General features: G+C 39.8%; 1 non-coding gene and 1 pseudogene across 1 annotated transcript; one reads left to right on the forward strand and one right to left on the reverse strand.

Moving 5' to 3' along the window:
- The first annotated feature begins 37,302 nt into the window (after nucleotides 1-37,302).
- Nucleotides 37,303-37,434, forward strand: LOC120097605 (small nucleolar RNA SNORA17). The gene has a single exon (XR_015640563.1). It is a non-coding gene; the product is annotated as a small nucleolar RNA SNORA17 (small nucleolar RNA).
- Nucleotides 37,435-79,707: 42,273 nt separating this feature from the next.
- On the reverse strand, nucleotides 79,708-87,511 carry Envl-ps13 (MLV-related proviral Env polyprotein-like, pseudogene 13; annotated as a pseudogene).
- Nucleotides 87,512-144,179: the final 56,668 nt, after the last annotated feature.

Genomic DNA, 144,179 nt, shown 5'->3' on the forward strand with positions numbered 1-144,179 from the left:
ATTTAATCTACATAAACATGCCACAGAGAAAGATTGAGTAGACATTCTTAGAATTATTAGTTTAATTCCTTAGAATAAATGCAATTTATGAAAACATCCTAATTTTAAATGAATATGTACTTTTTATAATTATGAATGATGATGTCTCTATTATCTGTAGCATCTTTTTCAGGTTTTTCTATTATTTTCATATGTCCAATAAATTAGTGTGTTCATCTCCCTACAAGGAGAAAAAAGTGTGTGGTGAGAATCAATCTATTAACATTTATGTCTTTTCTAATACTCATCCCCCAGAGATGTGTAATGTTAGCTAAGCATTTACTTATTTTTCTGGATAACTAAGGGTAAAAATTCCAGAAAAAATAATTCTTCAGCAATGAAGAGAATCCCAACTCCCAAAGAAAGATACATTGAAATCTTTCTGTGAAGAGTCTTCCAAATATTAGAATACTCAAGCAACCCTAGTATGAGTTCCCCAAGAACTAAGCACTGGGTTGATTCTTTGGTTCTTTGGTTTAATTTTAAAATGCTGCATCACCCTAACTGTGTGTGTGTGTGTGTGTGTGTGTGTGTGTGTGTGTGTGTGTGTGTTGTGCACATAAAATGTAAGTGTGCATTGAGATCTTATGATCTTGGGTCAATTTTGTCCCTAGATGTAAGAAAGAAGAACGCGTGTTAAGTGATTTTGGGAGGTCAAACTTGGAGTCTCAGTCTTCCTTTACTCTCTGGAGTTATTTATAAGCTCATTTCCCCCTTATAATTACATTAAAAACAAACCAAGACCATAAATTGTGTGTTGATTTAGTGATTATTTAATGTACCATCCAATGTAGTTTTCATGAACATTCCAAAGAGTTCTGTTTTTTACTCACCAATGGAAAGTTGGATTTCCTGAAGCCTCCTAGCATAGATTATTTATGTACCTATAGACTTCTTTTAAGAGGAAATCCCAGAGGTTGAGTATGAGACATCTATTTATTCCTATATTTATTTATGTTTGTTTTCCCTTGCAGTTTTACTATGTAGACCCGGAGGACTTGAAACTCTACAGAGATACACCTGTTTCTCTGAGTGCCATAATTAAAGGCAAATATCACCAAACGCAACCAGCTCTTAAAAATAATAATTATTTTATTATTTATTTTAATTTTAAATTGTGTCTTTCTCTATGTCTCTGAGTATGTATGTGGGGGATGTGGAGGTCAACCGTGTAAAGGAAAAAAAGTGGATGGAAAGGTGCCACATGCTCTTGTAGATCCTCAAGGCACATGGTATTAGGTCTCAGATGGCTCCGTGTGTGTGTGTGTGTGTGTGTGTGTGTGTGTGTGTGTGTGTGTGTGTGTGTGTTTTGCACATTAAAATGTAAGTATGCATGCTAAGATCTTGCTGTAAGAGTACACCAGTGAGATAGCAAAAAAAGAACCGAGGCCAGAGTGGTGGCTGCTTCCCCTGCCTTCACAGAAGTCCTAAGAGGTGATGATTCCCCCTTCCCTCTTCTGAGTTACCTCATCAGGCAGAGCTTTCATTGGAGTATGGTGATGATGAGGCAAGATATGATTGGCTATAGATTTAGGGGCTTGGGATTGGCTCAAACACTGTATGTAAACTTATGCACTGCACAATAAACTCAGATCTGCACCCTGATGCTGGTCTCCAGAGTCTTATTTTCTGGGATTTGTCATGTGCTTCCCTCCTCTGCCTTCTTCTCACTTATGTACACAGGAATATGTGTGGCCCAGAGACCAGACGAGGGTATCAGACCCCTAGAGCTAGAGGGGTGGTTGTGAATGGCCTCATCTTAAGTGCTGTAATTTGAATTCTGATCCTCTGAAGACACAAGAACAAATGCTCTTAGCCACTGATCCATCTTTCTAGTAATTAATAGAAATTTTTATAAAAGTTTTGTGGTGTCTAATACTTTCTTGCAGTAAAAAGCTATTTATTTCAGAAATTATAAAAGCAAAGACAAAATATAATACACATAACATGGCTTGGAACAAAACAATTGCATGACCTACATAAGAGCTTTCAGTTCCAACATGGTGGTTGATGCTAGGCTATATTAGTGGTACACACAGCCACACATGTATGTAAACAGACAGTGGCCAAGACAGTGGCCAAGAGGATGAGATTGCATCTCTGTTATAAAGGGAACTATGAGAGATGGAGGGAAGGAAAGGAGAAAGTTAGGGAAAAGAGTGAGTTGGGAATGGGAAGAGGGTGATGTGAGAAAGAATGGAAATGTTTCCAGAACAGATGTGGTAATGAGTATGGAGAAATTCTCTGATTCAGGAAGATTCAGAAAGCCATTTTAAGATGTACCACATTTAGAACAGTGCTGTTAATTCTTGGAGATCATTATGAGAATTTTAGGAACAGGTGACTTACTTTGAAGACATAAATTATTTTTTGAACTATATAGATTGCTAAGTTGTTGAAGACCTTGTAGCTCAGTGGCATCCTGCCTGTGACTCACACACCATAGCTCCTATGTATGCTGGATTTAATTCATAGTAAAATAAGCACCAATACCTAAAAGAGGTGAATCTATGAATCATCTGCTTGTTTTGATAAAGTTTTATTAAAACACAGACATACCCATTAACTTATATATTTCCTCTGGCTGTTTCTGAGATCCAGTTGCAGAGGTTATTGTCAGAATGAATAGATGGTGTACAATACTTCAAATATTAATTGGCCTACCCCTTTAAAAATTGTTGCCATCTCTTCTACTGCTTAGACATACATTGAACAACTGGACACGCTGACGACATTTAAGCCAAAGGTCATTTTCTCCAAGAATCTCTATTGTTTCACGAATTTTTTTTAAGGACAAAGACCTTGAACACATATATTTTGATTTTAGAAGTGCTATTTTACTTTCTAGTTCCATCCATTTGCCTAAGAATTTCATGAAGTCATTGTTTTTAATAGCTGAGCAGTACTACATTTTCTGTATCCATTTCTCTGTTGAAGGACATCTGGTTGCTTTCCACCTTCTGGCTATTATACACAAGGCTGCTATGAACACAGTGGAGCATGTGTCCTTGCTGTATGTTGGAGCATCTTTTGGGTATATGCCCAGGAGTGGCAAACCTGGGTCCTCAGGTAGTAGTAGGTCCAAGTTTTTGAGGAACTGCCAGACTGATTTTCAGAGTGGTTGTACCAGCTTGCAATCCCACTAACAATGGAGGAATGTTCCTCTTTCTCTATAGTCTCACCAGCATGTGCTGTTACTTGAGTTTTTGATCTTAACCATTCTAATTGATGTGAGGTAGATTATCAGGGTCGTTTTGATTTGCATTTCCCTGATGACTAAGGATGCTGACCATTTAAGTGCTTCTTGGCCATTTGAGATTATTCAGTTGAGAATTCTTTGTTTCGCTCTGTACCCCATTTTTAATATGGTTATTTGTTTTCTGGGGTTTAACTTCTTGAGTTCTTTGTATATATTGGATATTAGTCCTCTTTCAGATGTAGGGTTGGTAAAAATACTTTCCCAATCTGAAGGTTTGTCCTATTGACAATGTCCTTAGCCTTACAGAAGTTTTTCAATTTTATGAGATCCCATTTGTCAATAGTTAATCTTAGAGACTGAGCCAGTGGTGTTCTGTTCAGGAAATTTTCCCCTGTGCTGATGTGTTTGAGGCTCTTTCCCACTTTCTTTTCTCTTAGTTTGAGTGGATCTGGTTTTATATGGAGGTTCTTGATCCACATGGACTTGAGCTTCGTGCAAGGGCATATGAATGGATCAATTTGCATTCTTCTACATGCTGACCATGCTACAACTCACTGACCATATGAAGCTCAAGAAGAAGGAAGACCAAAGTGTGAATGCCTCAGTTATACTTAGAAGGAGGAACAAGATAATCACAGGAGGTAGAGGGAGGAAGGGACCTGGGAGGGAGAGAAGAAAGGGAGGGAAAAAGGGTGGGCATGATCAGGTGTGGGAGGAAACAGAAGTATAGAGGGTCAAGAAATTGAAGAGAGATGTGTAGCAGTGGGGGATGGGGGACTTGAGTTAGCCACTAGACTGTCTCAGATACCAGCAAGAGGTTCTAATGGGGACCCAATTGGGATGACATTAGCTGAAATATCCAACAAAGGGGAGGTAGATCCAAGTTATATGCTATTATCCATATTATTCACTTGATAGGCATGGCCCCCAGTTGAGGGATGGAGCCATCCACCCATCGCAAAGTTTTTAACTCAGAATGGTTTATGTGTAAAGCAAATGCAGGGACAAAGAGTAGAGACTGAAGGAAAGGCCATCCAGAGACTGCCCCATCTAGGGATCCATACCATCTGCAGACACCAAACCCAGACACTATTGTTGATGCTAAGGAGAGCTTGCTGAAGGAGTCTGGTATAGCTGTCCCCTGAGAAGTTCAACCAGAGCCTGACCAATTTGGATGAGGATGCTTGCAGTCAACCATTGGACTGAGCATGGAGACCCCAATAAAAGAGTTAGAGGAAGGTCTGAAGGAGCAGAAGGGGATTGCAACCCCATAGAAAGAACAACATCAACTAATCAGACTCCCCAGAGCTCCCAGTAACTAAATCACCAACCAAAGAGTACACATGGATGGACCCATGGCTCCAGCTGCATATGTAGAAGAGGATTGCACTATCTGGCATCAGTAGGAGGGGAAGCCCTTGGTCTTGTGGAGGTCTAACACCCCAGTTCAGGGGAATTCTAGGTTAGTGAGGAGGGAATGGGTAGGTGAGTGGGAGAGGAAGTTGGGATGGGGGGTTAATGGAGGGGAAACTGGGAAGGGGAACCACATTTGAAATGTAAATAAATAAAAAACCAATAAAAAATAAGAAAAAGAAGTGCTATTTTAAACAACACAGGCCTTCCAAGGTGGAGTAAGTGTGTAACTTTATTTTCACACTGTCATTGTGATGTTAATTGCCTGGAATGGATCAAGACTGTCCTCTGTTTGGACTTGATAGTTACATAACAGTTATTGATTGCTGTTGAAGAAGATGCTTTTTTACTAAGGCAATGCTATTAGTGGATATTTCCAAGTTATATGCTATATTTAAAAGGATTTTCCAAAGGGTATCATTGTTATTTAAAATTTACAGAAGCTAAATATAAACTATGTTGCTTATACATTACATTTTTCTAAGCATACATGAGATCAATTTGGAATGTATAGAAGTCATTTAGCACAGTGACATTTTAGGGTATGCCTGATATGGTAATGCACACATGCAATCCCAGGACTCAAGAGGCATGGGCAGAAGAATTCTAAGTTCTGGGTCATCCAAGGCTACAAAGTGAGATAAAATGAGACTTTGTCTTAAAAAATGAAGGAAAAAAACCAAACAAGGGCATTGTTTTTCATTAAAGCAGCTTATTTTATTTACAATTCTATTTTTTCCCCAAAAATAAAAACATACTTTCAAAGAAAACTTACTTTTCCCCATAACCTTAGGACTACAAAATGATAGTAGAAAGTGTTTTGATATGGCTTAAAACATTGTATCATTACTTGACTTCATGCTAAATAGAAAATAGTTTGAAAATATAAGCTATAGTACTGGTGCATATATATCTGTGAAAGTGAATGCAAACATGGAGTCTGATCCCTAGTTTTTTTTTTTTTTTTTTTTTTTAAAGATTTATTTATTTATTATATATAAGTACACTGTAGCTGTCTTCAGATACACCAGAAGAGGGCATCGGATCTCTTTACAGATGGTTGTGAGCCACCATGTGGTTGCTGGGAATTGAACTCATGACCTCTGGAAGAGCAGTCGGGTGCTCTTAACCCCTGAGCCATCTCTCCAGCCCTGATCCCTAGTTTTAATGTTTGCTGCAATTAAAGGCTGTTATTGAGGGGGACTTGGTAAGTCATACCATGGCTTTATAGTGTCTGTGTGTCCTGTGAAGCTCGACTCTTTCAAAATAAAATGATAGTGTATGTAAATTAGCAGAATCAACTACATTTTTTAAAACTTGATTGGAAATACCTTACCTAGGAAAATATTTCGGTACAATTTAAAAGACAAAACTAGAAAATAACATGTTTTGCTTAGGGAATGCTTTTGCCATGCTTTTTGGGTTAACAGTAGTTAACAGTAGTTAACAGTAGGCAGGAAACAGGAAGATGTGAGGAAGATATTCCTCAGGCAGAGGAAACTACTGAAATTGAATTAAGGCAGAGTAGAGAAAGAAAGTGAGAGCAGTTTTCCTCATGCTGAAATTTGTTTGTGTTCCACTCTAGAATTGGATATTATTGTTGGCACTTGACATACTAACTAAAAGAGACATATATATTTATCTTGTCTAGCACTGTGAGAAACTGTAAACATCTCTGGATAAAATTATATTATTACTCTAACGTATTTTGATATAGATGTAGCTTTTATTTACAGCAACTATTCACAATTAAAACTTTGTCTTTTGATGATGATGTCATTCACAAATCTCTTAAAACTTCCTCTCCTTAAAAAAAAGTTTGTATTTTGAGTGTCTTGCCTACATGTATGTATCTGTATCTGTTCCATGTATGTACAGAGGTCAGAACAGGGCAATGAGTACCTTGGAACTGGAGATATAGATGGATGGGAACTATTAAGTAGGATTTTGGAAGCTAGCCTGGGCCCTTCTTTATATAACAGTGGGTGCTTTTAATAAATGAGCTGCCTTTCTAGTTCTTCTTGAAAATGCACCATTTTCTGCTCAGCTCCAAGAATACCACTCTGAAGAGTAAGGGTCAATGGAATACTCAAGAGTGATGCTAATGAAGCCAAGGAGCGAGCCCTATTTGAAAATATATTTTCTATTTGCTTGGTGGCTAGTTTCCTATATTACCATCATTATTATACTTTTTAAACACAGACAACATGGTGTTCATTTGATTCTATGTATCCAAATCCATAGCCCACAGTTAGCATTTAAGCCGGTCTTTAAACAATTTCTGTGGCCCTTCTTTCATTCTGAAAGAATATATTTAATGTCACATCAGATTTCAATACATATATATATAACAATATATATAACATTACATAAGTGTGTTATTTTAATAAAAACCCATCATTTAAAAAAGATCTATATAATGATTATCATTGCCTTGATAACTCTCAATAACTACAAATCACACATGTTAATAGGTCATCGTTTGAAAATAATGAATTGAGAAACAATAGTAATTATCTAAATGGATTAAAAAATAAACTATTAAAGATACCAATATGATGTGTAAAAAGCAAAGAAAAAGAAATTGGAGGACACCTATTCATAACCTTATTTAAATTATTTCATATTTTGTAGATAGAAGGCACATTTGTTTTCTCTCCCTGGTTGCTTTAGTGAGTTATCCCAATCTTTTATTGAGTAAAAGTGCCAACATTTTTTATGTGTAGGCGTTTTTAGAGATATCTGTGTGGGTGTATTAAGGCTGGATGCAATTTCAAATTGTGCATGGTGTTTGCAAAATTTGACTTATCTCTCATAAATTCTGGACTATTTTGTGATATAAATGTCATTAGGTATAAATCAGGAAAAATGTCTTTAAGTGTCCTGTAACAAAGAACAATAAATTTCCATGAATTTAAGCATGAATAATCCAATAAACAAGGCTGAAGAAAGAGACAATATCAATTCATCAGAACATTTACACCATTTCTCTTCCATGTGGTAGAATTATTCTTTTGGTAAATCTTTTGCTAAAACATTAAATTCTACTTGATCCAAAGAAATTAACCTACATATGTTGAAAATGTTAGTGGGCTAGTTCATCAAATGATCCCAAGTGTTATGTGGCCCTCTGTAGATCATAGACGGACACCTTAGAGTTAGGAATGAATCTCTTCTCTCTTCAATTTGTCTCTTGTTTTACTGGATAGGAATAATACCATCTATAAAATATAATAGCTCAAGGACAAAATATACTTTTAAAGCAAAGTATAGATTTGGACTATTTTTTTATATCAATGCCATTAGGAAAAAAGTAGTAATAGTGCCTGTGTAAGAATTCTCTTTCATGTTTAAGGGAATTTTTAACATGTTCAAGGGAATTTGTAAAGCCTATGCTGCTCTGGCAGAGGACCCAATTTGATGTATCAGCACCTATATTGGGTGACTCAAAATTGCTTGCAACTGCAACACACACACACACACACACACACACACACACACACACACACACACACATTAAGGGTGCATCTTTCTCAGAAATCTGAATGTTTTATCAATGTAACAATGCTTCTGGAGTGTGAGGTGGTGTTGTCTCTCCCTCCCTCCCTCCCTCCCTCTCTCTCTCTCTCTCTCTCTCCTTCCCTTTTTTGCTGTTGTGTTTTTCAAGGCCTTTTGTTAGTAGAGTATGGAGTGAGCATAAGTTTTTTTTAAATTGGATTTTTTTATTTACATTTCAGATGTTAACCCCTTTCCACCACCCAACCATCCATCCCTTCCTACCTCCCTGCCCTGACATTTCCCTACACTGGGGGGAGGGGGGTTTCCAGCCTTGTCAGGACTAAGGGTGACTTCTCCCTCTGGTGCCCAACAAGGCCATCATCCAATACATATGTAGCTGGAGCCATAGGTCTGTCCATATGTACTCTTTGAATGGTGGTTTAGTTCCTGGGAGCTCTGTTTGGTTGGCATTGGTGGTCTTAAGGGTCGCGAGCCATTTTAGCTCCTTTAACCCTTTCTCTAAATCTTCAAATGGGGACTCTGTCCTCAATGGTTGGTTGAGAGCATTTGCCTCTGTATTTGACATGCTCTAGAAGAGTCCATCAGGAGACAGCTATATCAGGCTCCTGTCAGCATGCATTTCTTGGCATTAGCAATATTGTCTTGTATGTATATGGGATGGATCCCCAGGTGGGATAGGTTCTGAATGCCCATTCCTCAGTCTCTGCTTTAAACTTTGTCTCCATATGTCCTCCTATGAATACTTTTGTTCCCCCTTTTAAGAAGGAGAGAAGCATCTGCACTTTGGTCATCCTTCTTCTTTAGCTTCATGTGGTCTGTGGATTGTATCTTGGGTAATTTGAGCTTTTGGGCTAATATCCACTCATCAGGGAGTACATACCACGTATGTTTTTCTGTGATTGTGTTACCTCAGTCAGGAGGATATTTTCTAGTTCCATCCATTTGCCTATGAGTTTCATGAAGTCATTTATTTTAGTAGCTGAATTACTCCATTGTGTAGATGTACCACATTTTCTGTATCCATTCCTCTGTTGAAGGGCATCTGGGTTCCTTCCAGCTTCTGGCTATTATACATATGACTGCTATAAACATAGTGGAACATGAGTCTTTGTTGTATGTTGGAGCATCTTTTGGGTATAGGCCCAGGATTGGTAGAGCTGGGTAGTCAGGTAGTACTATGTTCAATTTTCTGAAGAACTGACTTCCAGAGTAGTAGTAGCATCTTGTAATCCCACCAACAATGGAGGAGTGTTCCTCTTTCTCCATATCCTCAACAGCATCTGTTGTCACCTGAGTTTTTTATTTTAGTCATTCTGATTGGTGTGAGGTGAAATCTCAGGGTTATTTTGATTTGCATTTTCCTGATGACTAAGGATATTGAACATTTCTTTAAGTGCTTCTTGGCCATTTGAGATTCCTCAGTTGAGAATTCTTTGTTTAGCTCTGTACCCCATTTTTTAATAGTGTTATTTGATTCTCTGAAGCCTAACTTCTTGAGTTCTTTGTATATATTGGCTATTAGCCCTCTATCAGATGTAGGGCTGTTAAAGACCTTTTCCTAATCTGTTGGTTGCAGTTTTTTTCCTATGACACTTTTTCTTCTATTAGTTTGAATGTATCTGGTTTTATGTGGAGGTCCTTGATCTACTTGGATTTGAGCTTTGTACAGGGTGATAAGAATGGATAGATTTGCATTCTTCGACATGATGACCTCCTGGCGAACCAGCACCATTTGATGAACATGCTGTCTTTCTTTCCACTGGATGATTTTAGCACCTTTGTCAAAGATCAACTGACCATAGATAGGTGTATGATTTCGTTTCTGGGTCTTCACATCTATTCCATTGATCTACCTGCCTGTCTCTGTACCAATAACATACAGGTTTTTTTTTTAAATCACTCTTGCTCTGTAATAAAGCTTGAGGTTAGGGATGGTGATTTCCCAAGACGTTCTTTTATTGTTGAGGATAGTGTTGGCTATCCTGGGTTTTTGTTATTCCAAATGAATTTGTAAATTGCTCTTTTTTAACTCTATGAAGAACTGAATTGGAATTTTGATGGGGATTTCATTGAATCTATAGATTGCTTTTGACAAGATGGCCATTTTTACAATATTAATCCTCTCAATCCATGAGCATGGGAGATCTTTCCATCTTCTGGGATCTTCTTCAATTTCTTTCTTCAGAGACTTGAAGTTCTTGTCATACAGATCATTCACTTTCTTGGTTAGTGTTACACCGAGATATTTTATATTATTTGGGACTATTGTGAAGGGTATCATTCCCTTAATTTCTTTCTCAGCCTGTTTATCTTTTAAGTAAAGGAAGGCTACTGATTTGTTTGAGTTAACTTTGTAGCAAGCCATTTTCCTGAAGTTACTCTGAGGTAGTGTCTCTCTTTGTCACTGAGGTTTGTTTCCTGTATGCAGCAAAATCCTGGATCCTCTTTAAGCATCCAGACAGTTAGTCTATGTCTTTTTATTGGGAAATTGAGTCCATTGATGTTGCAAGATGTTAAGGAATAGTGATTGTTGTTTCTTGTTATTTTTTGTTGTTAGAGGTGGAATTTTGTTTGTGGGTCTCCCGTCTTTTAGGTTTGTTTCAAGATTATTTTCTTGCTTTCTAGAGTGTAGTTACTGTCTTTATGTTGGAGTTTTCCATCTATTATCCTTTGTAGCGCTGGATTTGTGGCAAGATATTGTGTAAATTTGGTTTTGTCATGGAATATCTTGGTTTCTTCATCTATGGTGATTGAGAGTTTTGCTGAATATAGCAGCCTGGCTGGCATTTATGTTCTCTTAGGGTCTGTATGACATTTGCCCAGGATTTTTTGGCTTTCATAGTCTCTGGTGAGAAGTCTGGTATAATTCTGATAGGTTTGCCTTTATATGTTACTTGACCTTTTCCTGTTATTGCTTTTAATATTCTTTCTTTGTTTTGTGTATTTGGTATTTTGACTATTATATGACAGGAGGAATTTCTTTTCTGGTCCAGTCTATTTGGAGCTCTGTAGGCTTCTTGTATGTTTATGGGAATCTCTTTCTTTAGGTTAGGGAAGTTTTCTTCTATGACTTTGTTGAAGATCTTTACTGGCCTTTTAAGTTTAGAATCTTTGCAATCTTCTATACCTATTATTCTGAAGTTTAATCTTCTCACTGTGTCGTGGATTTCCTGGATGTTTTGGGTTTGGAGCTTTTTGCGTTTTACACTCTCTTTAACAGTGTGTCAATGTTTTCTATAGTATCTCTGCCCTTTAGATTCTCTCTTCTGTTTCTTGTATTCTTTTGGTGATGCTTGCTATGACTCCTGATCTCTTTCCTAGGTTTTCCAGGTTTGTTTCCCTTTGTGATTTCCACTTTTAGATCCTGGATGGTTTTGTTCAATTCTTTCACCTGTTTGGTTGTGTTTTCCTGTAACTTTTTAAAGTTTTTTTTGTTTTGTTTTGTTTTCTCTTTATGGGCTTTTACTTGTTTACCTGTGTTGTCCAGTATTTCTTTAAATGATTTATTCATGTCCTACTTAAAGTCCCCAACCATTATCTTCAGATGTGATTTTAAATCCAAATCTCGCTTTTCTGGTGTGTTGAGATATTCAGTATTAATTGTGGTAGGAGAACTGGGCTCTAATGCTGCCAAGTAGTCTTGGTTTCTGTTGCTTCTGTTCCTGCACTTGCCTCTTGTCATGTGCTTGTCTTGGTTTAGTTGGTGGTGCTATCTCTGACAGTGGCTTGACCCTCCTGTAAGCCTGTCTGTCAGCACTCCTGGAGACTGGCTTCTTTTTCCAGCAGGATCTGGGTACATACAACTGTGTCACAGGTCAACTCTGGGTGCAGGAGTAAATCATAAGGATCCTGTCCCAGACTTCTCCTTGGCTCCTGTGTCCAGACATCTCCAGGCGGGTTCCTATTGGTCCAGAAATGTGAGCAGAAGTGGTGGTCTCCCCTCTGCTCTAAGGATTGTCCTCACTTCTGATACTGCAGCTCTCTCTCACACAGAATTTGGTCACAGAGAGCTGCGGGACTGGGTCAGCTCCAGGTAGCTGGCAACTGGAATTGCATTAGTAGATTTTAATTGTTAGATTTAAAATTTTAAGTATTATATCTCATAGTAAAGCAGAACACGTATTGGTCACTGTTTTCTATAACAGAGGCTCAAAAATGGAAGAAAAGCAGGCAAAATGAATTTGTGTTTCTGACTTCCACCCTGAAGGAAAAGGCAAAAGAAATCCCATATTTCAAAAGAAAGTTCTCTTTTCAGAGGAAGGGAGAGATGATGAAGCCTTACCCACTGTACAAGGTGGTTACTGTTAAGAAGTGGGTGTACTTTGGGATTCTCAGAGTGCCAACTGTGAAATGTAGTGTAGACCATTAGTATCATACTTCACTGGGTATCAACAAGTTTTCTGTTCCTTTGTAAAGGACTCAGAGGCGATCCGGGCTGCCATACACTGGTGCCCATTGTTAAAGTCCCTGGTTTCACTGTGCACTGCCCCATCATCTCTGCGTTATCCTCTACCATCATTTCTGTGACAGCTGCAAGTTAATGCCCACTGAGTTTCAACTATATACCAAGGCTTTCCCCAGCCTTCTATGACCTTCACACTATTGGCATAAATTTCTGCCACATACATGACATGCCAATGTACATTTATGTTTCTTTGAGCAATTTCATTTGAAATCATATAGAGAAACATTCTAAGTTTAAAAAAAAACATTTTTTTTTATCCTGGGAGTGACTTGAACCTGGGCAAAATCAGAGATTTGATAAGAAAAAAAAACTTTTTCATTTTGATACCCAAAAGCCTTGAGACTCATAAAATAATGTGAATTAGAGCCATCCTGTCCTCTCAAGAACTGGACATGTGAGCTGTTATTTTATTACTACCACTCACATAGGAAGCCAGGACTGGAAATATGGTGAGAAGTGATGCTATAAAACTCAGTTATTGCGGACTGCTGCCATTTCCCCAGCACAAAAGCTTTGCAGGCTGGCAAAAACTTTTGATTCCATGGTCTAAAAGAGTTTCTTTTGACCAGTTTTGTTCCAGTGTTTGTCTGAAAACAACAGACATTATTGAAGGAACATTCCTGTAGGTCTTTCCTGTCTCATTTTTGCTGATGATATGACTCAAGCATAAATTGCCAGTACATCTATTAAGAAAAAAGAAGAGATAAGAACAAAGTCTGTTTTCAGGTCACTTCCAGCATGTTATAATGCATGATATTTTTTCTATGTCACTGAACAAAATATGTTTTTAAAGAATTTATTCTTTGTTTTGAGGAGTGTGTGTGTGTGTGTGTGTGTGTGTGTGTGTGTGTGTGTGTGTGTGTGTGTAAACACATTTAGAGGCCAGAAAAGAGCATTTCTTGGACCAGTTGCTATAGACAGTTATAAGCTGCCCAGTATGAATGCTGGGAACCAAACTAAGGTCCTCTGCAAGAGCAGCAAGCTCTTCTAACCATTAAGCCATCTCTGCAACCTCTTAGCAAAATTAATTACATGCCACATTAACCTCGGAGAAGGCTTTGACCACTATTGGTTCACAGTGGCCATATTTTATGCTGAAAAGGAGAGGGCTACTATCAAGAAGCGAAAATAAAATGGCCATTAGAGGAGAAATACCAGCTTCTGAATTTTCTCACATCACATTTCCCTCTTGTATACTTTTATAATGCTTTTCTTGTAATCAAAACTACAATCTACTCATCTACTTTATCTAACCCAAGATGTCTTATCCACATAATTCAAATGTGAATCTTTAAGGATTAATAAATCAGCGCACAAGAATGAGAAGAGAAATTCATCAATGATAATGTTCAAAGCAAAAATCAGATACTGGCTTTCAGAAATGACACAAGTTACTTCTCAGGTAGAAAGTTCCTTTATTAAGTAACATTGTCTCCTCTGACCCCAAGACTGTGTTATAAAGACTAAAAACTACAAACCAAAATTAATACTTTTTCAACTTTTTTCCCTACCACAGTGCCCTTGTTTTCTTCTTATTGCAAGCAATATTTGGATTAATCCATCATGTCTGAGAAGCAGGACAACAACTTTAGTCCCTCACTATATGAAATCTTAAGATTTAGGTCTCTTTTCATCTGGACACAAGGAATCCAAGAATCATAGAATTCTTGGGTTAAAAAGAAGTTGTTGAAACCTTCAGAGAGGCAGACAAGCCTGGGAAACCAGAAGAGACTGCTCTCCGCACACACATCTCAGACGCCAGAGGAAAAAGCCAAAGACCATCTGGAACCCTGGTGCACTGAAGCTCCCGGAAGGGGCGGCACAGGTCTTCCTGGTTGCTGCCACTGCAGAGAGCCCGTGGGCGGCACCCCACGAGCGAACTTGAGCCTCGGGACCACAGGTAAGACCAACTTTTCTGCTGCAAGAAAGCTGCCTGGTGAACTCAAGACACAGGCCCACAGGAACAGCTGAAGACCTGTAGAGAGGAAAAACTACACGCCCGAAAGCAGAACACTCTGTCCCCATAACTGACTGAAAGAGAGGAAAACAGGTCTACAGCACTCCTGACACACAGGCTTACAGGACAGTCTAGCCACTGTCAGAAATAGCAGAACAAAGTAACACTAGAGATAATCTGATGGCGAGAGGCAAGCGCAGGAGCCCAAGCAACAGAAACCAAGACTACATGGCACCATCGGAGCCCAATTCTCCCATCAAAACAAACATGGATTATCCAAACACAGCAGAAAAGCAAGATCTAGTTTCAAAATCATTTTTGATCATGATGCTGGAGGACTTCAAGAAAGACGTGAAGAACTCCCTTAGAGAACAAGTAGAAGCCTACAGAGAGGAATCGCAAAAATGCCTGAAAGAATTCCAGGAAATCATAAATAAACAAGTAGAAGCCCATAGAGAGGAGACACAAAAATCCCTGAAAGAATTCCAGGAAAACACAATCAAACAGTTGAAGGAACTAAAAATGGAAATAGAAGCAATCAAGAAAGAACACATGGAAACAACCCTGGATATAGAAAACCAAAAGAAGAGACAAGGAGCTGTAGATACAAGCTTCACCAACAGAATACAAGAGATGGAAGAGAGAATCTCAGGAGCAGAAGATTCCATAGAAATCATTGACTCAACTGTCAAAGATAATGTAAAGCTCTGTAATACTGCTTGAGTTCAGGGATAGTGATTCCCCCTGAAGTCTTTTTATTGTTGAGGATATCTTTAGCTATCCTGGGTTTTTTGTTATTCCAGATGAATTTGCAAATTGTTCTGTCTAACTCTTTGAAGAATTGGATTGGTATTTTGATGGGGATTGCATTGAATCTGTAGATCGCTTTTGGTAAAATGGCCATTTTTACTATATTAATCCTGCCAATCCATGAGCATGGGAGATCTTTCCATCTTCTGAGGTCTTCTTCAATTTCCTTCTTCAGTGCCTTGAAGTTCTTATTGTACAGATCTTTTACTTGCTTGGTTAAAGTCACACCGAGGTACTTTATATTATTTGGCTCTATTATGAAGGGTGTCGTTTTCCTAATTTCTTTCTCGGCTTGTTTCTCTTTTGTATAGAGGAAGACAACTGATTTATTTGAGTTAATTTTATACCCAGCCACTTTGCTGAAGTTGTTTATCAGCTTTAGTAGTTCTCTGGTGGAACTTTTGAGATCACTTAAATATACTATCATATCATCTGCAAATAGTGATATTTTGACTTCTTCTTTTCCGATCTGTATCCCCTTGACCTCCTTTTGTTGTCTGATTGCTCTGGCTAGAACTTCAAGAACTATATTGAATAAGTAGGGAGAGAGTGGGCAGCCTTGTCTAGTCCCTGATTTTAGTGGGATTGCTTCAAGTTTCTCTCCATTTAGTTTAATGTTAGCAACTGGTTTGCTGTATATGGCTTTTACTATGTTCAGGTATGGGCCTTGAATTCCTATTCTTTCCAGGAGTTTTATCATGAAGGGGTGTTGAATTTTGTCAAATGCTTTACAGCGTCTAATGAAATGATCATGTGGTTTTTTTCTTTCAGTTTGTTTATATAATGGATCACGTTGATGGTTTTCCGTATATTAAACCATCCCTGCATGCCTGGGATGAAGCCTACTTGATCATGGTGGATGATTGTTTTGATGTGCTCTTGGATTCGGTTTGCCAGAATTTTGTTGAGTATTTTTGCGTCGATATTCATAAGGGAAATTGGTCTAAGTTCTCTTTCTGTGTTGGGTCTGTGTGTGGTTTGAGTAATTGTGGCTTCATAGAAGGAATTTGGTAGTGATTCATCTGTTTTAGTTTTGTGGAATAGTTTGGATAGTATTGGTATGAGGTCTTCTATGAAGGTCTGATAGAATTCTGCACTGAACCCGTCTGGACCTGGGCTCTTTTTGGTTGGGAGACCTTTAATGACTGCTACTATTTCCTTAGGAGTTATGGGGTTGTTTAACTGGTTTATCTGTTCCTGATTTAACTTCGGTACCTGGTATCTGTCTAGGAAATTGTCCATGGGCCTTGAATTCCTGTTCTTTCCAGGACTTTTATCATGAAGGGGTATTGAATTTTGTCAAATGCTTTCTCAGCATTTGCAAATGCTTTCTCTAATGAAATGTTCATGTGGTTTGTATCTTTCAGTTTGTTTATATAGTGGATTACGGTGATGGTTTTCTGTATATTAAACCAACCCTGCATCCCTGGAAGAAAGCCTACTTCACCATGTTGGATGATTGTTTGGATGTGCTCTTGGATTCGATTTGCAAGAATTTTGTTGAGTATCTTTGCATCGATATTCATAAGGGAAATTGGCCTGAAGTTCTCCTTCTTTGTTGGATTTTTGTGTGGTTTAAGTACAAGAGTAATTGTGGCTTCATAGAAGGAATTTGGTAGCAATCCATCTGTTTCAATTTCGTGGAATAGTTTGGATAGTATTGGTATGAGGTCTTCTATGAAGGTCTGATAGAATTCTGCACTGAACCCATCCGGACCTGGGCTCTTTTTGGTTGGGAGACCTTTAATGACTGCTTCTGTTTCTTTAGGAGTTATGGGGTTATTTAAATGGTTTATCTGTTCCTGATTTAACTTCAGTACCTGGTATCTGTCTAGGAAATTGTCCATTTCCTGCAGATTTTCAAGTTTTGTTGAATATAGGCTTTTGTAGTAGGATCTGATGATTTTTTGAATTTCCTCTGATTCTGTAGTTATGTCTCCCTTTTCATTTCTGGTTTTGTTAATTTGGACACACTCTGTGTTCTCTCGTTAGTCTGATTAACGGTTTATCTAGCTTGTTGATTTTCTTAAAGAGCCAACTTTTGGTTCTGTTGATTCTTTGTATGGCCCTTTTTGTTTCTACTTGGTTGATTTCTGTTCTGATTTGTTTATTTCCTGCCTTGTACTCCTCCTGGGTGTATTTGCTTCTTTTTGTTCTAGAGCTTTTAGGTGTGCTCTCAAGCTGCTGAATATGCTCTCTCCTGTTTCTTTCTGTAGGCACTCAGAACTATGATTTTTTTTGTCTTAGCACAGTGTCTCATAAGTTTGGGTATGTTGTACCTTCATTTTCATTAAATTCTAGGAAGTCTTTAATTTCTATCTTTATTTCTTTTTTGACCAGGTTATCACTGAGTAGAGCATTGTTCAACTTCCATGTATATGTTGGCGTTCTTCCCTTATTTTAATGAAGACCAGTTTTAGCCTGTGGTGGTCTGATAGGACGCCTGGGATTTATTTCTATCTTTCTGTATCTGCTGAGGCCTGTTTTATGACCAATTATATGGTTAATTTTGCAGTAAGTACCATGAGGTTGTGAGAAGAAGGTATATCCTTTTGGTTTAGGATAGAATGTTCTATAAATATCTGTTAAGTCCATTTGTGTCATGAGTTCTCTTAGTCTGTCTATGTCTGTGTTTAATTTCTGTTTCCATGATCTGTCCATTGATGAAAGTGGGGTGTTGAAATCTCCTACTATTATTGTGTGAGGTGCAATGTGTGCTTTGAGCTTTAGTAAGGTTTCTTTTATGTATGTAGGTGCCCTTGAATTTGGAGCATAGATATTTAGGATTGAGACTTCATCTTGGTGGATTTTTCCTTTGATGAATATGAAGTGTCCTTCCTTATCTTTTTTGATGACTTTTAGTTGACAATCGATTTTATTCAATGTTAGAATGGCTACTCCAGCTTGCTTCTTTAAACCATTTGCTCGGAAAGTTGTTTTCTAGCCTTTCACTCTGAGGTAATATCTGCCTTTGTCTCTGAGGTGTGTTTCCTGTAGGCAGCAGAATGCAAGGTCCTCATTGCATATTCAGTTTGTTAATCGATGTCTTTTTATTGGGGAGTTGAGACCATTGATGATGATTGATATTAAGGAACAGAGATTATTGCTTATTGTTATATTCATATTTGGATGTCAGATTATGTTTATGTGCTTTTCTTCTCTTTGTTTTCTTGCCAAAGCGATTAGTTTCTTGCTTTTTCTAGGGTGTACATTGCCTCCTTATGTTGTGCTTTTCCATTTATTATCCTGTATAGGGCTGGATTTGTAGAAAGATATTGTTTAAATTTGGTTTTGTCATGGAATATCTTGGTTTCTCCATCTATGTTAATTGAGAGTCTTGCAGGATACAGTAACCTGGGCTGGCATTTGTGTTCTGTTAGGGTCTGTATGACATCTGTCCAGGATCTTCTGGCTTTCATAGTCTCTGGTGATTCTGATAGGTCTGATTCTGATGTGATTCTGATAGGTCTGCCTTTATATGTTACTTGACCTTTTTCCCTTACTGCTTTTAATATTCTTTCTTTATTTTGTGCATTAGTTGTTTTGACTATTATGTGACAGGAGTATTTTCTTTTCTGGTCCAATCTATTTGGAGTTCTGTAGGCTTCTTGTATGCCAATGGGTATCTCTTTTTTTTAGGTTGTGGAAGTTTTCTTGTATGATTTTGTTGAAGATATTTACTGGTCCTTTGAGCTGGGAGTCTTCACTGTCTTCTCTACCTATTATCCTTAGGTTTGATCTTCTCATTGAGTCCTGGATTTCCTGTATGTTTTGAACCAGTAACTTTTTCTGTTTTACATTATCTTGGACCATTTTGTCGATGATTTCTGTGGAATCTTCTGATCCTGAGATTCTCTCTTATATCTCTTGTATTCTGTTGGTGATGCTTGTATCTGTGGCTCCTTGTTTTTCCCTTTGGTTTTCCATATCCAGGGTTGTTTCTCTTTGTGCTTTCTTTATTGCTTCTATTTCCATTTTTAATTCTTTCACCTGTTTGATTGTATTTTCCTGGAATTCTTTCAGGGATTTTTGTGATTCCTCTCTATAGGTTTCTACTTTTTTATTTATGTTTTCCTGCTTTTCTCTAAGGGAGTTCTTTATGTCTAACTTGACGTCCTCCATCATCATGATGAAATGTGATTTTAAATCTAGATCTTGCTTTTCTGGTGTGTTTAGATATTCAGTGTTTGCTTTGGTGGGAGAATTGGGCTGTGATGATGCCATGTAGTTTTGGTTTCTGTTGCTTGGGTTCATGCACCTGCCTCTTGCCATCAGGTTGTCTCTGGTGTTACCTTGTTCTGCTATTTCTGACAGTGGCTAGACCTTCCTATATTCCTGTGTCCCAGGAGTGCTGTAGACCTGTTTTCCTGTTTTCTTTCAGCCAGTTGTGGGAACAGAGTGTTTTGCTTTCAGGCATCTAGTCTTTCCAGCCTACTCATCTTCAGCTGTTCCTGTGGGAGTGTGTCCTGAGTCCACCAGGCAAGTCACTTGGAGCAGAAAAGTTGGTCTTACCTGTGGTCCCAGGGCTCAAGTTTTCTCGTGGGGGGTTGCTTTAGAGCTCTCCGTGAGGGCAGCAACCATGAGGGCCTGTGCCACCTTTTCTGGGAGCCCCCATGAACCGGGGTCCCAGATGGCATTTGGTGTTTTCCTCTGGAGTCAGAAATGTGGGCAGAATGTAGTCTCTTCTGGTTTCCCAGGCATGTCTGCCCCTCTGAAGGTTTAGCTCTCCTTCCCATGGGATTTGGGTGCAGAGAACTGTTGACTGGGTCCCTTCAGGTTCCGGCTGTGTCTGCAGTGCGGGGGACCTGCAGCTCCAGTGCCCCTATCTTCCGGACCCCAGAGGCCATATACAGTTTTCTCTTGGGCCAGGGATGTGGGCAGTGGTGGGCAGTATTGGTGGTCTCTCCCGCTTTGCAGTCCCAGGAGTGCCCACCTGTCAGGGCGGTGAGTTCCTTCTCCAAAGGGGTTTGGGAGCAGTGAGCTGTGGGGTTTAGTGAGGTTGGGAATCCAGCTAAAAACCAGAAGTGTCCGGTCCCAGAGGAGTTTGGCCTCTGTGTGTCCTGAGTCCACCAGGCAGGTAGCTTGGAGCAGAAAAGTTGGTCTTACCTTTGGTCCTGTGGCTCAAGTTGCTTGTGGGGGTGCTGCTTTTGAGCTCTCCGTAAGGGCGGCAACCAGGAGGGCCTGTGCTGCCTTTTCCTGTAGCCCCTGTGCACCAGGGTCCCAGATGGCATTAGGTGTTTTCCTCTGGAGTCAGAAATGTGGGCAGAGTGTAGTCTCTTCTGGCTTTCCAGGCGTGTCTGCCCCTCTGAAGGTTTATCTCTCCTTCCCATGGGATTTGGGTGCAGAGAACTCTTGATCGGTCCCTTCAGGTCTGGGTGGTGTCTGGAGCATGGGGGACCTGCTGCTCCAGTGCCTATATATTAGTATTTATTTCAAGAAGATTAATTTTTAAAAGTATTTTGGAGTGTAAGAACAGTTTTGATATATAAACATGTTATACATATACATAGTCTTCTTTATATATTTATGTGTAAACAGTCACTTTTCTAATATATACACATATATATACATACATATATTAGACAGAATACTGTATATACATATGATACACGTACACACAAACATATATATATATGTATATATATACACACATATATATGTATGTATATATATACATATATGTATGTATATATATACATATATATATGTGTGTATATATATATATATATATATATATATATATATATATATATATACCGGGTACTTCCGGTGTTTACCGGGAGTCCCACACCTGCGGATCCCGGCCCGCAGCAGCTCTCTGCTCCCAGATCCTGTGGGAGAAAGACCTCACCGCCTGGTCAGGTGGGCACTCCTGAGGCTGCAGAGCAGAAGAGACCACCAACACTGCCCACCGCTGCCCACATTCCTGGCCCAAGAGGAAACTGTGTACGGCCTCTGGGTTCCCGTGGGGGAGGGCCCAGGAGTGGCAGGATGCCTGCACCTGAGACACCACCAGAACCTGAAGGGACAGACCGGATAAACAGTTCTCTGCACCCAAATCCCGTGGGAGGGAGAGCTAAACCTACAGAGAGGCAGACACGCCTGGGAAACCAGAAGAGACTGCACTCTGCACACATCTCTGACACCAGAGGAAAGCACCAAACGTCATCTGGAACCCGGGTGCACAGAAGTTCCAGGAAAGGGCGGCGCAGATCTTCCTGGTTGCTGCTGCCGCGGAGATCTCGTAGGCAGCACCCCAGGAGCAAACTTGAGCCTCGGGACCACAGGTAAGACCAACTTTTCTGCTGCAAGTGACCTGCTTGGTGAACACCAGACACAGGCCCACAGAAACAGCTGTAGACCTGTAGAGAGGAAAAACTACACACCCGAAAGCAGAACACTCTGTCCCCATAACTGGCTGAAAGAAAACAGGAAAACAGGTCTGCAGCACTCCTGACACACAGGCTTATAGGACAGTCTAGCCACTGTCAGAAATAGCAGAACAAAGTAACACTAGAGATAATCTGATGGCGAGAGGCAAGCACAGGAACCCAAGCAACAGAAACCAAGACTACATGGCATCATCACAGCCCAATTCTCCCACCAAAGCAAACACGGAATATCCAAACACACCAGAAAAGCAAGATCTAGTTTCAAAATCATATTTGATCATGATGCTGGAGGACTTCAAGAAAGACGTGAAGAACTCCCTTAGAGAACAAGTAGAAGCCTACAGAGAGGAATCGCAAAAATCCCTGAAAGAATTCCAGGAAATCATAAATAAACAAGTAGAAGCCCATAGAGAGGAGTCACAAAAATCCCCGAAAGAATTCCAGGAAATCATAGATAAACAATTAGAAGCCCATAGAGAGGAGTCACAAAAATCCCTGAAAGAATTCCAGGAAAACATAATCTAACAGTTGAAGGAATTAAAAATGGAAATAGAAGCAATCAAGAAAGAACACATGGAAACAACCCTGGATATAGAAAACCAAAAGAAGAGACAAGGAGCTGTAGATACAAGCTTCTCCAACAGAATACAAGAGATGGAAGAGAGAATCTCAGGAGCAGAAGATTCCATAGAAATCATTGACTCAACTGTCAAAGATAATGTAAAGCGGAAAAAGCTACTGGTCCAAAACATACAGGAAATCCAGGACTCAATGAGAAGATCAAACCTAAGGATAATAGGTATAGAAGAGAGTGAAGACTCCCCGCTCAAAGGACCAGTAAATATCTTCAACAAAATCATAGAAGAAAACTTCCCTAACCTAAAAAAAGAGATACCCATAGGCATACAAGAAGCCTACAGAACTCCAAATAGATTGGACCAGAAAAGAAACACCTCCCGTCACATAATAGTCAAAACACCAAATGCACAAAATAAAGAAAGAATATTGAAAGCAGTAAGGGAAAAAGGTCAAGTAACATATAAAGGCAGACCTATCAGAATTACACCAGACTTTTCACCAGAAACTATGAGGTCAGAAGATCCTGGACAGATGTCATACAGACCCTAAGAGAACACAAATGCCAGCCCAGGTTACTGTATCCTGCAAAACTCTCAATTAACATAGATGGAGAAACCAAGATATTCCATGACAAACCCAAATTTACACAATATCTTTCTACAAATCCAGCACTACAAAGGATAATAAATGGTAAAGCCCAACATAAGGAGGAAAGCTATACCCTAGAGGAAGCAAGAAACTAATCGTCTTGGCAACAAAACAAAGAGAAGAAAAGTATACAAACATAACCTCACATCCAAATATGAATATAACAGGAAGCAATAATCACTATTCCTTAATATCTCTCAACATCAATGGCCTCAACTCCCCAATAAAAAGACATAGATTAACAAACTGGATACGCAACGAGGACCCTGCATTCTGCTGCCTACAGGAAACACACCTCAGAGACAAAGACAGACACTACCTCAGAGTGAAAAGTTGGAAAACAACTTTTCAAGCAAATGGTCGGAAGAAGCAAGCTGGAGTAGCAATTCTAATATCAATAAACTCAATTTTCAACTAAAAGATAAGGAAGGACACTTCATATTCATCAAAGGAAAAATCCACCAAGATGAACTCTCAATCCTAAATATCTATGCCCCAAATACAAGGGCAAGTACATACATAAAAGAAACCTTACTAAAGCTCAAAACACACATTGCACCTCACACAATAATAGTAGGAGATTTCAACACCCCACTCTCATCAATGGACAGATCATGGAAACAGAAATTAAAACAGAGACGTAGACAGACTAAGAGATGTCATGGTCCAAATGGACTTAACAGATATTTATAGAACATTCTATCCTAAAGCAAAAGGTTATACCTTCTTCTCAGCTCCTCATGGTACTTTCTCCAAAATTGACCATATAATTGGTCAAAAAACGGGCCTCAACAGGTACAGAAAGATAGAAATAATCCCATGCGTGGTATCGGACCACCACGGCCTAAAATTGGTCTTCGATAACAATAAGGGAAGAATGCCCACATATACATGGAAATTGAACAATGCTCTACTCAATGATAACCTGGTCAAGGAAGAAATACAGAAAAAAATTAAAGAATTTTTAGAATTTAATGAAAATGAAGGTACAACATACCCAAACTTATGGGACACAATGAAAGCTGTGCTAAGAGGAAAACTCATAGCGCTGAGTGCCTGCAGAAAGAAACAGGAAAGAGCATATGTCAGCAGCTTGACAGCACACCTTAAATCTCTAGAACAAAAAGAAGCAAATACACCCAGGAGGAGTAGAAGGCAGGAAATAATCAAACTCAGAGCTGAAATCAACCAAGTAGAAACAAAAAGGACCATAGAAAGAATCAACAGAACCAAAAGTTGGTTCTTTGAGAAAATCAACAAGATAGATAAACCCTTAGCCAAACTAACGAGAGGACACAGAGAGTGTGGCCAAATTAACAAAATCAGAAATGAAAAGGGAGACATAACTACAGATTCAGAGGAAATTCAAAAAATCATCAGATCTTACTATAAAAGCCTATATTCATCAAAACTTGAAAATCTGCAGGAAATGGACAATTTCCTAGACAGATACCAGGTACCGAAGTTAAATCAGGAACAGATAAACCAGTTGAACAACCCCATAACTCTTAAGGAAATAGAAGCAGTCATTAAAGGTCTCCCAACCAAAAAGAGCCCAGGTCCAGATGGGTTTAGTGCAGAATTCTATCAGACCTTCATAGAATGCCTCGTACCAATATTATCCAAACTATTCCACAAAATTGAAACAGATGGAGCACTACCGAATTCCTTCTATGAAGCCACAATTACTCTTATACCTAAATCACACAAAGACCCAACAGAGAAAGAGAACTTCAGACCAATTTCCCTTGTGAACATTGATGCAAAAATATTCAATAAAATTCTGGCAAACCGAATCCAAGAGCACATCAAAACAATCATCCACCATGATCAAGTAGGCTTCATCCCAGGCATGCAGGGATGGTTTAATATACGGAAAACCATCAACGTGATCCATTATATAAACAAACTCAAAGAACAAAACCACATGATCATTTCATTAGATGCTGAGAAAACATTTGACAAAATTCAACACCCATTCATGGTAAAAGTCCTGGAAAGAATAGGAATTCAAGGCCCATACCTAAACATAGTAAAAGCCATATAAAGCAAACCAGTTGCTAACATTAAACTAAATGGAGAGAAACTTGAAGCAATCCCACTAAAATCAGGGACTAGACAAGGCAGGCCAATCTCTCCCTACTTATTCAATATAGTTCTTGAAGTTCTAGCCAGAGCAATCAGACAACAAAAGGAGGTCAAGGGGATACAGATCGGAAAAGAAGTCAAAATATCACTATTTGCAGATGATATGATAGTATATTTATGTGATCCCAAAAGTTCCACCAGAGAAGTACTAAAGCTGATAAACAACTTCAGCAAAGTGGCTGGGTATAAAATTAACTCAAATAAATCAGTAGCCTTCCTCTACACAAAAGAGAAACAAGCCGAGAAAGAAATTAGGGAAAACACACCCTTCATAATAGACCCAAATAATATAAAGTACCTCGGTGTGACTTTAACCAAGCAAGTAAAAGATTTGTACAATAAGAACTTCAAGACTCTGAAGAAAGAAATTGAAGAAATCCTCAGAAGATGGAAAGATCTCCCATGCTCATGGATTGGCAGGATTAATATAGTAAAAACGGCCATTTTACCAAAAGCGATCTACAGATTCAATGCAATACCCATCAAAACACCAATCCAATTCTTCAAAGAGTTAGACAGAACAATTTGCAAATTCATCTGGAATAACAAAAACCCAGGATAGCTAAAACTATCCTCAACAATAAAAGGACTTCAGGGGGAATCACTATCCCTGAACTCAAGCAGTATTACAGAGCAATAGTGATAAAAAACTGCATGGTATTGGTACAGAGACAGACAGATAGACCAATGGAACAGAATTGAAGACCCAGAAATAACCCCACACACCTATGGGCACTTGATTTTTGACAAAGGAGCCAAAACCATCCAATGGAAAAAAGATAGCATTTTTTGCAAATGGTGCTGGTTCAACTGGAGGTCAACATGTAGAAGAATGCAGATTGATCCATGCTTATCACCCTGTACAAAGCTTAAGTCCAAGTGGATCAAGGACCTCCACATCAAACCAGATACACTCAAAGTAATAGAAGAAAAACTAGGGAAGCATCTGGAACACATGGGCACTGGAAAAAATTTCCTGAACAAAACACCAATGGCTTATGCTCTAAGATCAAGAATCGACAAATGGGATCTCATAAAACTGCAAAGCTTCTGTAAGGCAAAGGACACTGTGGTAAGGACAAAATGGCAACCAACAGATTGGGAAAAGATCTTTACCAATCCTACAACAGATAGAGGCCTTATATCCAAAATATACAAAGAACTCAAGAAGTTAGACCGCAGGGAGACAAATAACCGTATTAAAAAATGGGGTTCAGAGCTAAACAAAGAATTCACAGCTGAGGAATGCCGAATGGCTGAGAAATACCTAAAGAAATGTTCAACATCTTTAGTCATAAGGGAAATGCAAATCAAAACAACCCTGAGATTTCACCTCACACCAGTGAGAATGGCTAAGATCAAAAACTCAGGTGACAGCAGATGCTGGCGAGGATGTGGAGAAAGAGGAACACTCCTCCATTGTTGGTGGGATTGCAGACCGGTAGAACCATTCTAGAAATCAGTCTGGAGGTTCCTCAGAAAATTAGACATTGAACTGCCTGAGGATCCAGCTATACCTCTCTTGGGCATATACCCAAAAGATGCCCCAACATATAAAAAAGACATGTGCTCCACTATGTTCATAGCAGCCTTATTTATAATAGCCAGAAGCTGGAAAGAACCCAGATGCCCTTCAACAGAGGAATGGATACAGAAAATGTGGTACATCTAAACAATGGAATATTACTCAGCTATCAAAAACAATGACTTTATGAAATTCGTAAGCAAATGGTCAGAACTGGAAAATATCATCCTGAGTGAGGTAAGCCAATCAGAGAAAAACACACATGGTACGCACTCATTGATAAATGGCTATTAGCCCAAATGCTTGAATTACCCTAGATGCCTAGAACAAATGAAACTCAAGACGGATGATCAAAATGTGAATGCTTCACTCCTTCTTTAAAAGGGGAACAAGAATACCCGTGGCAGGGAATAGAGAGGCAAAGATTAAAACAGACACAGAAGGAATACCCATTCAGAGCCTGCCCCACATGTGGCCCATACATATACAGCCACCCAATTAGACAAGATGGATGAAGTAAAGAAGTGCAGGCCGACAGGAGCTGGATGTAGATCTCTCCCAAGAGACACAACCAGAATACAACAAATACATAGGCGAATGCCAGCAGCAAATCACTGAATTGAGAATAGGACCCCCGTTGAAGGAATCAGAGAAAGAACTGGAAGAGCTTGAAGGGGCTCGAGACCCCATATGTACAACAATGCCAAGCAACCAGAGCTTCCAGGGACTAAGCCACTACCTAAAGACTATACATGGACTGACCCTGGACTCTGACCCCATAGGTAGCAATGAATATCCTAGTAAGAGCACCAGTGGAAGGGGAAGCCCTGGGTCCTGCTAGGATGAACCCCCAGTGAATGTGATTGTTGGGGGGAGGGCGGCAGTGAGGGGAGGATGGGGATGTGAACACCCATAAGGAAGGGGAGGGGGAGGGATTAGGGGGATGTTTGCCCGGAAACCGGGAAAGGGAATACTACACTTGAAATGTATATAAGAAATACTCAAGTTAATAAAAAAAACATATATATATATATATACTTTAGAATAAGCAAGGCAGGTCTAGGGACACAGTTCAGGGGCATGTATTTTCATCTCATCACAAAGCTCTGGAATCTGCCCTCAACAGTGGAGAAAATAGGAAAAATGACTTAAGCTACATTATCTAAAAACTGTGCTTTCCATCCTCAGCTGCTGTGTTGTTTCAACACTGTGACACAATTTTGAGTGAGGTGGCTTTCTTCATTGGCCAATGTTTTATCCCTGAGTCTGTAAAGTATGTCAAAATTTATTAAGAAAATAATTAAGAATAATGCATAAATTCCTGTTGCTTCATTCTGACCCTCTATATTAATTTACTGAAACTGTTCTTCCCTTTTCTTACCTTTCTTTTCTCCATTTTAAAATCTTTTTTAGAGAAAACTTCAAAAGTGAGGAAAAGAGAGACCTTCTTTAGTATTCTAAAATAATAAAAAGGTTGTCAACCCCAGAGGCATTTCCTTTAGGTTTTCAAATAACCATATGATTGGTTTATGTCTCATGAGCAATATGCTTGTGGTTTTAGAGTATGTGCTGTATTCATAAGCCTGAAAATGAAAATAATATTTCACGATTTTAGCCCCTCCTGCCTTAACTCTTTTGAGGCCCTTAAGTAAATTATCACTGTTTAGTGAATGTAAATGTAACGACCTTGTGCGTGTCTTAACAGCCATATATCACAGCAGTTCTTAGCCCCCAAATACTTTTAATAATTAAGTTTCTTGAAATAAAGACTAATTGCATACTTTAATTTCAATAAGCATTCTTAAAAGAGACTGCCTGCAAATCACCGTTCATTAACACATATTTTTGACTCCTTTGTCCTTTAGGCATTGTTTTCTCAGGCAAGTGTCTTGAAGACATGTCACTTGGCAAACAAAGTTAGCTCTGCAAAAAAAAAAAATCATCATAACTGCACTTTATAAATTTATTTTTTTCAAATTCTCTTTCAACTTTTTGTTCTCAGACACAAAAGACAGAGCAATGACATAAAATAATATATTGCTCCTTGGAGAATTACTCATTATCCATTAGACATTCATCAAATGCTATTAAGCATTTAAAAATGCAAAAAGCGCAGCCAGGCTATGACAAAGACATTCATATAATTAGCACGATGAGTATAATGACTTGAAAAAGAATAGTTTCCACAAAGAGAAAGATGGGGAAATATAAAAGACTGGGGTAATTATTTGTTCCCTCAACCGCCCTGTTTTGAACAGAGTGGTGTTCAAACAAATCCCAATTGGATCATATCAGAATACTGACATATCAAAGTGTCATCCTGTGGATGCTGGCAGCATTAGTGGCACAGAAATCCTGGATCAAAAGATACTGGTATTTGAAGCAAATATTTTTCAGTGACCAGTTTGAATTACAGCAAGAGTAATCCAGTAAATTCATATTCTAGGGCAGAGTGGGAAAGCAAAGCAACAGAAGTGCCGAGAGGAGAGGAAGGAAGGAAAGAGGAAGGCTAAGAGTGTTCTTCAGAGAATACAGCAATGCTCTTCTCCAAAGGAGTCATGACCCTCTTTTGAAAACAATTTAAAGATCCTGTTTTAAGATGTCCCATGTCAGTTCTATTTTATTGTCCCCAAAATTGGACATTACAGTGTATTGTTTAGGTTTATTTATCAATATGTTTTCCACCAGGAACTCAAGAGTTTGTGAGGATACGTTCTTTTCCTTTATTTCTTTCCTCTTGAAAAAATAGATATTACCAGTTCATAAATGTACGAAGTTATCTAGCGCAGGAAAATCCTATCCCTCTGTATAATTCTGCCTTAAGGGAGAAATCTGGGTTGGAAGAAAGAAAATATTTAGTGTCACATGAAATTGCCAAAAGTATACATTTTCATACATTTAGGTTATATGAAATCATTTTTTTGTAAATGTACAAAGAATTCACAAGTAATATAAAAAGGAAATGGGCTTTATTAAAATTAAAACCTTTTCTATGTAAAGGACACTATCAAGAATATGAAAATACTGTCCATAGGAAAAAATGCTCCCAAATCACATATCCAGTAATTGACTGTATCACAGTACATAAGAGTATTTGCCATGAGGTGGTGTAGGTGTGGGAGTGATGCCCGCTACACCCTCTCACCTCTCACACTTGCAGCAGGCAGACAGTGGTCCCAAGGCAATAAGATGGGAAAAGCTAGCCCTGTCCCTCACTTACTGAATCACTCAGATGAGCTGCCCCTGAATGTCACCTGGGCGGCACAGTAGAGCTGTGTCACATAGATGAATTCGCCTCTAGTTTGGGAGACTAGACTAGGAGGACTGGCTGCAGCTTTGGGTGAACTTGCGTGTGCAGTGTGCGAAAGTTTGCCCTTGCGATGTGACTGCAGGAGAGCTGGCAGACTGGCCACCTACCATCCAGGCCCAGATCCTGGACTTTGAGTTGGCCCATCCCCAACATCTACCCCATCTGTGAACTGCTGAAGTGCATGATGGGACTGGTCCTACAGAATCAAAGCTGTAGGCCCTAAATGACATGGGTTAACAATAATATCTGAGAGGAGTCCAGCTGAGGATCCAGTATTGATAGTGTAGCAGAGGTCAGAGGCCTTGAACCAGACCAATGACTCACTGCAATGAACATTTGCAAGTAAAGATCTGTGGATAAAATGGTACAGTGTGACATATTGCAGCTTCCACAGTGAGATGCTTTTTTGTTTTTTGTTTTTTAATTTAAATTTTTAATTTTCCTTTCAGGGGCTAACAAGGGTGGAGGCTGATATGAAGGAATGGGAAGATGAGTGGGATTGGGGTAAAAGATGTTTCGTAAAGAATCAATAAAAAGGTCTTCTAAAAGAAGAACATTTGGGATTCAAAAGCAAAAGAGAGAAATTAATTAAAAACATAAATATTCCCAATAGACATTTATTAATAGAATATGTAAAGATTAGAATAAAATACATGAAGGAAAGATCACTCTGGTTAATCAGTGAAAACAAATGGAAGCCACACAGAAATACTCTTTCTGACTCACTGGGATTGATTATGTTAAACATGACAGCTCTGTGACAAACTCTGGACAGTTTGTTATCTTTATTCATCTGATGTTGAAACTTAACACAAGACAGTCATTCTGGCAGTTTCCACAATGGTTAACATACTTACCATAGAGTGGAGAAATTTCTAGATATCTATATTAAGGAAATGAAGTGTGTAAACCCTCACAATTGAGAACACAATATTAATAAGACCTCCAAAAATGTAGAAAAAGCTCCAATGCTCATCTATTAATGAACAAACAGATGAAGGCAGTGGCACATTACTCGGTATTACAAATGAGCATAGTTCTGAGCCATGCTGCAGCATGGGCAAGCCTTAGAACCATCGTGCCAGGGCACGAAATTAGCCACAAGGGAACGTATTGTGTGATCTCATCTGTTAAACGTAAATACTCAAACTGGGAGGCAGAAATGTCTTTAGTGATTGTTTTAGCCCATAGCATAGGGTACACTAGGAGATTGCTAATGTACCCAGGGTTCTTTACAGAGTGAAGAAACTATTCCATAATAGATTATGGTAGTGCTCACTTAAATTTGAATATATTAAAAGTGAAACAATTGGCTCATGTGTGGCATGGTTTGTCTGTAATTTCTGCTTCAAGCCCAAGTGTGAGTCCCTCCCCTGACTTTCCTTGATGGTGGACTGTGAACTGAAAGAGCAAGTCAAGGAAATTCTTTCTCTCCAAGCTTTCTTTTTGAAAAGGGAATTTTATCATAGCAACAGAGAGGAAACTGGAATGCCAGCCAATCCTTATACCCTGTTATTTAGTCCACTGAGCTTAATTAGTATTGCAGACGTGTGCATGACTGTAGGACCAGCCACTGGAGCATGGACAGCTTACGAGGGGCCACATCCCTGTGAGGATCTAGATACGAAAGAGAATGTTCAGCATTTGTCTTTCTAGATGTGCTTTCTAGACCCCACTCAGTCTAATTACTTCTTGTTTCATCTAACTTATCTGCAGATTTCATAGTTTCATTTTCTTTACAGCAGAATAAAACTCTATTGTATAAATATGCTAGCTACATATTCACTATCTATTTATCAAGTAATGTATGTTTCCATTGCCTAGTTATTGTGACTAGAGCAGCAATGAATGTAGATGTGCAACTATCCCTGTGCCAAGCTGAGTTACATGGTAGTTTTATTTCTAACCTTTAGAGGAAACTCCATATTGATTTCCACAGTGGTTGCAACCAGAACATTGCATATACATTTGGTTTTTAAGAATACAGAAAAATCTTACAAATATCATAAATAGAGCACTTTGATAATATAAACTAGAAGAGTGTGACGTTAACAAAGGAAAGAGCATGCCCAGCAGTCCCACCAAAATTTGAATTTGTTTTGTATCTGTACTTTTGAATTTCTTTTTTGTTAAAACAAAGAAATCATTTTATCTAAATATTTTTAAAGTTAATTTTTTAATTTATATCTCACTCACTGTCCTCCTCCAAGTCACTGCCTCCCACAATCCTTTCCCCATTCTCCCCTTCTACTCTGAGTTGGTGGTGGCCCCCCTGGGTATCCCCTTTAACCCTGGCACTTCAACTCTCTGTGAGGCTAAGTAATTCCTCTCACATTGATGCCAGACAAAACAGCCCAGCTAGTAGAATGTATCCTAGCATAGGCAACAGCTTTAGGGATAGCCAGCATTCTAGTTCAGGACCCACATGAAGGTCAAGTTGGACATCTTCTACATATGAGTGGGGAAGCCTAGCTCCAACCTGCATATGTTGTTTGTTTCGTGGTTCAAACACTGAGAGCTCCAAGGGTCCAGGTTAGTTGACTCTTTTGGCCTTACTGTGGAGTTCCTATCCTTTTCACGGCCTACAATCCTTCCTCCTACTCTTGCATGAGAGTCCCCAAGCTCCATTCACTGTTTGGTTGTGGGTGTCTGTATATGTTTAAGTCAGCTGCTGTGTGGAATCTCTCAGAGGACAACATGGTCCTGTCTGCAAGCACAACAGAGTATCATTAATAGTTTTAGGGACTGGAGCTTGCCCGTGGCATGGGTCTCAAGTTGGGCCAGTTATTGGTTAACCATTTCCTCAGTCTCTACTCCTTCCCCTTGTGCTTGCACTATTTGTAGACAGGATAAATTTTGAGTTGAAACTTTTATGGGTGGGTTGGGGTCTCTATCACTCCACTGTGGTTCCTGCCTGGCTATAGGAGGTGGCCTCTTCAAGTTCCATATCCCCAGTGTAGTGAGTCACTGCTAGGGTAATCTCCATTGACAATTGGGCATCTCTCTTATCTTAGGTCTCTCTTTAGTCCTGAAGATGCCCCTTGCCTTCTCACCTCTGTCAGCTGCAGATTTCCATTCATTCTTATGCCCATCTGGCCATCTCTTCTGTTCTTCCCCACACCTGATCCTGACTAGCTCATTCCCCTCTCCATTCCCCCTTCCTACCACTTCCATCTGCCTCTTATGACTATTTTATTCCCCCTTCTAAGTGAGATTCAAACTTCCTTGCTTGGGCCTTTTTTCTTGTTTAGCTTCTTTGGGTTGGTGGAGTGTAGCAAAGCTGATATCCACTTATAAGTGAGAACATAACATGCATGTCCTTTTGGGACTGGGTCACTTCACTCAGAATGGTATTCTCAAATTGCATCCCTTTGACTGCAAAATGCATGATGTCTTGGTTTTTAATAGCTGAATAGTATTCCATTGTGTAGATGTACCACATTATCTTTATCTTCAGTTGAAGGACATCTAGGTTATTTCTAGGCCCTGGCTATTATGAATGAAGCTGCTGGGAACATAGTTGAGTGAGGTTGGAGAAAATTGGGATATATGCTCAGGAGTTGTATAGTTGGGTCTTGAGATAGAAATTATTCCCAGGTTTCTGGGAAAAAAAGCACCAAAGTGATTTCCAAAGTGGTTGTTCAAGTTTGCAATAGCACCAGGAATGGAGGAGAGTTCCCCTTGCTCCACATCCTCACAAGCATGTGCTCGTAAATTTTTGATCTTAGCCATTCTGACGGGTATAACACGGAACTGCAGAGTTGTTTCAGTTTGCATTTCCCTGATGACTGAGGACACTGAACATTTCTTTAAGCTCTTTTTGGCCATTTGAGATTTCTCTGTTGAGAATTCTTTGTTTAGTTCTGTATCCCAATTTGTAATTAAGTTATTTAGCTTGGTGTTGTCTAACTCGTTGAATTCTTTATAAATTTCGGGTATGAGCCATCTGTCAGATGTAGGGTTGGTGAAGATCCTTTCCCAATCTGTGGACTGATGATTTGTCCTATTGACAGTGTCCTTTGCCTTACAGAAGCTTTTCTGTTTCATAAGATCCCATTTATAAATTGTTGATGTCAGAGCCTGAGCCACTGGTATTCTGTTCAGGAACTTGTCTCATGTATGAAGGGTATTTCCCATTTTCTCTTCTATGATATTTATTGTATCTCATTTTATGTTGACGTCCTTGATCCACTTAAGCTTGAACTTTGTGCAGTTTGAGTTTCATTCTTCTACATTTAGACACTCACCACTTAGTCCAGCACTGCTTATTGAAGATGGTTTTATTTGTTGCATTGTATGGTGTTAATCAAAAATCAAGTGTCCAATGATGTGTGTGTTTCTTTTTGGGTCTTTGATTTGATTCCATTGATCAATGTGCCTGTTTCTCTTTTAATACCTTGCAGTTTTTATCACTATTGCTCTTCTACAGTTTCAGGTCAAGGGTGTTTCTAATGCATACTGGCATTTAAGAACATAGAGAGTGGAAGTTTAGAACTAATTTCCTTTTCATAATTTCTCTACAATGTCAAGCACTGATGAGTATTTGTAGATTATTCCAGCATCATATAATGTGGATTGAGCAAATGCAGCTGTATTAATTTTTAAAAGATCTGCGCTCATCCCTCCTTATTCATCTCATTATAAAGGGCAGCTCTTAGAATTCTTTGCATCTTTAAACTCAAGGACAAATTCTCTTGAATTTAAAAGATAGCTCTAACAGGATTTGACATTTTTAACAACAACAACAACAACAACAACAACAACAACAACAACAACAACAACAAAACAACTTTGCTTTGACTCACTGGGTTGACCGTTCTTTTTTGTTGCTGTTTGTTTTGTCTTTTTTATGTTTTTGGCTTTATATTTAACACTAAGGATTCATAACTTTAAAGAAAGATTTTCCATGGAACTATGGCTCATCTCCTTTTCTTATTTAAGGGTTTCATTGTAACACAAGTGTTAAGTTTACATTATTCTCTCCTTTGTAACTTTTACTTGTTTCTCATCATCTGAATATAATATGATGTATTGAATATCACATTGAAATTCTTATTCAAAGAAATGATAGAAGTCAGAATTTTAATCACAGTGACTGGGATATAGTAAAATGATTTTGAAAATTGGAAATAAAAGAATTAACAAAAGGTCAGCAATGAACAGATCTGCTGGGAGGTGGAGTCTGTGTTGGTCACAAAGGTAATAGAGCTTGATGGTTAAAAGCAGAGGGCTATGAATCAATTAAAGATCCAATACATTAACTTATGACACTCAGGGATACTAGATATCTATGGAAACCCTTCACTCAACTGATACAATCCTTGTTCCAAACATGAAGATAGACAATTGTTTGATGATGATCAAATTCACTGCTTAATTAATACACTAGAACTTCCAAAGAGTGCATGCTTTCATGGTTCCCTATCCTATTAAAACATTGTAATGACTAATCATAATCATAATTTGCCACCTACTAATTTAGTCGAATATCTAACAAACAGAGGGTATTACTCTCAAATGCAATATGTCATTCAATCAATGCAATCATCCCATGATTTCAAAATTGTCTTTGTAATTTGTATCAGTCTCATGAAAATTTCCTTAAATTATAGATCCCGGGAGCTTATATTCTGAATGTGTCCTTTGAAATTAGAATAAGTATCCAATTTCTTGAAAAAATGGAATAAATTGCTGATGGTGCTTTATCTCCCTTTAAAACAAATGAGTACATTTTGTCTTAACTGCTTTGTACTTGGCATCTATTATCGTGTTGAGTACACTATCATTACATCTTTTCTTCCTGTGCTTTCCCCCTCACATTTCTCCCCTCTGTTAGAACCCAGCTACCAAAGGTTTACCGTGACATAGAATTCAGTTCTCTAAGACAATGTAATTCCTTATCCCATGCTGTTTTTCCTGGTATCCCAGCTCTTCTTTCCGTTATTTGTTTGTAAATAGCTATTGCTAAGATATCAAAGGATTATATGAATTTCTGGGTCAGTTGGCTCTTCATGACTGTAGTAAAATATCCATGATAAAAACTTATAAAGAGGAAAGGTTGGATTTTAGCTCCATGTTTTAGCGATCCCAGTCAGTGACGGCTCTATAACTTGTGGGTATGTGATAAAAAAGCATAATGGTGACAGCATGTGTGCAGAGAACCTGGAAACTCATGTAATGAAAGGAAATAAAGGAGGAAGGGAGACAGACTGACAGACAGACAGACCCAAATTCCTTTTGAAAGCATGGCCTGTGTAACTTCCTTCTCTTAGGCCATACCTCTTTAAGGTTCCAGGATCTTCTAACATAACCAAAGACTTGAGGCCAAGTCTTTAGCCATAGGCCTTTGGAGGACACATTTAAAGTATAGCATTCTGCCTCATACCCCTAGTGTTTAACTCCACTTTTCACTACAAATGTATACAGTTCATGACTAAAGTTTCAGCTGCTTCAGCTTTGTTCTTAAGTCAGATCTGAAATCTTCTCTGACACAAGGCAAACTCTGTCAGAATTCCTGTAAAAACCAATGGTGACGAAACATGATGTTGATACAAGTTCCAAAAGGGAGGAACAGGACAGCAATTGGACTAAGGAAAGGCTTAAACACAGACAGACAAACACTGAATTCTATCCATACCATACAACAGATGGATTCCATGAGTTTGGTAATTTCTGCTCTATGACTTGATGGCTACATACCTCAATGCTATGTCTTAGGGTAATTTCTGCCTTCTTTGTAGTTAGTTCACATTTCTGGCACTCTTGTCTTCTTGAAATCTCCATCATACCTTTGGCTTCTGGTTCCCAGTTCCACTCATCACCCTGTCAGTGGCTGCTTGCTAACACACACACACACACACACACACACACACACACACACACACACAGAGAGAGAGAGACAGAGACAGAGACAGAGAAAGAGAGACAGAGAGAGACAGAGAGAGACAGAGAGAGACAGAGACAGAGAGACAGAGACACACATACGCAGAGACAGAGACAGAGGCAGAAAGGGTCAGATAGAGTCAGAGAGAGACACAAAGAGAAAAACAGGTACAGACAGACAGACAGACAGGCAGGCAGTACCTGGCCTTCCAATCTTTCATAGGTGGCTCTCTAAACATTGTAATGCTTATATACTGCAAAATCAGTAACACAGAGATGTTACCAGGGTCTCTCAGCCCTATGGGCTATTTCTGGGCTTGCTCAAATCATGGCTGCTGCACCCTGAGTAGCTTACTGGTTTAGAAGGATCAGGTGAGCGTAATGCTCTATGCTTTTCTTCTTAAAAGAGTGGTGGGACTGCGTCTAGAGGCACTGCAGGTGTGGATGCTGTATCATATGTGATTCAGTAGGTGGCATAGAGAAGAGAGGATATGTCTATGCTTAGTGCTCTGAACTGTAAACATCTGAATGATTAGTAGTCTAACATTCCCTGGGGGGGGCACAAGTGAGGAGAGCAACAGTCCAGGGCCAGGGTGCCCAAACAGTGAACTACCCTAAGAACTTATCCTTTCCCCTCACCTACTGCAACAATCAGATAATAGGCCCTTTACCTAACCTGGATAGTGTAGTAGAGCTGGCTCTGGATGTAGAGGTTGATTGAGTTGGTCCTGAGTTTGTGAATGTGGAAGAGCTGGCTCTACCTCTTGTCTGCTGTGTGGTGGCATCAGCAAGGGAGAGACCCCCCACCACACATCCTTTTTCAGAAGAGCTGGCCCTAACTGGGCCATGAGAGCAGGACCTGCTCAAGCACTCAGGAAAACAGACCCTGTACCTCACCAGGGCAGCATGTAGAGCTTACCCTGATGGCAGGGCTACAGGTCCTGAGGGTGTGAGTACTGTAGCATCGGTCCTGCATCATCTTGTCTGCTGTGTGGCAGCATAGACAAGAGAGATGTTCTTCCCCACTCTTGCTCCTTACCACCTACAACAGGTAGGAGAGCTGGCCTTTGGGTCATGAAAGCAGGAGTGCTGGACTTGCCCTTCTCCTGCTGTAACACTTGGGAGAGTGGACCCTGCACCTTGCCTGAGCAATGTAGTAGACCTAGGCTTGGACATGGGTTGTAGGTGAAACAGTCTGAAGGCTGTGAGCATAGGAGACCTGGCTCAGCAACTTATCTGCTGTGTGGCAACATGGGCAAGGGAGATATGCCCCCACTTTCCTTCTTCTTTTGACCCTTTTGGCAGACAGAAGAACTAGACTCAGGGTCATGAGAGTGGGCCATACCACTCATTATCTGCAGAATTTGGGAAGGCAGGCCTTGCACCTTGAATGGACAACAGGGTAAAGCTAGGATGGACTCTGGGTGTTGTTAGTGAACCACCCCTGAGAGGATGAGAGTCAGGAGGGGGGTGTCTGACCAGCTCAGATACCTCTCAGGCCCAGATCCAGGACTTTGAATTGGCCAATCCCAATATCTACCCCACCCATGAACTGCTAGAGTGCATGAAGGGGCCAATTCTACAGCAGGATCTCTATGAAATAAGGCAACAACAGGATATCTGACAGGATTCCAAGTGAGGTTACAGTCTTGATAGAATAGGAGAAAGTATAGGCCTCATACCAGACCAACCAGTCATTGCAATTTATCCACACCTCTTTGCTTGAAAATGATTATTGCAATAAAAAGGAAGAAAGGACATGATCGCTCATAGGTATGGTGGAGGAGAAAGTTTATTATAGATATGTGGGACAGCATAGACACAGGCAGAGATGGCTGAGAGAGCACAGAGTGGGTCATGATGCTGAATCATGTGGGATAGGGAGAAGGTAATGGAGAAGGAAAGAGGAAGCCAGGAAGAGCATTCAGGATGCCAAAGGAGGGCAGGAAATCAAAATGTCTAGATTATATAAGGAAGGGCAGCCCATTTGAGCCCTTGGGCTGGAGAATTCAGGGTAGAGGGCAGAATATGCCAGCCATACCTTATAACACATAGAAAGTGAGGCCAGGTCCTTATTGATATGTTGGACACTTTAGCCATTTGTCCAAGGCTTGAAACTTAGCAGTCAGTTCTCAAGTATTTCTTAAATTCAGACTGGTAATAGTTCCTGAGGCTAAAGAATGTTTATCTCATATCTTAGAAACAAGGAAAAAAAAGAAGGACTGATAGAGGGAGTACATCTATGAAAGCCCCAGGAACTCATTTTCTATAAGGTACACACACACAGTGACTAATCCTAACCCTCAGCAAACTATACTTGTTCAACTGCAAGTGTATAAACAATGAACTTTTCCTGGGTGGGATCTTGCCCCAAGGTCACTGCTCCCTTAATTCCATTTAATATTCTTGAATACAGGATTTAGCACCATTCTACTTCCTGGTATCCCTTTAATCTTTGAACTATATGTTTTGTAGCTTTCCTTTGTCAGTTTGTTATGCTTGATCAAAACCGACTCTTTACAAGATTGAACCACAGGGCAGAGTCTATGATTGACTTTTTTAAGACTTCATTTGTCAATGTAATTAATCTGACTCTCTTCACTTTATCTCAAGGAAAACTCTTCAGACAAGGGCAAAAAGCAGCCACATTCCTCACCAAAATATCATAAGAATGATCTCTAGACAACATACTAAAACTCTTCTCCTCTGAATCATCTTGAGCCAGGCCACCAAAGTTCAAATCACCCTCAGCACCAATGTCTTCTGCATTCCTACTAAGATGACCCACATAAAGGATTCCACTGCTTTCCAAATGCAAAGTCTCAATATCTCATTCCTCTAAACAAAAAATTGTCAGATCTATCACAGCAATACTCTACTCCTGGTACTAACTTCTGCCTTTGTTAGGGTTTCATTGTGTGAAAAAACACCATAACCAATATATCTGTATGAGGGAGGGGGAGGGGAGAAAAAGAACAACATTTGATTGGAGCTGGCTTACAGTTTCAGAGGTTCAACCCATTATCACCATGGTGGCAAGCATGGCATTGTCCAAGCAGATATGGTACTGGAAGAGCTGAGAGTTCTACATCTTGATCTAAAGGCAGCCAGGAGGAAGTTGTTTTCAGCGGGCAGCCAAGAGGAGAGTTTGAAATTCTGCACTGGGCAGAGCTTAAGTGCTAGGAGACCTCAAACTCTACCCCAAGAGTGACATTTCTTCGAACAAGGCGAGACCACCTAATATTGCCACTCCCTATGGGTCCAGCAGGCGAACACACGAGTCTATGGGAGCCAAAGCTATTTAAATCACCATACCAGACTCTATTTTATTTTTTAATTTTATAAGCTTTATTATTAAAAAAACTTGCAACTAAATAAAACATCACACACCAAAATTAATCAGATCCCAAATCAAATTATATATATATATACATATATATATTAAAATAAACATGAGTTTATTTTTGACATAGTGCTCCAAGAATGTCCTTGGGGAGTGTCAGGTGAGATTCATCCAAGGCTCTCCAGTGCCTTTAAATTCTCTTCTACTGGACTGCAGCTATTTCAGAACCTTTGAGCCTTGCACGACTGAACTTGAAACTTCATCATCACAGAGAAGGACGGAAGACAGGGCAAATGTGCTTCCTGTTTTCATTATCAATATTTACAGAGCAAGTGCTAAAGGCACCATTCATTTTAACTACAATTCAAAAGCAGTACGCAGAGCATACTGCTTATTTGATTTCATTTTCACCTCTTGAAATATCTACTTACTATTTTGTCAAGTTTATTGTCATGAGTTGATATTATTTCAAATGCTGATAGGAATTGGCCAACATTGAAAGTGTAAGGTTTGTTATTTTACTTTATGTCATCCTTTAAAAAAGTTCACTATAAATAAAAGTCACAAAATAATCTATTTTTATTTTCTTGTTTTACAGCAGAATAGTAAGTCTCATGAACCATGTATTCTGAAAATATAGCTACTTAATAAGTGAATTTGATAATCCTACATTCATTCCATTTTTATCCTAACTTCATATATTATAGTTTGCCAGAATTTTTTGTACTTTATTAATTATTGTAATTATTACTATTATTATTATTCTTTAATCTTTTTTTCACAGTCCAGTTGTCATCCCCCTTCTGGTCCATCCTCCAACAGTTCCTCATTCCATTCTGTTCCCCCATCTCCATATATTCTATGCCTGCATCTACCACCAAAAAAATCCATGACAGAATTAAAACTAGGAAAATAATAAGCATTGATTCCTTTCCTAAGTTGTGTCTATTACCTGCCTTCAGTTCCTCCTCATCCTCTTATATTTAGCCTTTCTTGTTTTTTCCATGTTACACATATGTGCATGTGTATAGGGACACTTATTTACATATTATTAGCTATGTTTTGCAGATTAGGGAGAACATGCAGGCTTTTCTTTATGAGACTGAGTAATCTTGATTAATACTATACATTTTACATTCATTCCTTTCTCTGCAAAATTTAAACTTTAGTTTGCTTTTTTACAGTTGAGCACTATTTATATATCCTCAACTGTATATAATGCTGCAGAATATTTGATAACACTGTGAATCCTGAGATTGTCTTGTTTACTGAAAGCCTGTTTCTATTTATGCTGTGGTCCAACTATACCACACAGCTTTAATCCAGGAGCTTTCTGCTTACTATAAACAGGATTACATAAAGCCAATCATTGGTTAAGAGGTGGAGCAAACAACCAGTTGACAAGGAGTGAATATAAGGAGGAAAAACATAGAAAAATACACATGAAGTAACAGGAAGGGAGATTGAATTTAAGGGGCTTCTGAGATGGAGAAGGAGAGCTTCCTCATTGAATGTCAGGATGAAGAAAGGTCAGCAGCGTGCTTTCTCTTTGAGCTAGCGGGCTTTCACCCAGAATCTAGCACCTTTGGTAAAATCGAACTATTGTTAAAAACAACCATTTATAACGGTATGCATATATATGTCATTGCCTGTTCACCTGTGATGACAACCAAATGAATTCCAATGCTCTGTTATAGTGAATAAAGAAGAATAAACACAGTGTTGCATTTATCTTTGTGGTAAGGTATGGAGATATGTGGGTATATGCCCAGGAGTGAAAACACTGGGTCATATGATTGTTCTCTTTAAAATGTTTTGAAAGAAATATCCAAATTGATATTCGCATTTGCTGTGTTAATTTGAACCCTCACTTACAGAGAGTTAATGCTTCCTTTCTCTCTACATTTCCCCTTTCTTGTCAGATTTGTTGATGGTAGACGTTCTGACTGGGGTGAGGTGGTACCTCAGAGTAATTTTAATTTACATTTTCTTGATATCTAGGGATATTGTAAAAACAGCTTTCACCATTTTTATAAATTTTTTGAAAACTTTCCATACAGTTAATTGGCCCATTTGTTGTCTGGCAGTTTTATTTTCTAAGGATTTGATTCCTACAATCCATTGTAAAGTCTAGCAATTAGGTCCTTTTCTGAAGTATAGCTGGTAGAGATTCTCTCCCATTCTGAGGACTGCCTGTAAATTCTTTATGTGTTTTCTTTTTGCAGTTCTATCTTTTGACACTTGTGATCAGTTTCTGTGCACTTGGTGATCTATTTAAAAGTTTCTTGCCTACCCTAGTATCTACTTAAAGTATAGAACATGTGTTTCTTTGTTTTTTTTAATTTTATTTTTCTTGGATATTTTATGTATGTAGATTTCAAATGTTATCCCTTCCCCCGTCTCCTAAAACCTTCCCCCACTCTGTTTCTATGAGGATGCTCTCAATCCCACCCAACTACTTTCACTTCAATGTCCTGGCATTCCCCTACATAGGGCTAATGAACGTTCATAGGATCAAGGGCTTTTCCTCCTACTTATGCCCTCCAAATCCATCTTCTGCTACATATGCTGCTTTAGCCATGGGTCACTCCATGTGTATGTTTTAGTTGGTGGTTTAGTCCCGGGAGCTCTGGTGGTGTCTGGTTGGTTGATATTATTGTTCTTCCTATGGTGTTGCAAATCCCTTCAGTTCCTTCAGTCTTTTCTCTAACTCCTCAACTGGGGTCCCCGTTTTCAGTCTAATGGATAGCTGCAAGCATCCTCAGCTGTATCAGCAGGGCTCTGGCAGATCCTCTCAGGAGACACCCATATCTGGCTCATGTCAGCAAGCACTTCCTCGCATAAGCAGTAGTGACTGGGTTTGGTGGTTGCATGTGGGATGAATCCCCAGGTAGGGCAGTCTCAGGATGACAGTTTCTTTAGTCACTGCTCCACTCTATGTCCCTGTATTTCCTCCCCTGAATATTTTGTTCTCCCTTCTAAGAAGGAATAAAGTACTCACACGTTGGTCTTTCTTCTAGGGCTTCATATGTTCTGTGAATTTTTCTGAGGTATTCCAAGTTTTTGGGCTAATATCCATTTATCAGTGAGTGCATATCATATGTGTTCTTTGTGACTGGGTTACTGCATTCAGGATGATATTTTCTACTTCCATCCATTTGCCTAAGAATTTTATGTAGTTATTGTTTTTAATAGCTGAGTATTACTCCATTTTATAAATATACTACATTCTCTGTTTGCATTCCTCCTTTGAAGGACATCTGAGTTCTTTACACCTTCTAGCTATTACAAATAAGACTGGTATGAACATAGTTCAGCATGTGTCCTTGTTACATGTTGGAGCATGTTTTGGGTGTATGCCCAGGAGTGCTATCGCTTAGTCCTCAGGTAGTACTATGTTCAATTTTCTGAGGAACCTCCAAACTGATTTCTAGAGTCGTACCAGTTTGCAATCCCACCAACAATGGAGCAGTGTTCTTCTTTCTCCACATCCTCACCAGCATCTACTGTCACCTGAGTTTTGATCTTAGCTGTTCTGACTGGTATGAGGTGGAATATAAGTGTTGTTTTTATTTGCATTTCCCTGATGACTAAGGATGTTGAACATTTCTTTAGGTGCTTCTCAGCGATTCAGTACTCCTCAGTTGAGGATTCTTTGTTTAGCTCCGTACCCCATTTTTTAATAGGATTATTTGATTCTCTGAAGTTTAACTTCTTGAGTTAGATATTAACCATCTATTGAAAGTAGGATTGGTGAAGATCTTTTCCCTATCTGTTGGTTGCCATTTTGTCCTAATGACAGTGTCCTTTGCCTTACAGAATCTTTGCAATTTTATGAGGTCCCATTTGTCAATTTTTGATCTTAGAGCATTTTCCCCCCTGCCTATATGTTCCAGGTTCTTCCCCACTTTCTTTTCTATTAGTTTCAGTGTATCTGGTTTCATGTGGAGGTCTTTGATCCACTTGGACTTGTGCTTTGTATAAGGATATAACAATGGACCAATTTGTATTCTTCTACATGCTGACCTCCAGTTGACCAGCACCATTGTGTTGAAAATGCTGTCTTCTTTCCATTGGATAGTTTTAGCTCCTTTGTCAATGATCAAGTGATCATAGGTGTGTGGGTTTGTTGCAGAGTCTTCAATTCAATTCCATTGATCAAACTGCCTGTCTCTGTACCAATAACATGCAGTTTTTATTACTATTGCTCTCTGGTACAGCTTGAGGTCAGGGATGGTGATTCCTTCAGAGGTTCTTAATTGTCGAGAATAGTTTTTGCTATCCTGTTTTTTTTTCTTTTCCAAATAATTTGCAAGTTACTCTTTCTAATTCAATGAAGAATTGTTTTGGGACTTTGATGGGGATTGCACTGAATCTGTAGATTGCTTTCAGCAAGATGGCCATTTTTACTATATTAATCCTGCCAATCCGTGAGCATGAGAGATCTTTGCATCTTCTTGGATCTTCTATTTCTTTCTTCAGAGACTTGAAGTTCTTGTCATACAGATCTTTTATTTGCTTGGTTAGGGTCACACCAAGGTATTTTATATTATTTGTGGCTATTTTAAAGGTTGTCATTTCCCCCAATATTTTTCTCAGTCTGTTGATCCTTTGGGTAGAGGAAGGCTACTGATTTGTTTGAGTTAATTTTTTTTTATTAACTTGAGTATTTCTTATTTACATTTTGAATGTTATTCCCTTTCCCGGTTTCCGGGCAAACATCCCCCTAACCCCTCCCCCTCCCCCTCTATATGGGTGTTCCCTTCCCCATCCTCCCCCCATTACCGCCCTCCCCCCAACAATTACGTTCACTTGGGGTTCAGTCTTGGCAGGACCAAGGGCTTCCCCTTCCACTGGTGCTCTTACTAGGCCATTCATTGCTACCTATGAGGTTGGAGCCCAGGGTCACTCCATGTATAGTCTTTGGGTAGTGGCTTAGTCCCTGGAAGCTCTGGTTGGTTGTGTTTGAGTTAATTTTATGTCTAGCCACTTTGCTGAAGTTATTCATCATGCTCTGGTGGAACTTTTGAGGTCACTTAAATATACTATCATATCATTTGCAAATAGTGATATTTTGACTTCTTCCTTTCTAATTTGTATCCCTTTGACCTCCTTTTGTTGACTAATTCTCTGGCTAGGACTTCAAGTTCTATATTGAATAGGTAGGGAGAGAGCGGGTAGCCTTGTAAAGTCCCCAATTTTAGTGGGATTGCTTCAAGTTTCTTTCCACTTAGTTTTATGTTGGCTACTGGTTTGCTGTGCACTGCTTTTATTATGTTTAGGTATGGGACTTGAATTCCTTATCATTCCAAGACTTTTATCATGAAGGGATGTTGAATTTTTTTCAAAAGTTTTCTCAGCATCTAATGAAATGGGCATGTGGTTTTTTTCCTTGAGTTGCTTATATAGTGGATTATGTTGATAGATTTCTGTATATTGAACCATTCTTGCAACCCTGGGATGAAGCCTATCTCATCATGATGGATGATTGTTTTGATGTGTTCTTGGATGCAGTGTGTGAGGATTTTATTGAGTGTTTTTGCATCAATGATCCTGAGGGTAATTGTTCTGAAGTTTTCTTTCTTTGTAGGATCTATGTGTGGTTTAGGTATAAGTGTAATTCTGGTTTCATAGAATGAAATGGGTAATGTTCCTTTTCTTTCTATTTTGTAGAATAGTTTAAATAGTATCGGTATTAGGTCTTCTTTGAAGGTCTGATAGAATTCTGCACTAAACCATCTGATCCTGAGCCTTTTTGGTTGGGAAACTTTTAATAACTGCTTCTATTTCTTTACAAGTTATATGATTATTTAGATTGTTTATCTGATCATTATTTAACTTTGCTACCTGGCATTTGTCTAGAAAATTGCCCATTTCATTCAGATTTTCCAGTTTTCTTGAGTATAATTTTTTGTAGTGGGACATGATAATTTTTTAAACTTCCTCAGATTCTGTTGTTATGTCTCCCTTTTCATTTCTGATTTTGTTAATGTGGATACTCTCTCTGTGCCTTTTGGTTAGTCTGGGTAAGGGTTTAATTTATCTTGTTGATTTTCTCAAAGAACCAGCTACTGGTTTTGTTGATTCTTTGTATAGTCTTTTTTTGTCTACTTCATTGACTTCAGTTCTGTGTTTGATTATTTCCCGTGATCTATTCCTTTTGAGTGAATTTGCTTCGTTTTGTTCCAGATCTTTCAGGTATGCTGTTCAGCCATTAGTATATACTCTCTCTGGTTTCTTTTGGGAGGCACTCAGAGCTATGAATTTTTCTCTTAGCACTGCTTTCATTGTGTACCATAAGTTTGGGTATGTTGTGACTTCATTTTCATTAAATTGTAAAATGTCTTTTATTCTTTCTTTATTTCTTCCTTGTCCAAGTTATCATTGAGTAGAGCATTTTCAGCTTACCTGTGTATGCAGGCTTTCTGTTTCTTTTGCTGTTATTGAAGACCAGCTATTGTTTATGGTGATTTGATAGAATGCGTAGGATTATTTCAATCTCCTTTTACCTATTGTGGTCTATTTTGTGACCAGTTATATGGTCAATTTTGGAGAAGGTATCATGAGGTGTTGAGAAGAAGATATATTCTTTTATTTTAGGATGAAATGTTCTATAAATATTTATTAAATCCATTTGGTTCATCACTTATGTTAGTTTCTCTGTGCCTCTGTTTAGTTTCTGTTTCCATGATCTGTCCATTGATGAGATTGCTGTGTTGAAATCTCCTATTATTATTGTGTGAGGTGCAATGTATGCTTTGAGCTTTTGTAGTTTCTTTTCTGAATGTGGATACCCTTGCATTTGGAGAATAGATCCTCAGAATTGAGAGTTCATCTTGGTATATTTTTCTCTGATGAGTATGAAGTGTCCTTCCTTATCTTTTTTTATAAGTTTTGGTTGAAAGTCAGTTTTGTTTGATATTAGAATGGCTATTCCAGCTTGTTTCTCATGACCACTTGCTTCAAAAAAGTTTCCTAGCCTTTTACTCTGAGGTAGTATCTGTCTTTGTCACTGAGGTGTGTTTCCTATATGCAGCAAAATGCTGGGTCTTCGTTACGTATCCAGTCGGTTAGTCTGTCTTTTTGGGGGGTAATTGATTCCCTTGACGGTAAGAGATCTTAAAGAACAGTGATTGTTATTTCTTGTTATTTTTGTTGTTACAGGGGGAATTATGGTTGTGAGTCTCTCTTCTTTTGGGTTTGTTGAAAGAAGATTGTTTTCTTGCTTTTTTAGGGTGTAGTTTCCCTCCTTGTGTTGGAGTTTTCCATCTATTATCCTTTGGAGGGCTGGATTTGTGGAAAGATACTGTAGAAACTTGGTTTTGTCATGGAACATCTTTGTTTCTCCATCTATGGTGATTGAGAGTTTTGCTGGATATGGTAGCCTGGGCTGGCATTGTATTCTCTTAGGATCTGTATGACATTTGTCCAGGATCTTCCGGCTTTCATAGTCTCTGGTGAGAAGTCTGGTGTCATTCTGATAGGTCTGCCTTTATAAGTTACTTGACCATTTTCCCTTACTGCTTTTAATATTCTTTCTTTGTTTTGTGCATTTGGTGTTTTGACTATTATGTTACAGGAGGAATTCTTTTGTGTTCCAATGTCTTTGTAGTTTTGTAGGCTTCTTGAATGTTTTAGTCATTTCTTTTTTTTAGGCTAAGGAAGTTTTGGTCAGTTTAAGATGAAAGATATAATCTAATTTTACTCTTCTGAGGTTGTAAACATCATTTTTATTTCATCAGACGAAGTGATGAGATTAGAGTGCTACCCAACCTGTATGACTTCATAGCTTGGGCTGAACTCAGAGAGCTTCATTCTCTGTTCTAACTATCCCTAGGCTTGGAAGCTTCTGGCTTCCATACAATCTAATATCCAAGCTGTCTAATATGATCCAGCTTTTCATGGCTTCTGACTGAATTGTTCTGCCTGGCCTCATACTGTCTTTGGCAATATGTCCTAATATTCTGGTTCTTTTTTATTCTCTGGCTTTTTTTCCCACCTGTGTCTAGCTTGTTCTCTCTGCAACCTTTCTCTGTAAAACTGTCTCAGTAAAATCACCATGCATATCACTTTGCGAGCTCTCTGTAGTGGCCTCTCTTTCCTGTGCTGTCCTTGTATGAGTTGGGCATATCCTACCTCTGACTCTTTCTGCCAAGTCCTTCTCTAATTCATCACTTTGTCTGCCCCTCAATAATGCATTACTTTCAAACATGGCTGCTTCCTTCTACAAATAAAGCTTAATTTCATTGTTAGGGATGGAGATGTGTACTAAGGGCATGTGTACTAAGGGCACATCTGTATTGAACTACATAATACTGTAATCCAGGGCATGTGTGCATTCTAGCTGAATCAATCTTTGGATGTGATCTTTTGCCAGAGCAGCCATGTTTCTTGATTAAAATTCCTCTACATGAGGTAACAGTCCAGTTTTGTCAGCACCATTTGTTGAATAGGCTTTTTTCCCCCAATGTAAGCTTTCCTCCTCTGTCAGAAATGAATTAGTCGGAGCTTCTTCATTTTATTCCTCAGTTCCCTGTTCTATTACAATGGTCTGCATGAGTCTGCATGAGGACTTTTGCATCAGTTTCAGGTTGTCTGTCATTATAGTTCTGCAGAAAAAGTTGAGATTGGGTAATGTAATAGCTCTGGCATTATTCTTACTCCTTAGAATCTCTTTGAGTATGTTGTTTTTTTGTGGTTTCATAAGTTTTCATCTTTTTTTCAAACCTATAAAATATGATATGTGAATTCTAAAAATATTTCACTGATTCTGCAAATTAATTATAGTTGTATAGTCATTTTCACAATGTTAATTCTGTTTATTCAGAAATGTGAAATATTTCTCCATATCTTCATGATTTCCTTCCTCTTTCTGTATTTAAAAAATTTTGTTTTAAAGATTTTTTTACTTCTATGGATAGATATATTCCTAAATGGTTAATATGGGGTGAGTTGTTTGAATGGAATATTTATACTAATTTCTTTCTTATCTAGTAGACTGTTAGTTTAAGTATAAGCTGATTTTTGAATATTGATTTCGTATCCTAAAACTGATTGAAGAGATATATAGTTCCAAGATTTACAACTTGTTGCTTCCTATTGCTATATTTTTTATGTCTTTCTCTTGTCTCATTTCTATATCTTTTGTTTCAGGATATTTGATCACATGATAAACTCCAAGATTGTGGGATTTCTTAGAAAACCCTGTTTCTGGTTGAGGCATGACAGCCCTAGCAAAGACCTTTAATCCGAGAGTTTCTTTTTTATTATAAATATGACTGAATAAAGTCATCCATAGGTCAAGAGGCAGAGCAATCAACCTGTGACAAGGAGTGAACATAGGAAAAAAACCAAAGAGAGTAAGAGGAAGTCAGGAGGATGGCTAGACAGGCACAGAAAGTAGAAGGGATGGATATTAAGTATGAAGGGGTTTTGAGACAGTGTGGAAAAGGAAAACTTTCTTTTTCTTCTGGGAAGCTGGCTTAGGGAGAAGGTCAGGTGGGGCCTTTCTCTACCTTTCTGAGCTATCAAGCTTTCACCCCAGCATCTGACTTCTGAGCCTTTATTGATAAAATTAAACAATTCAGATTTTGTTAAAAATATTTGGAACTGCAATGCATGTCATGATCACACAGACAGAGAAGTCATCCCTGCTGAGGAATGTCAAGTCCTAGGTGTCATATTAAGGCCTAGATGGAATGTGAAGGCCTAGGTAACTGTTACCTGGCTAACCTGCCATTTTGAGCTGTTACTAATATTATAAGTATAAACAAATTTTCAAATGTTGTTTCTGCCGTTACAATGAAATTTTCTCATGCCCAAGTTGATTGCATATTCCATTGTATTCTGTGTTCCTAGAAAATATTCAAACCAGAAGTCCATTAGAACTTCTTTGTATAGTTAACTACAATAAGGTTGGGCATGAACCAACCACGCAACAGCACTTCATGCACCCATGTATATGCTTTTATGTTATTGGCCATTATAAGATGCCCTGGAATGGACTCGAACATAAGAGAGACACCTGCACTGATTTAGAGTAAGACTTTGAGTATAGGTCGAGTAAAGTTTATGTTCCCAAGATCTCCCTGGAAATTGACTTCCTATTGAGCACAAATAGATATCTGCATGGGTAAATGACCTTCTAGTTAGACAACACAAGTCCCATCCAGGTTGGCAAGTAAAGACATGAATGATAGACAAGGCAAGTCCTCTGCTACTGTTGAATATCCCAAATAATTGGAGTAGGATAAATGTGCCCCATATTCCATGTTCCTAAGGAAATCTCCTATCCCTAGATCTTGATTCCTGGAACAATGTGGCATAGATGTTTGGGGACTGTAGGCTTAAAAACCCCATAGGAGCTTAACTCACAATCATAATTCAGCTCCCAAGTATGAAACATACTCCCAATTGATCAGTCCTGGAACTATATGCTCAATAAACTATCATTTTCTGAGTGAGATCAGTGTTCAAGTGATTTATGAAGCAACTACTGGACCCTAACATGTACAAACTAAGAAGCCATCAGATGTAGTAAGTCACCTGAGAAGTCCTCAAGAAGAGAGATTTGAATTTGAAATATAATAATACATGGCACTATAACCTTGTATAGTGCTACTTAAAATGTCTTGAAAAATAGAAACAGAAAATGAAGAACTAAATGACTTAATTGAAATTGGCTCAATATTGCTTATAACTATTAACATTTGGGTATTTCATATTTTATCCTAAATATTGATAGTGGCTTTCTGTGGTCTCTCAAAGAAAAAAAAGGTTCAGAGATATAAGAAAAAATATTTTAAAATGGACTGATAAAGTATAAGCCTTAGAAGAAAAGTTGAGAGACTTATGAATAAGAATGAAAAAAAATACTCAGACACAAAGAATTTAGACAAGAACCTACCATACCATCACATGATGAAACTGAAGAAGGTTTGCTCAAAGTTGTTAGAAAATCAACCTTAGTTTATCCAGTTACTGTACAAGACCTACCAGGAGACAATAGGTATTCCCAGTGTTATAAAAATGTTAAATGGAGAGGCTGGAGAGATGGTTTAGCAGTTAAGAGCACCAACTGTTCTTCTAGAGGTCCTGAGTTCAATTCCCAGCCCCAACATGTTAGTTCAGTCTCCTCTATTCCCTGTCCCTAAACTGTTCATCTCTCCCTGAAAAGAAGCAGCTATTGAACTGTGGGGACAAACTGAATGGTTGTAACATTTGACTAATACATGGTTTACTGATGGTTCATCAACCACTGATGGAACCAAGACTAATGGAAAATGGCAGTCTATAGGCCAGGGCAATGGAATGATCAATACTGAGGAAGGAGCCACAAAATCAGCACAGCTCTATTGGCTATACGACAGACAACCAGGAAAGCAAAGGAAAATCTCTAGTATCTCCAATTCATGGTGATGCATAACAGAATAGTTATGTGGGCATCAAAATGGAAAACCACTGACTGGCAGATAAATGGGAAGATATTTGGTCATGGGAAGCATGAATGTAGATGTCAAAAACCTAGGAAAATTTAAAAAGTCATAAAATTTATGTAGCTCATAAAGGCAAGATAGATGAACTGTCTGAAAATAAGGAAATAGTAGACAAGGTGGCATCATGTTTAATTAAGAGTAGAATATTAAAAATTTCCAGGGAGCAAATTCAGAATAAATCAGCAAGAATGATAGAAAACATCTTTGAAAAACTTAAAAGTTCACCCCTAACAGTAAAAATAAGGGGAAGTGGAGAATCAAATTAAATCAGGACAACCATATGATAATAACCTTTATAAGGAATCCATAACCAGGCAGTGGTTCACACATCTAATCCCAGCACTTAGGAGGCATATGTCTTCAATCCCAACACTTGTGAGGCAGAGGGAGGCACACAGGAATTTCAGTGATTTAAATTTACAGGCTGCTTGACAAATAAAGGCTGAAATTCAAAGTGAATGCCCTTTGTAATCTAAAAATAAACACACTTAGACCTTGAATTTATATATAAAGAGAAAAGAGAAAAGAGGTATATTTAAAATTTTTCAATTGATTTGCTGAAGAATGATATGCCAGATTCAAATGAAATGCAACAGCAAAAAGCATTTATTCTGCAGAAATCCAGCGGCAGGGTACTGCCATTCATCAGATGGAAGACAGAGATATGAGCTTTGCAGGGTCATTTTAAAGCCTGTTAGGCAACCAGAGCTTCCAGGGACCAAGCCACTACCCAAAGACTATACACGGACTGACCCTGGACTCTGACCTCATAGGTAGCAATGAATAGCCTAGTAAGAGCACCAGTGGAAGGGGAAGCCCTTGGTCCTGCCAAGACTGAACCCCACAGTGATCAGGATTCTTGGGGGGAGGGTGGTAATGGGTGGAGGATGGGGAGGGGAACACCCATATAGAAGGGGAGGGGGAGAGGTTAGGGGGATGTTGGCTTGGAAACCGGGAAAGGGAATAACATTTGAAATGTAAATAAATACCAAATCTAATAAAGATGTAAAAGAAATAAAGCCTGTTAGGGTAGGAGTGGGTGAATTTTGTCTTTCTTTCCCTTGATTGGTTGGCTCTATCTCCAGAAGTATGCGTGCCATTGGGATTGGTTAAGGGTCTGGGGAATTTAAGGGACTTTCTGGATCGGTTGCCAACTATAATTGGCTCAATTTGGTGATGGGGCAACTCCTGGCAGTTACTGATTGGCTGCCCGGAAGGGATGTTTTCCCTGCAATTGACTAATTTTGGACGTCTTCAGTTCCAGGAAAAGGAAACTCAGGCTTGGTCTCTTGAATTGCCAGTTTGTATCCTGTCATGGAGTTGCCCTGGTTCTGACTAACTCAGTTCTCTCGCCATAAGTAACCATATCAAAGGTCAGAACTCTAGGTTTGTCAGGCATGTCTCGGGACCAAGGTTGGTGCAGCCAAAAGCTCTCACATAGCATCAAGTACAGATTCTCTGAGAGCCAACACTTCTTCAAGGCTCAAAAAGCATCAAAACAATTTCTCAACCTCTACTTATTGACCTACACATAGCAAAGGCTTTGCTGAAATATTTCAGTTCAAAACACACCACACACACACACACACACACACACACACACACACACACACACACACACAGGCTTTACTATATATTTACTTCAAAGGTTGGGGCAATTTTATTTTTATCTTCCCAAGAGAATAAAAGCATCCCATTAAGGAAGCCAGAGGCCAGAAGGCAAGTGAAACATCTGAAGAAAGAGGGCAGATCATGAAGACAAAATATTTCAAAAAAGAAAAACCAGTAAATGGCCAAGTGTTACTGTGAGTTTGTCTTCGCTGCCATCTACAGATATAAGTAGCAGATGGTCTTTTTGTGGTTCTAACTCAATTAAAAATTAAAGTTTGCTTTGGAGTTGGAGTGTAGCTCTCTCCTTCACTAAACCTATGCATGCTTGTTTAAAGAAATTCCTAAATCCCTGTCCCATATCAAAAGAGGCACCTGATATGGGACAGAGAAAAACAAAACATGAGGGACTATTCTATTGCCAGCAATCTCATAATCTTTTGGTTTTCATTTGACTCTCTAAAACTTTTTTAAGGTATAAATATTATCTCTAAATCTATAAGATCGTTTGGTATATACAAACTTTCTATTGTGATACTAGTCGTCACACAGAATACTAACTAGTTCTAGAAATAAGCTTCATCTACCTTTCTGTATGTGTTTTCACGTTTGAGTCTGAAGCAGGTAACTAGGAACATAGTTTGTGTACTTCAGATGTACTTAATAGGTCCTGGTCCTCAAACCTTTCTGATGTCTGGTGAATATGGCACTTCAAATGCTTAAGCTTTCTACCCTTCCTAACAACTGAACTTTGAGGTCTCCAAGAAGATGATGGGGCCCTGCAAGAACAACTGGACCTGGAGTGTGGTAATGACAAACACTGGGAAAAACCGCCCCACGCCTCTTGTGCTGCCAGGTTCTATGCAAACAGTGGACTCCTTTGTGTTGCCATTAGGCTGACAAACACCACCCAAAGATCCACTTCACACTACAACTTGCCCAAGGCATTCAAATGGCTGAGTTCATATGAGACTGACATGAACATTTTATAGAACTTTGAACTCAAATACAATAACTTCATTATTGTAAACAGTTTTACCATGTTAGAGTTAAAAATCTCCTTTACATTTAGACAAAAAGGGAAAATGTTGCAGGATATTTGACCACACTGCAAACCCTGAGATTGTGTTATTTACTGAAAAAAAAAAATCTGTTTCTAGTTGAGGTATGGCTCAGCCCTAGCACACAACTTTAATCCAAACGCTTTCTGTTTATTGTAAACAGGAGTAAATAAAGTTAAAGTCAGCCTGTTTTATTCATGGTGGATGAGAATGAATATGTCTTACTCAGGATAAAACAGAGATTAAATACCGTTTGCAAGAAAGGATGCTCAGGAAGGGAAGTTCACTGGCTAAACATTTGGGACCTATCTAGATACCTCATTAGCATGGAGAAATCTAGGTTTTTATGCTACATGACCAGTTGTCATGGGCCTCTTAGTGTGATGGAGTGGCCATGTGTTACAGGATGTATAGTCTGGCTGGGGGCTGATTCTAATTCTTACCTATCTCAATGATGAGATTTACCAAGGTTTTAAAATCTGCTCTAACTTTTCCAGTTTTTCCATCTGGTGGCATGGTTCCACTTCCCCACATATTTTCATTTTTACTAATGTTTTCCTTTTGTCCTTTTGGAGTAGTCAATTTTCCCTCCATTCCCCAGCAGCTACCAGTCTTTTAAGTAACTTAAGGCTCTGTTCTTTGAGAATACAAATTAAATGGAGCTATACAATCCATTTTTATTTCTAGGTGCTTTTTAGCTACTATTCTTTTTTTAAAGACATGACATATTTGATAATTTCAAATGGGAGTGAAATGTATTTAGATCATAACTGATCATATATCACACCAACATCTATTTGATCATATCTTTTGTATTTGGCTAACATTGTTACTTTAGTTTTTATAACATTCAGTTGCTATAATATGAAGCAGAATAAATTGTAGACATGCCTTTCAACTGCTTTATTTCAGAAATCCAATTGTCTCTTATGTGTTCAGAGCTGTGGAATGAGATACAAAGTGGACTCTCAGCTAATAAGAGTGTCATTCACTCATGTATTGTAACAAATTACTACCTCTTATTTTAAAAGTCTACTGTATTTTTAAGACACTCAATTGAGAAATGCCTCTTGTCAGGAAAAGTGCCTCTCAAACATGCTGTGATTTTTATAAGCATGGTCATGAATTTTTCCCTAAAAGCATCATTGATATGGTGCTCTCAGGCAAATTAATGCATGTTCTCATTTTAATAAGGAGATTTTAGAAATAATGATAAAAATGAATGAATGCAGAAACTGAGACTTTCTTGATCTTGAAAATTAATATATATATAATATGTATTTTAACTGCAACTTCAATCTCCCAGTTATGTTTATACATTTATCAATAAAAATATTGGTGTCTTCTTTTTACTTGAACATTTATTAAGGTTGGTTATACTTAGAAATTAAAAGCATTAGATTTATATAAACGACTGTCTTTTCTAAACTTAAAACCATCATTATCAAAGACTAATAGCAAGATAGGATCATTCTCTGTCAGGACTAAAGCAAGGCTCTCAGAATCTCTGAATCTTATCTTCTTCACATGCTAATGTCTTTCCAACATGGGACATACCTTTTAAAACTTGACAAATGTCTATTTATCATCTCTAAATTATAGATATTTTTAAATGAGGTATGTCAGTAACTAAACAAACATTCCCTGTGTGTTCACATTTATTTTACTTAGATTTTTTTAAAAGCCAAATTTCTATCCTCCCCAATGCATTCAATTCTTTTAGTTCTCTTTCTCCTTCCCTTTATTTTTTTTCTCTAGCTCTCTCTGGTGCTCTCTCTATGTCTGTCTCAATCTCTGTGTGTGCACCTTTGTCTTCCTGTCCATTTCTCTGTCTCTGTATCTCTTTCTGTCTGTTTCTGTGTGTCTGAGTCTGTCTCTGTCTCCCTCCCTCCCCTCCACCTCTCTTTTGTCCTCATTAGTCTCTTACTCTGGTATTATTGAGGCAAGATCGTGCTACGTAGTCCACACTGGCCTTTAACTCTCGTTTCATAACTTCTGGATCTCTCATATTGCAAATAGGCACCAACATGTCCATCCAAATATTCCAAAAGATACTGAAAGTATCAGGAACCAAAGAATAAGACTTGTGCTGTATCCTATACTCATTTATTCGACTAGATGTTTTTTGTTAATACAGAGATGTTTAGCTCTGAGAAAGCAATATGGATTTTAAAGAGCTTGGATGATTATTTTCACACTTTTCAAATTATCTTTTTATGATCTATAAGCTATTGTAGAGAACACAGAGATGGTACATTGTTTAAAATGTGTGTTATCTATTCTTCTATAATTAGTGACAGTGAAGGGGACACTGCTCAGTTCAGGTGGAACAGGTGCTGTGGATATTGTTAGGCATATCTTTCTATACAGTAGATTTATGTGTTAACTGAAGCAGTCTTAGAGTCATTTCCCCATGTATTCTCATATCTGAAGCATTGGCAAGCAGGTGCACACACACCTGCATGGTACTGAATTTCAGGACATTGTTCTAATTGTAAAGATTGTTCAGTTCAATGTTACTCAAGTCCATGACACAAGAATTCAAATGAACACTTGATTCAATGGAAGCAGACTATTTTCCTGTCTTTTGTTCCTCAAGCCAGATAATTTTAAGCTCTCTTAAAATAAAACATTTAAACAAAGATGTCCCTCACTGTGAAAAAACATGGTCCTGCTAAGGTCTTATCAAGCCTAGATTTCCACCTTTCATCTCTCTAAGCAGAATTTTTAAATAATTTAAAATATGGTGCCAGAAAACGCAGAAAGGCACCTGGGTTCCAAGCCCTACCAACAGCTCTAGGATCTGAAGGCCTCCAGGACCACTCACTTCCCTCAGGAAGCCTTTTTTATTGTTCTCTCTCTCTCTCTCTCTCTCTCTCTCTCTCTCTCTCTCTCTCTCTCTCTCTCTCAACTTACTGTCTCACATGATACAGTCCACCCTAGGTTGGAGGCAACACTGCTTTCTACCAGAACATGAAAGCAGCATAACAGATCAGAACAAAGTAACCCACTGGACCTAAGTTGGAGGTGTCCTAGTTAGGTTAAGGAGCTCACTGGAACTTTATTCACTAAGCCCTGCCCAATGAAAGGCACCCATGCCTTTCTGATGGCTACCAGAACCAGGCAGGAGTTCTGAGAATCTTCCATTGGCCCTGCTCCCTATAACTGTATTGTTGCGGTAAATATTAAAGAAGAAGCTTTACCATTCTGTGCTACTGTAGGCCACAAGGCATCTGCCAGGTATTTCCAATCTCCATCCCACGCTGCCACTGGCTACTCTTTGAGCCTGGCAGCAGCTGCCCTCTTGCAACTCTCTTGATGTGGTCTCTGCTCACATTCCCAGCATCCATCCCCTGTGGTGAGAGTCACAATTCCCAGTTACCTGTTAAAATCAAAACTCAATAAGCTTATAATTTAGCAGTCAGATTTATATCTTAAATTCTCATTCCACAAAATGTCCACCCAATAAACTCAGAACCAATTGATAATGATACAAACTGCCCACCTAGATAGGATAAATTGACCTATAGAGATCCATCCCTTATGAAATATTCATAACTACCTGCGGCCCTTTAAGGCCACACAGATCTGGGTTGTCCTTCTTCTCCTCCATCCTGGTTCTTCTCCTATCGTTTCCTTTCTTCCACCTTACAAAATCTCTGTCCCCACCTTTCTTTTTCACTGCCCAATCACAGGCCTTTCTTTACCTTGTGCCAGCCCTCACCTGCATACAGACATCAACTACGCTGTATGCTGGAGATTACTTTAACTTTCCAGGCACAGTTGAGGACACAGCAGATGCTCTATGCTACTAGATTTTGACCCCTGGTTTTTGTTTGTTTGTTTGTTTGTTTGTTTGTTTGAATCTAAGATCCTAACTCTGTCATGGGTCCCAAGTTCACCATTCCAAAGTACATATCGTCATCTTGGCTGCAGGCTAATTTAAAACTTTCATGTTGGAGAGAGCATACTGAGTTCACATGTTTGGCTCTTGGTCTAAATCTGGCCTCAACGAACATTTGACGAATGGCCAGTTCTGAAAGAGATTGAGAGCTTTTGATTTTGAATACTGTCTTAGCCAGGGTTTATATTGCTGCAATGAAACATCTTACCAAAAAGCAGGTTTGGGGGAAGAGGGTTTACTTGCTTTACACTTTTACATCACTGCTCAACAGGAACCTGATGCCAGGATTGGTTACAGAGGCCATGGAGGTGTGCTATTCACTGGCTTGCTTTCCCTCAATTGTTCAGACTGTTTTCTTTTTTCTTTTTCTTTTTTTATCTTTATTAACTTGAGTATTTCTTATTTACATTTGATTGTTATTCTCCTTCCCAGTTTCCATGCCAACATCCCCCTAACACCTCTCCTTCCCCTTCTCTATGGGTGTTCACCTCCCCATCCTTCCCCCATTGCCGCCCTCCCCCCATAGTCTAGTTCACTGGGGGTTCAGTCTTGGCAGGACCAAGGGCTTCCCCTTCCACTGGTGCTCTTACTAGGATATTCATTGCTACCTATGAGGTCAGAGTCCAGGGTCAGTCCATGTATAGTCTTTAGGTAGTGACTTAGTCCCTGGAAGCTCTGGTTGCTTGGCATTGTTGTTCATATGGGGTCTCGAGCCCCTTCAAGCTCTTCCAGTTCTTTCTCTGATTCCTTCAACTGGGGTCCCGTTCTCAGTTCAGTGGTTTGCTGCTGGCATTCGCCTATGTATTTGTTGTATTCTGGCTGTGTCTCTCAGGAGAGATCTACATCCAGTTCCTGTCAGCCTGCACTTCTTTGCTTCATCCATCTTATCTGGTTTGGTGGCTGTATATGTATGGGCCACATGTGGGGCAGGCTCTGAATGGGTGTTCCTTCTGCCTCTGTTCTAAACATTGCCTCCCTGTTCCCTGCCAAGGGTATTCTTGTTCCCCTTTTAAACAAGGAGTGAAGCATTCGCCTTTTGGTCATGTTTCTTGAGTTTCATGTGTTCTGTGCATCTAGGGTAATTCAAGCATTTGGGCTAATAGCCACTTATCAATGAGTGCATACCATGTGTGTTTTTCTGTGATTGGGTTACCTCACTCAGGATGATATTTTCCAGTTCCATCCATTTGCCTATGAGTTTCATAAAGTCATTGTTTTTGATAGCTGAGTAATATTCCATTGTGTAGATGGACCATAATTTCTGTATCCATTCCTCTGTTGAAGGGCATCTGGGTTCTTTCCAGCTTCTGGCTATTATAAATAAGTCAGCCTGTTTTCTTAAAGAACCCAGGACCACCAGTCCAGAGATGGCACCACCCACAATGGACTGGGCCCTCCCACACTGATTCCTAATTGAGATTATCCCTAACTGATACCTGAGAGGTGGATTTCCTCAACTGAAGGTCCTTCCTCTGTAATGACTCTGGCTTGTGTCGAGTTGACACACAACCATCCAGTACAAGAACTTAAAACTAATTTAGGGAATTGTAAGGGGAGGTTCTGAGGTGAATGCCTCATTCCCCAAGTGGTTGTTGATTTTTCAGTAAAGAAGGGTGGTGGCCAATTGCTGGGTAGAGGGTACGACTTCTGGGTGCAAGGAGGAAAAGGCAGACACGGAAGGAGAGAGATCTTTCTGCCATGCTTTGGAGAAAGAGGAACGCAACAACCTATGAAGTCTGAGGGAGAGATGGAGCCTGTAGCCTCTGCTACAAGAGAGTGGTCAAGGATGTTTGGCACGGGTTAGGTGGGACTAGATACTGAAGTTTAGGGCTGGTGGAGAGACCGAGATAATAAATTGGTAAGGGCACGTTTTTCTAGGCAGGAGAAAGTAGCACCCAGCAAGTGTGCCAAGAAGGTAAATTGTAAGGGAATTAACTCTCTCTCTCTCTCTCTCTCTCTCTCTCTCTCTCTCTCTCTCTCTCTCCCTCTCTCCCTCTCTTTGTGTGTGTGTGTGTGTGTGTGTGTGTGTGTGTGTGTGTGTGTGTGTGTTTTGTCCAAAGATTTGAGGGTTTTGGGTAGGAGCTGGTAGTGAGGTCAACTCCTGGAGCTAAAGGTGGGTAGAACAGAAGGGAAACCAGGAGGAGCTGGTAGTGAGGCCAATCCTGGGCAAAGGTAGTAGCATTTAAAACTACATACAGAAGGTAATTCCATAAGACAGAATGGCAGTGAGGTATGAGGCCACATCCCTCATAAACTCACAGTTCATTTTAATTTTTCTCAGGGCTCGGGCTTACTAATACACCCAGAGTTGGAATGCCTGGCATTCCTGTTGGGCCTCTAACCTTCAGTCTTCATAGACCTCTTTTGCCTTATGCTTTTGGCCTATGTTTGCTTCTACCTCTCTAAACCTGGAAAATCCTTTTTGCATCTTTAACCCCTAAGAGGTAAAAACATATCTGGTTATTTGACCCTATCTGCTGATACACATAAACTGGTTATGGATATGTAGATTACTGGTTTCAGTCTTACAGGTTCAAATGTCTTTTGTGTATGGATAATACTGAAATATTTTTTCATGCCTTTTTACTCTACTGAGAAGCCTGGCTCTAGAGTGAGAATTTGGCCTGTCTGCTCCAGACCCAAGCATGATAGTTGAAAAGTTTCCTCTAAAGTATTTACCCTGGGTCAGGCTGGGCACCTGACTATGTGACAGAGAAAAAGAGAACAAAACAGAACAGCCCAGGAAAAGACACTTGCTTGAGAGAAACTAACAAGTAGAGGTTTTGTAATCCCATATATGTTAAAATAACAAGCTATTTAACTCTGAATTCTCCCACTTCTCTTTTGTTTTGTTTACTAAGTTTAAAGCTTATGTTGAAACTTGAATTTTAGGATTTGTAAGTCCATTGAGTGTGATCTAGGAAGCATGTACATATAATTTTAATTTCTAAAACATACCATGAATGTTAATTGGATTAAACTTGTTTAGGGAAAGGGTGTGTGCCTGATAGGCCCGCTTTGAACTACCATGTGAATGTGACTTACTTACTAGGTCATCTTTACTGATGACCTAGGCTCAACTTGGAGTACATTACAACCATGTGGCCCCTGCCATTTTGGCTGATGACCTCTTTAGAATAAAAGCATGCCCTGTGACTTTACCACCACCTTGGTTAAGATGACCATTTGTTATTTTTCTACTTATCATTATATTCCCTTTTTTAGGCTAAGGAAGACATACCATGCTTGTCCCTACAATTTGTTTAAGTTTAGAAGCTATGTTCGGTTCTTCCCATGTACTCAAGTAATATTTAACTCATTCTCAGATTTCTGATGGGGTTGAACAGTAATTATAGTCCCATAAACAAACATAAGTTGTTTAATATTAAAGATATGAGTAGGAAACATGATTTTCAGATGGTGTTACAGGCTAAAATCTAAACATATTTCAGGGTTAGAGTTGTAACTCTTTATGTTGGGAATGATGGTAGAGTACCTTTTCTTATTGATAAAGATGATGGAGTACATTTTAATTATTTAGGAGTGTCCAGTCATTGAGATAGTAAAGGCATTTTAAGAAGAAAATGATTTGTGTGTGTGTGTGTGTGTGTGTGTGTGTGTGTGTTTCAATTTGCAGATCCGAGATAGCTCCTAGGTGGGTACATGCATGCCCACTGGCCAGAAACACACAACAGATAGATAAAATTAAATGCTACAGGCTTCTATGATGTTTTGTTTAAAATTGAGTCACACAACTTTTTTTGCTATCTTTGTTAATCTTTACATATTTAGAGAAACTGAGTCATACAAAAATTCTGACATTTTATTGTAAGTACCTGAATTTCCAGCTATACCACTACTGGGCCTATACATAAAAGATGCTCTAACATATAACAAGGGCATATGCTTTATTATGTTCATAGAAGCTTTATTTATAATAGCCAGAAGCTAGATACAACCCAGATATCACTCAACAGAAGAATAGATGCAGAAAATGTTGGACATTTACACAATGAAATACTACTCAGCAATTAAAAACGATAACTTCATAAACTTAGCTGGCAAATGGATGGAAGTAGAAAATATCATCTAGAGTGAGATAACAAACTCAAAAGAAAATACATCTCATGTACTCACTGATAACTGAATATTATTAGCCCAAAAGCTCAGCATACCCATGATACAACTCCCAGACCATATGAAGCTTAACAAGAAGGAAGATCAAGGTGGCGATGTTTCGCACTCTTGTAGAAGGGGAAATAAAATGATAATGGGAGGCAGAGAGAGGGAGGAATCTGGGTAGAAGAGGACAGAAGGATGGAAAAGAGGGTATGTGTGCAAGACTAAGTTTGGGAAGAGACAGGAGAGAATTCCAGTGGATCAGGAGAATTAGCAGTAGTGGAGTGAGGAACTTGGGGAACCAAGACAAAGTCCCAGATACCAGGCATGCTAGAGGTTCCCAGGAATCAATGGAGATGATGTTATCTGAAATATCCAACAGCAGAGAACCTGAAGAGACTGCCTCCAGTAGACATACATGCCCTCCCCCATATAGGGATGGGGCCATCCACCCATGTAACATTTTTAACTCAGTATTATCCCTGTCTAAAGGAAATGCATGGCCAAAAATGGAGCAGAATATGTGATCCATTCTATTCTCAGACACCAAACCCTGAAACTATTGCTGATGCCAAGATGTGCTTGCAGACAGAAGCCTGGTATGGCTGCTCTGCCAGCACCTGACAGATGTAGGTACTCACAGCCAACCATTGGACTGAACCTGAGGATTCAGGGAGAGTTAGGAGAAGGGCTGAAAGAACTGAAGGAGATTGCAATCCCATCAGAAGAACAACAGTTCTGGACCCCTTACAGCTCCGAGGGACTAAACCACCAAACAAAGGGTATATATGGGCTGGTCCATGGCTCCTGTTACATATGTAGTAGAGGACTGCCTCATCTGCCATCAGTAGGAGGATAGGCATTTGGTCCTGTGGGTGCTTGATGCACCAGAGAAGGGGGATGTTAGAGGGGTGAAGCAGGAGTGGGTGGATGAGTGGGAGAGCACCATCTTAGAGACAAAGGAGCAGGGCATGGGGTGGGAAGTTAATGGAGTGGAGATTTGGAAGGGGGCAACATTGAAATGTAAACAAATAGATGATTAAAAAAAGAAGAATATGTGATATAATCCCTTAAGCCCTCAGCTTCATCAGGAGGTGATGATTTAGTTCAGAGACTCTTTCCAACCTGTCCTCACCTCTGGTGCTTTGAGAATATAATCTAGTCTCTCCCAAGATAGAGAGCTTCAGGGCCACTGCCTGTGCTCTTATCTTGAAGCCTGCAAGGAGCATATAGGCTTTGGCAATGATGACACTTGTGGTTGTTTACTTCAAAAACTCAAAAGCCTATAGGTGATTTAATTTGATTATCTTGCTTTACAAATTATGCGTCTAAACAACCAATCTATTTCAAAGCAGAATGATGTTAAAAATCATGCTTATTGCTGTCAGTTTGTGGTGACCTAGAGAACTATCCATCAATAAAAAGAGTAGAGTTGGTTTCAACCTTTGTCAACATGTCATGTTACATGTAAATTATTTGATGAAAATTTGACATGACTGTCTGCTTTGATCTGTCATTTGTTGATTGAATGTATGGAATAAAAATGTAAAAATATTTTAAAGTTTCTGTTAATAAGATTAGTTTTTAAAAACTTTATAAAATGAATAATTTATTTTGACAAGGCACACACTTAGAATATGTTTTTGAAATCGGAAATAATTTAATTGGGAAGAAATACAACTTAGAATTGAATTATCTCTTAATGTAGCCCCACAATACAAAATGTATTCATGGTACAAGCTTGTAATATAAATATAACAATTTTATATTATGTATTGTCATATTTTTAAATATTACATATGGTTTATTTAAAATAATAGTTACATTTTTCGAACTGTACCTTATCAAGTTGTTTCTAAACAAAAACTGTGTTTTATTTGAGATACTCTGGTTTTGTTCATTAAATAATCACTAGTATTTTTAATATTAGGATGAATTACAGTGTTTATCATATGTGAATCATAAGAAATATCACTTAGACACTTTGTGTTCAGATTCCTTAGATGCTGGCTTTAACTAATTTTTTTCCATCTTTATTAACTTGGGTATTTCTTTTCTTTTTCTTTTTGTTTACTCTTCATTTACTTAGTTACTGTGTTAGGTACAGCTTCTGAAAGTCAGTTCTCTCTTTAAACTGTGTGACTCCCTGAAATTAAATCCAGGTCTTCAGGTTTGGTACCAAGTGCCTTTACACATTGGGTCATTTCACTGGCTTTATTTAATGAATTCATCACTTCAGAGATCCACACTGTCTTCTGAAAGATCCCCGAAGAGAGATCCTTACTCAAGTCTCGGGAAGTCACGGACCCCAGACACAGAGAGACCATTTTGGATGTAATAAGCAAAGGCGCGGTTTATTACAGAGATCTATTATGGAGATCTCCGGGCCGACACATATCCCACGCAGGAGACAGAGGTGTCAACCCCGAGTAGCTGGAAGAAGGGCTTTTTAAAGGAAGAAGTCACAAGCTCCAGGAGATGGGGGGGATGTCAAAAGGAAATACCAAAAATGTCACAGGGGAAACTCTCAAAGTCACAAAATTGTTGTGACTCTAGGGTTTAAATGAGAAAGGTCAAGCTCTCATTCTCCTGAGAACAGAGCTCGATTGTCCTTTAGGGTAAATGTTTGTCAGAGTTGATGAGGCATCTGCATCTGGAACACATCTGGTTAGGCTTGACGGTCTGGTTTCCTGGAATACTCGCAGGACACAATGGCTGGAGGGCACAAAGGGGACTTGAACAAACATCACAGGGGCAGAACAAAACCCATTACTCATTTACTCAGTCTGGTGATAAGCAGGAGGGTCAGTATCTCTGAACCAGTTCTCCTGCATTTTTAACAATCAGTCTTCCTGAGTCAGATCCTGTTGCAGAGTTTTGAGCTAATTTAAAACTCTATCTTTCATCTTCCACTCTGAGCCTTTCTTTACCAATTTCCTTCATGTCCTTGCAAAAATTTATTTATTTATTATAATACAGTTATATAAATTTCCATTTCTCTTCCTCCTTCCAACCCCTCTCATGTATTGCTTCCTTTGAAATTATGGTCTCATTTTTCTTAAACTGTTATTATTTCACACACATTACATACATATATAAACACACGGCTAAATGTATAATGTATAATTATAACCTGCTCAGTTATTTTAGTGATATATGTCTCTCTATATATATGATTTCAGGGCTGACCACCTGGTATTGCATAAATAATTGGGGGGGGTCTCATTCCTGGGGAAAACTTTCTTCCATTTTCAGCATTCCTTAGTTGTTTGCAGTTCTTTATCTGGGGTTGATATTTCTCACTGCCATGTTAGCATGTCTACTGATATTGTAGTTGTCGAGGTCTTGTTTAGACAGCCTTATTGTTAAGGCTTCATGAGTATATCTTCACTGGTAAATCTATGAGGTGCAATCTTGCAGCAGACTTCCTAGTTCTCTGCATCTTGCAACATTTCTGTCCCCTTCTTCCCAAATGTTCCCTGAGCAGCAGTTCTGTTGTAGATGTATAAATTGGGGCTGAAGACTCATGGACACTCATTCTCAACATTTTAATCAGTTGTGGTTTTGTCCTAAAAGTCTCCTGCTGTTGCAAAGAGAAGCTTTTTTTTCCATCTTAATTAACTTGGGTATTTTTTATTTACATTTCGATTGTTATTCACTTTCCTGGTTTCCTGGCCAGCATCACCCCCTCCCACTCCCCTTTTCTATGGGTGTTCCCCTCCCCATCCTCCCCCCATTACTGCCCTCCCCACAACAATCACATTCACTGGGGGTTCAGTCTTGGCAGGACCAAGGGCTTCCCCTTCCACTGGTGCTCTTACTAGGCTATTCATTGCTACTTATGAGGTTGGAACCCAGGGTCAGTCCATGTATAGTCTTTGGGTAGTGGCTTAGTCCCTGGAAGCTCTGGTTGCTTGGCATTGTTGTTCATATGGGGTCTCGAGCCCCTTCAAGCTCTTTTAGTCCTTTCTCTGATCCTTCAACGGGGGTCCCTTTCACAGTTCAGTAGATAGCTGCTAGCATTCGCCTATGTTATTTGCCATATTCTGGCTGTGTCTCTCAGGAGAGATCTACATCTGGTTCCTGTCAGCCTGCACTTCTTTGCTTCATCCATCTTATCTTGTTTAGTGGCTGTATATGTATGGGCCACATGTGGGGCAGGCTCTGAATGGGTGACCCTTCTGCCTCTGTTCTAAATTCTGTCTCCCTATTCCCTCCCTAGGGTATTCTTGTTCCTCTTTTAAAGAAGGAGTGAAACATTCGCCTTTTGGTCATGTTTCTTGAGTTTCAAGTGTTCTGTGCAGCTAGGGTAATTAAAGCATTTGGGCTAATAGCCACTTATCAATGAGTGCATACCATGTGTGTTTTTCTGTGATTGGGTTACCTCACTCAGGGTGATATTTTCCAGTCCCATCCATTTGCCTATGAATTTAATAAAGTCATTGTTTTTGATAGCTGAGTAGTATGCCATTGTGTAAATGTACCATATTTTCTGTATCCATTCCTCTGTTGAAGGACATCTGGCTTCTTTCCAGTTTCTGGCTATTATAAATAAGGCTGCTATGAACATAGTGGAGCATGTGTCTTTGTTATATGTTGGAGCATCTTTTGGCTACATGCCCAAGAGAGGTATGGCTGGCTCCTCAGGTAGTTCAATGTCCAATTATCTGAGGAACCTCCAGACTGATTTCCAGAATGGTTGTACCAGTCTGCAATCCCACCAACAATGGAGAGGTGTTCCTCTTTCTCCACATCCTCACTATCATCTGCTATCACCCGAGTATTTGATCTTAGCCATTCTCACTAGTGTGAGGTGAAATCTCAGGGTTGTTTTGATTTCCCTTATAACTAAAGATGTTGAACATTTATTTAGGTGTTCCTCAGCCATTTGGCATTCCTCAGCTGTGAATTCTTTGTTTAACTATGAGCCCCATTTTTAATAGGGTTATTTGTCTCCCTGCAGTCTAACTTCTTGAGTTCTTTGTATATTTTGGATATAGGCCTTCTATCAGTTGTAGGATTGGTAAAGATCTTTTTCTAATCTGTTGGTTGTCATTTTGTCCTAACAGCAGTGTCCTTTGCCTTACAGAAGCTTTGCAGTTTTATGAGATCCCACTTGTTGATTCTTGATCTTAGAGAATAAGCCATTGGTGTTTTGTTCAGGAAATTTTTCTCCAGTGCCCATGTGTTCAAGGTTCTTCCCCAGTTTTTCTTCTATTAGTTTGAGTGTATCTGGTTTGATGTGGAGGTCCTTGATCCACTTGGACTTAAGCTTTGCACAGAGTGATAAGAATGGATTGATCTACATGCTCACCTCCATTTGAACCAGCACCATTTGCTGAAAATGCTATCTTTTTTCAATTGGATGGTTTTGGCTCCTTTGTCAAAAATCAAGTGACCATAGGTGTGTGGGTCTTCAATTCTATTCCACTGGTCCATCTGTCTGTCTCTGTACCAATACTATGCAGTTTTTATCACTATTGCTCTGTAATACTGCTTGAGTTCAGGCATAGTGATTTCCCCAGAAGTCCTTTTATTGTTGAGAATAGTTTTAGCTATCCAGGTTTTTTGTTATTCCAGATGAATTTGGAAATTGTTCTGTCTAACTCTCTGAAGAATTGGATTGGTATTTTGATGGGGATTGCATTGAATCTGTAGATCGCTTTTGGTAAAATGGCCATTTTTACTATATTAATCCTGCCAATCCATGAGCATGGGAGATCTTTCCATCTTCTGAGGTCTTCTTCAATTTCTTTCTTCAGAGTCTTGAAGTTCTTATTGTATAGATCTTTTACTTGCTTGGTTAAAGCCATGCCGAGGTACTTTATATTGTTTGGGTCTATTATGAAGGGTGTTGTTTCCCTAATTTCTTTCTTGGCTTGTTTCTCTTTTGTGTAGAGGAAGGCTATTGATTTATTTCAGTTAATTTGTACCCAGCCACTTTGCTGAAGGTGTTTATCATGTTTAGTAGTTCTCTGGTGGAACTTTTGGGATCACTTAAATATACTATCATATCATGTGCAAATAGTGATATTTTGACTTCTTTTCCAATCTGTATCCCCTTGATCTCCTTTTGTTGTCTGATTGCTCTGGCTAGAACTTCAAGAACTATATTGAATAAGTAGGGAGAGAGTGGGAAGCCTTGTCTTGTCCCTGATTTTAGTGGGATTGCTTCAAGTTTCTCTCCATTTAGTTTAGTGTTAGCTACTGCTTTGCTGTATATAGCTTTTACTATGTTTAGGTCTGGGCCTTGAATTCCAATTCTTTCTAGGACTTTTATCATGCAGGGGCGTTGAATTTTGTCAAATGCTTTCTCAGCATCTAGTGAAATGATCATGTTGATTTTATCTTTCACTTTGTTTATATAGTGGATTACGTTGCTGGTTTTCCATATATTAAAGAATCCCTGTATGCCTGGGATGAAGCCCACTTGATCATGGTGGATGAGTGTTTTGATGTGCTCTTGGATTCGGTTTGCAAGAATTTTATTGAGTATTTTTGGGTCAATATTCAAGGGAAATTGGTCTGAAGTTCTCTTTCTTTGTTGGGTCTTTGTGTGGTTTAGGTATAAGAGTAATTGTGGCTTCATAGAAGGGATTCGGTAGTGCTCCATCTGTTTCAATTTTGTGGAATAGTTTGAATAGTATTAGTATGAGGTCTTCTATGAAGATCTGATAGAATTCTGCACTGAACCCATCTGGACCTGGACTCTTTTTGGTTGGGAGAACTTAATGACTGCTTTTATTTCTTTAGGAGTTATGGGGTTGTTTAACTGGTTAATCTGTTCCTGATTTAACTTTGGTACCTGGTAACTATCCAGGAAATTGTCCATTTCCTTCAGACTTTCAAGTTTTGTTGAAAATAGGCTTTTGTAGTAGAATCTTATGATTTTTTGAATTTCCTCTGATTCTGTAGTTATGTCTCCCTTTTCATTCCTGATTTTGTTAATTTGGACACACTCTCTGTGTCCTCTGGTTAGTCTGGCTAAGGATTTATCTATTTTGTTGATTTTCTCATAGAACCAATTTTTGGTTCTGTTGATTCTTTTTATGGTCCTTTTTGTTTCTACTTGGTTGATTTCAGCTCTGAGTTTGAGTATTTCCTGCCTTCTACTCCTCCTGGGTGTTGCTTCTTTTTGTTCTAGAGCTTTTAGGTGTGCTGTCAAACTGCTGATATATGCTCTCTTCTATTTCTTTCTGCAGGCACTCAGAACTATGAGTTTTCCTCTTCGCACAGCTTTCATTGTGTCCCATAAATTTGGGTATGTTGTACCTTCGTTTTCATTAAATTCTAAAAAGTCTTTAATTACTTTCTTTATTTGTTCCTTGTCCATGTTATCATCGAGTAGAGCATGTTTATCTTCCATGTATACGTGGGCATTCTTTCCTTATTGTTATTGAAGACCAGCTTTAGCCCGTGATGGTCTGATAGGATGCATGGAAGTATTTCGATCTTTCTGTATCTGTTGATGCCTGTTTTATGACCAAGTATATGTTCGGTTTTGGAGAAAGTACCATGAGGTGCTGAGAAGAAGGTATATCCTTTTGCTTTAGGATAGAATGTTCTATAAATATCTGTTAAGTCCATTTGTTTCATGACTTCTCTTAGTCTGTCTACGTCTCTGTTTAATTTCTGTTTCCATGACCTGTCCATTGATGAGAGTGGGGTGTTGAAATCTCATACTATTATTGTTTGAGGTGCAATGTGTGCTTTGAGCTTTAGTAAGGTTTGTTTTATGTATGTAGTTGTCCTTGTATTTGGAGCATAGATATTTAGGATTGAGAGTTCATCTTGTTGGGTTTTTCCTTTGATGAATATGAGGTGTCCTTCCTCATTTTTTGATGAGTTTTGGTTGAAAATTGATTTTATTTGATATTAGAATGGCTACTCCATCTTGCTTCTTCAGACCATTGGCTTGGAAAGTTCTTTTCCAGCTTTTCACTCTGAGGTAGTGTCTGTCTTTGTCTCTGTGTTGTGTTTTCTGTAGGCAGCAGAATACAGGATCCTCATTGTGTATCCAGTTTGTTTATCTGCATTTTTTATTGCAGAATTGAGTCCATTTATGTTGAGAGATATTAAGGAATAGTGAGTGTTGCTTCCTGTTATATTCGTATTTGGATGTGAGATTATTGTTTGTGTCCTTTTCTTCTCTTTGTTTTGTTGCAAGACCATTAGTTTCTTGCTTTGTCTAGGGTGTAGCTTGCCTCCTTATGTTGGGCTTTACCCTTTATTATCCTTTGTAGGGCTGGATTTGTAGAACGATATTGTGTAAATTTGGTTTTGTCATGGAATATCTTGGTTTCTCCATCTATGTTAATTGAGAGTTTTGCTGGATATAGTAACCTGGGCTTGCATTTGTGTTCTCTTCAGGTCTGTATGACATCTGTCCAGGATCTTCTGGCTTTCATATTCTCTGGTAAGAAATCTGGTATAATTCTGATAGGTCTGCCTTTATATGTCACTTGACATTTTTCCCTTACTACTTTTAATATTCTTTCTTTTTTTTTCTGCATTTGGTGTTTTGGCTATTATGTGACAGGAGTAGTTTCTTTTCTGGTCCAATGTATTTGGAATTCTGCAAGCTTCTTGTATGTGTATGGGCCTTTCTTTCTTTAGGTTAGGGAAATTTTTTTCTATTATTTTGTTGAAGATATTTACTGGTCATTTGAACTAGGAGTCTTCACTCCTTTCTATACCTATAATCCTTAGGTTTGATCTTCTCATTGTGTCCTGCATTTCTCTATGTTTTGAACCAGTAGCTTTTTCCATTTTACATTATCTTTAACAGTTGTGTCCATAATTCCTATAGAGTCTTCTGCTCCTGAGATTCTCTCTTCTATGTCTTGTATTCTTTTGGTCATGCTTGTATCTACGGCTCCCTGTCTCTTCCATTGGTTTTTTATATCCATGGTTGTCTCTGTGCTTTCTTTATTTCTTCTATTTCCATTTTTAATTCCTTCACATGTTTGATTGTGTTTTCCTGGAATTCTTTCAGGGATTTTTGTGGTTCCTCTCTATGGACTTCTACTTGTTTATTTATGTTTTCCTGCATTTCTCTAAGGGAGTTCTTTATGTCTTTCCTGAAGTCCTCCATCATCATGATCAAATGTGATTTAAAATCTAAATCTTGCTTTTCTGGTGTGTTTGGATATTCAGTGTTTGCTTTGGTGGTAGAATTGCTTTCTGATGATGCTATGTAGTCTTGGTTTCTCTTGCTTGGGTTCTGTTGCTTGCCTCTCGCCATCAGGTTGTCTCTGGTGTAACCTTGTTGTGCTATTTCTGACAGTGGCTACACTGTCCTATAGGCCTGTGTGTCAGGAGTTCTGTAGACCTGTTTTCCCGTTTTCTTTCAGCCAGTTATGGAAACAGAGTGTTCTGTTTTTAGGTCTGTAGTCTTTCCTATCTACTGGTCTGCAGCTGTTCCTGTGGGCGTGTGTCCTGAGTCCACCAGGCAGGTCACTTGGAGCAGAAAAGTTGGTCTTACATCTGGTCTCAAGCCTGGAGTTGCTTCACAGAGCCAGGTGTCAGCTCTCATTGAGGGCAGCAACCAGAAGGACCTGTCCCATCTTCACTGGGGACCCTGTGCACAGGGGGGCCCAGATGACACTAGGGTTTTCCTCTAGAGTCAGAAATGTGGGCAGAGAGCAATCTCCTCTGAAAGCTTTAGTTCTCCCTCCCATGGGATTTGAGTGCAAGGAGGTGTTGACCGGGTCCCTTCAGATCTGGGCGGTATCTGAACTGCAGGGGACCTGCTGTTTGAGTGCCCCTAGCTTCCTTTTCCCAGTGGCCCTATAAAGTTTCCTTTTGGGCCAGGGATGTGGGCAAGGGTGAGCAGTATTTGTGGTCTCTCCAGCCCTCCAGTCTCAGGAGTGTCCACCTGTCTGGGCGGTGAGCTCTGTCTGTCCCCAACTAATTTTTTTAACAGAGCTTCCAGGTGCTTGTACCTTATGCAGGAAACACACCTGAGAGACAAAGACAAACACTACCTCAGAGTAAAAGGCTGGAAAACTGCTTTCCAAGCAAATGGTCTGAAGAAACAAGCTGGAGTTGCCATTCTAATATCGAATAAAATTTACTTTCAACCAAAAGTCATCAAAAAAGATAAGGAAGGACACTTCATATTCATCAGCAAAAAAATCCACCAAGATGAACTCTAATTCTATAGACTATGCTACAAATGCAAGGGCACCTACATTTATAAAAGACATCTTACTAAAGCTCAAATCACACATTGCACATCACACGATAATAGTAGGAGATTTCAACACCCCACTCTCATCAATGGAGAGATCATGGAAATAGAAATTAAACAGAGACATAGAGAAACTAACAAAAGATATGAACCAAATGGGTTTAACAGATATTTATAGAACATTCCATACAAAACCAAAAAGGGTATACCTTCTTCTCAGCACTTCATGGTATCTTCTCCAAAACTGACCATATAATCAGTCACAAAACAGAACTCAACAGATGCAGGAAGACAGAAATAATCCCATGCATCCTATCAAATCACCACAGACTAAGGCTGGTCCTGAGTAACAACAATAACAGCAGAAATTATACATATACATGGAAGTTGAACAATGACCTAATCAATGGCAATTTGGTCAAGGAAGAAATAAAGAAAGAAATTAAAGACTTCTTAGAATTTAGTGAAAATGAACATACAACATACCCAAACTTACGGGACAAAATGAAAGCAGTGATAAGAGGAAAACTCATAGCTTTGAGTACCTGTAAAACAAAACAGGAGAGAGCATATGTCAGCAGCTTGACAGCACACCTAAAAGCTCTAGAACAAAAAGAAACAAACGCACACAAGAGAAGCCAGGAAATAATCAAACTCAGGGCTGAAATCTACCATGTAGAAACAAAAAGAACTATACAAAGAATCAACAAAACCAGGAGCTGGTTCTTTGAGGAAAATCCAGATAGAAAAACCCTTATCCAGACTAACCAGAAGTCACAGAGAGTGTATCTAAATTAACAAAATCAGAAATGAAAATGGTAACAACAACAGAATAAGAAGAAATTTAAAAAAATCATCAGATTCTACTGCAAAAGCCTATATTCAACAAAACTTGAACGTCTGGAGGAAACAGACAATTTTCTAGACAGATACCAGGTACCAAAGTTAAATCAGGAACAAATAAACCATGTAATCAACCCCATAACTCCTAAAGAAATAGAAGCAGTTATTAAAAGTCTCCCAACCAAAAAGTTCCCAGGACCAGATGGGTTTAGGGCAGAATTCCATCAGACCATCATAGAAGACCTCATACTAATACTGTCTAAAGTAGTCCACAAAATAGAAACAGATGGAGCACCCCCAAATTCCTTCTATGAAGCCATAATTACTCAAATATCAAAACCACACAAAGACCCAACAAAGAGAACTTCAGACCAATTTTCTTTATGAACATCATAATATGCAAAATAGTCAATAAAATTCTTGCAAACTGAATCCAAGAACATATCAAAACAATCATCCAGCATGATCAAGTAGGCTTTATTGCAGGGATGCAGGGATGGTTCAAAATATGCAAATCCATCAATGTAATCCACTCTATAAACAAACTCAAAGATTAAAATCCACATGATCATTTCATTAGATGCTGAGAAAACATTTGACAAAATTCAACACCCCTTCATGATAAGAGTCCTGGAAAGATCAGGAATTCAAGGCCCATACCTAAACATAGTAAAAGCAATATACAGTGAAGCAGTAGCTAACATCAAACTAAATGGAGAGAAATTGAAGCAATCCTATTAAAATCAGAGACTAGACAAGGCTGTCCACTCTTTCCCTATTTATTCAATAAAGTACTAGAATCCTAGACAGAGCAATCAGACAATGAAAGGAAGTCAAACGGATACATGTTGGAAGGGAAGAAGTCAAAATATCACTACTTGCAGATGATATGATAGTATACTTAAGTGACCCCAAAATTTCCACCATAGAACTACTAAATCTTATGAACAGCTTCAGCAAATTGACTGGGTATAAAATTAATTCAAGTCAGTACCCTTTCTCTACTCAAAAGATAAACAGGCTGTGAAAGAAATTAGGGAAATGACAACCATCACGATAGTCCCAAATAATATAAAATATCTTGGTGTCACATTAACCAATCAAGTGAAAGATCTGTATGTCAATAACTTCAACTCTCTGAAGTTATTGTATCACTGCTTTAGAAATCAATTTAGTGGTTTCTCAGAAAACTAGAAAACCACACCTGGGCATATACCCAGAAGATGCCCCACAATACTACAGGGACACTTGCTCAACTGTGTTCATGGCAGTTTTATTGGTAATAGCAGAAACTGGGAAAAAAAGATGTCCTGAAGAACAGATAAATTACATCTACAATTAAAAACAAAGACATCACTTTGCATGGAACTCAAGAATATCATTCTGAGTGAGGTAACCCAGACCCAAAAGACCATGCATAGTATGTGCTCATCTATATGTAGATATCTGCCATAAAATATAGGATACCATGCTACTCTCCACAGACCCAAAGAACCTAAACAAGAAGGAAGGCACAAGTGAGGATGCATGGATCTTATTTAGAACAGAAAGTGGACATAGAGGGAGAGAACTGGGTGGGGAGGGGGAGGGCAAGGGAATTGGAGTTTGAGGGATATGGTGTGGGGAGAGATAGGAAAGTGGACCAGAGGGCCATGGGAACTGTGGCCCAGTCTGTCTCACTGGGGTGCAGGAACTCTGCTGGGAAGAAGAAACACAGAACGCTACATTTTACCCTATATCGCCATTTGGTGCTGGGCTGGCAGAAAGTGCCAATGCTCTACTTGGAGGTGGTGGAGGAATGCAGCTGTAATGCCCAGACCTTTGGTCAGTGGTACTTACTTCTAGATTCCCTGGAGTGAGACACCAAGATGCGGATTGATGCAAAAGCAAAAGGTTTATTTTCCAATAAGTTGGAGTTGGCCTTCAATTAGTCCCTTAAGGCACATGACTAGAAGGCCACCTCAAATGGCTCTTACAAGTACGTTTTATACTTTTTAAGGGCACAGGTTACACCAGCAATGTTACACTTCAAATTTATTGACTAAGCATATTGACCTTTAAGTCTATTGGCTAGCAAGCATCAGTCAGCACATTCTGAGAATTTTCTACTCAAGAATGTTCCTGTGGGTGGAAAATGGAACTTGGCTTAGCCTTGCCCCAAGGTGGGTGGGCATAAGTCTGGCAAAAGCCCCTAGGGTCCTTGACAGCCCGGTCTGGAGCCTCAGCTCAAGTGAGAAATGACATAAGCTGAAGCTGAAGCTGGGTTTCCCCGATTCCCAGGTTTCCAGTCACCTCTGGGATGCACAGAGGCAGGAACAAAGGTGGCCTACCAGCCTGCCAGAAGGAGCTTGAACCCAGGGGTTCCCAAACTCTTGGACATTCAGATGCCACAGAAAGTCAGGGGAGTTGGAAACAGAGGGGGCCCATGGGCTGAGGGTGGGGGCAATGGGGAACGAAACTTAGCTTATCTGCCAGTGCCCTTAGTTTAGTGGGCAAATGTCCTGGAGCACAGAGGGGCCTTCTGTGGGAGACTTAGGCAGCACAGTTCTGTAGGTGAGGGCTTTCTCCATGTTCCCTCCAGTGCTTCATGATGAAAAAGACAGTCTTTGTTTCCAAACTGTTTATTGTTCATCCTGGAAAATGGGTACACACCACCTCCTGGGGGTGGACCAGAGAATAAATACTGTTTCCAGCATGGAATGCCCAGGAAGTGAAGTTAATTGGCTAAACCCATAGTGTCTTTAGATACCTCTCATTACCATGAAGAACTCTGTCCTGGGCTATGTGACTATTGGTTACAACTGCTTGTCCAGAGTGTGGTCCCGTGTTCTGGGCCAGGAATCTTGGTAGGGAGCAGGGAGATGTCTACCATCCTCAGATGTGTGCCTGGTTGTCAGGGTCTCTGAAGCCATTCCACCTTGCCAAGTTTCCTGAAATAGTCCACTGACCTACAGGGAATGAATGGATATCTGCATTTGGTGGGCATGGGAGGGTGGGAAGCATTAGAGGATGTGCCAGAGACCTGGGATAGGGGAGGTTCCCAGAAATCAATGGGGCTGACCTTAACTGACACAGCAGTGGAGCTACAGAACCTGAAGAAGCCACCTCCTTTAGCAGGCAGGAATTTCATTGGAGCAATAGTGATAGCAAACCACTCCCCAAATTTTTGATCCAAAATTTATCCCGTATACAAGAAATGCAGAGCCTGAGGGAATGGCAAACCAATAACCAGCCCAGGTTGAAATCCACCCCATGGGCAAGTACCAACCCCTGACACTTTTAATAATACTCTTATGCTTGCAGACAAGGACCTAATATAACTCTCTTCTGAGAGACTCTGCCAAGTAGCTGACTGAAACAGATGTAGAGACCCACAGTCAAATATTGGATGGAGCTCTGGGGACTCTTATGGAAGAGTTGGGGGAAGAGTTGAGGGAACCAAAGGTGATAGGAACTCTAGAGAGACATGGGAACTTAGGGGCTCTCAAAGACAGAACCAAAGACTGTACAGGGGCTGAACCAATCCCTTCACCCTTACTGTATACCTATGAGCAGATATGCATCTTGGTCTTTATGTGGTCACAACTGGAACAGGGGCTATCCCTAAAGATGTTGCCTGTCTGGGGAATACATTCTGGGCTGCCTTGTCTGGTCTCAGTGGGAGAGGATTCATCTAGCCCTGCAATGATTTGATGTGCCAGGATGGGGATCTCCACTGTCTCAGAGGAGAAGAGGAGGAGGCATGGGAAGAATCACTGTGTGAGGTGGGGGACCAGGAGGGAGGGCATGCAAAATGATAAGTTTAAAAAACTTAAAAGAGCTGGTCACTATTCCATCAGCCTTGAAATTATCAAGAGATGAACACCCCCAAATTCCTTAATGAAGTTCACGTGGCTTCTAAAAGGGGACAAGGACATGTACCATTCTAATCATCCCTCATGTTGCAACTCTTTCCTGAACATTTTTCTTGGTCATATTTTATTTTATGAAATCCAACATTGAGAGCTATTGCTCCGCCAAGGTCCCAGTGACAGTGCCCTGTCTTTTCTCAGAGTGAAAGAATTTATGAGGAGTTCAAGACCACCCTTCCCTTGAAGGTCACATGGCCAAGGAGATCCACATTGTCCTTACACATACCATGAATTGAACAGAAATCTATTTCCTGCTCGTTGAAAAGAAAATCTTTGTATTACCAGAAAGATGAATACATAAAGAGTGAAATAGAAGATAGATTTTAAATAGACTAGATGCCATCATTTTTAAAAAGTATCTAATTGTAGCCCTAAGATTGATCTTTTGTTAATGTTTCTGTTTGGAAAACTGCTCAACCTTCAGCATACCAGTTAAGCATCTACATGTTGTTCTAGGAATAAAGCATATTGTAGAAATCCTCCCCAAAGGAGCAACTTTACTTTGATTAAACTATGGTGAAATCCCAACATAAGCCCTGTTGTAACAGATAAACTGAGGCATTACACATGCAATCCTTTGGAAATGCCATGCAGATAAACACTTATACAGGATCACTAAGCTAAAAGAAATTGCAGAGCAGAGGAAGGCAGTTCTTTCCATCTGGGATGCTGTTATAAAATTCCTCAATAGGTGCACATAACAAGTGGAAAGCTGGTTCCCTGGAAAGACTGCTTGGTCTACAGTCAAGGAGCAAATAGGCTTAAGGTCTGCTGAAAACTCCTCAAAGATAGCTGTTTTCTCCATGTAACTCACAGAATATGTGGGTGAACAAACTTCTGTAGCACATTTGATAAAGCCACTAGTCCTATTCAAGACTCATGGATTGATAACTCTCCAAGGTAGCCTATTCCAATATGGGAGTGCGGTATATGAACTTGGAGGATATCCAAATGTAAATTAGCTCCTTTCCCATTTGCCTTCTTAAAACTCTTATTTGTTTTTAATATTTTACTTAATCTTTGAACATTTTATACATATTTACAATGTATCTTGATCTTATCCACTCCCAACTATCCCTTCCCAATCTTCCTGGACAACTTCTAATATTTCCCCCTTCCACCTTCAAGATCTACCCTCAGTGACTCACTTCCTCCATTAAGGTTCTACTTCCCAAAGGTCCCACAACCTCTTCAGACAGCACCACTAGTTGGTGACCAAGTATGGGTGAAATGTCACCCATGAGTGTTTGGGTGATGTCGCATTGGAAACCACAGCAGAATAAAGCTGCTTTGATGTCTTAAATTTCTGTTGTAAGCATTTGCTGCATTTATTTTGCTTTTTGTCTCCAAATGTTATTACCTGTTTTCCTTCACTGCTTCATGGTATTCATATCTTTTATTAATATTTATCAATATTAATATGAATAATAATATTGTTCTGTGGGGATATAATCTATGGGAAGGCTAAATATGCAAATTGTTAATAACCATAACTATATAGTATTTCTCTTTGATTCTTATGGGGAGACAGTTACTATAGGTGTAGATTTAATCTCTTTTTAGAAGCCTCTTAATATGAAGGTCAAATTTACATTTTGCTCTCAAATATGCTTCTATTTATCCAGGTAACTAGATTTCACGTTCAAATTTTACTTTTAGTCCTGTACTAGTTAGAGATTATCAAATAAAATGGCTAAAAATATAGATAGAGGTACAAGGTGAAAGACCCTCAGATAGAATCATCCTTTGGGAAGGAGATCCCCAAGCCCAATGACCAGGCTGAAACCGCCGGATGCAATCAGCAAGAGGGTTTATTGTCAGGAAACACAGGTACCTGTGGGCGTCTCAGTCAGCTCGTGAGGACTGGCGCGCCCAGGAAGACCGGGGAAGTGTTTTTATAGGGTTCTGGGGAGCAGAAGCAGGCATACAGAAGCAGATGCATGGTTACAGGGACTTGATTGGTGTATTCAAATGAGGCACGAATGCATGGTTACGCAGCAAAAGAGTATGTGCAGGCTGGGGTGTCCGGAATGTCAGGGGCTAGGGGCTTATCTCTTCCTGCCAGATGGCCTATGAGTCAGCACTGATAACTCGGGCTGGTTCCTGCATTCCTTTTTCCTTATCTTTATGGTCTGTTAGTCTTAACGGCGGGGCAGGCTTCACAGGGCCTGGGCGTGCCTGGGCTTGCCCGGGCCTGTTTCAGCTCTGAGCCTGTGAATTTTAAAACTTATTTTTTTACTTTTATAGTTGTGGACCTTAAGCTCGTATAGTTTTCCTTTAAGGGGGGGTGTCTTTCATTCCCCCATTTTCTTTTAACATTGAGTGAAATCTTTCATTTAACCTGGTTAAGGTACCTCTGTCTCTTGTTGTCTCAACATTTGATACTGTTGTGTCAGCACAAATGTCTGAATGACTGAGAGTCTGTCCTTCATAAACTGCACCAACCTATTTAAGATGCAGGGGCCAAAAAGGAGGATTAGGAGAAGAATAATTAGGGGTCCCATCAAGGTTGACAGCAGGGTAGCAAACCAAGGTGATCGGTTAAACCACCCCTCGAACCACCCTTGTTGGGAATCAAACAGTTTTTGTCTCTGGGCTAAGCGTTCTTGGAGCTTAGCCATATTATCTCTTACTATTCCTGTATGATCTGCATAGAAACAACATTCTTCTTTTAAGGCGGCACACAGCCCTCCCTTGCAAAGGAACAACATATCTAGTCCCCTTCTATTTTGTAGGATTACTTCAGATAGTGATGTTAGGGATTTTTCTAATGCACTTACAGATTCCTCAATGGCCTTAAAGTCTAGATTCATGGCTGCCTGTGGCTGGCAAAAGTGACCTGTCTCTATGAGGGCAGTGGTTCCCGTCCCTATACCTGCAGCCATCCCTCCTGTGGAAAGCCGCGATAGCATTCGCCATTACAAGATGGCACTGGCTTCCGCTGCGCCAGCCCGACTTCCTTTCAGGAGACTAGCTGTGTAAGCATGTGCAAGAGTGTGTTCGTGCCTAGTCTTTGCCCACCCCGGGGCGTGCCAATGAGATCATGGGTAAGTGACCAATCAGGCGTGGACAAGCCACATTAGGGTGTATATAAGCAGCGCCATTCTGGGGCTCGCTCTCTCTTCTTCAAGATGCAATAAACGCTTTGCTGCAGAAGGATCCTGGTGTCTGTGCGTCATTCTTGCTGGCGAGACGTTGGGCGTGTGATATTTGGTGCTGAAACCTGGGACAAACGCCTCACCATCGCCAGCGCCGAGGAGAGCCTCCGTTCGCAGAGAGGATCCAGAACTGCAGGACACAGGTAGGCTCTGAGAGGCATGTTTGGTCTTGATCTCTCTCATCTCTCTCTCCCATTAGAAGATGCGGTGGAAGCTTTTGTTATTGTTTTGGCAGCGCTCATTCTTTTTCTTTTGGTTTTCGATTTTGCGGCTGCCACTAGGCACAGTCAGAAGTCGTGCCTAGAAGATGAGAAATGCCACACAACAGTAATAGCAGGACAAGGGGCGTTAGAGGAGTTACAGGACAGCATGTCAGAAACAGAGCGAGGTGAAAGATTAGAAGCTTTAAGAAGGAAAGGTGCACATAAGAAAAGAGGCCCTTCCAAGGACTTTGGATCTGAGGAAGCAAGAGATAAGGGAAAGTACGCCCTGGGAGAGAAACAGGAAGGAGATAAAAGGAACACAGTATTTTGGGAGAAAAATTTTGTCTTTGTGCTTGTAAAAGGTGTGATTAGGCTCTGGAAACTTCACAGAGTCATACTGATCAGATTTGATAGAGGTAGACCGCCTGAAAAATTTATTCAGGAGAATCAAACAAAAAGATATCTCGATTCTAAAATTTTGTCTTGAGAATTGTACAGAGTGTGCCTACTTGGATTCCTGGTCTCAAGGACTTTCAGCTGGGACCAGTCAGAACACATCAGCTACAGCATTAGTTTCATTTTTCCTACCCCCTACCCCCAAGGACATCTCAACGCCCATGCACAGCTTGATGGAGTTAATGTAATTGGGTTGTGAGTGGAAATATTCAGGACTGTGTTCACTTCCATACCATTTGTGAATGTCAGTCGTGCTGCTCAGATATCCCGTAATATATCTCAGTATCTTACAGGAATTTGGTTTCAACACGTTGATGGACTAGTTCAGGAATTGAGACAATCCATCGTCCATATCAACTCCACTCGAGTGGATGGTCACAGTGGAAGTGGTGGGAAAGGGGAAATCCTACCTCTCTGCTGACTCCTATTGAAATCTGGGTCCCTTTGGTGGGACGCCATCTAGTTTTTCCCCTCTGTCTATTGTCTGTCCTTGGTGCACCAAGCTGTCGCTGTATGTCAGTTTATGTCTGTGGTTTTTGTTTCTTGTTGCTTAAATGTTTTATGTTTCATGTTCAAAAGAGAAAATGGTAAAAACTTTATCTGCCAGTAGTTCACACCTTGATTTGGTTTTAACTCGTTTCAAAAAAGGAACAAATGAATAAAAAGCAGTTTCAATCAGTCCTTGGAGCCCTGTACCTGTAGTCAGGAGTCTAGGTCAGCTGGAGAAGCTGCCCGAGGGGCTGAGTGTCTGCATGAGCTGATCTTAAAGGCACCAGCAGCTCCTCAGCTTCTTTGGTACAGGAGCTCATGGCTCTTTCTCTTAGAAAAATCCCTGACTTATTATTAGACTTAGCAGGTGACAAGGTGCTTCTCTTAAAATCATAGCTAGAAAAGTAAAAATGGTGCTTGGTCTAAATATTAAAGATTTGTGTAGCCACTTCAATTTTGTTTCTGATTGGTTTTAAATGTATAAATATGCTCTACATGCCTTGGTTATGGACTATTGGCTTTTAAGTTATTAGATATGGTTAAAAAGGTATAATATTGGTAACAGAAAGTTGACATAAAGCTGGTAATTTGGATGGAGTCATTCTAGACAACATGTGGCATGAGCCAACCTAGGGAAACAGGTCTAAATTGAGATAATATTTTTATGGAATTCTTACTCTAGAAACCAGGCTTCTAAAAGAATTTAGGGCAATGTCTCTTTGTTGAGGTATTGGAGACCACACCATCGTGTGTTGATATGTAGGAATTGGCTCAAACTTGTAGCATGAAGGGATAGACTTGGTGTTTTGGAGACTGGATTTTGGAGACTAGATTGTTGGAGGTTGAGTTTTGCTTTCCAAAGTTGTGGTTTTCCCTGAAGTTATCTGTATTTTGATGCTAATTCCACTGCCCCAAGGACAGCTGCCTAGTCACGTACTCAGAACTCAGGTGACTTCCCAAAGTTGTGGTTGTGCTCTTGTGTTACAAGGAGAACTTAAGGATTGTGATTAAGGATTGCCAGTGTTTCATTGACTAACTCAAACTTATTTATTATTGAGAAAAAAATCAAACAGGTAGAGACTGTTACAAGATTTACAAAGGATTGATGAGGTTTTAGAACTTGTGACAGCATTATATAGCCTGTTTGCTTACTCCAACTGCCATTTCAAGATAGATTTAGAGGATTGATTTTATGCAATTTGTTTACGTCCTGGTGATTGTGAGTTTTCATTTCATGAGCTTGCTTATAATTTTAGAGAGCCCATGAAGTGATATCATTAAACATTTTACAAAAGAATGGCTAATATCCTTGTATTATGTAATTTTGTTGCTTCTTCAATGTAAGAAGTTAAAACTTTGAATCTTTCAGTGTATATGGAAATTTTTACTACAAACCTTTGCTCTCAAAATGAGCTTTAATATTTGGGGAGTAGCTGTTACACTACTCCAGAAAAGAATATTTGAAACTAATTTTAAGCTTCCAATGATATGTTAATTGCCAAAATACCTCACCTTACCAGAGGACTTAAGCCTTTGTTATCCTAATTGGAGATAAAGCTTTTGTCGCATTAGTACAAAATTTTAGGCTAGAGTCATGGAAGTATTTTAAAAAGAAACCTGGTGAAATATACCTTATTCCAAACAGCAATCAAATTGGTTCTTACAAAATACTGATATTTGGCCTATTACATATACAAATTTCAGGCAAAATTGATAATTTTACTCTTTGCATGCTTTTGTATTTACTGTAAATTTGTGCATGCAACCCATAGAAAATGCACTTAGTGTATTTATAGGTGGTTCATCTAACGAAAAGGCTACATGTATGATTGGATCACTTGTTTATTCTCTTGAGTTTCCCCTGCTTCAACACAGACTATTAAATTACGTGCTGTAGCCACTGTTTTTAAATGTTAAAAATCAAGCTTTCAATTCATATACTGATAGCCAATGTATGGCTTATGGTTTACAGTTTATTAAAAAGTTTTCTTTTTTTTTGATACTACTAAACCTTAAATTTTACAATTAGTTAATGCTTTATTGGAGGCAAGTTTTCTACTTGAAATCAGTGAGTGATGATTTCAGTGTGAATGTCTGACAACTCACTGTCCTTTCAGTGCTCTGGCTCAGACAACTAAACAAAACCATAGACCCAGCTCTTTGAAAATGGTAATGGAGTTGATAACACACCCTCACGAAAAGAGGAAGACTCCATTTGCTTACTTTCAACGCCCAGCCTCACCCTGCCAACTCAGGGATTTCTAAATAAGGCTAAATCTGGACCTTGTTTACAGGATTTGGCATTTCTAATTAATCCTTATGTTTAGGTAAATAAAGCTGGTGAGGGGCTGGAGAGATGGGTTAGTGGTTAAGAGCACTAAGTACTGTCCCTTTATAGGCCATTTAAGAACTCAACTGGATTGCCTGGACCCCTTAGCAAGGGAGGACAACGATACCAGGCAGATTATAGGCCTTACATAGGAACAGTTAGTCAAAAAATCTCATTCTTTATATATACAAAACAATAATGCTGGAGACAATAATTTGGTATAAAAGTCAATTTATAAATACAAGTGCTCAGTGTCCTCAATTTAATCCTCAAGGACTTATCTTAATAAATAATATTTTAACAAAATTTCAATAAATAAAAGGGGGAGTTATCCCTGTATGCTAAATAATACTCTTTTTATTTCAATTTTAAAATTTGGATGCCAAGGTTTATGGCACCCTACAACTAGGCATACTTCTGCCTAGGTGAAATAGAAAGATCCACATATTGGCATGATCCTGTCCAGGTATTTTATATGGGGAAGAGGGAATGTTTGTGTTTTTTCTACAGGATGCTACAGGAGTGTGCCAGCTGCCTGAGTGGCTGGTGAGACTTGCTGATCCTGGGAGCATAAAGATTCAGCTCTCGTGGTTCGGGTCCCTGGAGTCATTCCTGTGTCCTTGGAGGAAGATGGAGGATTCCCCCTCTACTTTTGTCATCACAGAAATTCTGGCGTTGCTGCAGTCATTGTGTCCCGTCCCACCGTGGCCTGTGCTCCGACCCTCTGGGCACTGCTGCTTGCTGGAGAAGACTGGACTCCAGCTGTTACCCCTGCCCCCCTCATTCCCCTGGTGACTCTTGCTGCCTTGACTGGTGTTGTCATTTTGCAGTCTGTAGCTTCACAGGAATGCCACCTGCGTGAAGCTGCTGTGGAGTGGGGAACTCTGCCCTGGTTCTGCAGATCTCAGACTTGGTTCCCTTGCCTGCTGGTTGTTCCAGAGATCCTGAACTGTCCTGGGAAAGACCTTGTTACTTTCATTGCTATTGTAGCAGCCATTACTGCTGCAGCCATTGTGTCTGCAGTGTCTAGAGTTACCCTCCCCCATTCTATTGTTAGGCAAGCACAGTGGGTGAACTTTCTGGAGTAGTTGTTTACAATTGGGAATTCTAAATTGTATTATAGGAGCGGCTTGACTACGGCCCTTGGTAGTAGCAGCTGAGGAGAACCAGATGAGGTGTCCACTACTTATCGGGGGTGGCTCGGTTTGGTGCAGCCCTATGCTGTGGATTAGTGTTCATGCTATGGTTGGTTTGCAAACTCAGATCTCAACAGAAATGTGATAAGGTCGTTGTCACTCAAGCACTTGTGGCCATTGAACAAGGGGCCTCCCCTGGAATTTGGTTATCTATGCAAAGGAATTAGTCAGCATGTGAGTTCTCTGCTCTTGCACCCCATGGATTTGTGGATCCATTGTACTGGGATGAGAGAGACTCAATGATTCTTTGATCAGCCCTTCTACATCGCTGAGGTTTCCTAATTGCACACGATAAGGTGATCATGATTTCCCCACTAACTCATTTTCTGGCTGGCCTCTTTTGTAGAGTTCGCCCTAGGTCGTTTAGCAGTTACTGTCACACAGCACTGCAGTATCCAGAGACGGGCAACTTTCCTCATGCACAGACCAATCTAAGACATGGGGCCCGATGGCGATAGGGTTACCCTACGACGGATAAGGCTGTGACATTAGAGGAACGACCTAAGACAGGAGCCACAGCAGATGGACGTAACTGCAGAGGCCTAGACCAGCCTCATTCTAGTAAAATAAAAAGGGGGAGATGTGGAAAGCTGCGATAGCATTCGCCATTACAAGATGGCGCTGGCTTCCGCTGTGCCCCATGTGGAAAGCCGCGATAGCATTCGCCATTATAAGATGGCGCTGGCTTCTGCTGCACCAGCCCAACTTCCTTTCAGGAGACTAGCTGTGTAAGCATGTGCAAGAGTGTGTTCGCGCCAAGTCTTTGCCCACCCCGGGGCGTGCCAATGAGATCATGGGTAAGCGACCAATCAGGCGTGGACACTCCACATTAGGGTGTATATAAGCAGTGCCATTCTGGGGCTTGCTCTCTCCTCTTCAAGACGCAATAAACGCTTTGCTGCAGAAGGATCCTGGTGTCTGTGCGTCGTTCTTGCTGGTGAGACATTGGGCGCACGACACCCTCCCATGGTGATTCCTCCTAGGAGCAGAGCTAAAGTCATGGTGAGGGGTTCTCGCCTAAATCAGGTCTGTTTCTCAAAATGGGAGTATATGTACTCAGGCTCGTGGTAGGTGACTTTGGGCCAGATTTCTACCAATACACAATAGTCAGAGGATTGGTCGAGGACTGTGGCTGAAATGCAGGGCGTTAGTCCGGTGTTGCAGGCCCAGTAGTTGTCTGTAGGGGCTGCTAGGTAATAGTTCCCAGCGTGAATTTTCTTAGTGGCCTTGCAGAGAACCTGATGAATAGAGGGTATGTTCCTGAGGCAGAGGCCCTGCCCTGAGACCTCTGGCAGAGTCAGTTTATGGCTAGGGACAGCGGTGCAGCTGTCCGGGACAATGGTCTGGTTAGTATAATTACCTAGGACTGCCACTCCTTTATAGTAAGGTGGGCTGGAGACAAGGCACAAGCAGCACTCTTGAGTTCTGGAAGGGTCTGAATAATTGAGGGCCAGATATGCACCAGTCACTAAATTAATTAGCCAATCTCCGGTACCTGGCGGCTGGGTGGTTGGGGCATCGGAGCCCACAACCGAGGAGGAGGAAGGCACTGAGACAGGCACTGAGACTCCACCAGGAGTCTGGGTGGATTTAGGCTGTACTGGGGGCTGGGCTGGCCCCGGGATGGAAGGAGGTTTTTGGTCCTTTAAGACGGTATTAGGCCCGATAGATTGGGTGGCCAGGTTAGCGACCCATCTATTTAAGGAGAACATAGTCACTGGGTCATGTCCTAAGACGTACAGGCGCAGGCCCCAGGATTTGGGCCCATCCCAAGACGCCTTTTTACCTGAGGCGGTAAACTGTAGAACTAGGGAGTTGCATCTCCCGCCCTTGTTGTCTTGGCATTGTTCATGAGAGGGAGTAACCCCTTGCTTTAGGGTAATCAGGTCCCAGGAAGAGGATGGCTTCCAGTATGCCTCCCTGGTGGTCTCGCATCCCCACTTGGTGCAATACCCATCCACCGGCCCCCCACACCATTTGTTTACCTTATGCCCAGGACAAATGTAGAATCCCTTGCTCTGGGTTCTGTACCTCTGCCCTTGGGAATAGCAACCATATTTAGCAAAGGATCCTCACGTGTCGCCCACCAGGTCACATAGGTCAAAGTATAAGATGGGGAAGGCGTCGGCCAATGTCCCTCTTATGGAGGTGGCATTGGCCCGTTCCCCCGTCATGAGGTTGGTAATTGTCCAGGTGACATTATATACCTGGTGGAGGCTCGTCTTCCTGCTGACCATGGGCCACAAAATGGAGGTGGTTAGGAGGAACAGCGTGAGAGTCTTAACTTTAGGGGGTTTTTGGTACGCTGAACCTTCCATGTCTGGGGCACTGTGTTGTGATCCGCCGCTTCCTCAAGGCAGGCTGCCTTGACGTGAGATGCATGGATCCAAGCAGCAATCCCATCTACCTTCAAGGCTGTCGGGGTGGTCAGGAGGACGGTGTAGGCTCCTTTACACCGTGGCTCGAGATTCTTGGTCTGATGTCTGCGCACCCACACGGTGTCTCCAATCTGGAACGGGTGTGGCACTACCGGTTGTACTAGTCTGTCCTGGTAGGCAGCGGCCAAGGGTTTCCAGATGTCTCTTTGTATGATCTGCAAGGCCTGTAGATGTGTTGCCAGAGAAGGGCTGTTAGCGAAATCAGCAATGTTTGAATCAAAGAAATTGATAAATGGGGGTGGTGCCCCAAACATTATTTCAAAAGGAGTTAAACCATGGGGGCCTGGTGTATTCCTGGCCTGATAGAGAACTAGGGGAAGGAGGGATACCCAATCCTTTGAGCCAGTTGCAAGCAGAAGTTTGGATAAAGTCTCCTTAATTGTTCTATTCATACGTTCTACCTGTCCTGAACTCTGGGGTCTATATGCACAATGTAATTTCCAATCAATCCCCAGTAATTTGGCCACCAACTGACTTACCTGGGAGATGAAAGCGGGCCCGTTGTCCGACCCCATCACTCGGGGCATGCCATACCTAGGAAAGATTTCTTCGAGGAGCTTCTTGGTGACTATCTTTGCAGTCTCATGCTTTGTGGGAAAGGCCTCGACCCATCCTGAGAAGGTGTCCAAAAACACCAGGAGGTACTTGTGTCCATACATACCTGGTCTAATTTCAGTAAAGTCAATCTCCCAGTGGGTGCCCGGGCGGCGTCCCCTGGGACGGACTCCTTGTCCAATCGTAGTCTTTCCTGGATTAACCTGAGCACAAGTTTTGCAACTCTCAGTCACTTTCCGTATTGCTCTGTCCCGATCTAAGAGGAACGAGCCTGTCTCTTCTCGATCTAAAAGAGTTTTCATCTTCTTGAACCCCAAATGGGTTAATTTATGTAGATAGATTAATTCAAAGGTCATCTTCATAGGCATAACTGTTTTCCCTTTGTAGACCCACCGCTTCAATTGAGGATAACAAACGGCCCCCATTTTCTTTAGGAGCTCTATGTCCTCTTGGTATAGAGCCAACCAGTCTGTTCCGGCTGCGGAGACGTGGGTTGATCTTGGCTATTTAAGGGCAGAATTTGGGTGCCCATAGTGGCCTCATGCGCCGAGGCATCAGCTAGCCGATTCCCCCGTGCCTCGGGCTGTGTCCCTTCTGGTGTCCTGGGCAATGCATAATGCTTAGTCTTTTGGGTAGGAACAGAGCTGCCAAGAGGGCCAGAATTTCAGCCTTGTTCTTAATGTCCTTACCCTCGGATGTGAGCAGCCCCCTCCTCCGGTAGATCTCTCCGTGGATGTGTGCAGTGGCGAAGGCGTAACGGCTGTCTGTGTATACATTTAGCCTCTTACCTTCTGCCATCCTGAGCGTCTGGGTTAAGGCAATGAGTTCAGCCCGTTGTGCAGAGGTACCAGCAGGCAGGGCGCTTGCCCAGATCACTTTGTCCTCCGTAGTGACCTCAGCTCCAGCTTTCCGTTCTCTGTTCACCAAGTAGCTGCTACCATCGGTGTACCATGTGTGGTCAGCGTTCTGGAGAGGTTGGTCCGATAGGTCTGGCCTGGTTCCATGTCCTTCTGCAAGGATCTGCAGACAGTCGTGGTGTTCTGCCTCCTCTGGCAAAGGAAGCAGAGTGCCTGGGTTGAGAGCGACCACGGGCCCAAACTGCACCCGTTCCACATCCAGTAGCAAGGCTTGGTAGTGGGTCATGTGGGAGTTAGAGAGCCAACGGTCAGGGGGCTGTTTTATCAAAGCCTCCACTGCATGGGGTGCCAGAATGGTGAGTGGCTGCCCCAAGGTCAGCTTCCCAGCATCTTTGGTTAGGACGGCAATGGCTGCCACCATTCTCAGGCATGGTGGCCAACCAGAGGCCACAGGGTCTAATTTCTTAGACAGGTAGGCTACCAGGCGCTTCCAGGGTCCCAGTCTTTGTGGTAGGACCCCCTTAGCATACCCTTGTTTCTCATCCACAAATAGTTCAAAGGGCTTGGTGATGTCTGGGAGACCCAAGGCAGGGGAGGGCAGCAAAGCCCGTTTAATGTTATCAAATGCCTCCTGTTGCTCTGCCCCCCACTGGAATAGCACCCCCTGTTTAGTGAGAGGGTACATGGGGGCTGCCATCTTGGCAAACCCAGGAATCCAGAGGCGGCAGAATCCCGCCGTTCCTAGGAATTCCCGTAGCTGTCGGCCATTTTTTGGGGCCGGGATGCTGGCCACGGTCTGTTTCCTAGCCGGAGTCAGCCATCGCTGTCCGTCCCTTAGTTGATAGCCTAAATAAGTAACCTGGGTCTGGCAAATTTGAGCCTTTCTGGCAGAAGCTCGATAGCCCAATCGCCCCAAAGTCTGCAAGAGGGATTCTGTTCCCTGGTGGCATGCTGTTTCACAAGTGGCCCCTAGAAGGAGGTCATCAACATACTGAAGGAGTATGAGAGTGGGGTGCTGGACTCGAAAGTCAGCCAAGTTCCGGTGTAAGGCCTCATCAAAGAGCGTTGGGCTGTTTTTGAAACCCTGTGGTAACCTTGTCCAAGTCAACTGTCCCTAAAGCCCCATTTCAGAGTCCTTCCACTCAAAAGCAAATAAGGGCTGGCTTTCCGGGCTCAGCCGGAGGCAGAAGAAAGCATCCTTCAGATCTAAGACCATATACCAAGTATGGGTGGGAGGCAGGGTGCTGAGTAGGTTATAAAGGTTTGGGAGACTTGGATGAATATCCTCTACTCTTTTGTTGACCTCTCTCAAATTTTGTACCGGCCTATAGTCTCCAGTGCCGGGCTTCTTAACAGGTAGGAGAGGCGTATTCCAAGGTGACTGGCAGGGGATTAGGATGCCCTGGTCCAGGAGCCTCCTGATATGTGGCCTTATGCCCTGGTAAGCTTCATGAGTCATGGGATATTGTCTTATGGACACAGGAGTTGTGGTGGCCTTTAACTGGATAATTAGGAGGGGCTGTTGAAGCGCCAACCCCATCCCGCCAGTCTCTGCCCAGGCCAGTGGGAACTTCGTGACCCAAGAGTCTATCTCTAGAGATTTTGGCTTATCCTGTCCCGATTCATACAGTCTATATTCATCTTCTAATTGAAGGGTTAAAACCTGAAGAGGGGTTCCATGAGGACCAGTTATTCGGGCCCCTCCTTCTTCAAAATGGATCTGCGCTTTTAATTTGGTGAGCAAGTCCCGGCCCAGCAGAGGGTATGGGCAATCTGGAACATGTAAGAAGGAATGAGTCACCTTACCGGTAGCCAACTGAACCCGGCGGTCGGTAGTCCATAGGTATCTCTTGCCACCGGTTGCTCCTTGTACCCAGGCCGTCCGGTCGCTGAGTTGTCCAGGAGCTTGGGTAAGGACTGAATGCTGGGCTCCTGTGTCTACCAGGAAGGTAACAGGCTGCCCTCCGACTTCAAGAGTTATCCTGGGCTCGGGGAGCGGGGTCCTGGCCCTGAACTCCCTAATCTTCATCTAGGGCCAGGAGCGAGGTCCGAGGCTGAGCCTTCCGGGACCCTTGAGGCTTCTTGGGACAATCTCTGGCCCAGTGTCCTTTCTCCTTGCAATAGGCACATTGGTCTCTGTCCAGCTGTGGCCCCTTTCGAGCTTCCATCCTGTCTCCCTTCCTTTCCTGACCCTGAACTACGGCAGCCAAGATTCTACTTAACTCTTTGTTCCTCCTTTTGTCTCTCTCATCTCTTTCTCTTCGTACTCTATCTTCCTTCTCTTCTGGCGTCTCTCTCTTGTTATAAATCCTCTCTACTTCTTTGAGTAAATCCTATAATGTAAACCCCTGTAGGTTCTCTAATCTTTGTAACTTGGCCCTAATATCAGATGCAGACTGCCAGATGAAGGACATCGAGACACTTGTCATCTGTCTCGGGTCATCTGGATCATAAGGGGTGTGTATGTGATAAGCCTCTTTAAGTTTTTCTAAAACGGTCGAGGGGGTTTCCTCGGTTCCCTGCAAAACCTGCTTTACCTGGGCCAAATTGGTGGGGCGCCGTGCAGCCCCTCGGGGACCCGCTAGGAGCAACTGGCGATAAAGGCGTAGGTGTCCCCTACCTGCAGCCGTAGTGAAGTCCCAATTGGGCCTCGTGAGTGGGAACGCATTGTCAATTTCTTCAGGCAGCTGGGTGGGGTGCCCATCATCCCCTAGAACATGCTTTCTGGCCTCCAGGAGCACTCTCTGCTTTTCTTCAGAGGTTAGGGGGGCCTGTAAGAGCTGTTGACAGTCATCCCAAGTGGGCTGATGGGTGAGTAAAACAGATTCTATTAAATCGGTAAGGGCCGCTGGGTCCTTGGAAAAAGGGGGGGTTGTGTTGTTTCCAATTATAAATGTCGGCCGCTGAGAACGGCCAGTACTGAATCTGATCACCGACCCCTTGTCTAAGCGGGAAAGCCTGGGAGGTGGAGTCCGGCACCACCTCGCGCCGACCCCGGAGTCTCCCGGCCACAGGGGAAGAAGCTGCCTCAGGCTGCGGCCTGGCAGCTGGTCTGGCAAGCAGTTCTGCTTCTGCCTCCTCAGCCGGGCCTGCCGGAAGACCATATGGGGGGTGGGGGGGTTCAGAAAGAAGATCTATAAGGGGAGAATTTGGATCTGCCGGGAGGACAGGCTTAGAGGAGGAGGAGGTCTTGGAGATCTTAAGGGATTCTTCTAGAACAGGGTAGAGAGAGGAAGAGGTAGCCAGAGGGCTGAGGGGTCAGGATGTAGAGGGGGCCGGGGCCGGGGGGGCAACTTGGGTCCACAAAGTGTTCTGCCCAAGGGGGGGGTCAAATGCCAGACTCTCTCAGGTGATAATATAAGGAACCTGGTCATGATGTCCATGCGGTCCCTTGTGGAAGACCTGATCTTTAACCTGTAAAATAATAGTCTTGTTAAAGGTGCTGTTCACCAGCCAGCCCGCTCCGAAAGTGGGCCACTCGGATGTGCAGAATGTCTGCCATTTTCCTTTCTTGATCTCGACCAACTGATCACGTGCTCGGTCGCGGACATCCTTCCAGTGGTCAAGAGTGAGACTGAGAGGCGTTGTTAGAGACTGCCCCATGTTAGTTTCAAAGTAAAGTAAGACACAAATAAGACAAACAATTCCAACAGTCAAACAAGTAACAGACAGATGCGCCACGTGGCTTCGGTGCCAAACTGAAAACAGAAGTTCAGACAGAGGCGCCGAGGGTCCGGATCCTTCGGAAGACAAGAAGTTAGACGGAGACACAGTGGATCCGGCTCTCTCCTCTAACCTCTAACCCAAAACCACGTATCCTTCCGATACGGGCTGAGCCCCGAAAAACCGGGTTCCAAACACCCTTGGAACGTCTTCCAGGGCTGCGGGGGAGAAGTCTGAGCTTGTCAGCTCCTTCTCTGGCCCGCCCAGATGTGAGGGCCCAGATCCTCTCCGAATGGATGGGGGGACCGTGGATCCGGATCTCGCCTCACAACAACCCATATCTAAGTAAGCGCTGACAGGACAAGACAAATGGGACAAGGCAGGACAAAACAAGACAGAACAAGACAGATGTCGGCCGTCTTACCTCCTGGTGGGTGGTTGGTGATCTCTGGGTGGAGGATCTCCAGATCCCGGACGAGCTGCTTTATTAGTTTGGCTTTCATAATAATGGCTGTCTGTATTTTCAGGAGGCTGAGAACCTAGTAGATGCTCAATCCATAGAGTTAAGTCAGTTGTATGAGCACACATTGCAAGCACAAAATATCTTAAATGTGATATCTGCCAAAGATGCGAGCTTGTCTACAGTCATAGACATATTTGTTCAGAAAGAGATATGGCATGACAGTGGCAGACCTCTTATATTTTAAATTGATTTTATTTATCGTTCATCTGTACGTGTGTGTGTGTGTGTGTGTGTGTGTGTGTGTGTGTGTGTGTTTGTGCACATGGGCACATGTATGCACCTATGAAGTACACAGAGACTGGAAGAGGACAATGGTTTCTTCCTTTATCTCTCTCCACCTTTTTTCTTTGGGGCAGAGTCACTCCCTGAATAGTCATATTTTCTCAGCTACACTGAAAAGCAGCACTCCAGAGTTCTGATCAGAGCTGTGTGAAGCCTGGCTTGTTACATAGGTGCTGGAATCTGAACTGTGGTCCTCATCATTCTACAGTAAGCACACATACCTGGTGAACCACCTTCCCAAGTCCTTCAGACCTTTCTATATGCAGGTCCCTATTGGACTGACTTTAAAGTTTTCATCCTCAGTTAATGGAAACACCCTCACAGAAGTGCCCATAGATATCCTTAAGATCATTCTAAACCTTGTCAATATAACAATTTAGGCTAACTATCAGGAACTGTTTTGTTAAAAATGAATTATATATGATGTTTTCCCTTCCATTTTCAAGATATCAAGATACCCTGATGAGTGAATATGTTCCAGTGAGCATGGATGATAAGTCTGCATGAGAAATGCTTCATAGCTCAGTCCACTTATGATTGACTCTCCTGGTCACCATTTCCTAATCTCCTCATACTTTGCTACAGTTACATGCACCAATTCCTTTTCACTCATGTAGAAATTGTAAAAGATTGTAATTTAGAACCTTATTTTTGATAAAAATGTAAGATTTGGATATTGTATCTAATTACAAATGAATGCATTGATATTTGTCTTTAAATTCAGCAATTTATTGCTTATAAAGGTTAAATATTCTCCTTTACTTTCATCATTTTACCCCAATGCATATTAACTCTTTATTCTTTATGCTTGACGGCTATAGTATAACCCAATCAATTCCTCAAATTGGTCCCAGTGGCAGTGTTCCTTGCTACCCACCCCAAATTTCTGGGTTCCAGAGAGAGAGAGAGAGAGAGAGAGAGAGAGAGAGAGAGAGAGAGAGAGAGAGACAGAGAGAGACAGAGACAGAGACAGAGACAGAGACAGAGACAGAGAGAGACAGAGACTTTATATTTTGATATGCCTTAAACACCTCAATGGCTGGGCCATTCTAATCTCCATGTGGCTAATCTACCTCTCTCCAATATTTCCGAGTTATTACTTACTAAAACTTTTAATCCAACTTTGTTGCCCTAGATTCACTTGGGCAGCCTTCTTTCAGCTGTTCTCTCCCAGCTTCTACAAGGCAGATATACTCTCTGTCTCGCACATTCTCAGGAATGGCATCTCTTCTCATCCACCTCTCCCGACACGACAGAATCTCTTTCTTCCTTCCCCTTGGTCCCTCACCTGGGAGTCCTAAATGCCTCCCCTCCTCTGTTTACCCTTCCCAGCCATTGGCTGCTTGCAAGCTTATTTACCAATCAGAACCAACTAAGGGTAGGGTCCCTCAGTATCTTATGTGTGGATGTGAGGATTCTCTTGCAAGCAATTTTGTGAACCCAAATTAACGTGATACAAGCAGCATTAGGCCAAATCCACTAAAGACTGCCTTCTAAAATGTATGTATAAGGAAATGATTGGTTATACCATTGTTGCATTCAAACAGACAGAGCAACATAGACTGAGACACATAAAGCATACATTTTTTTTCTGGATTCCTCTGGCATATACTGTTGATTTCATAGAACTTCCCAATCTGGTATTGCATACCTATAATCCCAGAGGCAGGTGGATTACTGAAAGTTTGTGGCAAATTTCAGGCCAGCTAGGTCTACAAATTGAAACTTTGTTCCAGAGAAAGAAGCTAAATCTTAAGATGAAAGTTGTTCTTTTTTGCTAACATCCCAAGTAGAGAGATTTTTAATATTTTCTGTATTATCAAATATATAGTCTGAACACAAATATTCATATGTGTGTGCGTGCATGTGTGTGTATGTACAAAATGACCTGAGAATTGAAGTAACAGATTAGAAATAAATAATTCATATTGAACTTTATATTTATAGAGGAATAAACATTTTCTATGTACTTCTCACAGAACATTCTGAAGACCTAATGAAATAAAACAAAAATCTTGTCTTAATAATGCCTATTTTAATGTTAGAGATAATGTTTAATAATTAGCTCTATGTTCAGCCTCAAGCATATACTAATATGTTCCAAAATTATTGATAAGTGAATGTCTCTTGTAAAACAACCCTGGATCCTATCAGCTCAGAGAGGCATTGTATAGCACAAGCCAGAGTCCTGAGCTTTTCCGTTTTATTCCTCAGCAGCAAAATGTATGCTTTTCATTTCAAGGTCATCCAACTGTGCTGTATCCTGCTGCAGCCCATCACTGCTTCATCTCCAGCAGCAAAAACAAAGAACGGAAGGTGTGGGGGAGGTTGGGAAATGATGGACACTAGCAGTCCTTTAAGAGATGTTTCCAGAATCACCCACACAACTTCCTACATATCTCACTGGTCAGTTGTTAGATGACTGGTTTCCTCCAGCTACACATAATTTGAGAAATATATATTATTTTCTATAAACAGCTCCAGTAGGGGAGGGCTGTATTAATAGAAACAGAAATGAATGTTAGCATGTCTTCAGCACTTTGAAGAAAAGAAAAGCATACAACGTCAGACTCCTGCAAACAGAACACTATGATCACATTTTAGTGTGATTTTCATAAAACTTCTAAGTGACTTTTTAACAAGTTCATTGAACAGAAAGTCAACATCCAGACTCTAGTCTTTGCTTAAGATATCCATGACAAAACCAAGGCTTCAATTCTATGAATTGTCTAAGATAAGATTGTCTTTAAAGGCAGAACTACATTTTCTTTCACTGTAGATATCTGTAAAGAGAATTAAGTTGATTTTCAAAGCAGAGATTTTCATGATTTTTCCTTTGTAATAGTTACATGATCTTTCCCCCGCCTAACCACAATACTTACAACTAAAGCTGAGGTCTGTAATTCTTCAGATTATGAATTGCAAATGAGAAAATGTAAGAAAATTCTGTGACAGCCAGGAAGCACTGAATGTAATTTGTACCAGGTTACTTGGTATGTTATGAATTATTAAAATGAACATTATAATGTGAAGTACTTCATATACATTGCCTGGTATTTATACACTTGATTAATATTGTTTAAAATTCAACACTGGATATTTGTAACACATGTGATATTTTTTAATGTATTTAATCTTTGCATTACATGTGCACAGGCTAGCTAGTCTTGGGTAGCCACTTATTTCCAGGGTTGTAACCTGGCAGAGGAACTCAGTTTGCTAAAATAATTGGAGCACAAGTGCCAAGATAACTTTAGAAAGAAGGACATCTGTAAATCTTTTTATATTCCACTTTAAAGTGACAGCAATTACCATTCCAGAATTTCTTCCCTAAGGGCTCTTAAGTACAAGAATATTTTGCCAAGAATGGGGTGTTGTGTAGAAAAACAGAAATGTGGAGTCTTCTGTTCAACAGGTTTCTTGTATAAAATGTATTAGATGTCTGTCTAGAACACCAAATTCCAACACCAACATCTCAGATGACACTGTTCCTAGTGAACAGAGAACATTGGCTATCAGGCTATGATTTCTGTGCTCAGGGAATTTATTATCTGTAGCCAATAAGAGCACCAAGTAAAATAGTACAATAAGGGGGTTGGGGATTTAGCTCAGTGGTAGAGTGCTTGCCTAGCAAGCGCAAGGCTCTGGGTTCAGTCCTCAGCTCTGAAAAAAAAATAGTCCAATAAGGAGAGATGCAAAGATCAGCCAAAACCAATCTGAAACACTTACCAGAAATGGTTGCTTCTGTAAGGAAAATATTGAAGGTTAATGGGAGTTATGACCAGATTTCAGACTGAACAGAGCTATCAAAACATGCCAAGACTTTGTAGTGGCAAAAATAATGTAGCTGTCAGGCACACCAGAAGAGGGCATATGGATCTCATTATAGATGGTTGTGAGCCACCATGTGGTTGCTGGGAATTGAACTCAGGACCTCTGGAAGATTAGTCAGTGCTCTTAACCACTGAGCCAATTTAAAAACAATGACTTTATGAAATTAGCAGGCAAATGGATGGATTTAGAAAATATCATCCTGAGTAAGGTAACTCAGTCACAAAAGAAAAGACATGGTATATACTCACTGATAATAGCCCAAAGGCTTGGAATATCCACACTACAACTCATAGACCATGTGAAACTCAAGAGGAAGGAAGACCAAAGAGTGGTGCTTCAGTCCTATTTAGAAGGGGGGACAAAATAATTAAGGCAAGTAGAGGGTGCGAGGGGTTTGGGAAGAAGAGAGGATGGGGAGGGGGAAAAGAGGGGCAGAATCAGATATGGGAAGATATGGAGATGTACAGAGGGTAAGGAAATTGAACAGAGGTATGTAGTAATAGGGGATGGAGAACTGAGGATAGCAACCAAAAAGTCCCAGATGCCAGAAAAGCAGGAGCCTCTCAGGACCCCACGGGGATGACATTAGCTCAAATAACCTACAAAAGGGAGGGAGAACTTGTCTAAACCATATCCAGAGGTTAGGCATGGCCCCTGGTTGAGGGATGGTCCCGCTCATTCATCTCCAAAAATTTAACCCAGAATTGCTCCTGTCTAAAGAAAGTACAGGGACAAAAAGTAGAGCAGAGACTGAAAGAAAGACCATCCAGAGACTGCGCTACCTGGGGGATCCATCCCATGTGCAGACACTAACCCCAGTCACTATTGTTGATGGCAAGAAGTACTTGCTGACAGGAGCCTGATACAGTTGTCTCCTGAGAGGCTCTGCCAGATCCTGACAAATATAGATATGGATACTCAAAGCCAAACATTGGACCGATCACTGGTACCCCAATGGAGGAATTGTTGGGAGCAATGCCCTTAAAACTCTTAATTATTGATACTAATATTATAGTTAGAATTAAGTATGACTGGGTTGATGGAAAATCCCCAGCCAGCTGAAGAAGACTAATACAAATCTGGTGGTCAGGATAAATAATGATATGATAAACTTGTGACCTTCCTGAAAAATACATCTGGTGGTCAGGATGCCTAATGATATGACAAACTTGAGACCTTTCTGACATCCTGTTGACGTCAGCTGATTATCTGACCATAGGAGCAGTGTCCTTGGCCCCTTCCCTCTGTTACCCCTGCTATAGTGTAAATTCAGCCTTGGGAAAAATAAATTTGTCACCTTGATCAGACTCTTGTCTTGCCATCCTTCTTTGCATCTCTTGTCCCCCATTCTCTTCCAGGTACCCTCTGGACCCTTGTTGACTGTCCTGCTGGATGGGACAAGGAATTAGGGGAAGGTCTGAAGGAGTTGAAGGGGACTTATCTAGCGTCAGTAGGAGGAAAAGTCCTTGGTCCTGTGAAGGCTTTATACCCCAATGTAGAGGAAGGCAGGAGAGGGCGGGTGGGTCGGGGAGCAGGGTAAGAGAGGATGGGATAGGGGTTTTGGAGAGGGGAAACAGGCAAAGGGGATAACATTTGAAATTTAAATAAATAAAATATCCAATTTGAAAGAAAGGACTTTGTAGTGGGTTTAGTCACATCCTCCAAAATTCAGGTATACTGGAAGCTCAGAAATCAGAGTATATTGGCTGGTTTTGTATCTAGTTGACACTAGCTAGAGGTATCATAAAGGATGCAAGAAGTAAGACCATGACTCCATAAAATCCAGCTGTAGGGCATTTTCTTAATTAGTGATTGATGTGGGATGACCCTGTGCATTGTGGGTAGTAGCACCCCTGCACTGGTCATCCTAAATTCTATAGAAAAGCAGGCTGAGCAAGTCATGGTGATCAAGCCATGAGCAGCACCCCTCCATGATCTCTGTTTGCAGCTTGCATCAGCTCCTTTTTCCAGGTCAGCTTCCCTTCTTGAGTTTTTGTCCTGATTTCCTTGATGATAAAAGTAATGTGGAAGTGTAAGGCAAATAGACCATTTCCTTCCCAACTTGGCTTTCAGTCACGGTGTTTCATCATTCCAGCAATAGAACCCCAAGACACAGAGTTAATTGCATTTGTCATTATTTAAAATAAAGCAGTACTCATTTAGTTTTACTAAATTGAATTTCCTACAAGAGAATGACTGATATCTTTAAAAGAATATCATGTGAAGACATATAAGACTGATTCAAGGAATGAGGAATTAGGTGAGTAGGATAATTTCCTTAAAGGATACCAATGTAAATAGATGTATCTTAGGAAATCACAAAGTCTTACATCCTCATGCACCTGATTCTGTTCACCTTATTTGTGTAAAAAGACAAAAGAGACTTTACCATCTGTTAAAGGGAGGATGAGGAACATTTTAGCATAGATCTTATACATGGGATTAGCCCTCATGTTAACTAGAAACTCACCTCCTCTGTCTTGACAAAGGCCAAGGGAAAATAAGAATAACTAAAAAAGAAAATGAAAATGATGGTAAGTTTCTCTCCTGGGAGGGAACCCACCAGTTGGAATTTATAAAATAAGTATCTAGACATACTAACAGAGGTCAGGATTCCATGAATTTCAGGGAAATTCATATAACAAATACATTTTAACTTTATTCCTAGTGCCCTCTAAGACCTGCCAGAGAGAATTTTCCCTGAATAAGTGTTTGTGAGAGGTGATATTCCACTTTCCTCTACCAAGGATAAATGATGATTCCTGACTAGGGGGAAACTCCCAGCAAAGATATTCTTGCCTGTTTCCTGCAATTTGATTTTATATAGTTGTTGCTTTCTGTCACATACACAAGGGATATTTGGGGTGGTGGTATGAAATTGCCATAAAAGGAAGGCTTTTCATTTTATACTGGAGTCATTTGTAAGTGTTTAGTATATACAGGAAATCACAAAGAACACTTGTTAAGGCTGTAAAATAGGATCCCTGCAGAGGAATCACAATAAAGTGCCTGTAGTTCTACATCCTGGTTCACAGAGAACACATACTGCTTTACAGAATATACTATTCAGTAATTCACTTAAAGAGTGCCATCAACTCTTTGCACAGTTAACGCTTGCTTCCTGGCCTGTTTCCTTTCAGGGCATCTTGATTATTCAATGAATCACCACAAACTTAATGCAATCAATAGTGCTGTGTCTGTCAGCTTTTTAAAAACTACATCCTCCTCTGCCATTAAAGACGAAAGAGTAATATGTTCATTAGGAAAGTTTACAGTACGTACACCACAGGACAAACAAAAATAAAGAAGGAATGAAAGAAGGAAGGGGAGAGAAAGAGGAGGAAGTGGAAAAGGAGGAAAAGGAAGAGAGAAAAGGAAAATGCAGGAGAAAGACAATGTCTTCCTTAACCCTATTCTCCCTAAGAAGAGATAACAAATAACAAATGCTTAATAATTTGGTGTAATATAACACCTTATGAATTTTATAGCTCTTATTTTCCTGTGTGTGCATGGTGTGTGTGTATGCAGGTTTATGCACCCTTGTCATTCAGAATCCAGAGGAGACCATGAGGTCTGGGTGTCTTTCTCTGTGACAGGGTCTCTCACTTCAACTTGGTTATTTTGTTTGGTTTTGAAGTAGGTTGGTTGCCCAGCAAGACCCATTGATCTTCCTGACTGCTTCCTACAAGTGTTGGGGTTACAGGTACCTGTAATCTGCTTGGTTTTTACACTACCCATGTGGATCTGAGCTCAAGTCCTCATGCTGGAACCTCGTGCCTTTACAGACCAGCCATCTCCCAAGGTGGGTATTAATGGAGGTGTAGAATTCATGGTATTTCAGTTAACAGTCTCGGTAAAGCATGCACATTTAAAATTAAGTTAAGAATGTAATCACTAAACATATTATAAAATCAAAGTACTAACAGAATAATACCAAGAGAAGCACAGCACCAACAAGGCATAATATGAAAATGCTAAAAATTAGTACCTAAAAGATAGGATTTATAGAAAAATAATTCCCTAGCTCACGTTTTCCAGAACAGAGACTTCCTCTAGGGAAGCCATGCTTGCCTCACTTAACTACTTTAAATTCTTCTTTTGAGTCTTTTTGTTTCATTAGTAACTTGCTTCAATTGCTGTCTTGACTTTAGTTTTAATTGTTTTAAATTGACTTATTATCATCTGTGAAAAGTAACACATACATCTGGATGGTTTACACTTAAGTTGTCCCGATTTATGTAGTTGAACCATTCTCATTTCCATTGTTAATAAATGGAATATATTAGAAGTTAATTTTTATTTTCTATTTTATTTAAAATGTTATTCAAAATGTTCTTCTCACTACATGTCCTAATTTTTAAAAACTGTTATAATGATTTTAAAAAATTCTAGACAAAATCAATTTAGAGGAGAAAGGATTTATTTCATTTACAGATCCAGATTACAGCCCATTATTGTGCAAAATCAAGGCAGAAACTTGATGCATCATATCCACAGGCAAATGTAGACAGAGAATGAATTCATGGATTCTTGTTTGTTTGTCCTCAAACATTGACCCACTTCCACGGGACAGTGCTATGTACAGTGGCTGAGTCAATTAACAATCAAGGTAATCCCCTACAGACAAGTCTGAAAGCTTGTCCGATTTCTCCTTCTACCATGTGGGTTCCACAGATCAAACAACTTTTCACTCTTAAGTGAATCTAGTTTGTGTCAAGTGACAGTTCAAACTAACCAGTATACCATCGAAATCGGTTTTCAATCATGTTGAAGAAATACTATGTGGCAACAGAAAACAATTTTGAAGACATAAATCAATATGTGAAATAAATGGGTATTTAACATTTCTGAACATTTGTTTGTTGGGATACAAAGTTGAAATAGACTGATGATATACAATCTACATAGGTTAAACATGGAATATAGCTATAACATGTTTTACTTTAGAGTATTTTATTGGTGTTGTTGTTTATTGTTTGTTTATAGTGTTGGGCTTTGAATTGAACTCTCCCCTTTAAGTTCACTGTACCATTGAACTATATCTTGAATCCAAAGCTGGGTTGTTATTCTAAGGAATGTTTTACTCTAGATCTGCCTAACATTTTGTAAGATTTGTCTCAATGAAATTATTTTGGTCCTTGATCTCAAATTTCCAATGAAGCTCAAGCAAGTTTTCTTGCAGAGAAACCATTCAGCCCTCAGTAAATAATAACAATGCATAAGACAAAGAGAAGTAAAGTTTATCTCATGAATAATATATGTTATAAAATTCCATATAGTACTATAAATAGCATAATAATAATATTATAAGCAGTAGTAGCTGTAGAATGCTCTGGTAAATTGTTATGTATATTTTTATAGAAAATTAACTTTACAAAATGAGCTCTAATTCAAGTACTATTCATCTAGAATTAGTATGCACAGAGACATTTTTGTCATTCTCTTATAGGTCATTGAGTTAATTCATGGAATGATCTGAATTTGGACACATTCAATGTATATTCAATATAGAAATAATTAGGCACTTATCTTCTCATGGAAACCTGACTTTTTAGCAAAGGAAATATGTTCTAAAATGTATTTAAGCTATTGTTTTAATAAGCTTCTGGCAATTCAATTGTCTATTCTTTCCAAAACAACCTTCTAATCTATGGTTTTTTTAAAAAATACTCTTCAATTGGTTCATACAACATACTATGTAGACTGCTTTTAAGTTGTTTCCAAAAGGTAAGAGCAATACATTGAGGACTGAGAAGAAAACTAATGGTGAGCTGAGGAGAAAGACAGTCTAATTAAATAAGTGTATGCATGGTTATATATGTGGTAACGTTCCTTCCAGCTCTACTACCTTCTTTGAGACCTCCACAAATACATTTTCAGCAGTTCACCAGGTCATCTTGTCATCTATTGAATTCAGTTTCTAAATTATCAGGCTAGCCAAATGGCTCAGCATATAAGGGCACCTCCTGCCAAGCTGGATGACCTGAGTTTGATCCCTAGGAGAGAACAGACTGCTCCACACGTCACATAACACACACACACACACAAACACACACACACACACACACACACACAAACACAAACACACACACCTTTGTATTTGTTCCTGCAAATTCCACATGGAGAAAACAGTCTTATTAAATTTGTTGGTTTTTTTTTTTTCTCTGAGATGTCTACAGTCTTTCTTGGGTAGTGAATTCCTTCTTGAGACAAGGTTAAATTTTGTCATTTAGTGATTAGCCTTATCTGCTCTCTGCACAAGTCCACATGTTTTCTCAACTGTGGCTCTTGTTGTCTCCAGCTAGTTCTGTAATTCTGATCCTGCATCTATTTGATATCAGCTTAATTCTGCCCACCTCAGTCTCGTTCTCACGTCATCATTTCTAATTCTTAACTCTCTTCATTGCCTAAAAATTGGGTCCTCAAACTGTCCCTTAATGTGGATAGAAGTGGCATGGGGCTTGAACTTTTATATGGTCTCACAGTTAACTGATTTAGAAAATATCTGAAATAAAAAATCATATTGATTTGAGAAGCAAGAATACAGAAAAAGAGATTGCTAAATGACTGGTTATATATGACTTTAAGTGTAAGATTATAGTTTAATATTGTCCACAGTTATATTCCTCTTAAGGAGATCAGAAAATCAACTGATGTTTCTTTACTAGAAATTTGAAATTAAAAAAATTGAGGAACACAAATGGATAGGTTATTCTATGGAATGAATTTACCACTGTATAATTTAAAATTTGTGTGTGTCCCACATGTCAGCTGCTCACCTGCTGCATATATGCAAGGGGCCTATGTCCAGCCTGTGCTCACTATTTGGTTGGTGATTCAGTCTCTGGAAGCTCCTTAGGGTCCAGGTTAGTTGACTCTGTTGGTCTTCTTGAGGAGTCCCCTATCTCCCCTAAAATCTTTTTTCCCCTTAAATCTTTTTTTTTTCTGGAGCTGAGGACCTAACCCAGGGCCTTGTGCTTGCTAGGCAAGCACTCTACCAACTGAGCTAAATCCCCAACCATGCCCTATCTTCTTTAGGTCTCTCTGTCTTTCCCCCAACTCTTCAGTAAGATTCCTCAAGCTCAATCTAATGTTTGGGTGAGTCTCTGCATCTCTTTCCATTGGCTGTTGGGTGGAAACTCTCAGAGGACAATTATGCTAGGTTCCTTTCTGCAAGCATAACAGTAAATATCATTAATAGTGTCAGGAATTGGTTCTTGCCAATGGATTGTGTCTCAACTGTGGGTCCCCCAAAGAACTGGAACAGGAGTTGTCCCTGACCCTATTGTCTGCCTCCCTGCCTGCCTGTAGATCTTGTGCCCCTAAATGGACAGTCTTGTCTGGAATCACTGGAAGAGGACTTACCTAGTTCAGCAGTGACTTGTGTGTGTGTGTGTGTGTGTGTGTGTGTGTGTGTGTGTGTGTTGACTGCCAGAGGGTGGCTTCCAATTCTCAATAGAGAATGGGAAGAGGACTTGTGTGAGAGGGAACTGGGAGCAGAAAAAGGGCTGATACTGGGTTGTAAAGGGAATAAATAAAGTTAATAAAAATATTGGTTCGTGTAAAATGGGATTTGTTCTCATTAGAAGAACCTTTAAAAAAGAAGTGGGGGGTGAGGAGATGGCTCAGCTGTTAAGAGCACTGCCTGCTCTTCCAAAGGTCCTAAGTTCAATTCCCAGCAACTACATAGTGGGTCACAACCATCTGTAATGGGATCAGATGCCCACTTCTGGTGTGTCTGGGACAGTGACAGTGTACTCAGATACATAAACAAATTTATTAAAATAAGAGAAAGAGGAGGAGAAGGAGGGGGAAGAAGAAGGGGAGGGGGAGGGGGAGAAGGGGAGGGGAGAGGAAGGGAATGTGAAACACACAGAAGAGAAGAGAAGGATATAGGAGAGAATGGGAAACCGCAGAAGAGAATGGACACCTGTGGAGAGGAACTTGACAGGAGAGATTCATCAAAAGCACCAAACTTTTCTGGTGCCATTACTCTCCTTCTCCTCTTACCTGTGATAGGGGTGATACTCAGGGTTTCATGCTTGTTAGACAAGCATTCTCTCTCTCCGTTCTTATTCTATGGTTTGGTGTGCTGCCTCTCAATCTTTCCTAGTTTTAATATAGAATTCTTTTGGCCACAGCATTATTAGAGAGGAAGAGGAGACCAAAATAATGGTACACAATGTACAATCCGCATCAGTGCAAAGAGGGCCAAGCCATGCAGACATCAAAATGAGAATGAAACCCCGATTCTTCACCATTGGACTTCTAAAGTACAAAAGTAAAGAAATTATATCTCTTCTGCTAGTATCATTAGAACTGGTCTATGGAGAAGGAGGTCTCTGGTCTTTTTGCTTCATACTATTTCAGGTGTCACGTGTAGAAGGGTCAACAGCCTCACTAGTACTCCAGAGATTAGAGTCCCACCATGGGATCCTTTGTCTGTGGTCTAGACTCCTCTTGTGCAGCAGGACTTGTATTCAAACTTTGCAGTGGCCTAGGACTTGGTATTCTGATCAAACTGGAACATGTAACTATAGCTTGTTTGCTCTGATGGAACTTGGAATCCATTCTACACAAGTTAACCCCTTTTTGTCTCTTCCTTTCTTTTGATCCTTTCAGAAACTCACTTCTATCACTTCCAGTTTATTCCACTGCAGCTATCTTAGTTTCTCCAACTTATTTCTTTTAAAGAAGTTTTCCTCCATATTGTCAAACACTTGATCACCCTTACTTGTTAATATATCTTATTGCTGTGATGTATATGTAAGGGCAAGTCCCTGTGCTTTTTAAAAGAATTACTATTAACTTTAAAACATTACTAGAAACACATGTGCTATCTATCTATCTATCTATCTATCTATCTATCTATCTATCTATCTATCATCTATCTATCTATCTATCTATCTATCTATCATCTATTTAACATCTATCTATCAGATAAAGATATTGAGATATATTTTATTAGTGTTCTTCAATTAATTAAATCTGAGATTGTCTTTGAAGACAGTTTACCACAAAACCCAGGCTGGTCTTAAATTATTTTTCTTCATTAAGTTTATATTTGGGGACTTTTTTACTTTTTACTTTTTAAAAATTAATTATTTTTTCTCCCCATTTCTCCCACTAATCCCTACCATTTGCCCCTCCCTTGCTCACTCTTTAATTCATAGCCATATATACAATCCACTCAATCCATTTAGTATTTGTGTGTGTGTGTGTGTGTGTGTGTGTGTGTGTGTGTGTGTGTGTGTGATTTCAGGGCTGACCACTTGGTATTAGATGACTAATTAGGGGGATCTATCTGGGGTGGGTAGGTGATTTATCCCACTCCCACAAGGCCTTAGTTCCTGTAGTTATTTGTTTAGGGATGGCCTCTGTGATATCTCCTCCTTTCATTATGCATATCTATTGGTGTTGAACTTATCTCAAGTTTTGTTTAGGCAGCCATATTGCTGAGGTATGTTGCATGAAGCTTCTCTATCATTTCTAGGACACACAGACTCTGGTCCTGTAGATCTTATAATCTTTCTGCTTCCACTTTTAAAATGTTCCCTGAACCTTAGGTGTAGGTGTAATGCTGTAAATGTAAAAATTGGGATTGGTACACCATGGTTACTTATTCTCTATATTTTGACAGGTTGTGGTTTCCACCTGAATGGTTTTCCTCTATTGCAAAGAGAAGTTTCTTAAATGACTGAGAGCTACACTTATCTTTGGGTATAAGGACAGATATTTGCAATGGAATTAAGAATTATGCTTGCTTAATAAAGTAGCTGCTCTTGCTTGCAATCCCACCAACAGTGAGTGAGGCTGCCCTTTTTCAGCACCTCTTTCAGTATTTGTTGTTCTTTTGTTCTGTTGTTGACTACTCTGACCTAGCCACATTGAAGTTTAACAGATATTTGGCATTTTCCTAATTGCAAAGTGGAGCACAATTATGAACGTTTTTTGAGAAATTTCTTAGCCATATTTTTGTTTGAAATTTAACTGGGATATTTTATGTATTTACATTTCAAATGTTATCCCCTTTCCCCCATCTCCTATATCCCCTCCCCCTGCTTCTCTGAGGATGCTTCCATTTCCATCTAGCCCCCAAACTCAATGTCCCAGGATTACTCTATATTGGGAAATGAGCCTTTACATGACTAAGGCCTTTTCCTCCTATTGATGCTGGACAATGCTATCCTCTGCTACATATGTGGCTGGAGCCATGGGTCTCTCCATGTCTACTCTGGTTGGTCGTTTACTCTCTGGTAGCTCTGTTGTGGTTTGGTTGGTTGATATTGTTGTTCTTCCTATGGGGCTGCAAGTCCCTTCAGCTCCTTCAGGCTTTTCTCTCTACCCCCCCATCTTTATTAACTTGGGTATTTCTTATTTACATTTCGATTGTTATTCCCTTTCCTTGTTTCCAGGCCAACATCCCCCTAACCCCTCCCCCTCCACTTCTATATGGGTGTTCCCCTTCCCCATCCTGCCCCCATTACCGCCCTCCCCACAACAATCACCTTCACTGGGGGTTCATCTTGACAGGACCAAGGGCTTCCCCTTCCACTGGTGCTCTTACTAGGATATTCATTGCTACCTATGAGGTTGGAGCCCAGGGTCAGTCCATGTACAGTCTTTGGGTAGTGGCTTAGGCCCTGGAAGCTCTGGTTGCTTGGCATTGTTGTTCATATGGGGTCTCGAGCGCCTTCAAACTCTTCCAGTCCTTTCTCTGATTCCTTCAACTGGGGTCCCATTCTCAGTTCAGTGGTTTGCAGCTGGCATTCGCCTATGTATTCTGTATTCTGGGTGTGTCTCTCAGGAGCGATCTACATCCAGTTCCTGTCGGCCTGCACTTCTTTGCTTCATCCACCTTATCTAGTTTAGTGAGTGAATATGAATATGCCACATGTGGGGTAGGCTTCCTATTACTGAATGGGTGTTCCTTCAGCCTCTGTTCTAAACTTTGCCTCCCTATTCCCTCCCAAGGTTATTCTTGTTCCTTTTTTTTTTTTTTTTTTTTTTTTTGGCAGAGCTGAGGAGCGAACCCAGGGCCTTCCGCTTGCTAGGCAAGCACTCTACCACTGAGCTAAATCCCCAACCCTTCTTATTCCCTTTTAAAAGAAGGAGTGGAACATTCACAGTTTGGTTATCCTTCTTGAGTTTCATGTGTTCTGTGCATCTAGGGTAATTTGAGCATTTGGGCTAATAACCACTTATCAATGAGTGCATACCATGTGTGTTTTTCTGTGGTTGGGTTACCTTACTCAGGATGATATTTTCCAGTTCAATCCATTTGCCTATGAATTTCATAAAGTCATTGTTTTGATAGCTGAGTAATATTCCATTGTGTAGATGTACCACACTTTCTGTATCCATTCCTCTGTTGAAGGGCATCTGGATTCTTTCCAGCTTCTGGCTATTATAAATAAGGCTGCTATGAACATAGTGGAACATGTGTCTTTGTTATATGTTGGGGCATCTTTTTTCTTCTGTTTTTACTTTATTAACTTGAGTATTTCTTATTTACATATCTAATGTTATTCCCTTTCCTGGTTTCCGGGCAAACATCCCCCTAACCCCTCCTCTTCTATATGGGTGTTCGCATCCCCATCCTCCACACCATTACCGCCCTCCCCTCAACAACCACATTCACTGGGGGTTCAGTTTTAGCAGGACCAAGGGCTTCCCCTTCCACTGGTGCTCTTACTAGGCTATTCATTGCTACCTATGAGGTTAGAGTCCAGGGTCAGTCCATGTATAGTCTTTGGGTAGTAGCTTAGTCTCTGGAATCTCTAGTTGCTTGGCATTGTTGTTCATATGGGGTCTCAGCCCCTTCAAACTCTTCCAGTCCTTTCTCTGACTCCTTCAACGGGGGTCCTATTCTCAGTTCAGTGGTTTGCTGTTGGCATTTGCCTCTGTATTTGCTGTATTCTGGCTGTGTCTCTCAGGAGAGATCTACATCCGGCTCCTGTCGGCCTGCACTTCTTTGCTTCATCCATCTTGTCTAATTGGGTGGCTGTATATGTATGGGCCACATGTGGGGCAGGCTCTGAATGGGTGTTCCTTCTGTCTCTGTTTTAATCTTTGCCTCCCTATTCCCTGCCAAGGGTATTCTTGTTCCACTTTTAAAGAAGGAGTGAAGCATTCGGATTTTGGTCATCCGTCTTGAGTTTCATGTGTTCTGTGCATCTAGGGTAATTCGAGCATTTGGGCTAATAGCCACTTATCAATGAGTGCATACCATGTGTGTTTTTCTGTAATTGGGTTACCTCACTCAGGATGATATTTTCCAGTTCTCTCCATTTGCCTATGAATTTCATAAAGTCATTGTTTTTGATAACTGAGTGATATCCCATTGTGTAGATGTACCACATTTTCTGTATCCATTCCACTGTTGAAGGGCATCTGGGTTCTTTCCAGCTTCTGGCTATTAAAAATAAGGCTGCTATGAACATAGTGGAGCATGTGTCTTTTTTATATGTTGGGGCATCTTTTGGGTATATGCCCAAGAGAGGGAAAGCTGGGTCCTCAGGTAGTTCAATGTCCAATTTTCTGAGGAACCTCAAGACTGATTTCCAGAATGGTTGTACCAGTCTGCAATCCCTCCAACATAGGGGGAGTGTTCCTCTTTCTCGACATCCTTGCCAGAATTTGCTGTCAACTGAGTTTGTGATCTTAGCCATTCTCACTGGTGTGAGGTGAAATCTCAGGGTTGTTTTGATTTGCATGTCCCTTATGACTAAAGATGTTGAACATTTCTTTAGGTGTTTCTCAGCTATTCGGCATTCCTCAGCTGTGAATTCTTTGTTTAGCTCTGAACCCCATTTTTAATAGGGTTACTTGTCTCCCTGCGGTCTAATTTCTTGAGTTCTTTGTATATTTTGGATATAAGGCCTCTATCTGTTGTAGGATTGGTAAACATCTTTTCCAATCTGTTGGTTGCTGTTTCTTCCTAACCACAGTGTCCTTTGCCTTACAGAAGCTTTGCAGTTTTATGAGATCCCATTTGTCGATTCTTGATCTTAGGGCATAAGCCATTAGTGTTTTGTTCAGGAAATTTTCTCCAGTTCCCATGTGTTCGAGATGCTTCCCCACTTTTTCTTCTATTAGTTTGAAAGTATCTGGTTTGATGTGGAGGTCCTTGATCCACTTGGACTTAAGCTTTGTACAGGGTGATAAGCATGGATCGATCTGAATTCTTCTACATTTTGACCTCCATTTGAACCAGCACCATTTGCTGAAAATGCTATCTTTTTTCCATTGGATGATTTTTGGCTCCTTTGTCAAAAATCAAGTGACCATAGGTGCATGGGTTCATTTCTGGGTCTTCAATTTTATTCCAGTGGTCTATCTGACTGTCTCTATACCAATACTGTGCAGTTTTTATCACTATTGCTCTGTAATACTGCTTGAGTTCAGGGATAGTGATTCCCCCTGAAGTCCTTTTATTGTTGAGGATAGTTTTAGCTATCCTGGGTTTTTTGTTATTCCAGATGAATTTGCAAATTTTTCTGTCTAACTCTCTGAAGAATTGGATTGGTATTTTGATGGGGATTGCATTGAATCTGTAGATTGCTTTTGGTAAAATGGCCATTTTTACTATATTAATCCTGCCAATCCATGAGCATGGGAGATCTCTCCATCTTCTGAGGTCTTCTTCAATTTCTTTCTTCAGAGAGTTGAAGTTATTGACATACAGATCTTTCACTTGATTGGTTAATGTGACACCAAGATATATTATATTATTTGGGTCTATTATGAAGGGTGTCATTTCCCTAATTTCTTTCTCGGCTTGTTTCTCTTTTGTGTAGAGGAAGGCTACTGATTTATTTGAGTTAATTTTATACCCAGCCACTTTACTGAAGTTGTTTATCTGCTTTAGTAGTTCTCTGGTGAAACTTTTGGAATCACTTAAATATTATATCATATCATCTGCAAATAGTGATAGTTTGACTTCTTCTTTTGCAATCTGTATACCCTTGATCTCCTTTTGTTGTCTGATTGCTCTGGCTAGGACTTCAAGAACTATAGTGAATAAGTAGGGAGAGAGTGGGCAGCCTTGTCTAGTCCCTGATTTTAGTGGGATTGCTTCATGTTTCTCTCCATTTAGTTTAATTTTAGCGACTGGTTTGCTGTATATGGCTTTTACTATGACGTATGGACCATGAATTTTTATTCTTTCCAGGACTTTTATCATGAAGAGGTGTTGAATTTTGTCAAATGCTTTCTCAGCATCTAATGAAATGACCATTTGGTTTTGTTGTTTCAGTTTGTTTATATAATGGATCACGTTGATGGTTTTCTGTATATTAAAGCATCCCTTCATGCCTGGGATGAAGCCTAATTGATCATACTGGATGATTGTTTTGATGTGCTCTTGGGTTCGGTTTGCCAGAATTTTATTGAGTATTTTTGCATCGATATTCATAAGGGAAATTGGTCTGAAGTTCTCTTTCTTTGTTGGGTCTTTATGTTGTTTAGGTATAACAGTAATTGTGGCTTCATAGAAGGAATTCGGTAGGGCTCCATCTTTTTCAATTTTGTGGAATAGTTTGGATAGTATTGGTATGAGGTCTTCTATGAAGTTCTGATAGAATTCTGTACTGAACTCATCTGGACCTGGGCTCTTTTTGGTTGGGAGAACTTTAAAGGCTGCTTCTATTTCGTTAGGAGTTATGGGGATGTTTAAATGGTTTATCTGTTCATGATTTAACTTTGGTACCTGGTATCTGTCTAGGAAATTGTCCATTTCCTGCAGATTTTCAAGTTTTGTTGAATATAGGCTTTTGTAGTAAGATCTGATGATTTTTTGAATTTCCTCTGATTCTGTAGTTATGTCTCCCTTTTCATTTCTGATTTTGTTAATTTGGACACACTCTCTGTGTCCTATCATTAGTCTGGTTAAGGTTTTATCTATCCTGTTGATTTTCTCAAAGAACCAACTTTAGGTTCTGTTGATACTTTCTATGGTCCTTTTTTTTTCTACTTGGTTGATTTCAGCTCTGAGTTTCATTATTTCCTGCTTTCTACTCCTCCTGGGTGTATTTGCTTCTTTTCGTTCTAGAGCTTTTAGGTGTGCTTTCAGTCTGCTGATTCATGTTCGCTCCTGTTTCTTTCTGCAGGCACTCAGAACTATGAGTTTTCCTCTTAGCATAGCTTTCATTATGTCCCATAATTTTGGGTATGTTGTACCTTCATTTTCATTAAAATCTAAGAAGTCTTTAATTTCTTTCTTTATTTCTTCCTTGACCAGGTTATCATTGAGAAGAGCATTGTTCAACTTCCATATAATGGAAGAACTATGTGTGCGTTCTTCCCTTATTGTTTTTGAAGACCAGCTTTAGGCCGTGGTGGTCTGATAGGACGCATGGGATTATTTCTATCTTTCTGTATCTGTTGAGGCCTGTTTTTTGACTAATTATATGGTCAATTTTGGAGCAAGTACCATGAGGTGCTGAGAAGAATGTATATCCTTTTGCTTTAGGATAGAATGTTCTATAAATATCTGTTAAGTCCATTTGGTTCATGACTTCTCTTAGTCTGTCTACATCTCTGTTTAATTTCTGTTTCCATGACCTGTCCATTGATGGGAATGGGGTGTTGAAATCTCCTACCATTACTGTGTGAGGTGCAATGTGTGTTTTGAGCTTTAGTAAGATTTCTTTTACGTATGTAGGTGCCCTTGTACTTGGAGTATAGATATTTAGGACTGAGAGTTCATCTTGGTGGATTTTTCCTTTGATGAATATGAAGTGTCCTTCCTTATCTTTTTTGATGACTTTTAGTTGAAAATTGATTTTATTCGATATTAGAATGGCTACTCCATCTTGCTTCTTCTGACCATTTGCTTGGAAAGTTGTTTTCCAGCCTTTCACTCTGAGGTAGTGTCTGTCTTTGTCTCTGAGGTGTGTTTCCTGTAGGCAGCAGAATGCAGGGTCCTCATTGCGTATCCAGTTTGTTAATCTATGTCTTTTTATTGGGGAGTTGAGACCATTGATGTTGAGAGATATTAAGGAATAGTGATATTAAGAGAGATATTATATTATTCCTTAATAGAGATATTAAGGAATAATATAGCTTCCTGTTATATTCATATTTGGATGTGAGGTTATGTTTGTGTGCTTTTCTTCTCTTTGTTTTGTTGCCAAGCCGATTAATTTCTTGCTTTTTCTAGGTTGGAGCTTGCCTCCTTATGTTGGGCTTTACCATATATTATCCTTTGTAGTGCTGGATTTGTAGATTTTATTGTGTAAATTTGGTTTTGTCATGGAATATCTTGGTTTCTCCATCTATGTTAATTGAGTTTTACAGGATACAGTAACCTGGGCTGGCATTTGTGTTCTCTTAGGGTCTGTATGACATCTGTCCAGGATCTTCTGGCTTTCATAGTCTCTGGCGAAAAGTCTTGTGTGATTCTGATAGGTCCGCTTTTAATGTTACTTGACCTTTTTCCCTTACTGCTCTTAATATTCTTTATTTTGTGCATTTGTTATTTTGACTATTATGTGACGGGAGGAGTTCTTTTCTGGTCCAATCTATTTGGAGTTCTCTAGGCTTCTTGTATGTTTATGGGCATCTCTTTCTTTAGGTTAGCGAAGTTTTCTTCTATGATTTTGTTGAAGACATTTACTGGTCCTTTGAGCTGGGAGTCTTCACTCTCTTCTATACCTACTATCTTTAGGTTTGATCTTCTCATTGAGTCCTGGATTTCCTGTCTGTTTTGGACCTGTAGCTTTTTCCGTTTTACATTATCTTTGACAGTTGTCTCGATGATTTCTATGGAATCTTCTGCTCCTGAGATTCTCTCTTCTATCTCTTGTATTCTGTTGGTGATGCTTGTATCTTTGGCTCCTTGTCTCTTCCTTTGGTTTTCTATATCCAGGGTTGTCTCCCTGTGTTCTTTCTTCATTGCTTCTATTTCCATTTTTAATTCCTTCAACTGTTTGATTGTTTTTTCCTGGAATTCTTTCAGGGATTTTTGTGATTCCTCTCTATAGGCTTCTTCTTGTTTATTTATGTTTTCCTGCGTTTCTCTAAGGGAGTTCTTCCTGTCTTTCTTGAAGTCCTCCAGCATCATGATCAAATATGATTTTAAATCTAGATCTTGCTTTTCTTGTGTGTTTGCATATTCAGTGTTTGCTTTGGTGGGAGAATTGGGCTCCGATGATGCCATGTAGTCTTGTTTCTGTTCTGTTGCTTGGGTTCCTGTGCTTGCATCTCACCATCAGATTATCTCTGGTGTTACTTTGTTCTCCTATCTGACAGTGGCTAGACTGTCCTATAAGCCTGTGTGTCTGGAGTGCTATAGACCTGCTTTCCTCTTTTCTTTCAGCCAGTTATGAAACAGAGTGTTCTGCTCTCAGACATGTAGTTATTCCTGTCCACTGGCTTTCACCTGTCCCTGTGGGCAAGAACCAGAAAGGCCTGCACCTACTTCTCCTATGTCCCTTTACGCAGGGGGACAAGATGGCGCTAGGTGTTTTCCTCTAGAGTCAGAAATGGGGGCAGAGAGTAGTGTCCTCTGGTTTCCCACTTATGTCTGCCCTTCTGAAAGTCTAGTTCTCCCTCCCACGGGATTTACATACAGGGAGCTGTTTGACTAGGTCCTTTCAGATCTGCAGTGAGTCTGCTTGACTGCTGCTATCTTCCCACATCCAGAGACACTATACAGTTTCCTCTTAGGCCAAGGATGTTGGCAAAGGTGGGCAGAAATGCGAGTCTCTCCTGCCCTGCAGTCTCAGGATTGCCCACACTTCTGGGTGATCTGTTCTCTCTCTCTCTCTCCCATGGGGTTCTGGAACAGGGAGCTGTCCACATTTTCTGTATCTATTCTTCTATTGAAGGGCATCTGTTTTTTGTTTGTTTGTTTTTGTTGTTTATTTTTGTCAGCTTCTTGCTATTATAAATAAGGCTGCTATGACCATAGTGGAGCATGTTTTCTTGTTATATGTTGAAGCACCTTTTGAGTGTATGCCCAGGAGTGGTATAACTGGATTCTCATGTAATACTATTGTGAATTTTTGAGGAACTGCCAGAGAGATTTCCAGAGTAGTTGTACCAGCCTGCAATCCCACCAACAATGTACAATCGTTCCTGTTTCTCCACATTCTCAGCAGTATCTACTGTCACCTGAGGGTTTTTTTTTTTTATCTTAGCCATTCTGACTAATGTGAGGTGGATTCTCAGTGTTGTTTTGATTTGCATTTCCCTGATGACTAAGTATGTTGAACATATATTTAGTGCGTCTCAGCCATTTGGTCCATTGAGAATTTTTTGTTTAGCCATGTACCCCATTTTTTAAATTTTTTATTTGATATATTTCTTTACTTACATTTGAAATGTTATTCCCCTTCCCAGTTTCCTGTCCATAAGCCCCCATTCCCTCCCCTCCCCCATACTGGTATTCTCCCTATACATCCCTTTTATTGCCCCCTTCATAGTCCCCTGTACTGGGGGTCCAACCTTGGCAAGACCAAGGGCTTTCCCTTCTGCTGGTGCCTCAACAAGTTTATTCTCTGCTCATATGCAGTTGGAGCCCTGGGGCAGTCTATTTATAGTCTTTCAGTAGTGGTTTAGTCCCTGGAAGCTCTGGTTGGTTGGCATTGTTGTTTTTATGGGGTTGCAAGCTCCTTCAACTCTTTCAATACTTCCTGTAATTGGGTTCCTGTTCTTAGTTCAGTGGTTTGCTGCTAGCATTCACCTCTGTATTGGACATGCTCTGGATGTGTCTCTCAGATCTATATCCAGTCCCTTTCAGCATGCATTTTTTAGCTTCATCAATCTTATCTAGTTTTGGTGGCTGTACATATATGGGCTACATGTGGGGCAGGCTCTGAAGGGCAATTCCCTGAGTTGCTGCTCTAAACTATACTTCCTTATCCCCTCCTATGAATATTTTCCCCCTTTTAAGAAGGAGTGGGAACATCTGCATTTTGGTCACCCTTCTTCTTGAGCTTCCTGTGGTCTGCAGCTTGGGTAATTTGAGTTTTTGGCTAATATCCACTTATCAGTGAGTGTTATACCAAGTGTGTTTTCTGTGATTGAGTTACACAGAATTGAAGACCCAGAAATGAACCCACACACTTTTGTTCACTTGATCTTTGACAAAGGAGCTAAAACCATCCAATGGAAGAAAGATAGCATTTTCAACAAATGGTGCTGGTTCAACTGGAGGTCAGCATATAGAAGAATGCAAATCGATCCATTTTTTTTTTATTAACTTGAGTATTTCTTATTTACATTTCGAATGTTATTCCCTTTCCTGGTTTCCGGGCAAACATCCCCCTAATTCCTCCCCCTCCCCTTCTTTGTGGGTGTTCCCCTCCCCACCCTCTCCCATTGCTGCCCTCCCCCCAACAATCATGTTCACTGGGGGTTCAGTCTTAGCAGGACCAAGGGCTTCCCCTTCCACTGGTGATCTTGCTAGGATATTCATTGCTACCTATGAGGTCAGAGTCCAGGGTCAGTCCAGGTATAGTCTTTAGGTAGTGGCTTAGTCCCTGGAAGCTCTAGTTGCTTGGCATTGTTGTTCATAAGGGGTCTCGAGCCCCTTCAAGCTCTTCCAGTTCTTTCTCTGATTCCTTCAATGGGGGTCCTATTCTCAGGTCAGTGGTTTGCTGCTGGAATTCACCTATGTATTCACTGTATTCTGGCTGTGTCTCTCAGGAGCGATCTACATCCAGCTCCTGTCGCCCTGCACTTCTTTGCTTCATCCATCTTGTCTAATTGGGTGGCTGTATATGTATGGGCCACATGTGGAGTAGGCTCTGAATGGGTGTTCCTTCTGTCTCTGTTTTAATCTTTGCCTCTCTATTCCCTGCCAAGGTATTCTTGTTTCCCCTTTTAAAGAAGGAGTGAAGCATTCACATTTTGATCAGCCGTCTTGAGTTTCATATGCTCTATGCATCTAGGGTAATTCAAGCATTTGGGCAAATAGCCACTTATCAATGAGTGCATACCATGTGTGTTTTTCTGTGATTGGGTTACCTCACTCAGGATGATATTTTCCAGTTGCAACTATTTGTCTATGAATTTCATAAAGGCATTGTTTTTGATGGCTGAGTAATATTCCATTGTGTAGATGTACCACATTTTCTGTATCCATTCCACTGTTGAAGGGCATCTGGGTTCTTTCCACGTTCTGGCTATTATAAATCAGGCTGCGATGAACATAGTGGAGTGGACATGTGTCTTTTTTATATGTTGGGGCATCTTTTGGGTATATGCCCAAGAGAGGTATAGCTAGATCCTCAGGCAGTTCAATGTCCAATTTTCTGAGGAACCTCCAGACTGATTTCCAGAATGGTTGTACCAGTCTGCAACCCCACCAATGGAGGAGTGTTCTTCTTTCTCCGCATCCTCGCCAGCATTTGTTGTCACCTGAGTCTTTGATCTTAGCCATTCTCACTGGTGTGACGTGAAATCTCAGGGTTGTTTTGATTTGCATTTCCCTTATGACTAAAGATGGTGAACATTTCTTTAGGTGTTTCTCAGCCATTCGGCATTCCTCAGCTGTGAATTCTTTGTTTAGCTCTGAACCCCATTTTTTAAATAGGGTTATTTGTCTCCCTGTGGTCTAATTTCTTGAGTTCTTTGTATATTTTGGATATAAGGCTTCTATCTGTTGTAGGATTGGTAAAGATCTTTTCCCAATCTGTTGGTTGCCGTTTTGTCCTAACCACAGTGTCCTTTGCCTTACAGAAGCTTTGCAGTTTTATGAGATCCCATTTGTCGATTCTTGATCTTAGAGCATAAGCCATTAGTGTTTTGTTCAGGAAATTTTTTCTAGTTCCCATGTGTTCGAGATGCTGCCCCAGTTTTTCTTTTATTAGTTTGAGTGTATCTGGTTTGATGTGGAGGTCCTTGATCCACTTGGACTTAAGCTTTGTACAGGGTGATAAGCATGGATCGATCTGCATTCTTCTACATTTTGACCTCCATTTGAACCAGCACCATTTGCTGAAAATGCTATCTTTTTTCCATTGGATGGTTTTGGCTCCTTTGTCAAATATCAGGTGCCCATAGGTGTGTGGGTTCATTTCTGGGTCTTCAATTCTGTTCCATTGGTCTATCTGACTATCTCTGTACCAATACCATGCAGTTTTTATCACTATTGCTCTGTAATATTGCTTCAGTTCAGTGATAGTGATTCCCCCTGAAGTCCTTTTATTGTTGAGAATAGTTTTAGCTATCCTGGGTTTTTTGTTATTCCAGATGAATTTGCAAATTGTTCTGTCTAACTCTTTGAAGAATTGGATTGGTATTTTGATGGGATTGCATTGAATCTGTAGATCGCTTTTGGTAAATTGGCCATTATTACTATATTAATCCTGCCAATCCATGAGCATGGGAAATCTTTCCATCTTCTGAGGGCTTCAATTTCTTTCTTCAGAGTCTTGAAGTTCTTATTGTACAGATCTTTTACTTGCTTGGTTAAAACCACGCCGAGGTACTTTATATTATTTGGGTCTATTATGAAGGGTGTCATTTCCCTAATTTCTTTCTTGGCTTGTGTAGAGGAAGGCTACTGATTTATTTGAGTTAATTTTATGCCTAGCCACTTTGCTGAAGTTGTTTATCAGCTTTAGTAGTTCTCTGGTGGAAATTTTGGGATCACTTAAATATACTATCATATCATCTGCAAATAGTGATATTTTGACTTCTTCTTTTCCAATCTGAAACCCCTTGTTCTCCTTTTGTTGTCTGATTGTTCTGGCTAGAACTTCAAGAACTATATTGAATAAGTAGGGAGAGAGTGGGCAGCCTTGTCTAGTCCCTGATTTTAGTGGAATTGCTTCAAGTTTCTCACCATTTAGTTTAATGTTAGTAACTGGTTTGCTGTATATGGCTTTTACTATGTTTAGGTATGGGCCTTGAATTCCTATTCTTTCCAGGACTTTTATCATGAAGGGGTGTTGAATTTTGTCAAATGCTTTCTCAGCATCTAATGAAATGATCATTTTCTTTTGTTCTTTCAGTTTGTTTATATAATGGATCACGTTGATGGTTTTCCATATATTAAACCATCCCTGCATGCCTGGGATGAAGCCTACTTGATCATGGTGGATGATTGTTTTGATGCACTCTTGGATTCACGTGCCAGAATTTTATTGAGTATTTTTGCGTCGATATTCATAAGGGAAATTGGTCTGAAGTTCTCTTTCTTTGTTGGGTCTTTGTGGTTTAGGTGTAAGAGTAATTGTGGCTTCATAGAACCAATTCGGTAGTGCTCCATCTGTTTCAATTTTGTGCAATAGTTTGGATCGTATTGGTATGAGGTCTTCTATGAAGGTCTGATAGAATTCTGCACTAAATCCGTCTGGACCTGGGCTCTTTTTGGTTGGGAGACCTTTAATGACTGCTTCTATTTCCTTAGGAGTTATGGGGTTGTTTAACTGGTTTATCTGTTCCAGATTTAACTTCGGTACCTGGTATCTGTCTAGGAAATTGTACATTTCCTGAAGATTTTCAAGTTTTGTTGAATATATGCTTTTATAGTAAGAAATCGATCCATTCTTATCACCATGTACAAAACTTATGTCCAAGTGGATCAAGGACCTCCACATCAAACCAGATACACTCAAACTAATAGAAGAACAAGTGGGGAAGAGTCTCAACCCATGGGCACTGGGGAAAATTTCCTGAACAAAACACCAATGGCTCATGTTCTAATGTCAAGAATCAACAAATGGATCCTCATAAAACTGCAAAGTTTCTGTAAGGCAAAAGGCACTGTAGGACAAAATGGCAACCAACATATTGGGAAAAGATCCTTACGAATCCTACAACTGATAGAGGGCTAATATCCACAATATACAAAGAACTCAAAAAGTTAGACTGCGGGGAGACAAATAACCCTATTAAAAATGGGGTACAAAGCTAAACAAAACATTCTCAGTTGAGGATTATCGAATGGCTAAAAAGCCCCTAAAGAAATGATGAAAATTTTAATCATAAGGGAAATGCAAATCAAAACAACCCTGAGATTCTACCTCACACCAGTCAGAATGGCTAAGATTAAAAACTCAGGTGAAAGAAGATGCTGGTGAGGATGTGGAGAAAGAGGAACACTCCTCCATCATTGTTGGGATTGCAAACTGGTACAACCACTCTGGACATCAGTCTGGAAGTTCCATAGAAAATTTTACATTTCACTACCTGACGACCCAGCTATACCTCTCTTGAGCATATACCCAAAAGATGCTCCAACATACAACAAAGACACATGCTCCACTATTTTCATAGCAGCCTCTTTTCTTTTTATGGCCTTATTTTGTGGCTACTTGAGGAATGGCATAGTTATTTAATCTTGTGCTCTCCTTAATACTGATCAGCTGCTAGAGGGCTACATCATATTCTCCTTTACTTACTCTTTCATTTCTACCTAGCTCTCTGTAAGCACCACACAATTGACAACAAACTGATTAATAAATAAAACATGTGTTGTGTTTTGACACTCCACTTTTGTTTTTTTCTCAAATATAAAACAGAAAGATATTTGTAGTTTAAACAATACAGATTTTACCTATTGCTTTCACTCAATCTTTAGACCACATAGTCCCTACTCTTTTTTATCTTAAAATAATTGGGAACTTGTGGATAAACTTACTAATTAATGAGTTGTTTCAGGTTGTACTGATCTACATCTTTCTTACAAACACACACACACACACACACACACACACACACACACACACGTCTCCAAAATTGCCTACATCTAGAAACCCATAACTGGCCTATGGTAAAGGCAGTGAATTTTTCTAATAAGAAACGTTATCTAATGTAACAATAGAAATATACCATAATAAAATACACAATTTTGGAATGTCATCATTTATTCTCATTGTCAAGTGTTGTGTATTGTACATAACTATATTAATGCACTCTTCCACCTGTATGAGAGCAAAGCATTGTGCTGTGTGACATTGCGATATCCATGATGTCACCAAGAAAGGAGAAAATTCCCTCCAATAGCATTTTATGAATTACTGTGATGTGTGCCATTGACCAGCAGATTGTATATGACACACACTTATAATAATGTTCCATTGAATTTCCATCATTTTCATCTCTTTAGTGCCTAGAATAACTGTTTCTGAATTTAAAACAAAGCTAGGAAATAATTAATTTAGTTCTCTAAATGTGGATAGACAATCAATGACCTTCCTTGTTGAGAGCTGGGTAATGTTATGTGCAGTCGAAGGTATATGTCTTTGCCTGAATGATTAATGCTCCTCTCTCATAGGGGATGGTTCACAGGAGGACAGAAGGAAAGCAGAAGTTTTTACTCCTGTCTTACATTTACTCTGACTTGTTTTAATCTATTTTCTTTCTGGGATGTATATTTCTTCATATATGTTCATTATCTAAGTACGTACTACTTCATCAATCAGATCAGTTATAAACGCTACACAAATGACTCATGTTGGAAGGCTATGACAGGGCCACATTTGTCTTGCAGACAGCACCACAAGGCAAATTTAAAATTTGATCTGTCTAGGGCCCACCTGCTACTTTAACCAGTAACAAACTCCATTCCCTAGTTTCCTTTGAAAATGTCATGTTGAACCTATAGCCAGTCCATACTGAACATACCAATCTCCTTTAATTGAGGGAAACGTCATATCTCCTCCATCAGACTGAACTGCGGATTGTGTAACTAATGACTGTGTCGACCTTTTACAAATTTAGAAAAGAGCTTCACAAGTGATCTTCAAATGGTTTTTACTCACTTCTTTTGGCTTTTGTCCTATAAGTATAGCAAGTTTAATTTTTTATCAAGACAGTCTCATCTTTCACTTGGAAACCATGGCTGGTGTTTCTTACTCTCATCAGGTTTCAGGACCACCCTCGTGGTTCTTTGATAAGCTTAATTATTATTCACCAAACACATAGCATTATAAACTATTAAGCACTAAAATGAGATTTGACAAGTAGGATTCATGCTGCATACTGTTTTGACTAATGAATATTACCGCTGTGTTTAACACAGTTAGAAGCATCCACAGGCACTCCATATTTATTCAAACCATTTCTTCCACGAGACTTTCTTGACCGATTTGGTCTCAAATAAGCTCAATGGAACAAATTCCAAATAAAGACAATGTAAAGTGCACTAAAGAAGAAAAGGGGGTAAAGAATTAGCATTATTCAGTTTTGTTTATTAAGACATTTTTTATTGTGCATTTGTGTGTGTGTGTGTGTGTGTGTGTGTGTGTGTGTGTTTGTGTATCTTCATGTGGGTATGTGAGTGCCCATGCCCATGGAAGGCAGAAGTATATGGATCCTCTGGATATGGAATTACAATTGATTGTGAGCTCCTCAACAAAGCTGCTGGGAACTGAACTCAGGTCCTCTTTGAGAGCTGAGCCATCTCACCATTGCTATATAATTTCTGCTTTACCAAGTGATTCCATGTACAGTTCTCAGTTTCATAACTGAAGAGTTAGTCAGTATGTTTGTCACAACATAACTTCTTTGAGTATACAAAATGTTAGCTGTGGGTGGGCATCTGGGTAACTGCTACTGTTAGTGACATTCTCCCTCCAAACACGAAGGTTCTCATTTACAGCTGACTTAAAAAATAAAGCTTGTATTATGCCATATATATTATACTTAGAATCCTTGATGACATGTTACAGAGTTCTCTTATATAACAAGACAATGCATACCATTTTAGTGGGTTTGAACACTGATGTGATGCTTACTATTAAAAAAATCTTGTTTGAAAATTTCACTAATAGTTTCAGCTATATCCCTTGTGGCTCCATTACTTAAACTGTAAGGCACAACAAAGATTGCCCCACCTTTCCATTTCTTCATAATTGTTCTCCTAACATTTGATTTTCAGAAAATGTTTACATTTAACATCTGAAAGTTAACCAACCAATGGCATAATATTAAATTAAGCTTTTTCATTTACCATAAATATAACTCTTAATTAATAATTAGGTGATAAAGATGCATCTTAGATTCTTCCTCTTCCACTCAAGGTAAAAAAACAGTAGGTAGTAAAGGGAGTTCAATCTAGGCAAAAAAGTTTAAAACAGCAGCCCAAAAAGTGAATAAAATTGGCAAGATTGTCGCTCTTCTATACCTTCTCATGAAGTGCACCCAAAAGGAAATTTATGATTTGTCATATCTTTAATAAGGTCTTCCATTTGAAGAAGAAAAGAAGCAATTATTTCGACAGCCTAGGCAAAATAATTTTCAAAACAACTGAATTAATCTAGCTTAATAATTTTGAGAGTTATTAGGGGATTATTTCTCTCCAATATTAGCCTTCTATACATTTGTAAAATATAAGATTGGAAAAAATGAGAAATATTAATAGGATTTTTTCTTTGCTAGAGATTTCTGAAAGATATAAAAAGGATTATAATTTGTAACCAATGGCAACACTTTTTTTGAAAATTCTGCACTCAAACTCTTTAAACTTCTATCCTTCCTGGAAACATTTTCCCCATCAGAGCCTGAACACAAAATTTTCTTGACACCTAACGTCTAAAACATTTTCTCTAATTGACTGTTTTCTTTTTTTACTAATAAAATGTTCTCATTGCCAAATGTATTAAGCAGTTCATTTTCTTTTCAAGATGGTATGCTCTTCTTTACACAGTGTTTAATCTAGAACTTGTATTAAAAAAAACTAAGTGCAGAGATGAGCTTGACATTAGGTGAAGGGACAGTGATGAGAAGCTATCTCACACTACTCCTGGCTTAGTGTCTATTACTGTGATAAGGACCATGACCAAAAGCAACATGGGGGGTGTTTATTTGGCTTCCACATCCACCTCACAGTCCATCATCTGAGGAAGTCAGGGAACGAGCTAGAAGAAGGAACTATAGTAGAAACTATGAGGAATGCTGCTTACTGGCTTGCTCCTCATGGCTTTCTCAGTTTGCTTCTTGTATACCTGAAATCCACCTATCCAGAGGTGGTACTACCCACCCCCCCAGTCACCTGGGAGGCCACATCAATCATTAACCAAGAAAATGCCTCATTGACTTGCTTACAGGCCAAGCTATTGGAGGTATTTTCTCAATTAAGATCCCCTCTTTCCTGATATGTCTAGTTGGATGTCAAGGTGAAAAAAATCAGCCAGGAAAACTTCCCAGGCTTTCCTCACACCCCTGCTGAGAAGAGCCTCTGCTTAGTCTACTTCTCACAGGCTATTTCTTTGTAACTGACCTCACACTTTCTGACTGAAAAATAGTCAGCACCCAGCACCTTCACATGTCTAATTATGCAGCCTAGCACAAGCACTATGTACACTCTTTATCAGAGATAAATCTAAAAACCTATAATCTATAAATCTGGTGGCTCTATGCAAGGAAGGCAGAGAAGTCAACATTGTTTATTTTCCTCTGGGTGTAATTCTCACTAAGCTAAAACTTCAAAGGTACTTGGGAGGTAGATCACATTAAAGACAAGAAAATCCATTCTAGATACTAAATCAGAAAACACTAGGAAGCTTGCCTGGAGTATGGCAACCAGCTTGGGACATGGGTAGCCATCATGACTTAGAAATGTTTCTATGCTAGCTTCAGGATTTTCATGCCTTTTCTGAGGCCACAGGAAAAATCATTTCTACTACATGGTGACATGAGTGAAGAGTGTGGTTTGATTTCTATGACAGTTTGAGTGAGAATGGCCCTCAGGTATTTGACCCCAGCTCACAGAACTATTTGGGAAGGATTAGTAGGTGTGGCTTTGTTGGAGGAGGTGCCACACTGTAGGTGGGCTTTGAGGTTTCAAAAGACCAAGCCACTCAGATCTCTTTATCTGTGTCTCATGCTTGTAGATGGAGATGGGAGTCCACATTTACTCCTCCAGCACCATGCCTGATGCCATGCCACCCACTGTGATGGCAGTGGACTCTAACCCTAACCCTTTTATTTGGGAACCTGAGTCCCAAATTAAATGCTTTATTTTATAACTTGCCTTGGTAGTAGTGTTTTGCCACAAAATTAACTAAGTCCATTTCTTACCTCAGCAACTGTGTCCACTGAATATGCCTATGTCAATGGCAAGGGAGGATAGAAAAGAACAACTTTAAAGAACTTTAGCTAAAATCACCCTGGCCGATAGTCTAGTGCAGCAAGTATTTATTTCTGCTTGTGTTCATTGCAGATGATAAAGCACAGCTGCTCAGATTGCCACTGCTTTCAGAAGAGTCTTTCCCTATCATTCCAATTTTCTTCACAACATAGCGATGAATGTTTGCTTGTAATATGTTTTACTAGATACATGCTGACAACGCTCCAGAAATGATGAAAACCCCAGAGAAGCTAAAATTACTGTAGTCCAGAATACCTCTCCAAATAAGCCTGGCCTTATTTGTATAACTTTTGAATGCATTAAAATGCATTTTAAATTTTATTTTCTTCTATTAAAATAGATTTTTTTCGTACAATATATTCTGATTATGGTTTCCCTTATATAAATTCCTGTATGTATCTACACTCTTTCTTCTCTCCTTAGCAAACAGACATACATCTAAAAAATAAAATGATAAAATAAACATATTGAAGTAGGATGAAACACATGAACTGGAAAAGAAAGAGCCAATAGCCTGCCATGTCCCCAAACCATACCACCCCAAAACTTACACACAGGATAACAACACAAAACTAGAGGCCACAAATCTGCACAAAGGAATGGCAAAATTTTATGCTGGGACACAATCAGTCACAAACCTGTGAAGTCTTGGTCATTCTGCTACTATCATCAGTTCAGACATATGTCAGTCCTGATGGGGTTAGAATGTTTTGTTTCCTTGTTATCCATTGTTCCCTCTGGCTCTTATACTCTTTTATAAATCCTCTCCCACAGGGCTTACTGTGCTGTAAAGGGAAGGGTTTGGTGGAGACATACCATTTAGGATTGAGTGTTCCAATATTTCTTCCTCTGTGCACAGTGCCTGGTTGTGGTCTTTGTATTTGTTCCCATATGTTGCAGGAGGAAGCATCTTTGATGATGGCTGAGCAAGGTGTTGCTCTACAATTACCACAGAATGTTGTTAGGAGAACTTTATTGATATATTCCTTTAGCAGAACAGTAGAATTTAGTTTTCCCATAGGTTCTTGGCTACCCAAACAGAGTTAAATAGGGGTCCCATCTCATGGAGTGGGCTTTAAATCCAATTGTATAATGATTGTTACTCCCAGAAGCTTTGGATCACTATTATACTAGTGTGCCCTGTAGGCAGGGTACCATTGCAGATGGATTGTTGTTATTGTTGTTGTTGTTTTATTTTGTTTTGTTTTCTGCATTGATAGCATCCAGAATATCTTCCAGTGCTATGAACACCAGTCCATAGGGGTGAAGACTCTAGGTAGCTACCAGCTCTACTTTTCTGTGTTCAGTGAGTAGTGTAGGTATTGTCTTCAGCAATGAGGCCTTACCATCAGTTTGTGGAGAGTAATCAGTAGCCTTTGCCATAGACTGGATTATTTTGGGGTTTCCATGGAGCCCCTTTAGCCAACAACTCAATTATGTATATAACCCATTCTTAGTACTAGAAATTTCATTTGGTGGCAAAAGATAGCCATGGCCATATGGAGCTCCATCTCCCCTGTTATTTGGCAATTCCATTTAGATCATTTTCATATCTGTATACATCTTAGGAAGCTGCTACTATATTAAGTTTACATACAACTCCTCAAATTGTCCTTAGTTTTCACTGTATCTCCCTGCATTCCCTCCCTCTCTATTAAACGCTCGCATTTCAGTCCCCTTCCCACCATCCATCCATAACTATCTATTCTATTTCTCGTTTTCTAGGATCCAGTCCTTCCCTAGTCCTTTACTCTATAACTTCTGTGAATATATGGATTGTAGCCTATGTACCAAAGACTTAACATCCAATATCTACATACAAGCAAATACATACCATGATTGTCTTTCTGTGTCTTGGTTATGTTGCTTTGGTTGATTTTCTTCAGGTTCATCCATTTATCTGCAGGTTTCATAATTTCATTTTTTAAAGGTTACAATATACTATTCCGTTATATAAATCTAAAACAAATTAGTCTTTTCATCTACTGATAGATATCTAGGCTGTCTGAATTTCTGGCTTTTTTGATTAAAGCAATAACAATGGTTAATCAAGTGTCTCTGTGTTAGGATAACGTGTGCTTTGGGCAAATGCAAAAGAGTGGTATAGCTAGAAGTTTAAGGAATATGCATTTCCATTTTCCTGAGGCACCACCAACTAATGTCTATAGTGGCTGTACAAGTTTGCACTCCCATCAGCAATGGACGAGTGTTCCCTTTACTACACATCCTTGCCAGCATGAGTTGTTATTTGTTTTATTGATTTTGACCATTCTAACCAGTGTTAGATGAAATTTCAAAGTAGTTTTAATTTGAATTTTCCTGATGACTAAGAATGTTGAACATTGTAAAGTGCTTCTTGATCATTTGATTTTCCTCTTCTGAGAATTCTCTTTCAGTCTGTGTCTCATTTTAAATTTTTAGTTGTTTCCTTGATATCCATTGTGTTTAGTTCTTTATATATTTTAGATATCAGTTAAAATATATGTAAAATATGGATTGTAGTTAATAAAAAATCTTTCCCCATTCAGTACATTGCCAACTTTGATGGATGGTGTCTTCTGTTTTACAGAAATTTTCAATTTCATTTATCAGTTGTTGATTGTATTGCCTGTGTTATCAGTGTTTAATTCAGGTAGGCTCCTGGGCCAATGTGTTCAAGGCCATTCTCCACTTTCTCCTCTGTCAGTTTCATTGTATCTGGCCTGAAAATCTATTTGGAGTTGAATTTTGTCTGGTGCAATAAATATAAAACTACTTGGATTCTTCTACTTGAAGCCATGAAATTTGATCTGCACTATTTATTGAAGATGCTACCTTTTTTTCAAGTATGTATTTATGGCTTCATAAAAAAATCAGGCATTTAATATATAACATACTATTTCATGAAATATTATATATTACATATATCACATATGTACATATGTATTTATATGTATGTATATATGTATAATAATATGTGTAATAGATATAATATATACATGATGTATATACACATATATATGTATGCATGCAAATATAATACATATAATATATGTAATGTTTTAAATGATGCACTTGTGTTAAGGTACATCATCCCTGTGACAAAATATTTGAGAAAAATCAACCTCATAGGAGGAAAGGTTGAATTATGCTCACGACTTCAGAAGTTTCCATGGTCACTTGGTTCACTGGTTTCTGGGCCAATGGTGAGAAACTTCATTATACAAGAGAAAGTTCATTAGAGAAGAACACCATAGAAGAAGAAAGATGCTCACATAATGATAATCATAAATGAGAGAGAGAAGTGGGGAGGAATCAGGTCACAGGTAAGATATGCTCTTCATGGTTATACTTCTATGACTTGCTTTCTCCCACCACACCACACTTCCTTATAGTCAGTCACTCAGTAAAAACTCATTAGTAGATTAGTACATTGGATATGTTACCTCCCTCATCATCATTAAGCCTCAATTCTACCAGCAGGGGACTAAGCTTGTTTCACATTAGCCCCTTGAGATGCCCATTTCATGTCTATACCATATCATGCCATGGAAACTTTCTATCCCATTTCTTGGAGAAAGTTGACTTTCATCTTCTTCTAAAGAGAGCAGTAATTTCCAGTTTGATGCATAAGCCAGAAGTTCTTGGATGTGGAATCAGAACTTAGGTGATAAGAATCAATGTAGTTCGGCAATTTTTCCTCTTTAGTTATTATATTTTTGATTATCACTTTCTTGGAGCCTATGTCCTTGGAGTTTAAATAACCTGTAAAGTACCTTAGAGTTCTAGAAAAGTGCAGAAGAATGCATGAAGTGTTAATGATGCTTTGTTTTAGACTCATAGGTTGAGAGCTGGGAGGTGAGGGAAAGGAGTTGTAGTAGACAATGTAAATCCAAAGAACTGAGGTCTTGGTAGTCCAGCTGCTGCTTCATAAAAAGCTCCATTGTAGACATCTGGGGCATGGAATGGACTCAGTTCTAGGGACTTCTAGGAAGGGCTGACAAAGAATTGCATGGTCAAGTAGTATTGAGGCTTATACATGAAATGTCCTAAGGACTCCTGCATTGATGGCTTAGTCTTCAATGCAGCAGTGTTTGCAGGTAGGGCCTTGAGATGTGATTGAGTGCTAATGTCCTTAGAGGACTGAGCCATTCATGAATTCATAGCAGATTAGACTATTTAGTTAAGGTCTAAGTAGAGCAAGTAGGTAAACAGAGCTAAAATGCGCCTTGAAGGGAGCATCTTTTCTCAAATGTCTTGCTCATCTTAGTTTGCTTTCTGACAGCTTGAAATAGGCAATTACTTCTACTTTCTGACCAAGATTTTCTATTCCCATGGACTAAAATCTCTAAACCCTGAGCCAAAATACATCTTTCTTCTTTTAAGTTGTTTTGTTCAGATAGTTTTTCACGGAGATGAAGAGATCACTAACTTAAAGGTGCAGAGAGATTTATTCATGTTTACTACTGAACATCGCAGCTCCCATCATTCAGGTTTCATGCCCACTGGCTTGCATCTAACTGAAAAAAAAACCCTAAATTAATGAGAAACTGCAAGCAAATCAAAGCAATCTGGACAATACTAAAGACGCCGTTTTTATTATTTTGATCAAGAAACAAATTGGATGTCTGATCAGGATAGCTCTTCCCTATCCTTGACAAAAATTTCATGACAATGTGAAAAAAGCTCTGAATGCCTTCTTACTAGCTTAGAAGAAGTATGATACACCACCACAGAAGCATCTCCCAACGAATGGCAGAAAGAGCAAGTTAATTAGAAGAAGAGGAGCTTTTCTTACTTCTCTAAAGAGCTAGACAACTGATTGGTTGCTTCGAGCTCCCAGTACTGCCTCACAGGAATATGTGGTTTTTCTTAAACTATTCATTTTTATTTTATGTACATTGATGTTTTGTCTGCATGTATCATATCTTTGGAAGGGTGGCACATCTTGGAGTTACAGATAGTGTCATGTGGATTGAACACGGCACCTCTGGAAGAGCAGTCAGTGCTCTTAACCACTAAGCCATTTCCCCAGCTCCAGGAAGTGTGTTTCTATGAAAATGAAATATATCTGTCTTTGTGTTACTAATTTGAACCTTTACATTAACAATCACTCAGGAGAATCAGTTAGCTCCTTTGTGGTCTACTCTAAACCAGAAAGCCAGTGTCATGATGCAAGTTCAGAAACAGGGCATAAGAGTTCATAAATGTTTGTTCTCTTTTTTTCCTCTATTTCTTTGTCTTTCCTCCTCTCTCATTTGCTGCTGCTTTTAATTATAAATCTGACTTTTCTTAAGAACTAATTATTTTCTTTCCTTAATTTTGAATGTTCAGATTGAATAATATCCTTATTTGTGGCTGAAGAGACATTATGAAATATTAGCCAACTGCTGTAGCTCCATAATTCTCTGAAGGTCAAATGCACTTGATGGCCACATTGACCCACTACTTAATACAATAATTGCTTACAGAATTAAATATTGCAGTCTGTTCTCTATTGGTGAGAGGGCATTCTATTAACCCCATTGCCATGTGCAAATGCAGGATTTCAAAAACATCTTTTGTCAGCTTGTCCTAGACAGCAAAGCCACCACTGAACATAGCTTCCCCTTAGAGTTAACACCACATTGCTTGTAAATTGTGTGTTATTAAGTGTACATAATAAAATAGACTTTAGGGGTTCATTCAATCGCATATTATGTATATATATACGTACATATTATGTAGTATATATATTCTACTTCATATATGCCAACCTACCTACCTCTGTTTGTCTTTTGTCTTTTAGTCTTTAGCTTCTACAGTTTTTCACTTGCAAGCCCACATTTTTATGTTATCTAGTATGAGCCACAACCTTACTATGAGTCTAGGTTTAGAGTTTTTACTGAGTCTTTCTTGTGGCATTAATTCATGTATTCATGCTTTTATACCAATATTCTTTATCTTAGCTTGTGAAAACCCTATTCATGCACAAATTCTATGATCTCAAATTTTCCTCCATTGCTTCTGTTAACACCTATTGTCTAGGCCTAGTAATTCATTGTGGTTTCCATCTCTGCCTTATCCAAACAGGTTACATGGTGACCTAACCTGATCACTGTCCTTGTGTGGACAAGTGTTGAAGGAATGCATGCTACTCTGTGGGACAGAGTTGTCTGTATCATCTGCCGATGATAGTAAGATACCAGCTGATTATATTAAAAAGCCACCTATTTCTGCAGGTTGGCGAGGTCAAGAAAATCTGTAGATTCAAGACTTCTAGCTAATCAAAACATAAACCATTCTTCTATTTTTTTTTTACACGCTGAGTTTTGACTTCTATATAGGAAGTCTGATTTGGTTGAGGGCTTAAACTTTGACTTTTATCTATTCTTCTGCCGTAGGACATGATACTTCTATTGAATGCTGTGAAGAAGGCTTTTACCTGCTGTAATTCACTTTTATATCATTGTATTAGTTGGGCAGGGTTCTACAGTGGAACAGAGCCAACAGAATAAGTATATATTACAAACAAAATTTACTATATTTGCTTACATGATACCCTTGTGGAATCCAATAAGTTTTCTGCACAGTGGAGAGGCTCAAAAACAGTAGTTGCTCCATGCATAATCTGAATGTCTCAAAAGTCCTAATAAAAGACTAAAGAAGGCCTGGGGCATTTGTAGAGTTTTTAATCCTCTGTCCATGGGGGAAAAACAAAATACTAGGTTCTGGTGCTAGTTCCAGAGCTCCAGCAATGACAGTGTAGAAGTGAGTGCTAAGTGACAAGGAGCCAAAGTTGGCAGGCAGAAAAGGGGGCCTTTGCCCAGATCTCTGTATATCTGATGTGCTGCTGGAATGCACTGCCCACTTCAATTGATCCTTCTAGAAAATACCCTTCCCAGGAATATTAGTCATTCCTAGTCTAATCAAACTGATACTCAAGAATAGGCATCATGTTCAAACTATAATTATATTTTTGTCAGAGTATCCATTTAACAGAATAATAACCACCTGACCCATTTTCTTTATAGTTACAATTCTGTAAGTATCTCCTAGCTCTTTCTTTCTCATAGAAAAGGGTTCAGTCAAGAAACAGGTAATTGAAACAGAAGTTTATTCAGCACAGCAAATAAGGCATTCCTAAAGGAAACTGAAATGTTATGGCCAAGTGAGAGGCATCAGTAGATTGGCTTTTGTATTTTGGATGTCAAAGTCATTTTATGAATATTTGTGAGGTGGTAGACTATTTACGGAGCAAGGAGATCCTTTAACATTCCCAATTATAATAGACTGGATCTCCATTTGGGGTATTTTGTTCCATATCCTTTAGAGAAGCCCAGAAGTAGATATAGGCCCTTGGGTAGTGTGTATACACGAGAAATGCACTTGTACCTCACTTCTGGTATATCAAGAGTAACATAATTACACCCCAAGGATATTAGCCACAAAGGACATATTGAGTCTCAGGAGAGACAGCTGCAGTCTTTGGGCCATCTCACATCCAAAGCCTGCATGAGATTGCCTAAAGCCCCATGACTGACCTCATAACTGGCTGTTGGTTAAGACATTTTCATTTGCCTTGGAGTTAAGCTATTCTGTTAGTTTTTTAATGGAGTATTTTATCATAAAAGCTGGGACCATGGTTTTATAACAAACTGGCAAACAACATGAATAAGAAACAAGACTTAGGCTGTCTGGAGAACTTAGTTCTTCCAGCTCCACTATTCATGTTTCTCTTCTCCATAACAGTGCCCACATCCCATCCCGTATTTCTCAATATTGTTATAAATGCATTATAATTGCCAGAGTTCAGTTAATATAGTTGAGACCTCATAGGAAGCTCTGGATCCTCCGTAATGTTCAGGACAACACATAAATGGACAATAGGCACTTCTTTGACTCACTACATCTTCTCATCTAGATTTCTCATGGATGACAGTTCTTCAAGACCATGTGTGAAGTTTCCATTGCTCTCCTACAGAAAAACATACCAGTGACAGCTGTGCCAGTATGCTTCTTTAAGGTTGTCTATCTACTCATCATTAGTATCAACTCTAACGTAAAGTAACCTGAGGTCAAGTACAGTTCCTCTCCCTCTCCCTCTCCCTCTCCCTCTCCCTCTCCCTCTCCCTCTCCCTCTCCCTCTCCCTCTCCCTCTCCCTCTCCCTCTCCCTCTCCCTCTCCCTCTCCCTCTCCCTCTCCCTCTCCCTCTCCCTCTCTCCTTGTTTTAACTCTGGTGTGTAGAATAAACCAGAGATGCCATAGGTAAGCAGTAAATATTCAATTATACAACAAATTAGCTAATACAGTTTGACACAGTTGCTATCAATTATTTGAATGCCCTTGTAGTCTATTAATAAGCAAATTCTGATACTAAAAACTTTTTATGTATTTGTACTGTGGCTAGGTAGCCATTCTCCAAAACTCTAAAGTTACTTTATACATTATCTATCTATCTATCTATCTATCTATCTATCTATCTATCTATCTATCTATCTATCTAATATATAAGTACATATAACGTGTATATAAAGTTATATATATGTACACACACATACATATATATATAAATTCTATAACTATCGTCTGTCATATTTATTCTGTCTTCATGCTTTTAATTTAGGCTCTGCCAGAATTTTCATCACTGGCTAAAAATGTACTGTTCTCTGCATTATCTGAATTGGTACCATGATGAACTGGTGTCTTACTAAATTTCTCTGACTGTCCAATGAATCATATAATATTTCCTGTGAAAAATCTTCCATCTCATTTTTTTTTGCTTGCTAAATGCTTCAACTACTGACATTATTTATGGAATGGAAAGTTGGAGGAAGTGAGTTAACTCATAGCATAAACCCATCCCATTTTACAAAGTACAACTTTTTAGGATACGATTTCCTAAGTTTAAGTTAGAAAAAATAGTTCATCTTTTTAATATAGCTATGTGCTTCCTTGCTCTCTCTCATATACCATGTCTCCATTTGTGTAAACATTCATAGACATGCACGTATAGGTGATAGGAAGGTGTGTATCTGAGTGTATGTGTGCTGTGATTTCTGGCTGAATTATCCACTCTGAAAGCTGTAAAGGCCATCTCCTGACTGCCTGTTCACAGAGGTTTGTGGGATGTTGCAATCTCTACATAGCAGCTGTGATGATTCCTCCATAATGGCTCCTTCCTTCAGCAGCGGTCAAATTCTCCCTGTGAAAACTGGCTTCTGGAGCTAGCTTTCTTTTGTTCTCTATTATCTCCTGTGGAAACTTTCAAAATGCATCATATCTCAAACACAATCACAATCGTTTTCCAAGACTTTATAGCCAGAAAACAGCCAGCCTGATATTGTGGATGGGCTCTACTGGGAATGAAATGGTGTGAGTACCCTGGAATTGGATACAATGTTAAAAGCAAATCTGAATGTATTAGGGATGCCCATAGTTTAGCACATCTACCATCAATTGGTCCTAATCATGGTAGCTATGTCATTGCCAGGTGTCGCTTTTATCCTGAGGTACATGCTGACATTTGTGTTTGAAATTTACATTCTGTTGTTTAATGCCTCTTTGTCCAACATTTAACACAATCCTTCTGAGAAGTGAGAGAATATGATTTAGCTTTTTATTTGTTCATGAAGTGCAGCTTCTCTGCCTAACTGAGCTTACTTCAGTCCCCCATTTATTTAAATCCATAAGGCAGTAATCTTTTTACAGACTTCCCCATGAAGAGTGGTTACCCAGCATGTCTGTCATGGTTGCAGAAAGTGCTGGAACCGAAACTGGCTGTGCTGGTTGAAATTCTTCTCAAATGTTTTCAGCCTATTTCATCAGGACATCTAAGAGTCTGATTTTTATAATTATTAATAAATTGATATTTTGGATAATGACATATTTTTAGTCATTTGGTCATATATTCATATATTATACATATGCATGTATCATTGAAAGCTAGTAGTGGCATCTTAGAATTGCATGTTTTTCTTTTTCTGCTGTAAGCACAGTGAGAGCTGGGAATGCAGCTAGGAGATAGAACACTTATTTAGCATATGCAAGCTCCAGGGTTGGTCCTCAGCAAAGCAGAGCAGCCGTGGAGGAGGAAGGGAGCAGGATACAAGGCTGGCTGGAGGAGTGGAAGGAGGGAAGAGAAGAGGAAGATAAGGAGGAGTAGGAAATAAACAGCCTTCAGAAAAGAAGAGTGGAACTCTGAGGTTTCAAGGAAGGACAGATTAATGCAAAAAATAATTATCAGCGACATTAAGTGCAGTAAGATACATGTAAATTAGCACAGCCTGTTCTTACAAATGCTGCCTTCATAAAATTAAACAACAAAACAATTATTTTCTTATAGATACTATAAGTTATAAATATTATATAAAATAAATATAAATATTTTTAAATTTATATTTGTCTTCAAAATTAATCAAGGAACCAACAAAGCCCACATTGAAAGCATGCTAGAGGGCTGGAGAGGTGGCTCAGTGGTTAAGAGCACCCGACTGCTCTGCCAGAGGTCATGAGTTCAATTCCCAGCAACCACATGGTGGCTCACAACCATCTGTAGAGAGATCCGATGCCTTCTTCTGGTGTATCTGAAGACAGATACAGTGTACTTATATATAATAAATAAATAAATCTTTAAAAAAAAGAAAGCATGCTAGGTAATATATATCAATTCTGATGATTTTGCAAAGTGTATAATATTTTACTATTACTTAGATATGTATTTAAAAGCCAATAATTATTCAGAACTCTTACAGATAATTAGGCATTTTGTTTCAAAAGTAGCTTGCACACTTCTACTTCAGGGTAATAAAAGCCTCTTGCAAACTGTGATTAGAGTAGGATTCTCACGAGACAGAGCCACGCTCACATTTAATGCTTGTGGAGAAAAGCCACCAATAATGTTTTGTGTACAGGGTAACTCTATGCTGTTTTCCTCAACGTTATTTTCACTCAGCAGTGAAGAGGCATTCTATGTTTCTGTTTCTATGTTCGTTTGGTTTATACTTTCAAGTCACAGTCTGTCCTGATGGAAGTCAGGGCTGGATCTTAAGCTCGAGCAGAAACAGGAGCCATTGAGAACTGTTCACTGCTTTGTTCTCTCTGCTCAGCTAGCCTTTGCATACCAACAACTGATGCAAATACCTACAATCAGGACCACAGGCTAGTCTGACTCTGAAATCTCTTTATTAAAACTACCTCAGAAGACTCTGGGCAGAAGCTAGGGTAAAAAAGATTTTTAAAAATTTACATTAACTATTAAAGCAGGGCTAATATTTGTATGCTTTTAACAGGGGAAAAAGTCCAAGACCAAAGGGATTCATTCTCCAGAATCTTAATACCTGCTAGAATACATCTGAAATCAGCATATCAAAATGTATACCTACAGTCTTGGCCCAGAACAATCATCAAAATGAAAACATAATTTAAGTCAGCTTACATTTCTATCTTCTGTAGGGACACAGATTTTATAATTTCCATAACTGTGGATGTAAAATTTCATGCATTTAAATAAACCTTAACATTTCAAAAAGATTTGCCATCCAGTTTGTTAAAGTAAAGCAAAATGAAAGAAAAAAAATTATATTCAAATTAAATATCGACAATCTTTAAGGGTGATGGAAAAGTACAAATTGATTCACCTCCTTGGGAGACGCAAATGTTACAACAGAGAAGTAGGACTCAACATGTCATATTATTCTGCCTCTGCTAATATGTAGGCCTAACTCATATCTACAAGTCCAAATGGAACACACTCCATCTATCTATGTTGCCTAGCATCTGACCTCCCATCAATTTGTCTACCCCTTACATTTTTTAGTATGCAACATTTTGATTGGATTAGTATTTCATTCTTCTGGTTAGTTAGTAAATGGATATCAATGGATAATCGATCAGGTCCCTTTTAACTGTTCCTACTGCCATAAATATGTTTTTTAAGAACTGAACGTGAAAATCAAAAATAAAGCTAAGGTATCTTAATATACTATAATTACTTAATGTAATTATTTGGAGTAACTTACTGTACTATACTTGGTATAGTAATAGAGCATTATAGGGCACTATAGTTAGTATAGTGACTTAGAGTAACTTATAATGATTAGTATAGGACCCCTGTCTTTATATTCAAGTTTAAAACATTAGAAATACAGATAAAAATAGTTTGACCATTATCATTTTACCCTGAGATTCATATATATACATATAAAGTGGGTTAATATTTAAGGGAACAGGGGAGTGGAGTTTTGGAGGAGTAAGAAATCACACTGAGCTGTGCCCTTTAATTTAAACCATTTTAATGTTGATTTCTACTTGCCCAGTAAACCAGACCTGTGAGAAAGATGAGCTTTAGTGAACTGAAACTCTTATGCCATGCTGCTGTCAGCTTTAATCATTTCCAGTCTCAATTGATACATAGTGATATTTTTCTTTTTCTTTTTGGTCCTGTTTTTAGTTTATGTGCTCACATTAATGAAACCTACTTCTTTGATGATTAAATACAGATTGAAAAGTGGAATAATGTAGCTGAGAATACTGGCATTTTAAAGTAATGCTTAGTTGAATTAGCTAAACATCCAAGCAGAGGTAAAATTATAAGAACAATAATCCTATTCACAAGCTGCTCACACAGCCTTGAATAAAGGCAGTTTAAAAATGAGACCTTGTTTGTTTTGCTCATTGGTGCAGCCTCTGTATTTATGAGAGTGCCTGACATACAAAAGAAGGTAAATAAATATTTGTGGTTGAGTGAGGACATGTTTTTCTAGTTCTCAAAACCTTTGCTGTCATCTCAGGATTCTGTATTATATTATCTCCTTTTTCGGTCAAGTTCACTTTATTGTTTTTCTATATCTTCAAACATCCATTTGCCCACACTAATCTTACAATTTTGGCTTTGTCCAAAATAGAGGACTATTTTCCTTTTTAAAAATTAATTAATTAACTAATTCCAACAGCATTCCAACAGCAGTTTCCCCTTGTTCCCCTCCTACCAGTCTTTCCCTCCCACCCTCCTCATCCACTCTTCCTCCCTTTCTCCTGTGAAGAGGGAAGGCCTCCCATGGGTATCAGACAGCCTTGGTTTATCAAGTTGCAGTAGACTAGCCTACATCTTCTCCTATTGAGGTTAGACAAGGCAGACTAATAGGTGGAATGGGTCCCAAAGGCAGGCAACAAAGTCAGAGAAAGGCCCTGCAACTACTGTTAGGAGTTCCATATGTGTGTGTGTGTGTGTGTGTGTGTGTGTGTGTGTGTGTGTGTGTGTGTATGTATGTATGTAGAGGGTCTATATCAATTCCATGTGTGCTCCCTGGTTGGCAGTTCAGTCTGTTTGAGCCCCCGTGAGCCAAGGATAGTTTATTCTGTAGGGTTTTTTTGTGGTGTCCTTGACCCTTGTGGCTCTTCCTCCCCTTCTTCTGCAGGATTCTCCAAGCTCCTCCTAATGTCTGGATGTGAGTTTCTGCATCTGTTTCCATCAGTTATTGGGTGAAGCCTCTCCAGTGATGGTTATGCTAGGCTCCTACATGCAAGAATAGTATACAAACCCTCCTGCCCCTTACAGCATTCTTTATAATAGTACTATTCTTGTTATTTCTATGTTACTGAAGGTACTTGCTGCTGCTGCTGCTGCTGCTGCTGCTGCTGCTGCTGCTAGTGATTATGATGATGAGAATTAATGATGGTGATGAAGATGACGGTGGTGTTTGGTGGTGCTAGAATTTAATAATACTGAGGATTAATGGTCACTGTATTCGCTACATTTTTGGCAAATTGATATACCTAGAATCATTTGAGGGGAGGGAACCTCAACTGAGAAAAGTGCCTTCATAAGATCAGTCTGTACAGAAGGTTGTGAGGTATTGTCTTGATGATGAAAGCGGAAGGGCCTCATCTACTTGGAGAGGTGCTGACCCTGAGCAGGTGGTCTTAGGTTGTATCAGAAAGTCTGAACAAGTCATGACGAGGAAGCCAGCAGGCAACGCTCCTCTATGTCTTCTATTCCAGTTTCTGCTTCAAGGTTACTTCCTTGAGCTCTTGCCCTAACTTCCCAGGATGATAGGCTGTGACCTAGAAGTATACGTCAAACAAACTCAGTTCTCTCCAAGTTACTTTTGGTCATGGTGTTTTATCATAGTGATATAAATTCTAATATAATAGTGATGGTGGGGATGATGATGGTGAGGGTTGATGATGATATTAGCAGTGCCAGATATTCCTTAGCCTGACCCATCACGTACCCTTCATTACTTCGTCAGATGGTTCTCTGCACTTTTAAGGTCAAAGCCTGATCACTATCTATAATGTTTTACATTCTCTCACATCAATATATGGAAGTCATTTTTTGTCATTGTTTACTATTCACAAGTCTGTGTCTTGTGCCTTTTGCTTCTATTCCCCAGTAGATTTACTGTCATACTCTTCTTCCTTACTTTCAGATGAGTGAGAGCTACCTACTTTGTTTCATTTCCCTTCAGTTTGTCATAACAGGGGACAGATGGCACACTAAGATGCAGATGATTTGAACTGTGTGTATATTTACAAAGACCATAAAATCAGCAAGGACAAGGAAGCACATAGCTTAAAAAGTAAACAGCCTGATGGTGGGAGAATTGTCCCCACTGCTAAACACTAAGGCAGAGGGGATGTAGAAGAGAGGCAGCTGGCACCACAGAGAACAGAGAACTTCTATTGATGGGTAGCAATAGGTCAAGGCAAAACCAAAAGGAAGGGATCTGAGTAATTCACACTTAATTCTCTTCCATACCTTTTCTTCCTATTCTTGCTGGTGTTTCTCACTATTTCTTCCCAAAGGGAAACAAGACTGAAGAGGTGATCCTGGTCATAATCAGTAGAAGCTTCTGCAGGACAGAGCATGCTAGAGAAGAGTGGATGCTGGATGTTCAGTGTAAGCATTGGGTACCATGCCCCATCTCTGTAGCCATTCTCATCCTTTGTCCTCCTGGGTCATAAATCCTAAAGAGCAATAGGCTTGTATTACATCCTGAACCAGTTACAGGGTCTTTCTTGCCTAGAGATCCACATATAATGTATACTTACAGGTCACCCAATAAAAGGATTGGGAAATAAGTCAACTGGCATATTTTTATGAAATTATAAGGCAGTTTGCCACTTCTTATAATGTTGGAATCCACAAAGAGGAAATCATAGAGAAAGGGGAGTCTTGGACAACAGTTAAGATTTTTGAGCCTCAGATGAGCTTTAATTCAGGAGTTAGGGTATTTACTAATCCAGCCATACAAAACTAATTCAGTGACCTTGGAACTCAGATTCTTGCGTCATACATAATACTCCATACACAGTAGGCTTGGGTTTTTCAAGACTTTTTTAATAAGGGTTTCTAAATGCTTCAACCTCTCTTCTAGCCCACTAAACAAAGGTAGGGGAGAACGATGGTTAATAGGACAAAGGGGATGTGGACCTGTTTATAACTCATTCTTTGGTACAATTTCAAACATGAATCAGTAATGGTCATACAGTCCAATCAGCAAACACCAAATACTAATCAGTAGCAGTGACTTGATCCAGAAGAAACTGCAAAGGTTTGCCGAATTGGCACAAGTCCGCGGAAGCAGCAAGAAGCAGCTGGAATACCATGAGAAGTTTCTTTGGCTCTTTTGTTCTCTGTGAAGTCATAAGAAATGAAGATCAGCAAAGACCAGCAAGGTGAAGCAGTGCTGTCTGTTGCGTTACACTTAGACTCTTTCCAAACATCATACGTCCTCTCAAGTCTCTGCCTCTGCAAAATATCCTCTCGTATATCTGCTTCAGCACAACATCCCCTCATAAGCCAGCTTCCAGAAAATCGTCATATGACACAACTAAGTCTCCAAAGAAACTAGAAATTTCCACTTCAATAGACAATGGGTGGGTGAGTTTGGAAAGGGGTTTCATTATGGATTCATAGTTGGGAGTTTGAAAGAAAGAAGATGAGGCTTCTGAGAAACAAGAGAAAGTTCCAAGAAAGGTGATCCCATAGAGTGTTCTCATATTGGAGTTAACAAGACTTTACTGGATGGAGGCAGGAGGAATAATGACCTGGTCATGAAGTTAGCCTGATCATGAGATATGCAAGCATCTCTTCACTTCTATCGTACCCTGACATACAGATTCCAGACACAGTGCTCATTTGATCGAAGAGGCATAAGAAAAATTCAGATCTTTGGCATCTTACTCTTTCTAGGTAGAACCAATGCTATTTTAGTTTAAACATTTTCATTCTCTAGCCTGTGCCAAGGATAGAACTGCCAAAATAACCAAGTACATTTTGTAATGTTAGCCAAGGAAAAACTGCTCTTTAGGGAAGGGGGTTCCCTTACTGTAAAACTTCTTAGGCAGTTTCTACCCTGTTCTCACCACAATCTTCATCTTGCCCTAGCATGGAGATCTTCGCAAACATCACAGGCATTAGGGTTTTGATTTCCAAGTTATATTTTCGACCCTATAGAACAGATCTCACCACAATGTAGAGAGGAGCAGCTATTCCTTGATTAATAACACCTATTAATGTAAAGGCAACAAATGTTGTGAACCATTGTGATAGTTTACCAATCATATTGTACCAATGGACAGAATATTCAAGGTCTTCTTGTTTCATCTCTTTGTATCCCACCCCCCGTCTTTCTGTATGTCTTTCCACGCACACATATACAGAGAAGAGGGGAACAGAGAAAGAGAGAGACAGACAGACAAGCGAGAGACAGGCAGACAGAGAGACAAAGACAGAGAAAGGTAGACAGAGAGACAGGGAGACAGAAAGACAAACAGAAATAGACAGAGAGAGAGGAAGAGAGAGGAGAGAGAGGAAGAGAGACGAGAGAGAAAGAGAGAGAAGAAGAAGAAGAAGAAGAAGAAGAAGAAGAAGAAGAAGAAGAAGAAGAAGAAGAAGAGGAGGAGGAGGAGGAGGAGGAGGAGGAGGAGGAGGAGGAGGAGGAAGAAGAAGAGGAAGAGGAAGAGGAAGAGGAAGAGGAAGAAGAAGAAGAAAAAGAAGAAGAAGAAAAAGAAGAAGGAGGAGGAGGAGGAGGAGGAGAAGAAGAAGAAGAGGAAGAGGAAGAGGAAGAGGAAGAGGAAGAAGAAGAAGAAAAAGAAGAAGAAGAAAAAGAAGAAGGAGGAGGAGGAGGAGGAGGAGAAGGAGAAGAAGAAGAAGAAGAAAAAGAAGAAGGAGGAGGAGGAGGAGGAGGAGAAGGAGAAGAAGAAGAAGAAGAAGAAGAAGAAGAAGAAGAAGAAGAAGAAGAAGAAGAAGAAGAAGAAGAAGAAGAAGAAGAAGAAGAAGAAGAAGAAGAAGAGAACACACAGTAGAATAATGGCTTCGCAGCTACATAAAGAATGTACACTATTATTAAAGCTCTGTGGGAACAGATTTCTGACTGAGATCACTGACTGAGATTAAGGTGGAGAACATGTGACAACCCAACAGCTAAGCACCAGGAAGTGGGGTTCATATTGATCTGTGCTAGTAAAAATAACACAGCTTTCTAAAACGAGGGCATGAATGGCCATATTGCTGGTTTAGTTCATGGTAAATATCCAAAATGTGCATTATGCATCCATAGTTCTTGTTTGATGAACAGACATAAATGTTTGTAATCGAACACCATATTTGAATCTTTAGTTTTTAACATTATCCCTATTGCCAATGATTATTTCAAAAACATACACCAATGTGACATTTTTTGGTATATTAATGATTGAGGTGTGAGTCTGGAAGTTATAGATTTTTGCTGGTCTTTAACTATTTATAAATTCAGCTTTAAAATTCTACAGTTACTGACAATATAAATTTCAAGTATATCTTCCAGGACTGTGGGAATGATATGGTATTCTACAGTCTAAATGTGTTCCCATATTCCTAGCTTCCTAAATGTAAGGCTCTCTCCTCTGCATTACTCCAGCATAGCTAGTATACTGGTTTCATTAGCATACGCTGTTGCTGGACCAACTCTCATTTGGGATGTTGTTATCACAGTTAGGTACCATGGGGGATACATTGTATTCCAAATCCTGACTTGATTGAACGTTGTCCACAAATTATTCTATTCCTCCTCTTTTTGTCAAATACCCATGCATCCTTCGGTCTCACAAGCTTTCTGAAAATATATCCGATAAAGAGGAGAGGAATCTGATATGCACATTGCCTTAGAGTGCATGCAACTTGTCTCATGCTGTGCCAGTTCGAAACCTTTCAACTGTAGTAGATCAACGTAGGATCAAATTCAGTGCAATCCTATAGGAGAGAGATGCAATGAAGGGTAGTTCCATAAGGACTAACATCAGATCAGAAAGTGATCGACTGGCCCAGGAAAGGATTCATGCAGAGGTGCCCTGGAGATTCGCAGGGATGGGGAAAGCCAATTGTAACATGAGCAATTAAGGATAACTCAGACATCGAAGTTTCTCAGTCTAAATTCTGTCTACATCTTCTTATCCAGTAACCTTGGACCCACTCATTTTCCACCAGGGTAAGAATCATGTTCAGACAGAGTATAATTTGTTCTATTTGATGTCTTCACAAGTCTAAGCTTGTGTCCCAGCTTTATCTACCTTGTGACAATAACATAACATATAAGAGATTTAGAATTTGCTATGTAAAACTTTTGATTCTTCATATCTGCTGTTAATTTTTTATCTTCAAATTTGTGTGTGTGTGTGTGTGTGTGTATTTCTATGTATGTATATTCTTGAGAGTTAAGGGCTACTCCAGTGATTTCATAGTTAATATGAGCTTTATTGCTAACCACATACCCAAGAGAGCTCAAAACTGCTCCATTTTGATGATTTATTAAGAGGACTCCCAACTCGTGATACAATATGACA

This window comes from Rattus norvegicus, chromosome 16 (genome assembly GCF_021556685.1).
Source record: "Rattus norvegicus strain SHRSP/BbbUtx chromosome 16, alternate assembly SHRSP_T2T, whole genome shotgun sequence".
In the NCBI taxonomy this organism is placed as follows: Eukaryota; Metazoa; Chordata; class Mammalia; order Rodentia; family Muridae; genus Rattus; species Rattus norvegicus.